Here is a 129,251-nt window from a genome sequence, read left to right as displayed (position 1 = left end):
ATGCAGCCCCCCCATCTAGATATAAGAATATAAATCTTGCCCCATGCACTTTACCCCCTCCACAAACACACAAGACTCTGCCCCAAGCCTCAACCTTACCTCTTAAACAGTGTAACGACTACACCAAATGAAGTTGCTTTCAACTTCATTTGCACTATTTTAAGGGGGTGCTACCAGAGCATTTTGTCAAGGGCCTTTTACATATAAAACAGCTTATCAGCTGCCAATATTTTTTTTGCTCTGTGTACGCCTCCCCAAGATACATGCATGCAAGTAGTCTAAATATTCTCATACACACATTTCATTGGGCAATATGTTTGATATACTGACCATGAAATCCTCTTTCTTTTTCTGCTAAAGACCTTTCCATACTCCAGCTTTTACATTACAGGGACATTCTCCTGAGAGCTAGCTGTTATTACTTTAGCTATCATTTGCTGCCCACTTGCTCTGTTTACAGACACCTGCTACCCCAATATTACAAAGAACAACTCCTGCATAAAATATCTAAAACACGAGAGCCTGGATGTAAGATTTCTGTAGTAAAAAGTTACTTTCAGGCATTTAAAAGCACTGCGAATCTTGGCGCAATATAAATGAATGATGATTTTAATAAACTCTTATTTTCATTATAACAGGGTGTTGCCTAGCCATCTGGCAGACAGTTAATAAACTCACTGCAACATTTCCTTAGTTATCGTGTACATCAGGAGTTTCACTTTCCATGCAACAGTTGGGTACAGTTTTTTCTGCACTACTTGGGATCTGCGTCCATACCAGCTAAAGTTGCATTTGTAATGAGGAGCAGCCTTCTTATAAGTAGTAGTTTCACCTTCGCTCCCTTTAAATATTAAATTGAAACACTAAACCTGGTCTGTGCGATCAAGTGCTTGTCACATATTACATCCTGGCTTGTGGTCGCTTTGACTACTAACCATTCTAGCAAATATTGCAGTAGTCTACAAGAACTGGTGTGTCTCTAATGTGATAACATGGCCTCAAAGCTTTAACAAATGTGCTACAACTTGATGCCCTTCTAAATGGCCCAGTTCAGATTTAAGCTCTGGTTAGTTCTAAGTGAAGTAACATGTAAATATCGGAACAGCAGTTGAGCTGTAATGGGGTATGGTTCAAAAGAAAGCCCGGAGTCCTAAGGTGTGTAGTCTGTAATAAGATCATGCCCTTGTTTGGAACACTCCCTGTTGAACTTAAAGGTAACTGGAAATATTAAATATGCTTTTTTTTCTTAGGCGAGCAGCAACAAAGAAGTCTGTTACCATGTGCAATGCCAAATATCAAATGGAGTTGTCAAATGTCCTCTGGATTGGTGAATCACATCACCATCTTGCAGTCTAGGATGCCAGTGAAAGCTATGTGCCCAAATGTATATTTGACTAAAGTTTTGGTCTAGGGCTCTCTATCTTAATTCGGGCTTTAGCTCCTGGTTACAGAGAAAGTAATTCCATGTTTCTTAGAGCCAAGGGTTTGATGGGATGGGCTTGCCGACACATGAGTAGGAAGAGCCTGACTGCACAGATACCTGACCCCAACCAAGCTGAGCCCTGTGGAATGAATCGAAACCCCCACTTTGAACCAGGCCCCCAACATCAGTGTCCAATCTCACTAATGATCTTGTGGCTGAACAGAAGCAACTCTCCGCAACAATGTTCCAACATCTAGTGGGGACCTTCCCAGAAGAGTAGCCGCATACGAAGGGGCAACTTCATATAAGAGAGTTTGGAGGGTGGTAGTTGATAGGAAACTTGAGGCAATATAGTGTAACAAAGGGTGTTAGATTGTTCTGCCAAGTGATGCCATGTCTGAGATGGAAGAACGACCACCCCCACGCGCACACAAATTCTTATTAGAATCAAATTTTTCAGAATGGAGTTATATTTTACCACAATTACATGAACAATTCTTTGGGGCGACAGCACAAAAATCAAGCTTTGAAAGGTGTATGTAGTTAGGTATGGGATTTTAGCAAGTCTGCACTAAGATCATTTGGGGCTTCATTATGCAAATTGTGTTAAAGGGCAAAAAATATCCAATTTTTGACACAAGCGTATTCAGTTGGGTTATGTAGATACGGTGCAAAAACACTGATCTTTCATAAATTTTTTTTTTTAAACAGACATACATGATTTAATTGATTGAAATAAAGCTTGACTTGTACAAACCATTTCTCCACCCTTTTCAGGCTTACAGTATCATATCCTACACCTTTATCTATTGTATTGATAGAGGCTGGAAGTCTCTCTACTTTTAGAGAATCTGAGATCCTCCCACTATGGAAAGCAGAGGTCTCAGAATCCATGACTTTACAACAGAACAAGGTGTAGGAGGCGTTGTATAACACCGTGAGTGGTGGAGCATATATCCATTGATAGATCTAAAAAATGTCATGTCAGAGTTTTTTTTCCACCTTTTCTACATATCCCAACTGATTGAGCAGATGTCAAACAGGCAGATCTATTTTTCCCTCAAGGGCAGTGCAAGAAGCCCATCTCCATTGAGTAGGGCCTCAAATGAGGGATACTCAAATACACATCTTTGCAATTTAGCTAATGAAAGCTGCCAGTTTTCAATTTGATTCTGAAGTAAATGTTGCCTGTCTGTAAATTAATCATTAACAGCAATTTTGTAAACGAGGACCTACCATAAGTTAGAGGTTGCTATTTTTGGGTGAAAGCATGACACCGTTTGAGGGTATAGCATATTGTGTGCCCAGAACATTCCTACTGTGTATATTTGTATTTATACATATGGACAGGAGGTGCCATATTGTTTCCATTAGACAGTACAGTATGAGGGTATAGCTTATCGTGTGCCCAGAACATTCCTTCTGTGTATATTTGTATTCATACATTTGAGAGGGAGGTTCCATATTGTTTCCACAGTATGAGTTTATGGCTTATTGTGTGCCCAGAACATCTGTATATTTGTACAACAATTGATGTGAATTTCATTTACACAATTCGTGAGGCATAGTCTGTATAAATGTGAGGGAGCCACCACAGTGTTCTCATTGAGTGAACTATATAAGATATAGCTGAGTGTGTGCATTTAAAATCTGCAGTGCACAGTGGGTATAGCCAATTGAGACAGACCAATGCTTCTGTTGGATTAGTACTTTGGGTGGGGAATATTTCCCAATAGTAAAGAGTTATGTTACTTGTTCTGCAAGGTAGATTATATTTCAGATTTTCTTCAGCTTTAAATGCTGTATGACATAACTGAGAGTAGCTTGTTTATTTATATCTCAAAAAACAAAGCCACCAGCATTGTTTCCTATTTATGACTTGTCCTATGGGGGTAAGCTGGTAGCAATCTAGTTGTTGTACTGCTGGAAATAAAAATTAACTGCTTTTGAGTTTGCTTTCATTAATTGCAAGTAGTAAGCAACTCTATCTTCCATTTCTCCTTCCAAGATCTAGAACTCCTCTTTGTATGGTCTAAATTGGCTCTCCCAGCTTGGAAGGTTTCTTGTTCATGGTATTCCTTATGGCTTCATCTTTGTGTTCTTGCAATGTGCCTCTACTCCAGTACGATCCACAGAAAAGTTAAATGAATCTCAAGTACAGAACCGAGTGACTACTGATCTGGCATGTGTATTGTTCTTTATAAAGGCCTTCATTGTTCGTTGAGTTGTAATAACTAGTTAGATATCCAAGAAGCACAGACTTTTGAGAGCACCTTGCAGCAAGGCTTACCATAAACCAAATGGACAGTCTTAGCTAAGACTGCGATGGATCGTTTCCACAAGAGGATCCTACATAGCTATTATTTGTAGACTGGTTGAGTTACTGATGGATCAAGTCATCAGAAGGCCCTGAGAAGTAAAAAGATGGCTTGATGGGAGCACACTGAAGATTGACTTGGATGTATGTGGACTTCTTTCTCTGTGTGTACATCATTTGGCATAAGAACTTTAGTGCTGTCCTGCTTACTGACCAAATCCAACATGCACTTTCTTTACCTCAGAAGATCTTCTTCTGCAGAGCCCTTGGGGTGGGGAGAGAGAATAGGGTGAAATCACATATTCTGAAAGCACTTACCTTTGAAGACCACACATTTTGTAAAATCTCCAGTTACCCCCTCTCTTAAGCCCCTTAACACAACCTGTAGTATTGTTTTCCTCCTTGTCTAGATGTGCGAGCACTTCTTTCTCTGCCATTTTACATACAGTTGTGTTCAGAATAATAGCAGTCCGACATCACTAACCTGATCATTCACTGTTTTTGGTAGAAATGATAATTTACTATTTGTAGTGGAGTAAAAGAAAACCAACAGACCGAACAGTCATGATGTGCAAGCTGCTGATTATGTGTAACTGAATCATTAATTAAGGCTTGTTTAAAATAGCAGTGTGGAGTTCAATCAGTGAGTTTATTCATTCTGTGAAAAAACAGGTGTCAATTGCTATTCAATGGATTGAAGAATAGCCAAATTGGCAAAGACTTGGCCAATGCTCAGCTCCAGGAAGATCAAAGAAGGTGGGAAGTTACCTGTGAGTACTGTGCAACTAGAATGTGCTTATGTGAAGCCAAGCTATCCACAATAAGCCCCTGCAAACATAGTTGGGGAGAAAAAGAAATGGCGCAACTTTTTGTGGACTGACTGAAGCAAGATTGTTCTTTTTGGGCCTAGGGGCCGCAGACAGTTTGTCAGACAACACCCAAACACTGAATTCAAGCCACAGTACAACGTGAAGCATCATGACACAAGCAACATGATATGGGGATGGTGTTGGGCCTATTTATGTCATACCAGGGTTCGTGGATCAGTTCCAATACATCAAAATACTTGAAGAGATCATGTTGACTTATGCTGAAGAGGAAATGCCCTTGACATAGGGATTCAACATGACATTGACCCCAAACACACCAGTAAACAAGCAACATATTGGTTCCAGACCAACAAGATTGCTGTTATGGAGTGGCCAGCCCAATCCCCAACCTTAATCCAATACAATTGTGGGGTGACATCAAAAATGCTGTGTCTGAAGCAAAACCAAGAATTGCGGAATGTAACAGGTGCCTGAGTTGGTGGACTCCATGCAACACAGATGTGTAATAGTTCTCTGAAACACTGCTTATACAACTAAATATTAGTTTAGTCCTTCAAAGGAAAGCAAAATTTTTAAACATTTTTCAGTTTATACAGTGAATGTTTGAGTGGCTTTCATTATGTTTGTCTTTTATGCATACGGTATAAACAGTCCCCTTAGCACTATACAGTTAGGCCCATAAATCTTTGGACAGAGACAACTTTTTTCTAATCTTGGTTCTGTACATTACCAAAATGGATTTTAAATAAAACATCTCAGATGCAGTTGAACTTTAGACTTTCAGCTTTAATTCAGTGGGTTGAATGAAAAGATTGCATAAAAATGTGAGGAACTAAAGCCTCAAAAGTAATTGGTCAATTGACTCAAAGACTATTTCATGGGCAGGGGTTGACAATTCCTTCGTTATGTAATAAATGAAGCAGATAAAAGCCCTGGAGTTGATTTGAGGGGGCAGCTTGTATGTGGATGATATTGCTGTGAACAGAACATGCGGTCAAGGAGCTCTCCATGCAGATGAAACAAGCCATGCTTAAAAAAATTAAAAAAAACAGAAAAGACTCATCTGAGAAATTGCTACAATATTAGGAGTGCTAAAATCTATAGTTTGGTACATCCTGAGAAAGAAAGAAAGCACTAGTTAACTCAGCAACGCAAAAAGACCTGGACGTCCACTGAAGACAACTTTGCGGGATGATCGCAAAATCATTTCCACGCTGAAGAGAAACCCCTTCACAACAGCCAAAACACTCTCCAGGAGGTAGGCGTATTGATATCCAAGTCTACCATAAAGAGAAGACTGCATGGAAGTAAATACAGAGGGTGCACTTCAAGGTGCAAGCCACTCTAAAGCATCAAGAATAGAAAGGCTAGATTGGACTTTGCTAAAAAAAAAATCTAAAAAAGCCAGCACAGTTCTGGAAAAACATTCTTTGGACAGATGAAACCAATACCAACCTCTACCAGAATGACGGCAAGAAAAAAGTATGGAGAAGGCGTGGAACAGCTTATGATCCGAAGCATACCACATCATCTGTAAAACATGGTGGAAAGAGTGTGATGGCTTGGGAGTGCATGGCTGCCAGTGGCACTGGGACACAGGACAGAAGCAGCCAAATGAATTCTGAGGTGTTCAGAGACATACTGTCTGCTCAAATCCAGCTAAATGCACTCAAAGTGATTGGGAGGCGTTTCATAATACAGATGGACAATGACCCAAAACATACATTCAAAGCAACCAAGGAGTTTATTAAAGCAAAGAAGTGTAATATTCTTGATTGGCCAAGTCAGTCACCTGATCTGAACCCAATTGAGCTGCATTTCACTTTTTGAAGATTAAACTTCGGACAGAAAGGCCCACAAACAAACTGCAACTGCAGCAAAGTTGCATTAAAAAGGAAGAAACCCAGAATCTGGTGATGTCCATGAGTTCAAGATTTCAGGATGTCATTGCCAGCAAAGAATTTTCAACCAAGTATTAGAAATGAACATTTTATTTTCAGTTTTTTTAATTTGTACAATTACTTTTGAGCCCCTGAAATGAAGTGATTGTGTTTAAAAAAAAAAAAGTGTTTTGTTCCTTACATTTTTATGCAATCTTTTTGTTCCACTGAATTAAAGCTGAAAGTCTGCAGTTCAACTGCGTCTGAGTTGTTTTCTTTAAAATTTGTTTTGGTAATGCACAGAACCAAAATTAGAAAAAGTTGTCTGTCCAAAGATTTATGGACCTAACGGTAAATTCACTAGGGCATTGTGTGAACAGTGTGATATTCTAGTGACAAACGAGGAGTAATCCCTTATTTTATTTTATTGCTTTTTAGAGAGGACATTATGGCAGATTGGTTTTTGTGCCTTTTCCATAAGTAGATCTTTTCTCATTCAGTGCAGTAGAATAGGGTCAGTGCCGCACATCTTCATTTTGCGGTTTTAACATGTCTGAGGATTCTCATTTATCCAGGTCATGATCTACAGTATCTATTAAAATTAAGTCAAAGGCAACTGGACATTTAGTTTTTCTTCAAACTGTTTCACCACTCATCAGAGTGGCTTCTTCAGTTCAAATGAAGTGGTTGGGAATTCCCCAGCATTTAAACCCTTAGTTCAGATATGTGGAGGACACCTGGGTCAAAATTAAAGCACCTGAGGTTCCAGCTTTCACTCAATATATAAACTCTGTGCAGAAAAACATCAAGTTAACTAGGGAAGATATGAAAGATGGCAAACTGGCATTTTTGGACTGTGCAACAGTTATCAAGGAGGTAGGAAACCTGGATATTGAAGCATACAGGAAAACCACTCACGCCAACCAGTATTTATTTGATTCCCTTCACCCTCTGAAACATGGGGGTTATAGGAACTTTACACCATCAGCTAAAACTGTGGCAGAAGCGAAAAAGCAAAACAAAATACCAACATCTGAAAGGATCTCTGAAAACTTATGGTTACCCAGACTGGGCCTGTATCAAAACCAAATCTAAGCCAAGCAAAAAGAAACCTCACATTCCTGTGTATGTCAAACCCAGCAACACCCTAAGACAGGTGCACCCTTAAGACTCAACTTCAAAACACATAAAGGGCAATGTGGTCTGTGCTGTCCAGTGTAGTGAGGATTGCTCTGATCTATACATAGGAAAGACAAAGCAACCTCTCTGTAAGAGAATTACCCAACATAGAAGGGCTAACTTCTCAGGACTAGACTCCGGCAGTTTACAAAGCCATTCCTTTGAGGACAACAATGTACACATTTTGGATAGAGAGGACAGATGGTTTGAACGTTGTGTGAAAGAGGCCATTTATGCCAAATTGTGACTGGATCACACAACTGTGAGTTTCAGCCAACATCTTACTAAAGTTCAACTAAAGTAAAGTAAAGGAACCATTGTGATTGGATATTGGTGACTTTACTACCCTCAAGGGGTTAAATTCCGGGGAATTCCTTACCACTTCATTTGAACTGAAGAAGCCACTCGGATGAGAGGTGAAATGTTTTCAAGAAAAAGTCAAGTTGCTTTTGACTTAATTCTACTAGATATACATTTAGACACAAGTGCTTTGGAGACCAGGCTGGAATTTGGTGCTTGAGCACATCTGATATGTGCATTAGAGTCCCCCACTCCATTCTAATGAAGTCATAGTAAGATGGTGGTGCCCTGAATTCTTCGGGTCCCACTGCGTATCGTCTCCATGCATTTTACAGTTTTCTCTGTAAAATTTCTGTATAATGTAGCCATAGGGCCATACCTGTGTAGAAGATCGCTTTGGCGAAAGACCTGTGGCCTTCAAGCCCTTTGTAAATAATGCCTTTGGCCGCAAAGGAGCCTCTTTAAGCACACAGAGCATTGACCCGCATATTCCTATTCACAGCAGTTTGTTCATTCACCCAACAGTCCCAACTAGTCTGCTTTTCTATGGGTTACCGAATTCCTGAATAATGTCACTGACGTGGTGGAACTGAAAAAGTGACCATGAGTCCATTATGAACAACTTATTTGCAAATATTTCTATGGGTTTCAAACTGCTTTATTAATGTTACAAATCTTGGCATATGATATGTGGAACTATAATATATTCTGTGTAGGTTCTGTGTCTGATAAGAGGTATTGCGGGTGCCACCTGTCTAAGCATTCACAGTACAAATAAACATCCTGCTCTTTTACTAGCAAAGCAAAACACCTGCTGGCAAAAGTACCCAGTTTGTTGCCAGTGTTTCAACATTGTTATAGATGGGCCTATTCCATGACTTTTCTCAGTTGGTCTTCATTATATATTGGCTTTCCTACTCTATTTCAACCTGTAACTTAAAATACCATCTGATAGTCAAGGTTAGTGATGCCAGCAACAACACAAAAAAAACTGTTGAGGGTTTCGTGTTATTCTTTGCTTCATGTAGGTCAGGCCCAGAAATTGAGTCCATTTTCTGTCAATGGTCCTCCTCCATAATGTGCAATTTACCAATTACCAACCCTGTGATACTTGGTTGCTAGGGTAATTAAATCATACCACCTCAGTTTCAAGCCTCAAATAATTTTAAAAGCCCCAGACAAAGTAACATAGGTAACCCACTGAACAATACACTCTAGAATGTACTTATGTTTTTTTAAAATATGTGCTGGTAAGGCCTGATGTAGAATGTGCTTTCCCCATAAGAAAGGCCTTAGCACTGGATTCTGCAGGTTCGGGTTATGAAGAAAGGCTGGCCAAGATGAGAGTGGTGCTTAAAGGCCTAGTAACACCGGTTGTCCTAAGCATTTACACATTATGTTCACTTGGTCTGCACTCCTATTTTATATTACCTGTACATTGTACTGGAGAATGTCTTTTTGTGGCCGTTTGACACCACTGATCCAAAAACCTTACACCTACCATAAAATGTATCCGTTACCTGCTTTCCCCCCATTTCTAACTGATCTATTTGTCTGTGCAGGTGGATTAGCTGCTCATCTCAAATGATCACACAGTTTTGAGTATAATTTGTAACTTTTTTTCCCATCATTCTTCTGTTGCAGCTGAAAAAGTGGAGGAAGTGGAAAAGAAAGAAGTTCCTACTCCTCCAGTCAAAGCTTCCATTCCTTCCCCTTATGCCAACATGGTGATGAAGCCCATCTCCTCTCTTCCAAGAATACCCAAGAAAGATGCCAAGTCCACAGTCCCCATCAAACCGCAGGCAAAACCTGCTGCTAGTTACAAAAATCCTATACAGAACAAAGGGATCCATCACCTCACTAAATCTACTGACTCTAAATCTCCTATTCCCAAAAAGCATCAGACCCCATCTGTGTCTTCTGCACCTATTCAGAAGAAAGTCAGCTCCTCAAAGTTCCTTTTGAGTAAGAAGTCACCTGCACCCTCCCCGTCCACTAAAGTTTCTATCGCAAACCCACCTCCAAAACCCACAGCCAACTCCTCTCATCCTGCTTCCAGCACCCCACAGTCTGCCCAGAGTTCCTCACAAGTAGCAACCAGCTCCTCACAGCCTGGACCTAACATGCAAATCCGTCAGAACATCCGTAGGTCTCTGAAGGAGATCTTATGGAAGAGGTGTGTTTCTGTGCCTGATTTTCAGTTTTTTTTTTTTTTTTTTTTTTTTTTTTTACAATCAGTTCAGTATTTGTTCATTGGACCACCAGTGTACGACCCTTTCAGAACTGTAGAGCTGTCTGTTATATGGAAGATCCATTGTGCCCACAGTAAACAGAATACAAAAGTGGTTTTTGTTTAAAGTTACACAAAGGCAATAATAACCCAACCTACATAATAGGATATGTATAAATGCAATGCCTAGCCTTCCTATAGCTGCATTGGGGGAAGGAGGTTCTCACTCAATAAATGACACAACACCTGTTAATGATACAATGAAATGATAATTGTTATTGGCAGTCCCTGCAAGTAAGTTGATTAATGTTTTCAGAGTTAATGACAGCGACGATCTGGTGATGGTGGAGAATGAGGTTGCGAGGATTGCCTCAAACATTGAAAGGGAAATGTTTAATCTGTATCGGGATACAGACAGCAAGTACAAGAGCAAGTACCGCAATATCATGTTAAACCTCAAGGATCCAAAAAATCAGGTTTGTGTGCCGAATGATTTCCTAATAATTAACAAAACTTGCATCACACAATGATGGCTTATGGTATTATTACCATCGCCTTGCCGATTTTCATTTTGTGGTGCTGTTTAACCATTGCAAGGTTCTATGGGTGCCTCTCATTCCCTCAATGTCAGGCGCATATGTTATTGCATAATTTAGTAAACTGTCACGTGTTTTTGTCCCTAGGGTCTGTACCACCGAGTACTCAGAGAACAGATATCCTTGGCAAAGCTTGTGCGGTTAAAACCTGAGGATCTTGCTTCTAAAAAGTTATCCACGTGGAAAGAGACTGGATCAAAATCAGTAAGTTGTTTCTCAGAGAGTGTATGCCCTTATCAAACCTTAATTAAAGGAACAGTAACACCAAAAAATGAAAGTGTTTTAAAGAAAAGACTATATAATATAATTTCTCCCTGCACTGGCAAAATTGGTTTGCTTCAAAAAAACACTTATAGTTTATATAAACAAGCTGCTGTGTAGCAATGGGAGCAGCCATTCAAGCACAGGACACAGAGTAAATAACAGATAAGTTCTGAATAATCCCATTGTATACTATATAGCTTATCTGCTGGTTATCCTGTGCCTTTTGTCCTTTTTCAGCTTTGAATGGCTGCACCCATGGCTACACAGCAACTTAATAATATGAACTATAGTTGTATTTCTGAAGCAAGCACACCAGTTGTACCAGTGCAGCACAACATTACATTATATTTCTATTGCTTTAGGACACTGGTGTTAATGTTCCTTTAAGGCTTGGCCTTTATATTATTCATGCAATGGACATATGTTCAACTAACCCATAGCATGAGCACATACATACAGTATCTATATGCATGAACAGCAGTTGTTGGTTATTTTACCCTTAAAGATTCCTCTGGTGCTTCTAGATTAAACCTTTAACAAATCAGTCATCAATGAGAAGTGATAAATCCATCACATTGTCCTAGTGCCATATTTATGTGTTTGCTGTAATAAGCCTTTCTTTGATATTCTTCTAAAAAAGGGCTTTAAAAGCAAGACTTGGACAGAAAATATAATTCCATCAATGAATCCCTCGGTTGTTGACATGGAGGAGTCACCGCCTATGTCTGATACGGACACAGTAAGTTATGGGTTATACATAAACTATAGAAGTCTTGTTTCTTTGGGATTCCACCATAGCTGATTTCATGTCTGAAGCCAAGATCCTTATATCACCTTGCGTATGTTTTCCAGGAGCAGCAGGAGCCGCAACAGGCACCACCGGTTAATAATTCAGTTCTTCCTGACATATTTAGCAGCATGTTAAGCGACACGACAAGCCAACATCGTGCCCATCTTTTCGACCTTAAGTGCAAAATTTGTACAGGTGAGCAGGCTAGTACAAACTTCTTAAGGAGATAGAATGTACATGGATCCATTTTGACCCATTCTGACACTCTTTTACAGGCCAGATTCCCGCTGATGATGAACTTCCTTATAAGCGACAGAAAAGCACCACAGCAGCTGCTAAGAAGCCTGACCAGAATTCCAAGCCCGAGTCCAGAGAGGAGAGCACTGAAATACCTCCTCCCCCAGAACCAGCAGAAGATGAGTCCAGGACACCAATGGAAATTAGCCATACAGAAAATATCCCAGAGGCAGCGCCAGAAACTGTGCCCTTACCATCTGTATCCCCTACTCACCCTGACCCAATATATTTCAGTCAGGCACCTGTGTACCCCTCTCCTGCTCCCATTACCACAGTTACTGTATCTGGCAGAGACCCTAGAACAGTCAAGCGACCCCTTCCAGTTTCTTCAAGCCCAGACATCAGTGTAAGGTCTGCACAGGAAAATGTACAAGCACCGACTGAACTATCCAAGCCACTTCTTCCTCAAGTCCTCACTATGCCGAAGTCCATTCTGTCCAAGCCAATTATCTCCGAAAGGCGATACTCTGCATCCTCTTCACCAAACATCAAGTGCGTAAGCTTAGCCTATGGGTATCTTATCAGATACACTGTAGTCATAAGGGCCAATAATACACGTACTGTAGGCTTACAATCAGATATGTACATCATCTTCAGACATCATCCTTTCACATATTCACAGGCTATGCAATAGAAAATATATTTCACAGCAGATTGTTGTTTATTCTAGAAATATACAAAGGAAAATGGGGGGGCGGGGGGTATCACTTCTGTAACCCAAACAGTCTTATTAAGGATTACAGCAACACATTTGGAATTTATGACGAGATCTTTAGGTCTCCTCATATCCTGAGTCAGACAGCAGCCATTTTGTGCAAGTTTAGAACAGCCCAGAGAACTCCCAGACCAACACAAACCCTAGCCAACTGCAAGATCAGATTATGATTTAAGAATTATTGTTCATGGGAGTAATGTCCTTTTTAAGCCTCGGCCTGTTCAATTTTCCAAATGGTCTCATTTGAACCATTATTTTGACAACTGTTGAGATATTTTGTAGATCCACAGAAATATTCCAAAATACTGCATTTAGAATATTTTGTTTTTAATTTTTGCAGTTTGACAGAAATGGGGGCACCCAAAGAAGAAGATACCTCACTTTTTCTCTCTCGAATGAACCCAATATGGAAAGGATTCATAAACATGCAGTCTGTGGCCAAGTTTGTCACTAAAGCTTACCCTGTATCTGGCTCTGTGGAATATCTGAATGAGGTTTGTTATCACTTCGACCAGGTTCCAATTATTGTTACCTACAGCCCCCCAAACCCCCCCACAAATATCAGGGCCATGATTCCTAGTGCAATTATAAACTCACTGAAATGCTATCTATATACAGTAGATACCCATCAGAAAGTGCCCTTATTTATTTTTCAAGTGAATTAAAGGAATTTTCATTTGTAGGATTTACCCGACACAATCCACATAGGTGGAAGGATTTCTCCGAAGACCGTTTGGGATTATGTTGGGAAGCTGAAGTCCTCTCAAACAAAGGTAAATATCAAGAACTATCTCAATCCTTCTTGTACTAAGCCGTTATTCATTTAATTTACTTGTTAGCTGGAGAAAGGTCAGTCAGGTGTGGCTACTGATGCCAGATACAAGTGTGAGATTTGTTTCTTTTTTTATTTTCTCTCTCAAGGAGTTATCATTGATCCGCTTCCATCCTGCCACAGAAGAAGAGGAGGTGGCTTATATTTCCCTATACTCCTATTTCAGCAGCCGTTGCAGATTTGGAGTTGTGGCAAACAATAACCGTCACGTCAAGGACCTGTATCTGATTCCATTAAGTGCCAAGAATCCTATTCCATCCAAACTTTTACCCTTTGATGGACCAGGTAAGTTGCTAAATTCAAAAGGGAGAACAAAATACGTGTTGCAACCAGAATTTTTCAATGCTGTTTGTTTGTCCTGGTGGAAAGTCAAGCTGTTGTGCTGTGAGTTGACAGCCATGCTTGCCTTTTCCTGCATCATGCAAAAAAATAAAGTGCTTACTGAAAAGTGGTCATTGTTTTCTTCAGATTAATTCTAGTCATTTAAATACATTCCTATGGGCATTTTGAGGTCATGTAGACTTATGGGGGAACTTTGCACAATCCGCATCAAAATGAAAGAATGTCCTGGAAGATAAAAGAAGATATGGAAGCACGCAACTTCTACATTTGTTATCCCATAATGAGGCTTGGCTTATCTGGTTCATAATAACAGGCCACATATAATCCACCTTCTAAACCCCATATTTACCAGCAGCTCAATAAATCAGGTTGGAGACTTGCTAAAGCAGCTGGGAAAAAAGGAACAGAGTTGTGGTGTGACTATGCTTTACCCCTTTCATAAATGATGTTGTTCTGCATGTTTTGCCAGTGTGCACAGCTTCATTTTTAACCTGGTCCAAAAAATCTGGCTGCACACATAAGGAAACAACCCCCTAAGATAACCAATGTTGTCGGCAGAAGTAAAACTTCCAACACACCTCCAATAACTGACTGGTTGTTGGGGATCTCAGTTGAAGGAAGGTCAGCTATACAAATAAACCAATTCAATCTAATGGTTTCCATGCAGAAGGCACTGATATTCATGGTAGTATGATATTTAAAAGACAGTGTTTTACATGAGAGAGTACAGTATAAACCAATAGAAAGCTGCACATGGCCTCTGGTCCCCAGCTGCCTTGACTCATAGTCATCATCATTGTTCAGCAGATTATTTATGCTGCTTTATGCCAGTGCATTTGTACAGTGCTCTGGAGTACTTCAGTGATGTAAGATGTTTCATTCCAGTATTTATGAATTATGAGTCGTGAGGGGATCAGCGTTGAAATTAGTTTAAAATCCCTGTAGGTCATAAACCAGCACTACTATCAATAGGAGTGCTTCAAGTATTGAAGTAAAAGCATATTTGGATGACCACTTTCTGTTCTATAATTATATCAAGAAGTACTCTATATTGGTAGTCCAGGATCCAGTCACACCTCATTTTGGGAGCGAAGAGTCAGTTAATTTATATAAGAATATCTGTTAACATATATGTGCATTCTCCCATGCCATCACTTACCTTGCAATAACAAAATATTATTTCTTTCTTCTAGGTCTTGAAGCAACACGTCCAAACCTCATTTTGGGCCTAGTTATTTGTCAGAGGAACAAACGTCCACTCAATAGTGAGCCAGAAAAGTTGGAAGAAAAACGTATGAAAATTGGAAGCCAAGTGGAAATGGAGACCTTGAATATTACAAAAGGGCCTTTGGCTGCTCAAGCAGAAAAGATGCCTCAGAAATATCAGCTCTATGCCAATGAATCTGTTAAAAGTACAACTCCTCCAGGTTCCCCACCTCCTCTTCCAGGAGCCTCTAGCAAGCCAGAAAGTGGCCTTCCTGCTACCAACACAGTTCTTCGCTCTTCACCTAAAGCTGAAAGTGCCCCAACCTCCTCTTATTCAAAAGTTGCCACTCCACTGGATCATATTCTTAAGACTCTCTTTGGTAAATCGCAAGAAAATGATAACACCAGCGCTCCCAAAGACAAAGGGCTTGTAGGCATTCCAATGATAGACCCCATAGTACAGCAGTTTGGTCAGTTTTCACAAGATAAACCCATAGAGGAGGAGGATGATAGGCCATATGACCCTGAAGAGGAGTATGATCCAGAAATTGCATTTGGCACATCCATGATGACCAATAACGACGAACCTTATGAGCCAGAACAACCTTGTGAAAGCTTAGAAGATGACGAGGCCTATGACCCCGAGGATGAAACCATACTGGAAGATGCAAAGGTTTCAGTAGAAGACCTGCCCAATAGAATGTCAGCTCTAAATAAAATAAAGCCTTCTGAAAATGCCACAGAATACCTGCCAGGCATCTCTGATACTTCACTTGTAGAACAACAGAAAATGCTAGAAGAGTTAAATAAACAAATTGAAGAGCAAAAGAGACAGCTTGAGGAACAGGAGGAAGCTCTGAGACTTCAAAGAGCAGCAGTTGGTGTATCCATGGCTCACTTTTCAGTGTCTGATGCTCTAATGTCACCCCCTCCCAAATCATCACTTCTAAAAAGTGAAATATTTCAGCAAGAGCCAGGGACATTAAAGATATTGTCTCCCTCAATACCTGAGCAAATGATTAATCCAAGCCGTGACCCAAGGCAGTCCAGAGATCCTCGGCAAGCATCTTCAAAAATTTTGCTTTCAGAAAATGAACCCCTGAACACAACCCTACATGAGCAAAAACACATGCAGACTTCTGAAATCAGTACTTCAACTGGTCAAGATAGTTCAGTCAATGAGGACATTGCAAGCTCTGCAGTTAATTTGAATCCAGCTGAGCAGAATCCTGAAAAGATTCTGAAAGATAACAAACCTGAAACGATGGCTTGGCAGGTTCAGCATGATAGTGCACAATCTGAATTTCCTCGAGAGTCCTCAGAACCAACAAGACCCTCTCGGAAAGTGTTACTGCCAACTCCAGAAATAACTGTACCCTTGCACACAAATTTTATTAACACAGGAAATGGTAATTTGACTCTTTCACATGAACGTGGTTGGGCTACGGAACCTCGGCCATGTGATCAAATGAACATTAGACCTCCTTTTCCAATTCCATCAGGTGTACCCCAAGACACTGCATCATATTACGGACCTCAGACAGAACAAACATTTGTAAAACATAACGATCCAATCAACAGCCACGTACCTCAGTTTACAGAGCAAATTGAACCAACTAGTTTACAGAGGGATGGGCCATTTTTACATCAAGACTCTAGGACTGGCCCACCATTTCCTGCATGTTCTACAGGACCTACCCATATGCCATTCGAAAATCAAGGACCAGGGTTTAATGATCAAAGACCATTACAAATGCCGAGCCATCTGGGACCTAGACATGCAGCTCCTTTCACTAATGAGATTCGTCCACTAATGATGGATCGGCCAGCAGGACCCCTATCTGACCGAATTGGGGAACAAAGGGGACCTATGCCTTTTTTGCCTGGACAGTATGTACCTACTCCTTCACAGCCCTTATTTGGTGACAGAATGCCTGGCCCAACACCCTTTGCTCAAAGAGGCCAGTCACCGCCAATGTTTGAAAAACAAATTGATCCACATTTAGAAATGCAGGAGCCCCATTTTGTTAGCATGGCTGATGTCCAACCAAGGTTTGATGGGCCAAGAGGTCCTGCGCCAGCAAACTACATGGGAATAAGACAGCAATTTAGTTTTGATGGTCCAAGGAGACCACCTCCACCTCAATTTAAATTTCTTAGAGGTGGTCCAAGACTATCCGGACCAACTCATTTTGGTGGCCCCCGGGGACCTTATCCAAATGAATTGGAAGGTACTAGAGGGACAGTACCAGGTCACTATGGTGGAACAAGAGGTCCTCCACCACACCCATATGAGGATCAAAGAGCAAGTCCACCACCCTTGTTCCATAATGTGCAAAGTCCAGGTCCACAACAGTTTGGTGGGCAAAGGGGACCTACCCCAATAAGGTTTTCTGAGCCATCCCAACCTCGGCCTCTCCTTGAAATTCCAATTATTGCTCCACCTCATAGGAGTGAGAGCTGGGACAAAGTATGTCCCCCTGGTTCATTTCAGAATTACTCTGATCAACGTCAAAATTCTGAGCAACCCTGGGAACCAAGTGAATTCAGGCAAAACAAGGACCACAGAAACCCTCCAATTGAAGGGAGGCCCAGGGAACGCTATGAAGGGCGCAATGAAAAATTAGACCATTTAGAACCACTTCCACCAGATAATATACCAAGTAGAGGGTTTGAAGACAGGAGAAGGGAAGGAGAACCTGATGGACCGCGGGATAGAGAAAGAGGCAGGAACTGGAACAGAGACCGAGAAAGAAACTGGGACAAAAATAGAGACTGGCAGAGATCAAATGAACCCAGTCGAGACTGGGACAAAAATCGAGACCGAGATGCAAATAAAGAAAAAGAATCCGAGAGGAACAGAGACCGTGATAGAGACAAGGAGAGGGATAGAGAGAGAGACAGGGAAAGGGATAGAGAAAGAGAGAGGGACCGGGAACGTGATAGGGAACGAGACCGAGTTAGGGATCGGGATCGAGACAGGGATAGAGAGCGAGCACGAGAGAGAGACGGGTATAGACGAAGAGACAGATCCAGAAGCAGGGATCGAGATAGAGACCGAGATCGTGATAGAAACCGAGACAAAGGAAAGGACAGAGAGAGAGGCAAAGACCGTGACTCCAAAAGCAAAGAGAGCAACAAAGACTCAAATTCTGATAAAACAAAAGACTGTTCTACAGTATCGGCACCCTCAACGTGACCTTTGTCATCAGGGTTTTTATAGGGGGATAAAACTACAATGTACTTTTTGTATATATGTATATAATAGTTTTATTTTATAATGGGAATCCCTTAAAATCACTAATACTTGGGATGTTTTTTACACGGTTCATGAACTGAACTGTGGAAGTTTAGTCTTTTCCCTCTGTACTTCCACTTGCTTTTTGTTGTCTACTCCTTTCTCCTCTGTAACATACCTGACTATGTCTCATCAGCAAAGATATTCAGAGAGACTACCGCCCGGGAAACTGCAAATGCACAATTCAAATATTGTAATTGACTGAAATTATAAATGTGTTGCATTTGTCATGTGACTAAGAAACCGGTTGTTTTGTGTGAGGGGAGGATTATATTTATCAGTCCCTTCTACTTCATTGTCAGCCATTGGAAAGTCTTTTAGACTAGTCAAGTAAATGCTCAATTGTCTGTTTAGATTTAATTTTCTCTGAGTGCATCGATACTCCAATCACATTTGTGGTTTTACAGATGTTAATACTGGCTGGGATTCCCCAAGAGCAACCCCATTGCAGTGATCTGTAATATTCTGGAACTGAGCAGAAACCTGTATGTCAGGACATGGACAAACAAGTGCGTCTTGGGGCAGCTTATATTTGTATAAATTGCATTTTTACTGCAAAACATCAGTATACATAAAATATGTAATGTTTTGTTTTCCTAAGTAGAATAAATCTCTTCGTCTACTCTGAGCTCTTGCTCATTTCTGTGCACATTTTGTATATATGTTATGTCCTTCCCCTGAGCGATCATGTCCAAGACCACCAGTTACCCATTCTTTAGTACATTCTGATTTGGTATGATATTTCCCTAAATGGTTCTTTCGGAACAATGACGTTTCAAAGGCCATTGCAGGTTTTTTGACACCTAACGATGCAATGACTCCTACTCATTCTTATATACAATTCTGAACCTGTAAGGGTTAGGGTTGTCTTCTGGCCACTACTGTGCCAGCCAAGCCAGTTCGAATGATATGTTCTATCAAGAAGACTGCTTTCCAAAATTTTCCTATGGTGCCTGCGAGGAGCATATATGTGGCGGCAGAGCCAGGCATGGAGACCTTTTATCATGTTCCATGAGGCAAACCTAGTGACTGTAGTGACTGAAGCCGCAGACAGATTGCAGTTTCACCCTTTGGAAGTCTTGTAGCTTCTGAAATGGTAGAGCCTGAATCCTAGCCTGCACAAAGTCCCACCCTGTAGAGTGAAGGTTCTCAAACTGTTGGGGTACTTTGGAAAAGGGGGATTTGGCAAAAAAAGATACAAAACTTGTGCTATAGAGGACAGTGTCACGGTTACACCACCTCAGATGCGAATCAGGGGTCACTAGCCCAATCTCTCAACTTGCACACAGGTTAGACTAGCGGAACAGAACCCCAAAGGCCAACCAACACCCACAAAATCCACAAGTTGTTTATATCAATCTCAGGACTGAGGTATCCCAACAAAAGACACACTTTCAGGTTAGGGTTCTTTCAGAGCATCAAGTACAAAGCATATTAAATGTTATATTTAAAGGAGTTGTTCATCTATAGTATGATGTAGAGAGCGATTCTGAGACAATTTCCAACTGGTTTTAATTTTATATTTTTAAATTTAGCTTTATATTTAGCCAGATTGCAATTTCTGGTTGTTTGGATCGCATGGCCGCATCAATGAACAGTTGAGAATGTAGTCTGTGATCTGACTGGGTTTTTACCCCTACCCGATCAACATCTGTCTGACTCTCTGCCATATATCAATCGGGGAAGCCTGTTGGAGGGCCCCATATACGGGCCAATAAGCTGCCGACTCGGTCTGTCGGCAGCTTTTATCGGCATACGTATGGCCACCTTAACTCGTTACAGGAACAGAGTAGAGAAATATATTTAATGTCTGGTTCCATAAACACAACCTCAATACTGTGTGACCTGCCCTTACCCAGATATCCCAAGTCCCAAACCTAGTCATGTTTGGACTTTGAAAGCTAATATTGTATTGAACCCAGGACCAAAGTTTTATACTTTTAGTAAAACAGGTATGAATTCTGTAATGATAAATGTGTTGTTTGTTATAGTGTAACTTCCACATTACTTATGAGGGGTCCTGATGTGAACTCTCAAGTCAACCCTTTTACTCGCCCAGAACTTAGAGCTGGGCATCACAGGCAGAGCTGTCAACACCCCCCCCCCCCCAAATTTAGCATACCCGGAAACCTGCACAGACTGTGACTCTTTACACATGGCTGATTCAAGACCTTAGTCAACCGATTCCAGTTGGGTACCTGCTTTTGGTACTGGCCGAAATGTTTATTGAATAGCTTCTCTAATTTACCCTTGCGAATCTAAATGAAAGTGTTTTGGCACAACAAATAATAATAAAAAAAAATGGCTACCGGTCATACAGCATCCATGTGGAGTCTGCAGTCCTGTTTATCCATTGACCCAAATTAGGTTGTGGAAGCAGCTCAATGAAGCCTGAAGAACTAGTTAACCAGTTATACATCTGATTATTGAATATGTTCTGTTGCAGGAAGAAGTTTGAATGTGTGAATTATTATGGAGGTCAAGCTCCCAGGAGTATGTAGGAAAGCTCACATACAATGCAAAGCAGTTTACAGAAGCTCCCGTCACAGCCTACCAGGGAAAGCTGCTATAACAATAAAAGTGAGTGATACACTGTTGCCCCCAGGGTAGTTGTATTTATCAGGGATGCCAACAGTGAGGGCAGTTCTCAGAAGCCTGGTGGATTTTAGTGTCTTAAAGGGTCCAGCCATGTTGCACTTACTTGGATTGGCCAGGCCCCCCTGTTGTAAGTGAACTGCAGACCTCGGGAGAAAGGGTGGGAGCTCAGGTGCCTGTATGTCCTTCTCCTACACAACATTCTGTATGATCATTTAACGTTCTATAATTGTCATTTAAGGGGACAAAAACATCAAAAAATTATTAAACTATAATGCCCTGCACTGGTGCAATTGGTGTGTTTGCTTCAGAAACTCTACCATAGTTTATATAAACAAGCTGGTGTGTAGCCATGGGGGCTTCCGTTTAAAGGTGAAAAAGGAGAAAAAAGTAGATAACAGATAAGATGCATAGTATACAATGGGATTCTACAGAGTTAATCTGTTATCTACTGTCTAGCTTTTGCTTGATTGGCTGCCCGTATGGCTACACAGCAGCTTGTTTATATAAACTATAGTAGCGTTTCTAAGGCTAGGGCCAGATTGGGCCAAAATCATCCTGCTGAAATCCACTGCTTTCACCCCCTCTCCACTAGCATTATCCTCTTCTTCTGTTCATGTCTATAAGCCTTGTGTCATATCCGCTACAAACACAACTCAGCCTTCAAACCCTAGAGACCTCTAGTCTGGTCAAGTTTGGCTGCCTGAGAAAATAGCTTCATCTTGGATAGGATCTCAGTCAGGACATTGACTGGAGAAGAGAGGTCTCCCACGCTTTGCAATCCCTCAATACGGTGCCCTCAACACCCCATGTTTCCCATTGCTTTTGTTGCATCTTACTTGCATAGTACCTTTAGCAGTCTGCTGATAATGTTATAATTGGACTGGCCCACCAGGTCACTGAAAGTGGTGCATTGGGTGAGTGGTGGTCAGTGGCGAGCGTTTGGGGCCCTGGAGGTCAGGTCTTCTAGTAGACCTTTGGGGCTCCAGTCTGACATTTAATCTTTCCATCACTTTCCTAACACTTGCTGTCTCTCTGCCCTTTTAGGACATTACCAGATGCATTACACAGGGCATAATGGCCCATCACAGCTGCCAATGCTCAGGTACAATGGGCATTATGGATATAGAATGAATGTGCCAACACTTAGGGGTACATTTACTAAGGGTTGAATATCGAGGGTTAATAAACCCCCGAATTCGACCTTTGAAGTAAAATCCTAAAAATCATTCCATCGAACGATGAAATCCTTCGAATCGGACGATTCGAAGTATTTTAATCCATCGATCGAAGGATCAAAAAAACCTTAGCAAAGTAATGGGGAAGGTCCCCATAGACTAACATTGTACCTCTGTAGGTTTAAACTACCGAAGTATGTAGTCTACGTTTTTTTTAAAGAGACAGTACTTTGACTATCGAATAGTCGAACAATTTTTAGTTCGAATCAAAGACGTAGTCGCCTATTCGATGGTCGAAGTACCCAAAAAAAACCTTTGAAATTCAAAGTTTTTTTTACATTGAATCCTTCACTCGAGCTTAGTAAATGTGCCCCTTAGTCAGACACCCTCTGCATTCAGGAAAGTTACACCATTCCCCCGTCAGTAAGTTTTGTTGTTACATGAAAACTCTCTTCCCACCTTCATACAAAATATTCAGGTGGAATAAGGATTTAGAGTAATGCTATGAGTATTAGTCATAATACTATGGTCCATAGTGCTAGCACAGAAGGATCAGCATACCAGTGCTGTGGAATGTGCTGCCTGGCAATGTCTATGGCCAGCATGTAAAGGGTTAAATAAGACATACAATCCAAATATAAAAATACAATTTAATTGTGTGGACTTTAACTGTATGTCATTTCTGTATACAAAAACACGCAACAGAATCCTGCATGGGTCCAGTGGGACAGACCCGTGCCCTGACCAGACCTCTAACCTGCAAGGTGCCCATCCCTGCTACCTGCAAGTTGTTACGTTTTTAACTGTACCCGGGACACATGAGACTGTGGTGTTACCATTGGTCAGAAGTGAACCGGAGGTAGATCATCTGCATCAGGAAGAAAATGCTCTTTTAAATGGGGAAAGCGTATGGGATAAAAGCCTGCGACCCATGATTATCCATGCGGTCTGGGACTTTCTGCTCAAAATCCCACCAATTTGTGGGCACCTGCCCCGAAGCAGGATTCTAATAGTACAGAATTGATTTATACCTTACTTTTAATATAATGTCAAGACGGGGTCAGCCAGATTTGAACAGGGGACAACTTGCTCTGCCGTCACATGCTGTACCGCGGAGCTATACCCCCTGACAAAGGAATTGTGCAGCAAATTCCACAGGTGAACTATAGGTAAAATATTATAAATATGGGTTTGTCTTGCCTCCTGGAGTGGCAGGTTCTTCATGTGGTCAATTTGCTGGCTCTACCCCCAACCTTAGCTGCCCTGTAGCCCATACCTGCCTCTCATTTGCAGTTTCTGCAACCAGTAGTCTAGTGCCTCTGTCCCAATTAGAGCAGAATGTCCCCATGAAGTGAACTCTGGGCCCAGCCAGCAGTTCTTATGGCTCCGGCAGTATTGGACATTGCAAATTATGCAAAGGTTTTTGCCTCAAGTGCAGTCATAAGTAAATACTGTAAGGATATGCGAACAACACCTTACAAGCAACATGTCACTACTTCCAGCGTTATGTCATACAGGCCCAGATTTGTGGCGAGGCAGCAAAAAATTAGGGTCAGCATGCCGACCAGCCACAATAAGGGGACCTGTGTGTCCCCATTCAGCTGGACCATTAGCCGGTACTTACACGCATGCACACGCAGCTGGGAGTAGTGCATGTGCTAGGGCCATGTGCCTGCCTAGGTGCATCCCCCTTTCAAAGGCACCATTCCCCAGTGCTTTCGCGCATTTGTTTGAGCCTGCAGGGTTGTGGGTGTGCGATTGGACCGCATGGCCTAGGGGCACCTGACCGAGGAATACTGGCCCTAAAGGCAAACACTTGGGGAGTGACGCCCACTTCCAGGGCCACCATCAGGGGGGTATAGCTGTACCGGGGCTAAAGGGGGGCCCAGCTGTGCTGGAAAGATCATGTGGTGCTAAAGACCCGAAGCCGTGCCAAAGACCCAAAGCAGCGCCAAAAAGACCCGAAATCATGAAAACACCCAAAGCCATGAAAATACCCAAAGATGAAGTCCTGAAGCCACGAAAAGACCCAAAGTTACGAAAGGAGCCAAAACAGCTGAAGAAAAACCTAAGGTAAATTCCACCGAACACCTATGTTTTTTATATTATTTTATTGAACTCCTGGCCACCAATCATTTTTAAAATATTCTATGGGACCCCTGACCACCAATGTTTTTGAAAACTTTTATGGGGGGGGGCTGGCACAATTTATTTTATTTTTTTATATATGGGGCCCTGTCATTTCTGATGGCCCCCTGCCCACTTCAATTGTGCCTGATGCAGTATGGGGAGTGCATCGCATCTGGCAAGCAGTATGGAAATGGCATTAGCCCATAATTCTTTTCCAAATGACTCAACATGCTGTGGGACCCCTGCAATTGCTACCATGTTCATCTGCCTTTCAACCACAGGCCCCCCATAGAGGAGGCAGACCCAGCCCCCCCCCCATAGCCATGGGATCTGTTTCCTATGTAATTATACCACTGTTTACTACATTTAATGGAAACTATCCAAACATTGGTCAAGCCTCCTTATATTTATTCTTTTAATGATTATATACTCCAATTTCATAAAATGTTGGTGAATTGCAGATATCTTATCCTGCATGTGGTTAAGCATGACACAAAGACAGAAGATAAATGGTGGATTGTAATATCCATCAGCTGGAACAGGTGAAATAGAGATTTCCATAGGGCAATGCCCCATAAAGATCTATATAGGATAAATGGCTATAATGATTGGCAGGTAAAGCGATTCCTGCTTCTACCTGGGTATCTGTGAGAGTTCTTCTCATCCACAAAGTTTATATTTAAAAAGAATTCTCTGATGAACAAAGGTTGGTCAATCTGTATTCTATATACTTTTCAAACTGCTGCTCAGACTCAACTGGCACATACCACTCAGCCACCAGCTCTAGGGTCCAACTGTCACAACTGTCATTTAGCCAGTTTGGAGAGATAGCAGGAGCTTGTGAGACATGGAGAGAGATTTTGGAGATAAATGCGGTAGAAGAGATTTTTTTTTGCAGGAAAGTGAATTTTCAGCGAAGAAGAAGATGAAGAAGAGGAAGAAGAAGGAGGAAGAAGATCCTTCTTGGAAAATGAAGAAGAAGAGGAGATGTGAGAGTCCAGTGGAAGACCCAGCTGGTAAGTTGAAGATACTTGAAATATATCACTATAAGAATATAATTATCAGCTGTAACTTATCTGTTGAATATGCAAAGATTAACTTTTACTTGGGGAGACGGTGTCCCCATCTCTCATTTTATATTAAGAACATGGGGTGTGTATGTGCTTTATTTTTCACTGTGTGTAAAGTACTTGGAGTGCAACAAATGTTGCCTGTTTATACTTAATATAGTTGAGTTATCACTAAATGACTATATGTAGGGAACTAGGAGAGCCAGATTATAATGTATACTGTATACAACATATTTTGGGTACCAGTATGCAATCCCTTCCTATGTGTATAATGATATTTAGTTCGTGTCCGTTGGCACCATAGAGTGCTTAAGCAAAACCCTTGGCTTTTCATGTTTAATATAGTTGAGGCACCACTATATGACTATATGTAGGATAACATGTGTGTCTGTATATAATGTATATTTTGGGTATGAGTATGTTCTCCCTTCCAAAGCTCTCATGGTGCCAGAATCTGTTGCCTGTCAGAGTATAATTTGCATGGAGTACCAGTGCCAACTGTCTTTAACTGTATACTTGGAGTGCCAACCATTGGCTCTTATAGTGTAATATAGTTGATACATCTATATTTATAGTTATATATACACGGTACTATATGTATCTATATATACGTTTACTGTATATAACATTTGGGTACCAGTGTGCACTCCCTTCCAATGGGTATAATGCCCTCATGGTGCCAGTGTCTGTTGCTTGGTATACCTGTGCTGGCTTTTTTTCACTGTGTATAATTTACTTGCAGTTCCAATAACTTGGCTGTTACTGTTTTATATGGATGAGGTACCACTATATGAATATATGTAGGATAATATTCCTTCAGTGTGTCTGTGCCCATTGCCTGTCAGAGTATGATGTGGTTGGGGTACCTGTGCCAACTGCCTTTGGCTGTATATAATGTACCAATGGGTCTCACTGTATGTAACATTCTTGGGGTGGCAGTAACTATTGCTTTTTACTGTATATTATTATTGTCCCATTGCCCACAGCCTCTTATTATATATAATGTTCTCTACTGCTTCTAATGGGGTGCCTGTATCCACTGCCCCTTATGTTATACAGATATTGGATCCATTATCTGGAAACTAATTATACAAAAAGCTCAGAATTACAGGAAGGCCATCTCCCATAGAGTCCATTTTAATTAAATAATTCACATTTTTAAAAATGTTTTTTTTCCTGTAATAATAAAACAGTACCTTGTACTTGATCCCAAATAAGATATAATTAATCCTTATTGGAGGCAAAACAATTCTATTGGGTTTAATCAATGTATTAGACTTAAGGTATGGAGATAAAGATTACAGAAAACCCCAGGGCCTGAGCATTCTGGATTACAGGTCATATACTTGTCCCACCACCTCCCCCTGGATTGTATTTTAAATTATGTACTTGGGTATAATGTGCTTGGGTGGCAGTACCCCTTAGACTCAAGCTGGTGCTTGTCATTTTGATGCAACCTGTCATATACAACTCAGGATTAAATTGTCACTGACCAATTTTCCAACCAGCTTTATCAGTAAGAAGCAACATTTTCACACTTGGAGATTTAAGGGATCATATATAAAAGCCCCGAGAGCAGAGACAAGAGAATAAACTTGTGCCCCTTAGTGTTTAGTTCCAGAGCAATTGTGCCCAGGGTGCAGAGTGTGGCACTGGCAGGTGCAAAGTTTAAACAACAATTGCGCTTTGTACTTGTATTTTGCACATTGCACCCATAAATGATAAATGAGTCCCTGAATACATTAGTGATTAGAGTCTCAAAGTGACAATTTGTTTGTTTGTTTTTAGTGGAAAGATATGGAGATGGAGGTAGAAAGCAGTATCCTCTGAGAAAAAAAAGATCTCGAAGTCCAGAGGAGAACCCAGCTGGTAAGGAGAACAAAACTTGAAAGATATTGATGTAGGACGTACAGGGGTGCTCAACCCCAAAAACAGCTCCCCACAGATCCAGTAATTCAAAGCAACTTTCCAATGTGCATTCATTATAAATTTCACTGGTTGAATGAATAATAGGGATGCACCGAATCCACTATTTTGGATTCGGCCAAACCCCCAAATAGTTTGCGAAAGATTTGGCCGAATACTGAACCCGAATCTGAACCCTAATTTGCATATGCAAATTAGGGGTGGGAAGGGGAAAACATTTTTTACTTCCTTGTTTTGTGACAAAAAGTTCAGCGATTTCCCTCCCCGCCCCTAATTTGCATGTGCAAATTAGGATTCGTTCGGCCGGGCAGAAGGATTCGGCCAAATCTGAATCCTGCTGAAAAAGGCCGAATCCCGAACCGAATCCTGGATTCAGTGCATCCCTAATGAATAATAAATAAAAAAACAAACATATACAAAAAGTATTGTAGAAGTGATACCTATATTGGCTAACAATAAAAAAAATACATTGCAAGCTTTCAGAGCACCAAGGCCACTTCGTCATGGAAAATACAAATGAAATCTAGATAGGCACAGCATATATTCTGTTAGATCAGTGAAAGGTATTCATGGGCAATAAATTAGGAAGTTACAGATAGATAGAAATCAAATGTAGAGATAATACAATGAATTAGGGTGGGTTGTAAATGGTCCAGGAGTCTGGATTCAGTCAGGTCACATGGTGTGACATGAAACCTGACCCTAAATTAAGGCCCTGTCTTAATGTGTTAAATAACTTCATACATTTGAATTCATAAATCGTATTTTCCCATCAGTTTTAAAGTTCCCTTTTAGAATTAAGACCTGCATGTCCCGAAGACTGTGATTTTGACTGCAGAAATGTTGCCCCACATGCCTTTCTGGCTTTCATTTGTATTTTGCCTGACAAAGGGACCTTGGTGCTCCGAAAGCTTGCAATGTATTTATATTGTTACCCAATATAGGTATCACTTGTACAATACTTTTTGTATTTGTTTGTTATATTTATTTATTATTTCTGCTACTGGCTAACATGGTAGCACAGTTTTTGATTTGTTCTTAACTGGTTGTATGGTAATTTATGGTAAATTAAACCCAGACTTGCCTGTGATATCACTGCAGAAATGGCCAATTACCACTCCATTAACTCCAGACATGCCACTAAGATCACTGCATCAATGGATAGATGGAGGAGAGCTCACATTTAGGTGCAACCTGTCATATGCAACTCAGGATTTAATTGTCACTGACCTGTTTTCCAACCAGCTTTACCAGTAAGAAGCAACATTTTCACACTTGGAGATTTAATGGATCGTATATAAAGGTCCCTGGGAGAAGAGGCAAGAGAATAAACTTGTGCCCCTTAGTGTTTAGTTCCAGAGCAATTGTGCCCAGGGTGCAGAGTGTGGCACTGGCAGGTGCAAAGTTTAACCAACAAATGCTCTTTATACTGTATTTTGCACATTGCACCCATAAATGATAAATTGGTGATTAGAGAGTTACAAAGTGACAATTTGTTTTTGTTTTTTTAGTGGAAAGATACAGAGATGAGGATAGAAAGCAGTATCCTCTGAGAAGGAAAAGATCTAGAAGTCCGGAGGAGGACCCAGTTGGTAAGGAGAACAAAACTTGAAAGATATTGATGTAGGACTTACAGGGGTGCTCAACCCCCCAAAACAGCTCCTCACAGATCCAATAATTCAAAGCAACTTTCCAATGTGCAAAATAAATAAATAAATTAAACCCAGACTTGCCTGTGATATCACTGCAGAAATGGATAATTAGCTCTCCATTAACTCCAGACATGCCACTAAGATCACTGCATCAATGGATAGATGGAGGAGAGCTCACAGGGGCTGTAATTTACAATCAAATGGTCAAATAATGTTTGATGGCCCTGGGGTCTACTTTAGAATGATTGTTTCTTCCAACTTGACCCCATGTTGTTACTGGTCACTGATTTGGGAATATACCACCAAAAGAGGGCCATTTGCAATGTATTAAACATGGGACATAAAGAAGATATCAGGACATTGTTAAACATTCTATGTGTATTTATTGAATGAATGTCACATTCTCTATTTTTCTAATCTTCTAGGAGGAAAAGAGAAGCAGGTTCGAGAGGACGCCAAAACATCTGCATACCTCGACATCAACAATTACAGCCTATATAAAGAGTTAGGCAAAGGCAGCTTTGGCAAGGTGAGTGATGAGCTTCTATGGGAAAATATATTGTTCTGATCTGGAAGGAAACCAAAAGGAGGCAGAAGAGAGGATTTAAGATAAATTGTAAACTCTCCTCTGAAAAGTAGAAGTACATGTGCTATATCTGCTATAAAAATACTTTCCCTTATTGAAAGGACACCCCCAACCTTAATTCTTATATGAGAAAGATGGTCAGTCTCATGCAGGAAACAGACATGACTTTTCAATGTACTTTTTAAAGGGGTAATTACCTTAAATTGACAGACTATAGAGAGGCTGAACAAAAAAGAAATAACAAAGAAGACCAATTGCAAATTGTCATTGAATATCACTGTCTTTATCATACTTAGTTAATTTTTCCTATCGCCTTTGACTGTTACATTAGTGCCAGTAAAAAAAATGTGTGGCTATGAGGATTAATGGGAATACAGAATATTTTATGGTTCATCCTTTGCGGAAATACTTCCATTTAACTTTAAATCATGGGAGCTAGAGTCACTCATTTCCATATAAGAGACCCAATAATACAGACTTCTTTCTCATTCTTCTTTTCTAGGTGGTGTTGGCATCATATACCATCAAGGACCAACTGACTGCTATTAAGATCATCGAGAAGCAGCGGGAGGATGACTTGAAATATGTCAGGAGAGAGGCATCGGTTCTCCAGATTGCTAGCAGGTGCCCATTCCTATGCCGGGCAATGGCGACTTTCCAAACTCAGGTACTGGAACCCATACTACTATTAATATAAGTGTAATATGCTCTTCCTAACCTGGAATGTTATTAGTTTGTTTTACATAGTAACATAGTAAGTTAGGTTAAAAAAGACACACGTCCATCAAGTTCAACCTTTTGACTTTTTTCTTAACCTGCTTAACTACCAGTTGATCCAGAGGAAGGCAAACAACCCCAACTGAAGCCTCTCCAATTTGTCTCAGAGGGGGAAAAAAATCCTTCCTGACTCCAAAATGGATCAACTTGTACTATGAGCTATCTCCCATAACCCTGTATTCCCTCACTTGCTAAAAAGCCATCCAACCCCTTCTTAAAGCTATCTAATGTATCAGCCTGTACAAATGATTCAGGGAGAGAATTCCACATCTTCACAGCTCTCACTGTAAAAAACCCCTTCCGAATATTTAGCCGTAACCTCTTTTCTTCTAATCGGAATGAGTGACCTTGTGTCAGCTGGAAAGACGTACTGGTAAATAAAGCATTAGAGAGATTTTTATATGATCCCCTTATATATTTATACGTAGTTATCGTATCATCCCTTAAATGCCTCTTCTCCAGCGTGAACATCCCCAATTTGGCCAGTCTTTCCTCATAGCTAAGATTTCCCATTTACCAGCTTAGTTGCCCTTCTCTGTACCCTCTCTAATACAATAATGTCCTGTTTGAGTGATGGAGACCAAAACTGTACGGCATATTCTAGATGGGGCCTTACCAGTGCTCTATACAGTGGAAGAATGACCCCTTCCTGCTGTGAATCAATGCCCCTTTTAATACAGCTCAAGACCTTATTTGCCCTTGATGCTGCTGACTGACATTGTATTCTTTTGCATAATTTTGTTTTAAATGATTAAAATAAGTGTGTTCTTCTGTCCTATCCATTTCTATGCCTCATCTTCTCCTTTCTGTTTTTCTAACCAGTCGCTGATCCTGCTAGCCCTGGAGTACGTCAGTGGCGGCACTCTGCAGAACATCATCAAGACCCGGGGCCATCTGAACAGTGAGCAAATCCTGTAAGTAGCATGCTGCTTGAGACAGAAGTACCTAAAATACAATGGAGAACTCTCAGTCTCTCTCCATAATACTGGAGACTGGAGTACCCTGGCAGGCATGGATATAAATTACTTGTATCCATATTTTGGTTTTGGCAGGAAGAGGTTGTGCACAACAAAATGTCACTAGTATAGAATCTATGTTTATACATTTTATTTCAGTCTAGGGGAAAGCTGCTTTGTTCCCAAGAGTTAAAAAATAAGTCATCCAAAAACAAACAATGAGGTGGACACAGGGCAGGAGAGGGGGTGAGGTGCAAAAATATATATTATAATATTATAGATATTTCTAGCTATACAGACATATAGAGTGAGGCAGAGGGTTATTAGAAATGGAGAGGTGAGTGTGGGGGTAACTCAGCAGAATGAAAATGGAAAGGGTAAAAGAGGACAGTGAATAGAGTGAGGACATGGATAGGTGGGGGATTCAATGGAGCAGCAGGACAAGGAACTGTAGGGGTTAATGTGCTTTGTGGCAAATGCATTGGGAGAATGGTTGTAGGCAAAACCCACAGCCAAACTGTACCTATAAGATTGAATAATGAATGTAGTTACACAGCTATACACGGGTTCATTATAGTCTCTATAACTCACACACACAGTTTGTCACAGTTGCCCTTATACACATTAACACTAACAGTTAATTTTACACACAGATACACACACGTAGACACTGCCATTGACACAGAGACACACACACATACACTGGCATTCACACTCTAAGCTTAACACAACAGATTCCCACTAATCTGGGAAAGAAGCTGCTTCATCGGGAGAAGATTCTCTACCCTGATTCTCTCATTCCTCACACAGTTGAAGAGCAGAAAGCATCTCACAGAGGGAAGGGGTGGAGCTAAATCCGGACTGCTGCTCAGAGCGGTAGAATAGGCATTGGGATGGTCCATTATTTGAAGGGGTGCTGACCATAAGATAACAAAACAATATATGGACTCATATCCTTTATTATAAAGTACAATTGCCCCTATCTATGGACGCCCATGACAGCAGGGACACACTGCTCAAGCACATATGAAATGGTATAGGGGACTGTTGCACAGTATTGTAAGTAACATGCGACTTGAGGCAGGACTACAGATTGATTTGTGTTTTCTTTTTATTAAGGTTCTATGCTTCAGAAATAGTGGTAGGCATAAAGTTCCTGCACAAGAATGGGATCGTTCATAGGTAAGAAACAGTTCTCTCCCAAATCCTTCTCTATTTATACACAGTTGTGTTTCTGGACATCATTCTATTATTAAATGTGTACTGGATGTATCTTACAGAGACCTCAAGCCGGAGAACATATTGGTGGATGACCAGGGCCACATAAAGATCTGTGATTTTGGCCTTGTCTGCACCCGTATGTATGGAGAGAAGACGCGGTGTGGCTATTATGGAACACCAGGCTACACAGCACCACAGGTGAGAATCTCAGCTCCTATACAGTTAGAAATCATGTGTCATTATTTTAAATGACGTTGATGTGTTTTTATGTCACTTGGCCCACCACTTGCCTTGAGCCGTCCTGGATAATGACATTTTTATATCTACTTTGTTAGCCTTCATTCAAGCATTGGTTGACCCATTCTCCATACCTATATGGTAATCAGGGTTCTTTGTATGAGAACTTTTCATAACTAATCTGTTATTTTTTGTCAAGGTTTTATCAGAGGAGAATTACGACGCTGGAGCTGACTGGTGGTCATTCGGCGTCATCTTGTATGAAATGGCCACCGGTAAATTACCGTTCTCGCCGAAGGGAACCCTGGAACAACAGGCAGAAACCATTATCAACGGAGAGCCTGAGTATCCAGATTCCCTTTCTTCCACCCTGCGGGACCTCATAGAGCAGGTTAGTAAAATCAGAATGAACATTAAGTAAAAGCTACTATAAAGATAAACTTACAGTACTTGATATAGCAGAATGGTTTTATGGTATTTAGTTTATTTATAATGGAGGGATGTTGGCAATCTGTGGCCGTTTGTAGGAGATATATTGTGCCATAAGTTAGTTGAACCTCACTGGTATAGCTTCTAGGCAAGAGATAAGATGCTTCTCTATCAAGTGTTGTAGGAATGAAGTGAATTAGAGCTTGGGGTGAAAAGTCTGCAGAAAAAGGTCACACTATGAAGGGTATTCATAAGTAAGGGATTAGTTTAAGAGCAAAGTTAAGTGATGTAGTAGGGCTAGAATGAGATGTTTTTAAAAAGCACCATTAAGGAGAGCTTATGACATTAGATCTCGGGTAGTTTTTAACATATTTCATCTGCCAGGTCTTTATTTGCAGAGCTTTTCTGGAACTTGATAATATTCTGAATACCAATCAAAGTCACAAGCCATAACCTGGGATGATATAAAGATATAATTGTATACATGTAAATGTTTTACTGAATGGAAGGTAGGAACATAGGGGTAAACTTATCAAAGAGTGAAGTTCCGCCACTAGAGTGAAATTCTGCTGCTCTCAATTCATTTCTATGGGATTTTGAAAGGCGTATTTATCAATGGGTGAAAGTGAAAGTTCACCCTTTGATAAATACGCCTATAAAAATCCCATAGAAATGAATGGAGAGTGGCGTAATTTCACTCTAGTGGCGGAACTTCACTATTAACTTCACTCTTTGATAAATATACCCCATAGATGCAATATTTTAAATAACTCTCCATCATTTACTTTAGCTCTTGAAGAAGGAGGCCGACCAACGCCTTGGGGTGAATGGCAACATCCGGCATCACCCTTTCTTTTCTACTCTCAAATGGAAGAGAGTGAAGAAGAGAAAACTGGAGTCTCCCATAATACCTGTAAGTAATAACTGTAATATGATCACATTTACCCAGAAGGGAAATAGTACCACCCATGCCCACACTCAGGGCGACTATCAGAGCAATCACACGTCTGTCTATTTTTGTACTGGCTCCAGAGTCCTTTTATGTTCTGCAACATTTGATTTTCTAATCCTGTTTGTATTTTACATTTTATGTGTTCACACAAAACACAAACCTTTTTTGAGGAGGCTCAGGGAATCAGTCTGAAACAGGAGTTCCTCCTCTCTTGCTTTTATACACTAATAGCAATTTAGAATGTGAAATATCACCATGGCCAAATGGAATAATTATTGTATGACCATGTATTTTTATTATTTCTCATAGAAACCAGCCAAGGGACTCATCAAAAAAGACATCTCATTCCCGAAAGAGAACCCGAGTGAGACCCGAATGCTCAAGAGGTTCAATTACGTGGACCCGAGCTGGCTGGAATAAGGCGTCTGTTCCATCGGCGAGGTAAAGCATGACATCAGTAGCACCTCCACTGCTTCATCCTGCAACATCGGGTAATGTATAATGGCAACAATCAAGGTGAGCAAATACTGTAATTACCATCTTACTGTCCAGCTCTACCTTATAATTCCAACATCCAAAGAGGATCTTCTCCCCGAAATACACCATCTTGCAGGTTATTAGCACTGTGGCCGACATCACCATAGAAAGCACTTACAGCTGCATTTATTATCCCAAGTGCTTTCAGTGCCATTACCAACGTATGCAGCTTTGTTTTTCATGTTCATAGTTTTATACTTTTTAAGTTAAAAAAAAAAAAAAACCCATCTTCCCTTGTTTTACTACCCCATCTTCCCATGGTAACCATTTCCATAAGCACAGTCTGTGACCTCCAGGCTTTATCATTATCTGTAATGTCATCAGAGGGGGGGATAGGGGTGGGCATAGCTAGTGGCTTGTGACTGGCTAATTTGTAATCTGTGGCCAGTCACAAGCCACCAGCGGTTCCCCTCTAATGACATCACAGACTACATGCTCAACAACCCATCCATTTCTATCCCTTACCAAGCATAGCCTGTTCCCCCCAGGTCTTGTAAAGCACAATCTGTTCCACCCAGGTCTTATAAAGCACAGCCTGTTCCCCCCAGGTCTTATAAAGCACAACCTGTTCCCCCCAGGTCTTATAAAGCACAGCCTGTTCCCCCAGGTCTTATAAAGCACAGCCTGTTCCCCCAGGTCTTATAAAGCACAGCCTGTTCCCCCAGGTCTTATAAAGCACAACCTGTTCCCCCCAGGTCTTATAAAGCACAACCTGTTCCCCCCAGGTCTTATAAAGCACAGACTGTTCCCCCCAGGTCTTGTAAAGCACAACCTGTTCCCCCCAGGTCTTATAAAGCACAGCCTGTTCCCCCCAGGTCTTATAAAGCACAGCCTGTTCCCCCCAGGTCTTGTAAAGCACAACCTGTTCCCCCCAGGTCTTATAAAGCACAGCCTGTTCCCCCCAGGTCTTATAAAGCACAACCTGTTCCCCCCAGGTCTTATAAAGCACAGCCTGTTCCCCCAGGTCTTATAAAGCACAACCTGTTCCCCCCAGGTCTTATAAAGCACAGCCTGTTCCCCCCAGGTCTTGTAAAGCACAACCTGTTCCCCCCAGGTCTTATAAAGCACAGCCTGTTCCCCCCAGGTCTTATAAAGCACAGCCTGTTCCCCCCAGGTCTTATAAAGCACAGCCTGTTCCCCCCAGGTCTTATAAAGCACAACCTGTTCCCCCCAGGTCTTATAAAGCACAGCCTGGTCCCCCAGGTTTTATTATCATTTGTGATGTCACTAGAGGGGGGGATAGGGGTGGGCATAGCTAGTGGCCTGTGACTGACTAAATTTCAGTCTGTGGCCAGTCACAAGCCACCAGCGGTTCCTCTCTATTGACATCACAAACTTCATCTAACAGCTTCTCTGGATGAGCAAATGGAATTTATAACATTAATAAAAACTGCTGACAATATTAAGCTTATTAACTTATACGTCCTGCCCAATAATGAATGCCATTAGAATATTGAGGGCAAGACATAGGGGTCATTTACAATGCAGGAAAAAGTGTCTTGTGTCTCCTGCATTGTGTTTGGCATTGGAGCCCTGTCCATAACGCCTGCCCCTGCATTACCATCACCAGCCTTTCCATTATATGCCATCAGAGACATTGCATTTCCCTAGGCAGGACGGTAAGTGAGAAAAGGGCACTAATGATTATACACTATTTTTGGAAATTTTTGATAAATGCATATACATTTCCTATCTTGAATTGTATCCAGCCTATGACTTTAAAAGATTGGATTTAAACGTATATGTCCTTATTAAGAGGCACAAGGAAAGGCAGTCCATGCCCCGTAGAGTTATTCTAGTTATCTGTGCCTGCTACCTGCTCTGGTCCATTTACTGGACTTTGTCTACTATATGATCTAGTACAGGGGGTACTTGTTATGATATGTAAAATATATGCATAAATAATGTCATGGGAGTGATGTGATCTGCCCTGTCTCAACCCTTCTGAGCCTCAGGTAAGAAGTGTCAGGTATTCATCGCCTACTAGGTAGAACTGTTTTGCAGCTAAACATGAATAGGAAAGGAAGAGGATGCCCAAAAGCATTTTGGAAGACCCCAAACAAGATGGCGGAGCACCTAGCAGAACAAATCAGTTGTTTCACTAATGGATAAGGCCTTGTAGGCTTTAACATGTGAGTACTCTAAGAATTATTATAGAATGATGAGTTTCCTTTAACATGTTGGCACTGATTCATTGTACTTGTGGGATGAGATTTATAGACCACGAATGTTAGTTACAGTGGCGGAACTACTGTGGGTGTAGGGGGTGTGACTGCAACGGGGCCCACCAGTGGTTAACCAACACGTGACTTTGCCCGTGAACAGGGTGGGGGGACCCCGGCTGCATGGCCTGCATCTGGATCCCATGCTGGGTATTTACATTACTGTAAAGTTAGTTGTAACCCTCAGGGGAGATCCTGGCCACCCCCACCACTTGCAGTTGCTGACGCCCCTTTTTTTGCTGCGCTCACTTTTTGCACAGGAGGGGTCTGAGGGGGGGGTCCATGTGGGCAGAGAAGACCAAGTACACTAGTGCAGTGAGCATAATTGCACTCTCTGCGCTAGAAGATCTGAATTTCTGGTTTGAGCACCAGAAATGCAGCTCTTAAAGTACCAGGACTGGCATTTTTGCCACCCCTGGTACCTACTGGGGGGCCGCCGCCTGAGTTTCTCAACTCTGATAATTGGTGCAGCGCCCCTGGTAACCCTGTAATAACTGTTGTATAAAACCTTTGAATGTTCCTTCCCCAGATAGTGGCTTGTCTGGATAAAACTGGTTCCTGGAAGAGACCTTCTGTATATTGACAAAAATGTACCCAAATACCAGCAGCACTTGGAATTCTCCCATATGAAGAGATGAAAGATGAAGTATAATAACAGACACTATGGAGACTACGTATTATTTGAAAATAATGACTTTTAATCTGAATGTTCTAAGACTGCAATATTTTTCATTAATAAAGATCACCTTTTTTCTGCTATCAATTTGTGCTCAATAGTATTCATTACAAACCCTATCCCTCAGACAGAATCTGTGATATCTGAGACAAAATGCTGTGTTATTCTTTCTTTTCAATTGTGTTTATTAGCATTTTCAAATAAGCAGCATGAGCAGAAAGAACAACAAAAATTTGACATATTAAAACCTGTCAGTTAACAGAATAGACAGGCCTGGATTTGTGGAAAGGCCACCAAGGCCCGGGTCTAGGGCGGCAGGACTTTGGGGGGCGTCATGCTACCCAACCACACCCACATTGGTTCAGAAACACAGGGGATGAGCAGGGGATACAAGTTCTTTAAAGCTCCTGTGCGCCAATCCCCATTGCTCTGGCCCCAATGATGAAAATTTGAGTGAATAAAAGGGAGGGGACAGGGATGCCGAATGACAGCGGGCCTAGGGGCACCCACTATGTAATTCCGGACCTGAGAATAGAGGAAAATAGATTAACATGTCAGACTAGTGAAAATAATCATCAAACGATTGTAATGGGAGCCACTATATTTCTCAGCATTGCTGCCTTTTGCAAAATATAGATCCCAAGAAATGTCTCTACTTTGCTTTTCCCATTTACATGAGCCAGATGTTTGCGTGATAAAAGAATAGTTATGTGTACGTCTAATTACCCAAAATATCCCACAGAAGAGGGTATCACTCTTTATACTTCATCTGTCTCTCCTGTTTCACAAACTCCAGACTCACACAGGTACTTGCCCATATATATATCTTACTACTGCATCTTTACTGCTATCCAACCCCTCAATGATCAGTGCTGAGCTAATGCTGATGAGCCACAGTAACATTGATATTCCCCCTGGCTCCCACCCCCAAGCTCTTGTATTCCCACTGGCTCCTGCGTTCATGTTTATATTCTGGTTCCCACCCCCTAGCGCTTATATTCCCACTGTCTTACACCCCCAAACTCTCATATTACCACTGGCTCCAACACCCTAGAGTAACTCTAGGGTGTTGGAGCCAGTGGTAATATGAGAGTTAGGGGGTGTAAGACAGTGGGAATATAAGCGCTAGGGGCAGAAGCCAGTGGGAATATAAACTCTAGTAGAGTTTATATTCCCACTGGCTTCTGCCCCTAGAGCTTATATACCCACTGTCTTGTATTCAGGTCTGGGCCAAGGTATTTTGACACCCTAGACAAGGGCTTCAATCAGTGCCCCCCACCCAGTCCTGCATTACCATTTCCCACATTACCATTCATATTGCCCCATGTACCTGTACCAACGGCAGTCAATTCCTCAGATTGCCCCCAACCTGTACCAGTGCCAGCATAAGCCAAAACATTCATCATATTGTTAGCCCCAATCTGTACCTGTGTACAGCAGCAGCCAAATATCCACCATATTGCCCCAAACATCTGTATACCTGTGCCAGCAGACACCATATTCCCAATATACCTGAGCCAGCAGCAGCCAATCCCTCATATTGCCCCCAATCTGTACCTGAGCCAGCAGCAGCCAAAAAATCCACAATATTGCCCCCAAATATGTATCTGTGCCTGCAGCAGCCAAAAATCTATCCTATTGCCCCTAATCACCAGTTTACCTGTGCCAGCTGCTGCCAAGAGGGAGGTGGGGAGTGCTTCTGCCTGCAGAACGAATCATGGGCAAGAGATGGTTGGAATGGGCAGTATATAAAATTGAAAAACTATTAAAGGCCAAGCAAACCAGGGTTTAAATAAAAAAAAAAGAAAAAAATTACCCTTAAAAGTGTGCCCACCCATGATTGCACCCTAGGCGGGCGCCTACTCTGCCTACCCCTAGTTCCGGCCCTGCTAGTATTTATATCAAAATACTGGGTCCTCCCCTTAGCACTTATATTTACTCATTAAGTCCTGCGCCATATCGCTTCATTCATATTAATGTATTGGGTCCCACCCCCTACTGCTTATATTTACACTGGCTCCTGCCCCCTAGCAATAACATTTAATTAAGTGGTCCTGCCCCCTAGTGCTTATAAATATTTATTAGGCCCCTTTCCCTAGTGCTAATATTCCTATTGGCTCCCACTCCCTAACATTTATATTCATATTCTGGGTCCCTTCCCCGTGTGCTTATATTTACACTGCCCCCCAACAGTTCTTATATTTCTGTTTGGTAGCTAAATTTGTTGGCTGTAACCAAAAGCAGTGCAGCCCACAGTCATGTGATTCAGAGGTCCATATCTTGTATCAGCCAGAAGTGGTAGCTAATTAGAACTGGGCTGTTCCATCATTAGGCAGAGGGCACCTCTCAGGAAAAGGAAGAGCAAAACTGTACAGGTAGTCGCCAGGTTCCTGATCTGATGCTCCTGCAGGATTATGAGGATCTTCTAGGCCTCTTTCCTTATTCTTGTGATCCATTCTGGGAACTGCTATTAGAGCTGCTGACTTGGTTCTAGTTCCTTTTTCCTTCTGCTTGGTGGTTGCTGCTCCCTTCCATCTTGCCCCAGTACTGAGCTATCAATACACATAGAACATCCACAAACAGCAGAGATCATTGCGGACACCAAAGAGACACTGTTTTTAATGCAATGCTATTGCCAGAAATACATAAGTGCATTTGATTATAGAAAAAGTATATTTTTAAAAAAATATATGCTGTGTAAGGCTACCCATTTATTATTATTGACACTTTGTATTGCTCATCTTTCTATTCAGACCCTCTTCTATTCATATCCCAGTCTCTTATTCAAATCAATGCATGGTTGCTTGGGTCGCTTGGACCCTAGCAACCAAACGGCTTAAAAAATACTGGTCTTCCTGTGTTTATATTTGTGTCCTTTTTATAACATTGGCCACATGCATACGTTTTTACTGGCTGGCGGGTAAAACCCCTATATCCATGGCTGTGGCAGGGACAGAGACTCTCAAATGGGGCCACATACACAGAATGAGATGCTTAATTGCATAGTAAAATATTTGGGATATGCTGTGTCGTTTGCTTAGGAGAAATTAACCAATGGCCTTTTTGAATGTATGTGACTGCTTACAAGTGCACAAGCAACCAATGAATTACAAGGGGAGGGCCGTATCACTGTCCAATAGGAAACAAGTAAGGGCAAAGCCTGGGAGTGATGATGTAATCATATAGGAAGTGCAAGTTTAAATTAGGCCACTCCCATCCTTCATAAAAAAACTGACCAATGAGACAGGAGATGGTAACATAACAGTGAAGGTAAACAACCTATTTAATATAATGGCAATGAGTGACAGCGACTACAGGCAGCTCCAGCAGATCTCCTGTTCCCACATGGAGGGGCCTGGTATCCAAGGGCCACTGGAGGTCAAGCTCAACCCAGCGTTCTTCCCCCAGTATCAGTCTGAGAATTTAACCAACCAGTACAGATATAAAGATGGCAGCCAATGTGGCCATCACGAGACCTGCCAGGAACTGAGTGTGGCCCAGTCAGACTCCCAGGAGCCTGAAATGATGGTACTAACCAACTGCAATAATGGGAATTCAGCTGAGAAAACTCCATGTAACACCAACAGGAGCTCTTCAAGAGCCAAAGCCATAGCAGGGCCTCGGGCAGCCAATAAAGAGAATGAAATCTTGATGCCGATGTCTGCGGGCAGGTCTAAGTCAGCAGTCTGTGTCCGACTAGAAGAGAGGTTCAGCAGTTTAACCAATGAAATGCCCTGGGGCCAAGGGCCACACAAACCTGACAGTCCCATGAGAAAGTATGTTCTTCTCTTACCTCTGGGGTCTGGGAATGGTTTCTATAACATAACGTGTGACTGTGAATGGCTAGTTTGATTAGCACTAGGGATGCACCGAATCCACTATTTTGGATTCGGCCAACCCCCCGAATCCTTTGCGAAAGATTCGTCCAAACCGAATCCGAATCCTAATTTGCATATGCAAATTAGGGGTGGGAAGGGGAAAACCTTTTTAACTTCCTTGTTTAGTGACAAAACGTCACACAATTCTCCTCCACGTCCCTAATTTGCATATGCAAATTAGGATTCGGATTCGGTTCGGCCGGGCAGAAGGATTCAGTCGAATCCGAATCCTACTGAAAAAGGCCGAATCCTGCCCGAATCCCGAACAGAATCCTGGATTCGGTGCATCCCTAATTAGCACTAATCATAGAGCTTTCAGACAGGCATACCGCTCAACTGTCCCGTTTTTAGAGGGACAGTCCCTCATTTGTACTGGAAAGTCCCGTTTTTCTCTGCGCTGAACTTAATTGGCTTTTGGCAGAGAGCCCAGAACAGCCACAGCAGGAAAGAAAATACTTTTGTAACAATTTTGAGATAAGCAAATAAGTAATTGTAACAATATAATAAGACAACAGGTCCCTTGGGAGAAGTTAGACTCACAGCTTAAAGGGCAATTCACCTTCATTAGCAAAAATGTAACAACTGAAAAAAAAACACAGAAATATGCTCAAACTTTCATAACCTGCAAAATGAACACGGTAATTAGGGTGTGGCCACCAAAACGGGCGTGGTCAAAAATTGCCACGCTGCAACTTTTTTGTCCTTCTTCTTATTTCCAACATTTTGGGAGGTATAGACAGGCAAGTGTGTGGCTACAGGAAGTGGCAAGTGCAAGATGATCTCCTGTAGCAATTTTAGTATACTGTATGTCTTGCCCATAGTTACTGTAGCTAATGCTATAAAATAGTAACTAGTGGGCAGCTCCTGTGTCTAGCCTTAGGCCACTGTTATATAAATATTGGGCAATGTCAGCAACCCCTAAAACCAGGGCCAAATCCCTTCATTGGCCTGTGCTAAAGCTTTCATTCCCTGCATATATAGTGGTTGCTTCATGAAGCTTTGACTATGGGACTGTAGGGTATCTGTGGCTTTTAGAGCAGGGCAGTTAAAGAAATACTGTCATGGGAAAAATAGTTTTTTTCAAAACACATCATTTAATAGTGCTGCTCCAGCAGAATTCTGCACTGAAATCCGTTCCTTAAAAGAGCAAACAGATGTTTTTTCGGATTCGGCCGAACCCCCGAATCCTTCGCAAAAGATTCGGCCGAATACCAATCCGAATTCTAATTAGCATATGCAAATTATGGATGGGGAGGGGAAAACTTTTTTTACTTCCTTGTTTTGTGACAAAAAGTCACACAATTTCCCTCCCTGCCCCTAATTTGCATATGCAAATTCGGGTTCGGCCCGGCAGAACGATTCGGCCGAATCCGAATCCTGCTGAAAAAGGCAGAATCCTAGCCGAATCCCGAACCGAATCCTGGATTCGTGCATCCCTGATGTTTAGTTTTGAAATCTGACATGGGACTAGACATATTGTCAATTTCCCAGCTGCCCCCAGTCATGTGACTTGTGCTCTGATAAACTTCAGTCTTTACTGCTGTAGTGCAAGTTGGAGTGGTATCCCCCCCCTCCCTCCCCCCCTCCAGCAGCACATCAGCAGAACAATGGGAAGGTAACCAAATAGCAGTTCCCTAACACAAGATAACAGCTGCCTGGTAGAACAGTACTCAATAGTAAAATCCAGGTCCCACTGAGACACATTCAGTTACATTAAGTAGGAGAAACAACAGCCTGCCAGAAAGCAATACTAATTACTAATACTTTAGAAATACTAAAGTGCTGGCTCTTTCTGAAAGCACATGACCAGGCAAAATGACCTGAGATGCACCAACACACCAATATTACAACTAAAAAAAATACATTGCTGCTTCAGGAATTACATTTTATATTGTAAAGTGAATTATTTGTAGTGTAAATAGTCTAATGTAGAAATAATAAAAATCATGACAGAATCCCTATAAGGTCTCTCCATAGGTCTGACGGACTTTGCCTTTAATTTACAGCTTGGTGACCCTAATCCGTCACGTGCAACAGCCACCAGGTGCCCAGGAGCAGGTACTGAAACCAACTGCCACCTCAGGCTGCCACCCAGAGTTTCCTGCGAGTGTCTGCTTGTCTGTAGGGGGTATCTGCACCCTGGAACAGGTAGAGTATTCTCCACATGTGCAGTCTGTGCTCTGTCCCCACATAATCCATTATAGCTTTCCCTTTATTTTTCAGGCAAAGACTTCTGGGAATTCCTGTCCACTACTGGAGGCTGCCAGACACCAGGAAATCTCCCTGCCCCGGGCATTTTCTTTCTGTTACCAGCAGGAGGCAGAATCAGCTGAACAGACACAAGGGGGTGGCAGTAGGAATTTTCCTGAGCAAGACTGCCCGAAATTGGGCGGTAGGTTATCTGAGAATTAGCAGGTTCCATTTTATGGGTCAACACTTTTTATGTTTTTGGGCCCCTTAGCTCAAATGGACCTTTCTACAGAGCAAACACAAATACAAAACAAGAGCAAAAGTATCTAGGTAAAATAGAATTCACCGCAAAATAGAATTCACCCCAAAATAGAATTCATCCTAAACCTTCCCGTCTACTTCTTTGTCCCTCTCCTTCTCAGCTGGGCCAGCCCCCTGCCAGCTCTAGGGTTGCCACCTGGCCGGTATTTTACCAACCTGGCCGGTAAAAATGACGTTTGATGCCAATGTTATTTATAGGGAAAAACAGCAAGAATATAGGAAGGCCGGTATTTTTTTTCCAGAAAAGGTGGCAACCCTAGCCCCTGCCCATCATTCCTGCCATCCCTGATTTACTACTAGCCAACCAGTTTGACTGGGCAGCATTTGAGCCCAAATCGATTGCAATCAAGGGCAGTGGCGTAACTAGATGTTGCTGGGCCCCACAGCAAATTAATTCTAGGGCCCCCAACATATCCAGTGTTTGTCCTGTTTTAACAATATATGTTGAAATTGCTCATCAATGAGAGCCTCATGGGGCCCCCTGTACCTCCTGGGCCCCCCTGCAGCCGCAGGGTCTGCTTCCTCTGTAGTTACGCCCCTGATCAAGGGTCAATACTGTCTCCTAATCAGCTAGGTGCTCCATGGGTATATAACCTGAATGTTCTTACTCAGCAGTCAGATTTGATAGAAGTGCAGTTATAGGGATAACAGTCTGAAGGTTAAAGGAGAACCAAACCCTTTATATTAAAATCCCCTACCCTACATAGACCCCCCCCTCCCTGTGTTACCCTCTGTAAATGCCCCTAACTCTTTACTTATTCTTTAATATGCCACTTAATTTGATATAAACTATCTGTTGCTCAAGTATTCATTTTGGGGGTACAGTTTTCCTTTAATGGAGAACCACACCCTTTATATTAAAATCTCCTACCCCCCTACCCTACATTAAGGTTGCCACCTTTTCTAAAAAAAAATTACCGGACGGTGGGGGGAGCTAACAAAAAGGGGCGGACCATGAGGGGCGGAGTAATGCACAGTGTTGTAAAAGGGGGCGGAGCAACATGCGCGATGGACAGAACCCTGAAAAAAAAAAGGTCCGTACTGAGCGAAAAGGAGTATTTCACCGGTGTCATCTTCTTCTCTTCGGTAATCTTCGGGAAGTAAGCGCTGTATCGGTGCATGCACAGTTGGAGCAGTCTGCAGGCTCTTTAACAACTGCGCATGCGCCGAAAGTCACGGAAATTCAGAAATGCCGGAAGAAGATTACCAAAAAAAAGAAGATGGCACCTGTGAACTCCAATGCGTTTAGTCTGCGACGAGGGGTAAGTAAAGATTTAGGGGCATTTACCGAGGGTAACAGCTAGGCTGGGGGGGAGCAGGGAGGGGGTCTATGTAGGGTAGGGGGGTAGGGAATTTTAATATAAAGGGTTTGGTTCTCCTTTAACCTTCAGACTGTTATCCCTATGCAAATCTGGGTAAGCGCATTCAGGTTATGTACCCATGGAGCACCTAGCTGATTAGAACACAGTATTGACCCTTGATTGCAATTGATTTGGGCTCAAATGCTGCCCATGCTTGAGTCCCCATTTTATAATATTCTCTGTGCTGCCTCAGAGATCACCTGACCAGAAATATGGCAACTCTAACGGGCATATTTATCAAGGGTCGAATTTCGAATTGAAAAAACTTTGAAATTCAAAAAGACCAACCGAAATTAAGTCAAAGTTTTTTTTTGGTCGAATAGGTACGTTTTTGATCAAACAGGTCCGTATTTGGCCGAATTCAAATTGTACGAATCGAAGGAAGAGCGCACTCGATCTAATTCGATTCAACGTTTTTCCCCAAAAAAACTTAGATTTTTCAAAGTCCACCAATTGACTCCAAATAGGTTCTAGGAGGTCCCCCATAGGCTAAAACAGCAATTTGGCAGGTTTTAGATGGCGAATGGTTGAAGTCTAATTTTTAAAGAGACAGTACATGATAAATTTAAATATTCGAATTTTCCCCCTTCTTTTTCATATTCGAATCGAATTTGGACTATTTCCTAGTCGAAGTACACAAAAATAGCTCGAAATTCAATTTTTTTCTTCACCTCAACCTTTGATAAATCTGTTAATTGGCTCATGTGACCTAGTTTGTTAGGTATGTTTGTGTGCACCGTGAATGATACAATCCCTGGGGGCGGCCCTTATTTTCTAAAATGGCTGTTTTCTATTTAGGATTACCCAATGGTACATACTACTAAAAAAATATATTGTTATGAAAATGGTTTTTCAGGGTTTTACATATGAGCTGTTTTATGCAATGTATTTTTATAAAGACCTACATTGTTTGGGGGGTATAGCACAGTAGTTTTTCTAACAAACTTTTTCTCCTTTTTTTCAAAGATGCGTCTTGCAGGCGCCGCACAGGCAAGAGAAGTCACGCTCACCAGTGGGAGCACAAGGCAGAACGAAAAGCTCTGAGAGAACTGCAGAATGCACAGGATCCATGTGACCCAGAGGAAACTGAAACAACTTCTTGGTCAGCCACACAAGCCAGGGCTAGTGAGCAGGAACTGGGCTACCAGCAGGGGGGGCTCTCCCAGCGCAGAGAAAAGCACAACCGCATGGAGAGAGACAGAAGGTGAGAGGACTGTGCTTACAGCTCCATTCCATAAGCTTCTACTGTTGTCAGTGGGTTCTACTCCCCTTCCTGTTTTGTTCAGAAATGGGCATTTGGGACTCTGGGTTTTTTGATTATGATATGACACAAAATGGAATGCACTGCCCTCTGGTGCCCAGAAAAAATAACTACAGCGTGGCTGCTTCAGTGACCCAGGTAATCAGTATGGCAGCTCCTATGTAATTAAAGGCGTTGTTCACCTTTAAATGAACTTTTAGTATGATGTAGAGAGAGATATTCTGAGTCAATTTGCAATAGGTTTTCATTTTTTATGATTTGTGGTTTTTGAGTTATTTAGCTTTTTATTCAGCAGCTCTCCAGTTTGCAATGCCAGCAATCTGGTCGCTAGGTTCCAAATCACCCTAGCAACCATGCATTGATTTGAATGAGAATATGGAATATTCATTAATAAAAATTAGCAGTAAGTTTGTAGCCTTACAGAGCATGTGTATTTAGATGGGGTCAGTGATCACCCGTTTGAAAGCTGGAAAGAGTCAGAAGAAAAAAGGCAAGTAATTCAAAAACTATAAAAAAAATAAACAATGAAGACCAATTGAAAAGTTGCTTAGAATTGGTCAAACTTAAAGGTGAACCAGCCCTTTAAATCCGAATGTGTAGAATGAGCTGAATGAAGTGAATGTGAGATGTAGTTGTGCAAAGGAATACGTCTCTATACTTCCAGTTAAGGCAGAATGACTGGATATTAGGGGTACAGAGGGGATTGTGTATGTGGCCCAGTGATGTGTGTGCGCCACTTTACTAACCTTGTTACACACTCGCTGCTTTGTGAGCACAATCTTCCCTTACTCTGTTGTTCATCCAGAATCTCTGTCTGTTCCGACTGCAGGCGCAGAATTAGGGTTTGCTGCGATGAGCTCAACCTCCTGGTTCCTTTCTGCAATGGAGACACTGACAAAGCCACGACGCTCCAATGGACCACAGCGTTCCTGAGATATCTCCAGGAAAAGCATGGCGATGCCCTCAAAGCAGTAAGTCATACAGAGAAGGGGGTGGGATGTTTGCTGCATCCCCTTATATAGAATTAAAGGTACCAACATGCAGGGCAGCCATCAGGGGGGAGAGTTGTTGGGGGCCCGAGGGTAAGGGGGGCCCGGCCACGCCGCACTTACTTGATTAGCCGGGTCCCCCTGCTTTCTGAGAGCTGCTGACTTCGGGAAGTCAGGGCAGGAGGCATCTTCTGTCCATTACTTTCCCTTATTGGTCACTGAGTTGAGCTGCTCAGGGATTGGATAGCTGAGGTTTGAACTTCTCCTCCAGCTCATCCAATCACCATGCAGCTTTACCAGGACTTGAAATTCTGTGACCAATAAGAGAAGAAAATGCTGTCACTGGAAGAAGATGCAGCCACCTGTGCTCCCCTCCTCCCTTCTGTAGTTGGCAGCTCACTGATAGCAGGTGGGCCACACTAATGAACTAAGTGCAACATGGCAGGGCCCCCCTAAATGTAACCCTTTGTGGTCCCTGTTGTGTGGTGGGGCCCTGGGCACCTATTTTTTTTTTAAACTTCTGGGGGGGGGCAAGTTTTTTTACATTGACGTTTAAGGGGGGCCCTGGCCCCCAATTTTCTTATAACGTGGGGGGGGCCTGGACACCAATTTTTTTCCCCATGTGGGGAAACGTTCGGATTCGGTTTGGTATTCGGCCGAATCTTTCACCAAGGATTCGGGGATTTGGCCGAATCTCAAATAGTGGATTCTGTGCATTCCTAACAAAAACCCAAAACATAATGTACAACATTTCTAGCTACTTCTTTACTTAAGCTTTAGTTCTCCTTTAAAGGAGAAGGAAAGGCTTGCAGCACTTGGGGGTGCCAAATGTTAGGCAACCCTAAGTGATTGTATTGACTTACCTGAAACACCAGGCTGGTGCTCCTATCAGCAGAAAACTGCACCGGCCCGGGGTTATACAAGTAAGCACCACGGATCGATCCTCTTCCGTCTTCTTCTGTCTTCCAATTTCCCGGGGCAGACGCATGCGCAGTTGAATGAAATAGCCTACTTTTTAGTTAAAGTTCGGCTCTTCATTCTACTGTGCATACGCAGCCGCGCAAAGAAAGTGGAAGACGGAAAAGGATCGCTCCGTGGTGCTCACTGGTATAACCCCGGGCCGGTATAGTTTTCTGCTGATAGGAGCACCGGCCCGGGGTTTCAGGTAAGTCAATACAATCACTTGGGGGTGCCTAACATTTGGCACCCCAAGTGCTGCAAGCCTTTCCTTCTCCTTTAAGGGGCACACTGGCACTCTGTACAGGTCTCTAGGGGCATGTTCAGCCGTTCCGCGCTTGCTCTGGTAAATGAGCCCCAAAGTCTGTTCATAAATAACAGCAAATGGTTTGTGACTTATTACAGGAGTTTGAAAGTGAATTTAGCAGCAGGACAGGAGGGCGAGTTGCAGTGCCGGACACATTGCAGAAAAATATAAGGCACAGCTCCCTGTTGGCAATCAAATGACCTCATGTCTCACCGAAGTTTCCATTCGCTGGAGGTGGAGATACAGCAGGAAGGCACGCGTGTGTTAGTTATGGCACCGGCGCAGAACTGACATGGGAACGAACTTTGCAAAATATTAAAAAGAGTTTATAAATGGATGAGCCCCTCTATTTACCGGGGACCACTATAGTTCTGTACAGCAGTTTTATATGATAAGGAGCACAGGGAGTCCCAGTATCAGTGGGAGGTGCTCAGCGAAGTCATTGGTTTGTATCTGGCAGAGAACAGAGTTAAAGGAACCGTAACACCAAAAAATTAAGTGTTTTAAAGTAATTAAGAAATCATGTAGTGCCCTGCACTGGTAAAACTGATGTGTTTGCTTCAGAAACACTACTATAGTTCATATAAACAAGCTGCTGTGTAGCCATGGTGGAAATTGATAAAAGTCAATATGGCACAGGTTAAATAGTGGATAACAGATAACACCATTATGTTCTACAGAGCTTATCTACTGTGTAACCTGAGTCTTATCTCCTTTGAATGGCTGCCCCTATTGCTACACAGCAGCTTATTTATATAAACTATAGTAGTGTTTCTGAAGCAAACACAGCAGTTGTACCAGTGCAGGGCAACTCTGCATTATATTTTATTACTTTAAAACAGTTACATTTTTTGAGCTTACTGTTCCTTTAAAGGTGTAGCGGGCAGAGTTAAGGGCAGGGTTTTTTTTCATTCACTTGGTTGTTCTATGCTTGACCTTAGCACTACATTAAAGAGGCCTATGATCAGTTGTGTAGTTTTTCAGAAGGCTGCAGAATGGTGCCAGTCTAGGTGCCGATCTAAGCACAGGCTGCTATGTGTGAGTATCATTTGTTTGGGGTTAAGGGAATGAGTGTGCAGTGGGAAGTCCCATGAGTGACTCTGAGCCATGTTATTTGCCTCAAGTGCTTGGCTGTAATTTGTCAGAGACCCAGGGAAGCTGATAGAGAACTAATGCCACTGGACTCTGCTGCATGATACATAGAAAGTGCCCAATAAGTATATATAAGAAATATAAAATGCTTAGCAAGGCCCTGCAGGAAGCGGGTGTAAAGGCCGGACACATGCAGGGGCCCCTGTGGCTCCATATATATGATTGTGTATATCAGTTCTCAGTTGTTAATAAATTTCAAATATCTGTTTTCTTTTGTGTGGACTGGAAGTGGCTTTATTCATTCATTCCAACAGGTGGCGCAACAGGCTTTATTGTACATACAAGTCACCAAAATAAATACTAAATGTAACTCCTGGATATTCACAAGAGGTGCAGCTGTTTATTTGTCCCCCCGAGGGGCTTGATGGCGTGTGCTGAGACAGGACAGGATGTTATTACACGCGCTACATGTTCCACGACATGATCACGGCTGCAAATCCCTCAGGGTGATAAAGATTCACGCTGCTTTTTATTTCCTTTTCTGTAACTGGAGGGGAGTACGGGGCACAGGTATAGTCCAGGGGCAGTTCTCTATACACTTACCTCTAGTGAGGGGCTCAGTATTCGTGTTGCCTTTGTGAGCAGAGTTTGGGGCAAGTCCAGCAGGGAAACACAAGCATCAGTACAGGGGTGAGTCTATAGGGAACGGGGGGGGGGTCTTTTCATAGAGGTAACACACAGGGGAGGTTGGGGTTAAACATACATTTACAAAGTAAAAAAAACTCAATTCTAGGATATTTCAGATCAGATGTTTCCATTGTTGTTGCAGCTGGTGGGAAGCTGAAAGTCTCCCATTGTAATGTCTTTGGTAAACCAATCATCTGTTTCCGGATAATTGTGAGGGTCTGGTCAGATGCGGGCACCCAGGCGCTGCAGTTAATATTCAGCTCCTATTGGTCCGGTTTTGGAACTGCTTAGGAATTCTTGGCGCTAGATTTCCCAGCGGCCGCAGCACCTTGGCAAGCTGATGTGTCGCATATTCCAGGGGTACCTTGTGCCCCTATTGATCCCGGTCTTCCAGATTCTCCTGGGAATCCTGCCTCACCGTGTGCCCCGTCTCGTCCATATCTGCTTGTGCCAGGTACTCCCTGTGGCCCTGAGAAGGCAAAGCAAAAATGGTTTCAGCCAATCACAAGCATTTCTCTAAAGGTCTGAGATATTTCATTGCTGCACACTGCTATAATGATAATAGGTGGGTATATAAATGCCCCCCTATAGTGGGACTCCCATGGCCCCTTTGTATTCAGAGAATCAGCTTTTTCCCTAAATCTTTTTTTTTTTTTTTTTAAAGCTTTTCTTTATTAACATTTTTAATCTTAACAAGAGAGTTAGCAGAAAGGAGGAAAAGGAAGAAAAAAAAAAACCTTATGGGTTAGGGAAAATAGGTTGTGATGGGCATTCCCGTCTCACGAGTATTAGCTATTGCTCTTGCCTGCTCAGACTATAGAGTTACCATCAAGTAAATCAGTCAGTATTAAAGTGCTGCATCGTCTGTCTGTTGATCCGCCAGCCAACAGTTCCAAAACTTTTTAAACTTGCCAGGGCATTCTGATGCCACATATGTCAGTTTCTGCCATGGAAGCATGTCATCAAATAGCTTAATCCAAAAGTTCAAAGAGGCTCCAGGGCTTTCCAGTTCAGCAGAATTGCTTTTTTTGGCATAATGCAATAATTGTAGTAGACACAGCCTATCTCCAGAGGGTAGGGTCAGGTCTCCCGTGTGCCCCAACAGGCAGAATTCCGGTGTCCGTATGTTTGGAAGTCTCAACGAAGTGTTCATAAAATGGAGTATTGTAGTCCAGAATTGCTGGATTTTGGGACAGTCCCAAAACACATGTAGATACGTGCCCTGTTCAAAGTTCTTTTCCCTAAATCTTGACCTGTCTGCTCTCATACCCATGTGACTAGTCCTATAACTTACCTTGTGCTCCTTGGTCTCCGAATGGTCCATCGATTCCTCGTCCACCCAATCCTTTGTCGCCTTTCTCACCTTGGTCCCCTAGATTAGAACGAAATAACCATGAGACATTCATTGTTGCTTTATTATTCCGGGGGCCCATCTTTCCATCATAATCTCCTCTCTACACCAATCAGAAATTAACATTCAGCTTTTCCCTCACCTCTTTGACCAGGGTCCCCAAGCTCTCCAGTTGGACCCCTATATCCAGGAGGGCCACGAGAACCAGGATGTCCTATCCGACCTGCGGCTCCTTGGGGTCCTGGTGGTCCAGCAGGACCTGGACGTCCAACCAACCCTGGAGCCAAGGGCCTTCTGAGGTTAGCAGCTAGCTGTGCAATTTGGTCTGGAAGAGAAACACAAGGGATTGTCCTACAACTTCTCAGTGAGATGCACACAAGGCTGGTCTGCTGCTTCAGTATCCGTAATCCCACTGAAATAAGCCTGCCTGAGCTTTGCTGCTGGTCCCAGAAATAGAAACCTTCAGACAGGTAACATGAGAGACCAGTTGCTCCACCTCTTGGAGAACAGGAACCATTGCAGCTTCAGAACACAATGGCAGTTGAATTTCCAAACCATTAAACCTATACTGTTGGTATATATAAATATATGTATGTGTATTTAGTGCTACTTGCATACACTGTATAGTCAAATATGAATAAAAGAGTATTGTCAGGTGACCAGTCCTACTCACCACTTATCATGCCTCCGCAGAGCTCCCTGATGTGCTGTTCACTTGCCAGTTTGCCCTGAAATGAAGCAGGTCACGTGTTTATTGGCACTGCTATTCGAATAATTTCCGCCCGGGAACAGAAGCCTTAAGGTCATTTACGTATCAGAAACCTGTGACAATAGCGCACTGCAGTACAACAGAGCAATACTCGTGAGCAATGCACTATTATCTAGTGTTGGTGTGAGTTTTAACTGTTTCTGCCCTGTATTATAGTATTGAGATACACCCCCTGGTGTAGATACTGTAAATGCACACGCAGAGCTGCACCCTGGTGTATGTATATATATACAGTATATCAGAGAAGTGCGTGTAGTCAGTGGACTGCAGGCATTGACAGGCTGTGAAAAAGTTGGGGTTGTTGGAACTGCAAAAGAGGTAGACAGAAGTGTGCATGTCTCTGCGGTATAAACACCATGTTCTGACGTAGGTGCGTGCTGTTTATAACAATATAATACATAAGAATATCCTGTAAAGAATATCCTGGCGGTGTCCCGCCGGCCCAGTCCGACCCTTATAAACGGCTTATAAACGGCTCTTAGTGATGCCATCAGTTATAATCGGAGCTTAGTGATGTCATTTCTGTCACATGACTAACTAAAACTTGTGTATTATAAAAAGTAAAGTACCCCTTGTTAGAAAATCTGAGGATACTAGAAGTAACCCTGGAGTTCCATGACCAGTTTCAAAGCACAAAGCCAAAGGCCTCACATGAGTAGCCCCATGTGGATAAAAAGAAAGAAGAGAAAGGAAATTTCTCCTCTTTTGGCAAAAAAGCTGAACCTGGTGTTGGGTGGGGGCACTAAGAGATTGCTCTCAGGCCAGTGGTAAAGGAGCTAGAAACACATTGCCCAGAGAGCGTTAAAGGCAACATTAAAGGGAAATGACTGCTCACTGTTTATTTTCCAAGCCAAACACAATTAGGGAGACCCAATACTCACAGGAACACCAGTTTTTCCAGTAATTCCAGGAACACCCTGTTCTCCTTGGAAGCCCATTGGTCCTGGCTGACCAGGAACGCCTGGGACACCTGCGGTACCATTAGGCCCAGCCACACCCTTAGGTCCGGGCTCACCGCGCACACCTGGCTAGAATAGAGAAATGCAGATATCAAAGCTAAGATCATGGAGAATATCCAAAATGGGCTGGAATAGATAGTTCCAGCTATCCAGCAACTGACATGCTGAGGCCTCTAATTAATGCTGGCTCTTATTATACTAACTGCACAGAATAGAATTTTAACTGTGCTCTGCATCAATATACCCTGCTGCCACTTAGCATGAGGGAAATAAAACAAATAATGTTCCACATGACAAAAGAAAGAGGCGCAAAGAGCCACAACTTACCTCTCCTTTCTGTCCGACTGGACCAAAATATCCCTGGGGGGGAAATGAAATATGTCACATCTCACATACAGGGGTCAATAACTCAGGTGTGCAGTGCAGGGGAATGTGAGGCAAGAGGTTAATGACAGAATCAGGATAGCAAACTCTTTATCCAAATGAAATGGCATTAGAAGAAGAGGAATATTGTCACTAAACATACATAATAAGGGGGATAGTGTACCCCCAACTGGAATTTATAAGGCTATTAAGGTACTATTATACTAGGTATGGGGAAAGTAATACATTTAATCCCAATAATCACAACCCCACAGCCCAAAGGTGGGACCAACAGCACTTCCTTTGCTCTGTGCTACAATATCTTAAGCCTTGTGGCCCCAGCAGGAGACCCCTGAGACTCACCATCTCTCCCTTATCCCCTGGGAGTCCATCAGATCCAGCAATGCCCTGGGAAGAAAACGGAAATCCTTCATTACACACTCAGGTCAGGGGAAGTAAGGGATTTTATTAATTCAATGCAGGAGTGTGGCCTCTTGTACAGTATGGAGGCTATATTTACCCAGAATCCTTTGGGCGGAATGTCAGTATCCTAAGCAGAATGATATGGGGTTGCATTCATACCCCAGAGGTTTTGGTCCCGGGCCCTCAGAAGGATGCACAGGATATGCTATTATGGATTTCTTATATTAAAGGAAAACTATACCCCCAAAATAAATACTTAAGAAACAGATAGTTTACATCATATTAAGTGGCATATTAAAAAAATCTTACCAAACTGGTATATATATTTAAGTAAATATTGCCGTTTTACATCTCTTGCCTTGAACCACCATTTAGTGATGTCTCTGTGCTGCCTCAGAGATCACCTGACCAGAAATACAATACTACAACTCTAACTGTAACAGGAAGAAGTATGGAAGCAAAAGAAAGAATCTGTCTGTTAATTGGCTCATGTGACCTAACATGTTTGGTTTGTTTGTGTGCACCGTGAATCCTAAAATCCCAGGGGGCGGCCCTTATTTTTTAAAATGGCAATTTTCTCTTTATGATTACCCAATGGCACATACTACTAAAAAAGTATATTATAATGAAAATGGTTTATTTACATGAAGCAGGGTTTTACATATGAGCTGTTTTATGCAATATGTTTTTATAGAGACCTACATTGTTTGGGGGGTATAGTTTCCTTTAAGTGTTTATTACAATTATAGGGTAGATTAGCTCTGCCCATCTACATTCCTCCTGCTACAAATATGAGCTACAACTCCCTTCTAGGAGTAATAACTTGGAATTTCAGTTGCAGATTTAAATAAGTGCAAGGGGGTCCCTGAAACCTCTCAGAACTCACCTGGTTGCCTTTGGGACCTGCAGCTCCAATGGGACCCTGGGAAAGAGTAAGATAAGAATGAGATGCTGACAAATATTTCATTCCCACACTGCACCCCTAATGTGCCAGACTCCAGCTTGACGCCAAGCACTGCTCCTCTAATTGGCGACTAATTGGTGATTTTGTTGCAGGATTAGAGGCCTTATGTGCATGTACATGGAAGATTTTTCAGCAGCCCACTGTGATACTGATCCAAGGCCCCTGACCCCTCTCTCTGTTCTAGTAGTTGCACAGTGGGATAACATTCCACTGGCTCAGCAAGGGACATCTGATCATGGCCCAGTTCAGGATATACCAGGGACATGAAGCTTTAATAAAAAAATATTTTTCCTGCTGATTAAACAGCGGTTCTGCCATTTCTGGGAGACCCACAGTCGCATATAATCCATTTACAACCCTGGACTTTGCAGCAGAAATCATATGGTTGTGCTATTCCATTGCAACCTTATGGCAAAGGATGCTATTAGTCAACAGTGCTGGGAAGTGGTATAGCAACTAATAATCTACTGGCTGCAATAGTGTTTAAATGAAACATTGCCAATTTATCTATACATATATATATAGCATATATAAATGGGGGATACTTGCCCTTTAACCTGGAGTTTTATTGTACTGGAGAGATATTATGTAAGATACCTAGCCATCACAGGTGCAAAGACACACAGCCAGATGTTGCTACAGATGCCACAGGCTGTCTCGGGCTGCTGGGAACTGTCTGAACATGGGAGTGGCCTCAGGTCCTGATATCTGGTATTGTCAGTATAACACGCTCCTGGTATATTTCCCATAATTAGAGTTGTGCAGGTGACTGTGCACTTACCCGTTCTCCAAAGCCACCTCGAATTCCAGTTGGGCCAGGTAAGCCAGGATCTCCAATGCTGCCTTTAATTCCCTGGAATAAAGAGGGAACAGGCAGGGGATATTAGTATCGCAAGTCACAGTCATGCCTTCTTGTTGTGTCTATGGACCCAGCACAGGGGCTTCCATATTGGCTCAGGGGCTACTACAATCCAGAAAAACTGACCTGAAATCCACGGACTCCTGGAGCTCCTATTGGTCCCTGTAACCCAACGCCACCCTGAGAAAAGAAAGATCAATATGGTGTCACTGAGATAGGCCTGTTCAATCGCAAGGCGCCTGTTATGTTTTGGTAGCTGAGGATGAGTAGAGTATAACAGTGCTTCATTAGCAGGCTCATGCAGCCATTACACAACAGTAAGCAACTCTAACACCACAAGCAGTATAGAAAGTATGCACAGTATAAGTCTTGAGCACAGTGACATCTACAGACCATTTGTATAAACACCATAGTACCTAACAGCCAATCAGGTAGGGTTCTCTTTGGCTCTCCCTACACCAGGCCCAGACTGGCAATCTGTGGGTTATGGCAAATGCAAGAGGGGCTGCTATAAGGTGCCATAGAAAGTCAGTATTTAGTGGGCTGCTGGGGGCTGTTTGGGCCTCTATGCACCTGAAATGGCAGGGCCTATTTTGATTCTCAGTCTGGACCTGCCCTACACTGATGTATCATGTAGAATAGACACCATATTCAGGATCTGTCTGCCCCCCAAACCAGATGGGCAATCTAGCTACAGATAACATAGTTCCAGATCACTCATATTAAGTTCAAGGTCTATCTGGTGAAGTTCCTGGTCTCTCTTTTGAAGGTATAGGTTTCTTTTTTTGTAAAGTTTTTGATTCTTACTGTGAAAAGCTAAACTCTTGTAACGTTTTCAGTATCAACTGATTGATTAAGGTCTTACCATTTTGAGGTGCTGTGTCTTTTCTGACATTCTCAATCACTGTATTGTAGTTCTAGGTCTCTCTCTTTTGAAGGACTAGATAGCTATTCTGAATACATTTTCTGTAGTTCTAGGTCTCTCTCATGCTGTTCTAGAGCAGTGCTTTGAGGCAATACGCCTGTCTTTAGTCTTGGGTCACAGTTATGAAATTCTCTCTCTCTTAAAAAGTTCTAGAATCATTCTGGTAAATTATCTCATGTAAAATGTTAGGCCTCACTTTTAAAGTTCTAGATCACCAATGTGAAGGTCTTAAAGTTCTAGGACACTTGTATTGTAAATTAACAACTTACCTCCTGTTCTAATATTCTCAATGTGCACGTAGAAGAATAACACTATACACAAAAAAAAACCTATCAGAAGTAACATAAAAACTTACAGCAGTTCCTCTAGGTCCTGCCTCCCCTCGCTCTCCTGGGGGTCCAGCTTCACCCTGTAACAGAAAATCCATGGCCTTGGTCAGCAAAACACATGCAGTCTGATCCATTCATCTTACAGGGCACAGGCCGGATCCACCTGTATTTCCCTCTCTCTGTAACTATGATTAGTTTGGGATCTGATCTAATAACCCTTTGAACTAGTCCTGGAATATAGATAAATGTGTGATGCCCAACAAAGAGTTAATATAATTATTTAAGGGCTAGGGCATGTTTTTATTGTGTTTCTAGTTCCCACAAAAAGTTTCTTTCTGGAGACAAATCAGAAAAGCAAATAACACTGGAACCACAAAACGAAATTGACCAATTGCATTGCTGCTTTGGTTATGCCTGACTGCAACTTCCAAAATGAAATACAAAGCTTTCCTAAGATATCTCTTCCCATTAGTTAAGACAAAGAGGTGGCTTTCAGCACCAGGTGCAAGTTTGTAGGGTGTTGGGGGATACATACGGGGATACCTGGCTCTCCAGAGGGTCCTGCTTCTCCCAGCTCTCCCGGGTTTCCCTGTAAAAGTAAATGCACTCAGGTTAGAACAACCAGACTCCCAGCCGGCCTTTAAACACTATTTCCCATTCACAGGAACCCAGTGCCCAGTATAGAGTTCTAGTGCAGCACTGTCTGTGCCTTATGGAACAAAGAGCCTTTATATCCTCAGCAGGGATGGAACAAGGATATGGCAGGTCTGTAAGAAGAGTGAATGCTGCAGCCTGTTAGGGTTTCCAGTCTGACCAACAATTCCCATAGCCTGGTACTCACCAACTGGCCCTTCTCTCCTTTGGCCCCGGCTTTGCCATTCAGGCCCTGCAAAGACACAGATAAGAAATTCAGAGTCCGACAGTATGATAACTGTATAAGCTCTCCAGCTGTACTCGGAGCGTTGGTTCTATATCTGCTAGAAGGCCACAGGCCATGTAATCCTGCTCAATATACACAAATATCATTCTTACATGCACTGGGTTCTTACAAAGAAATGCCTATTGAGTGTAGCAAATAGAACAGCTACTAGCTGCTGAATAAATATAAAGTAGTGCAGTACGTGTTGTGTTGTTTTAACGGCAATTGGGCTGGTTCTTACATGAGGGGATTCTGCTCATACAGTATAATATAACTAAAGCCAGGTCCGGACTGAGAATTAAAATAGGCCCTGGCATTTCAGGTACACAGAGGCCCAATCAGTCTACACAGAGGCCCACCCAGCCCCCACCAGCCCACTAAATACTGACTTTCTATGGCACCTTATAGCAGCCCCTCTGGCATTTGCCAGAAGCCACAGATTGCCAGTCCGGTCCTGACTAAAGCTATGGCTCCAGTAGAATTATCCCATATGTGTTCTAGAGGCGAGGGTGCCCCCTAGTATCCCAGAATTTCCCAGTGAATACTTCCTCTGGCTTCTACCCTCTGGCACATTCAATACTTACAGGGAGGCCATTGGGTCCTTTCTCTCCTGAAATTCCCACTCTGCCTCGATCACCCTGATGGGAAAAGAGAAGAGTCAATCTCTAACACACAGCAGACTAGCTGGAGATGCTGGGGATTATGGAACATTAAAGGAGCCATATACACTGACTTTGCTGCCAGTGTGCAGTCTGTAGCAATATCCCCTGTGTACTTACCATATATTTACCAGTCTCAATATAAGGCACAGCACTGGCAGTCAGCCTAAACCTGGGCCTGTTGCTTTTTTTGGGGTCCTGAATGAATTTATTTTCATCTGAGTATGCAGTCAACTGCTTTATATTGCCCACCCAGGCCCCATTCCCAGCAGTACAAACCTTCTCACCATCCAGTCCTGGGATCCCGTCTCGTCCATCCTGACCCGGCATGCCCTGCACCAATGGAAGGGAACACCATAAGCCATTACTAGGTACAGTGAGGAAGGTGCTTATTTCCTAATGCGCATCCCATCATGACCTGTTATGTGTGTTACTGACAGAAAGATAGTGTATCCCCTTCCTTGTGCTCCCACCATGCCCTGCTCTTATTGTTAGATTCATTCGTTTGCATTATTTCAGCGGCTGTTACTCAATAGGCGTAATATATTCATTATTTCTTCATTCCCTTCACTATGATAAAAAATTATCTTTTCTGGATTAACCCTATGCTGCCAGGGCTCTCTGATTGGGCTGTGATAGTGTTACATAGTTACATAGTTAAATTGGGTTGAAAAAAGACAAGGTCCATCAAGTTCAACCTCTCCAAAAAAAACCCCAGCATCCATACACACATTCCTCCATACCTTCACATAAATTATATACTGTATACCCATATACTAACTATAGAGTTTAGTATCACAGTAGCCTTTGATATTATGTCTGTCCAAGAAATCATCCAAGTCATTCTTAATTGCATTAACAGAATCAGCCATCACAACATCACCCGGCAGTGCATTCCCCAACATCCCTGTCCTCACTGTGAAGAACCCCCTACATTACTTCAAATGAAAATTCTTTTCTTCTAGTCTAAAGGGGTGCGGTGATCCTCTTATGGGTGAAAAGGCCCCCTGCTATTTGTCTATAATGTCCTGTAATGTACATGTAAAGTGTAATCATGGCCCCTAGCAAGCACCTTTTTTCCAGAGAAAACAACCCCAACCTTGACAATCTCCCTTACAATTTAACTCTTCCATCTGTTTGTTGTGAACAAACCCAGAAAGTTCAGCTGTCACTTACCGGTTCCCCAATGGGGCCAGGCCCACCGGGCATTCCTTTAGGGCCAGCTTTACCCTGAAATAAAAACAAGTGAAAGGGGTAAGTAAGAGGCTGCGGGTATATAGAACGGGTTGGATGAGCAGATGTCAGCAATGGCCGCCCATGTCCCAATCTAAAGCGGGGGTTGTAGAGCAGTCTGTGGGTGCCCACTATAAAGATTCAGCTCAGCAAGCACAAAACTATATAAATAAACTTTATAATATGCACATGCACCAATATATCTACAGTATGTATCACTCTTCCTTCTTGGGAAGTTGGAAAGTCCAGAGCAGTAGCCCCTTCTTAGCATTTCTAGCACTTACATTGTTTTTAGCCTTGGGTGCTGGGCAGTAGAATCCTGTTACTTACCGAGTCTCCTTTGGGTCCTCTGTATCCTGGGTGCCCTTTTTCTCCTTGATCCCCCTTAAAGAAACAGAAAGGTCACATGTTACTACAGAGCATTGTCCTCCCTTTCATTCCTGATAAACAAGAGCAGAGCTGTGTGCGTAGTAGGAGGGGCTATAACTGAGCAGTGCACACCAGCACCACTAGCCATCTTGCACTTACACACTTGCACACTTAGCTTTATTTTGTCCCCATTTCTGCACCCTCTGTTTGTAACCCCCAGAGAAAGATTATCCATGTGATACTTACAGCTTTACCAGGGGGCCCAGGAGGGCCCGGAGGGCCACGGACTCCAGTGGGGCCCTGTAACCAGAAAACAAACAGATAAATTTACTGGTGCAAACTTGCAGGGTCAAAAAAAGTAAACAAAGAAAAGTTAATTTCAACTTTGTAGGTGCTCAAGTATGAGTGTGCACATTAGTGTGTTTGTATTCAAGTTTGTGTGTGTGCATACCTTGTACCATAGAAAGGTAGGTTCAAAAAAGGCACACATCTATAAAATTCAACCTTTTCCCTTTATATAAACTAAAAAACCTGCGTAACTGCTAGATCCAGAGGAAGGCAAAAAAAAACTACAAAGCCTTTCCAATTTGCCTCAGAGGGGAGGCAAGATGGCAGCAGTACCTGGATCAATTTGTACTAAGATTTACAGTATCCTCCATAATTCTGTATTCCTTAATTTGCTTAAAACCACCCAACCCTTTCTTGAAGCTTTCTAATGTATTAGCCAGTACGATTGAGTTAGGGAAAGAATTCCACATTCCACACTGCTTTCACTGTAAAAAAAAAACCTTTCCTAATATTTAGATGGAACCCCTTTCTCCTCATTGGAATGGAATGGATGCCCTCAAGCTCCTCTTTTCCAGCATGAACAAGCTCAATTTGGCCAGTGTTTCTTCATAACTAAGACCTTCCATATACTTTACCAGTTTAGTTGCTCTTCTATTAAACCTTTTTGATTTAATAGTATCCAGTTTGAGCACTGGAAACCAAAACTGCAATGTCACAGTCTTCCTAAACCCAGAACAAGGGCCAAGGTTCCATTCACAGGCTTATGCTTCTGCCTATAATAACCACATTTCGCTTCTGGAGGAGCCCTCTGCTACTTGGATGCCACCAAGTCTTAAAGTAGGAGAACCAGGACACAGGTACTGGGCAGACAAGAGACCAGGATGTAAACAGGAGGAATAGGGAAAATCAGAACATAGTCAGGGGACAGGCCGAGGTCAAAACCATGAGAGTAGCGATGTAACAAATCAGGATCCAAGAGCAAAGTCAAAGTTCAAGCAATAGCGTCAGGACAGTCAGCGAACATAAAGGTCAGGATCAGACACATCAAACCCAGGAGCTATACAAGACAAAACCTAAGTTGGGCAACAAGAAAGGGACCGGACACCTTTCAATATTTAAATTTCACGCCAGAGTGATGACAACAAATATAAAGACATTTGCAAGTGGCATGTGCATCAGTATTGGCATGTGAAGGGGGAGGAAGCGGTCAACCCCACCACCCCCCACGTAGGGTTGCCACCTACCCGGTTTTGACCCAGACAACCCAGTTTTTTGAAGGGCTGCCAGGGTCAAAACTGCGTACCCAGTTTTCCAAATTAGGAAAACTGTGCAGGATTTCCTATAATTTACACAGTGAGGCGCCAATCGGCGGTCACTGTGTCATAGCCCCGCCACTAACATCACAGCCCTTCCCCCCTGCCTGGATTCCACAGGCCGAAAAGGTGGAAACCCTACCCCCACGTAATATTACATGGATGGCATATTCTAGGTGGGACCTTACCAGCGCTCTGAAAGGTGGAAGAATAACCCCTCCTCCCACAAATGTATGCCCCTTTTAATACAGCTCAAAACCTTGTTTGTTCTGGCATTGCTTGCTATAGCCGAGTTATTCTGCTTTATGGATTTGCCTAGTGAAGTCCCATTAAGGGTATACATGGCTACTTATACCCCAGATGCATTTACATTTATCTCATCTGCCACTTAGTTGCCCAGATTGCCAGTTTGTCGAGATCCTGCTGCAAAAATGCTGCCTCCTGGGCAGAATTAATTGGGCTGGATAGTTTTGTGTCATCTGCAAACACTGATACATTACTTACAATACCTTCCTCTAAATTATTCATGAACAAGTTAAATAAAATTGATTCCTAATTTCATTTGGCATAACAAATATCATAGAGTGAACATTGTACAGGTTACTATATCAAGGAGAGCTAAAGCTACCACCCCTATGCAATTACTTCAAAGCAGCACTGGCTCATCTGATCCAATGGCATGTAAATCCACTCCGGATGTTCTCCGTTGGGTTGACATTGAGAATGCCTCTATCACCTCGTTATCTACATCTGCATTTTTGTGGGTGACCCCCACAAAATTTCGACAATATAGAATCCAAAATCCTCCTCAAAATTGTTCCATCAATCACGGCACTACATGCAACCCATACTGGGTAATTCAGATTTCTCCCCAGGTCTAACCCATTTACAGTTCTCCTGGTAGCCTCAAAAGGGTCTTGCAATCATGTATAATTTGCTCACCTCATGAGGACTTAAAGGAGAACTAAAGCTTAACTAAAGAAGTAGGCTAGAAATGTTGCACATTATGTTTTGGGCTTATGTAGCAGCCCAAGGCAACCACAGCCCTTTTAGCAGTAAAGATCTGTGTCTCCAAAGATGCCACAGTAGCTCCCCATCTTCTTTTCTGCTTATTCACTGCACATGCCCTGTGCTGCTGTCACTTACTGAGCTTAGGGACTCACTCACAATATACAGTACACATAGAATAGAAATGTCACAATATAAGGCTGATTAGTAATTAATACAGATAATTACTATATGGCAGCACATAAACCAGTGCAAATAGCATCAGAATTTAATAATCAGCCCTGTAGCATCAGCTTATATTACAGACCAGCATTTTCTGCTTGGTTATTTGCAATGACCCCTAAGCTTAGCTTCTCAACAGCTGCTCAGAGCCCACTGAGCATGTGAGTGTCACAGACACTTTCCAAGATGGTGACCCCCTGTGACAAGTTTGAAGTCCTGGATCATTGCTGCTATTGACAAGCTGACACTTTAGGCTGGTGCAATAAGTGTAGTTTATAAAATATTGCATTGTTACCATATTCATTTTTAAGGTTTAGTTCTCCTTTAAGACACTTCAGTATCTACAAGAAACAGACTATAACCCCCCCCCCCCATCTGAGATATTCGGATTCCAACAGATTTTCACATTTCTGCCACTCCCAGGCAGAACATCAGGCAACACTTGAAAGGAGATGTTTACACCCAATATCTACTACCGATAACATGACTATAATTTATAACCAACACATGGATGTGTCCCATTGGAAAACTGACCTCCAGCTTCAGGATAGGGAAGACAAATGGTCAATGATTTGTATTTCTATCCAAAAACTATCTCATAATGTAAGCATCAAAGTGATGGCCTATAAAGTACTCTCCAGCTGGTACATCACTCCATCTGCTTTACCCCTGTGCTTTCGAGGATGTCAACAAACGCAAACACTACATGCATGCCTGGTGGTATTTTGCTACAGTGAACTCTTTTGGAAGCAGCACTATTATGCTTCCCCAGTGTAGGACTGGGCCGATGCTTGGTTCTTGTGTGGAAGCCTGAAGCTGCTTCCGACTTCCCGAGGCAGCTGCCCCGGTGGGCCCGGGGCCCCTAGTCCGACGCTATGCTTACCTTACACAAAACTTCTAGGTGTTCACAGGAAGCTATTTTCCCACTGGCTGTAGCACATTGGGTTGTGCCATTAATCTGGTTGGCCCCCAAATTATCTTTGCTACAGCTACACCAGAGGCTCAACCATATTCAAATTATGCATTACCTTGCAGCTAGATTGGAAGACTCTTTGGATACTCATTCTGAGGTGTGGTCTCATTGGGACACTTATAAAACCACAAATGTCATATCTATGGACTGATATTATGCCAAATGAAATGACTTTCTTTTCTTTAAATAGCTTTATGCCTCCTTTAATGATAATACTAAGACGACCTCTGTATTATGGCTGTATATCCATATAAGTGTTTCTGCGATCAACACTACTTTGAATATTTAATGTCCATGGTTTACTTATCTCTCCTTTTTTTATCTATTTCTTTTGCAAAAAAAAGTGTTATATTATGAAGAAAGAGATGTAAAAAATAAAAGTGGTCCAAATACAGAACCCTGTGGGATCCCACCAAGGACCCTACTCCAAGTAGAGAATGTGCCACTGACCCCCACCCTCTGTACCGATCATGTATCCAGTTTCCTATAAATGTACAAAAAACTTTATTAAGACCAATAGCCCTTAGTTTAGAATGAAGTCATTTGTAGGGCACTGCATCAAATGTTTTGGCAAAATTCAAATAAATCTGCTGCACACCCCCCCCCCCGTCCTGCTTCTCACTAATCTTATCATCAAAAACAATCAGATTTGCCTGATATGACCTATCCTTAATAAAGCCATGCTGAGTAGTACTCATAATGTCATTCTCCAGAACATAATTCAAAATGTGATTCTTTAACAAATATTCAAATAACTTTCCCACAACAAATATAAAACTTACTGGCCTATAATTGCCAGGCTGAGATTGTATTCCCTTTTTAAATATAGTAATTATATCATCTTTGCTCCAATCCATGGGTACCATACCAGATTAAAGGGAATCTGAGAAAATCAGAATAAAGGCCTAACTAATACTGGACTAAGCTTTCTGAGTACCTGAGGGTGTATTCCATCTGGCCCTGGATCCTTGTTCATGTTAATTTTAGTAAAGCTTATTTGCCATATCCTGCATCAGTTACTAACAAGACTGAGCTGAGACATCTGTACCCCTTTCAGATGAGTCTTAAAATTCGGACTCCTCTGTTGTATAGAAAATAAACCGACTTAGTACATCTGCCTTTTTTGTATCTGTTATAACCAGATTTTATTACCATTATTTAATGGAGTCACATTCTCAATCTGAATCTTTCTACTTATATTCTTAAATACATTTTAGGGGTTAGTCCTCTTCTCTGCCACAACTCGTGCACTGCCTTCCGAATTCCTGCTTTTCAACATTTGTCAATGAATGCTTTTTTCCCTATTAACTTCTTTACTTCTGAAATTCAGGGTTTTTGTTTCCCCAGTGTATATTTGTTTTTTACACCTGACTATAAATGAGATCACATTATGGTCAACATTACCCAGGGTTTCATCTACTAGCACATTTGCTAGGCATTCTGAGTTTTCAAAGATCACTAGATCCAGTATAGCATGATGATGGTTGGCTCCTCAACAACCTTTGATATAAAATGGTCATGCAACAAGTTTAGAAATGTGTTTCCATTAACTGGCAGTACTGTTGCTCCAGTCAATATTTGCAACAGGAGCTTAGCCTCTTCCTCTTTATTTACATTAGGGGGGTCTTTAGCAATCCCTACAGTTAAATTCTAAAAACTGTGAAAAGCTTCACATATAAGGCTATGGCTCCCTCATTTTGCATCATCACTTCTTCACTTATATTGGCTTTTAGATCCTGCTTAACAAACAGACATACCCCATCTCTTTCTATTCTCCTTCTATTGTCCCATCCCTCAAAATAAAAAATACATCCTCCCATGTTTACTGACAGTGTGTTAGTATATTTAGTTGTTTGTCTGTGGATAAGTGTGAGTGCATTAGAGTGTGTGTTTGAGTGTAAGTGTCAGTTACTGCTAAATTCCTCTACAGAGAAAAAAAAAGGTCACTCACCCTGTCTCCTGCAGGTCCCTGGGACCCAGTTAAGCCCCTCAGACCTCTTGGGCCCTGGGAAGATAAGAGGGAATTGGATCAGATAGAGAAAGGGCAAGAAAGACTTGAGGAGCCTTGGTGGGAATTTGATTGCAGCCAATAGCTGAGCATCCAATGGTTTTAGGAGCTGGAGGGATCACCTACTTCATATAATCAGCAGCCCTGGGCAACAGTGCAAAAAAACACTTTTGTTTGTGTATTGGATTGGCAATATTCTGTTCAGTGCTCTTTGTTTTGTGAATGGCATACCTCCTGTATGTTGACTGGCATGGTGGGTCACTGGGGTTCTAAGTTCAATACCAGCCTTTGCAATATCTGCAAGGGGTCTGTATGTTCTCCTTGTGTCTGTGTGGGTTTCCTCTGGATACTCCAGTTTCCTCCCACGTTCCAGGGAGGTTCATTGGCTACTGATGACATAGTGTGTAATAGGGGCCCTAGATTGTAAGCTCCACTGGATAGATAGATGGAACAATCTCTGTATATCATTGCTAAACAGGACAACAGTTACTGGCTCACAAATGAATGTCTGGCACTGTAATTAGTGTTTTGTGATTGGCCCAGAATTTGAAATATAATGTGCCCAGTTCTCTATTTTGTGATTGGCTGTAGATGCTTATCCTCTGAACCACTGGAAATGTAAAATTTACCTGTAAGCCCACGCTGCCAGGGACTCCAGAGGGTCCTGGGGGACCAGGGTCTCCCTAGAAATAAAAAAACCCACGTTCGATCAGGCAGCAAATCAGAAAGATGAGACCACAGTATATATACATAACTAAAATAACCAACATGTGCCCCTAATAACCAACATTGCAGTCCCCAATATTCAGTGATTGTATCACATCAAGTGAATTTAAGCCTTACCTTCTGTCCATTCTTTCCAATTTCCCCCCTTTCCCCTTTGTGCCCGGTGTGGCCCTGAAAAGACATAATAATGTTAATGCAAGAGGGTTTCTCTCATCATCCTTAGATGCACCAGGAGATCTCACATCCCGATACCACCCAGTTTTCAGCATAGAGAATGCACTGGCCTTTGATACGGACAGAATGGAACAATCACCTGCAGGCATTGTGTTCCCTGTGGCCCCACGTAACTCCCAAGTGAATGCAGGAGTCAGCCAACAGCCCTGGGCATTGTATCTGGGTATCCAACAGGTCACATCAAACTGTATCATGGGATCTGAGAGATCACAACAACTTACATAGAGAATACGGAGAACACAACAAAGGGCATCAGAAGGGGCAAGTGATCATGTAGCAGTGTGTATTATCCAACAGATCACAGCAAAGTACGCAGAAATACAGGTCCAACAGATAATTTATATAAAAAAACAAAGACTGAGAGGGGGTTAATATGGGGTAGGCTAATGCACAGAGGGTTCAGTGCATGTGGCCTATAAAGGAGAAACATCTGTAGAACATATGTGGTAACTGTGATGGCAACCAAAATACAGGAGGTGGGGATGCTATATGTGCATACATCAGACAAAGAGGGTCTGGTGGATGGTTACTGATAAGGTAGTCTTCATTTTAATCACATATATACTATATCTACTATAAGCAGGTAAATGTAATCAGATTTATTATGTCACAGCCCAGAGTAATTTGGTGGTGCACAGATCCCAGGCAATTGTATCCAGTCAGCAGCTGTCTTCACAGGGAATATGCAATGACATGTATAGAAGGGAAAGGTGCAGACAACAGGACAAGAAAGAGACAGTAGAATAAGATAGAAACATTAGGACACAATGGAGACGGTAGGGCAAAATTGAGAGATTAGCGCAAGATTGAGACTCTAGAACAAGACAAAGACAGTAGGGCAGAATAGAAACAGTAGGACAAGCTAGGAACCATAGGACAAGAAGGAGAGTGTTGGGCAAGATGGAGACAAAAGATGAAGATAAAGAAAGTACGGCAAGATGGAGAGAGCGGGATAAAAATTGTGAGAGAAAAGAAAGTGAGAAACAGTAAGACAAGATGGAACAGTAGGACAAAATGAAAACCATTGTACAAGATGGAAGAAGAATGGCAGGATGGAGACAATAGGGCAGGACAAATACAGTAGGACAAGATGGAAAGTGTATGCCAAGAGGGAGACAGTAGGGCAAGATGGTGATAATAGGGCAAAATTGAGAAAGTAGGGATAGATGGTGACTGTAGGGCAAGTAGCTGATAACAGGACAAGATGGTGAAAGCAGGACAAGATTAAAGCAGTAGGACAAGATGGCAACAGTAGAAGAAAATGGAGACAGCAGGACAAAATAGTGGGAATAGGAGAAGACCAAGACAGTAGGGTAAGATGGAATAAGTAGACCAAGATGGTGACAGTAGGACAAGATGGAATTGTAGAAAAGGATGAATAGAGTAAGGCAAAACGGAGACAGTAGGCCAATATAATAACAGTAGGACAAAATGGAGACTGTAGGATAAGACATTAGAGAACAAGTTAGAGCAAGTTGTTACAGGAACAGGACAATAAAAAGAGACAATAGGAGACAGCAGAGATAGATGGTGCTTTGTAACTGTGTTATAATTATAATACTAATCAGGGTTGCTTTAGCTGTTAGCTGATGAATTATTACCCCCTGCACTCACCAAGAGCAGATGGGCAAAACCTTGGACAATATTTATACACAACGTACATAATTTAGGCTGTACAATACTTGTGAACACTGGTTCCTTCACAATTAAAGACAATCTTTTGTGGATCAGCAGCCCATGATGAACAGCCTAGGAGTGTACAGAAGCCCAGATCCTGGCCCTCAGGTGACTGCACAGACATTACATACACTATAATCCCCAGATTCTCACCTTGAATCCTGGCATCCCAGGAGGTCCGGGTGGCCCAGGGGGACAAACAGCAGGGCACTGAGGAAGACAAGATTTTTGGTAAAGGTACAATAACTTCAGTCAGTAAGATAAGCACTTTATGCCAAAGGTACACACACAGCCATTCTCCCATGTCTCATGATAATCTAGAGGGCACTTCTTCATTGAACTCTATGGCTGATACATATATACATAAATGTACAGAAGCCCCTCCCATATATTATTTTGGTAATTTAAAAATGGAAATAAATAAGCTCTGGGGGTTAATTTACTATCACTAGGTACATTGACCCTAGTTCAGTGTCCTGACAGCCAAATTTAATTACTTTCCATTATTTCGACCACGGTAGATAGATGAATGCCAACTGGTGATTGGCTGGAGGGAAGTTCTGAGCATTGATGATGCCAGTGGTGTATCTTCTGCAGGGAGAATGCAGCTTAACTTCAGTGGGTGGGCAGGACGGACAATTTATTACTTGCAGTATGTACTTCTGTAATTGGCCACCAGTACTAGATAGACTGAACCACTCTAGCCAGTCAGCTTGTTAGTTCAGGGATCATGCCCGGGTAGTCATGTAGTGATACATAGAGTGTATATTCCCTTTCTGGCAGGTCTGCCCCAGGAACATAATTTGTAATACATGGGCTGCTGTAACTCATTGTTACAGCTTTTCATTGGGCACAGTCACATCACACAGAGCTGGACCCATTGTACTGTTTGTTTCAGTGGGGGGAAATTTACCTGCAGGTCTCCGTTGCCATCAGGAGCAACTCCCGGGAGGCCCTTTGAGAAGAAAATGATAAAATAAAACAAATGGCATCTGTTCTTGTTCATAATGATGTTTCTCAATGCCAGTGTGTGCTATAAGGCCAGTGTATAGTGTTAGTAAGTGAATAATATAAGGTTGGTGTGCAGGTCAATGAATAAGGGTTGGTGCGTCAGTGAGTGAATGATATAAGGTTGGGGTGTCAGTGAGAGAATGATAAAGGTTGGGGTGTCAGTGAGAGATTGATACAAGTTTGGGGTGTCAGTGAATGAATGATATAAGGATGTTGTGTCAGTGAGAGAATTATATAAGGTTGGGGTGTCAGTGAATGAATGACATACGGTTGAAGTGTAAGTGAGAGAATTACATAAGGTTGGGGTGTCAGTGAGTGAATGATATAAGGTTAGGGTGTAAGTGAGAGAATGATATAAGGTTGGGGTGTAAGTGAGAGAATGATATAAGGTTGGGGTGTCAGTGAGAGAATGATATAAGGTTGGGGTGTCAGTGAGTGAATGATATAAGGTTGGTGTGTCAGTGAGTGATATAAGGGTTGGTATGTGTGGGTGAGGGAATGCTGTACAGTTGGAGTGTCTGTGAAGGATATATTGTTGGTATATATCTGTATATGTAAAATATATATACATACATATGGGTTAATGAGTAAATAAGTGTGCATTACTCAAGAGTACAAAATTACTAAACTACTTGGTTGTTCAAGTAAAAACTCAAGTAAAATTACAGTGCCAGAGAATACTCACTGGGGGTCCTGGGGGTCCTGGAGGTCCAGGAAGTCCAGGTTGGCCGGAAGGTCCCTGTAAAACAGAATGTGCTATACTGTATGACCCACAATGCACTGGGTAGCAAATTCACGTGTCTATCCCCAGTGTCATTCACCCCCTCTTGCTGTTTGCCTGTTAAGTGCATCTAATGTAATAAATACTGGAAAAACCTGCTGTCCTGTCACTTTCCTGTTATGTTCATTCACATTGCTCCTCAGGGGCAAATCCACCCTGTCTTTTCTAAGCTTGGGTTTCCCTGATAGTGTTTCAGAATTAAGATATCATACCTAAATGGGGCAGAAGGGACACCTACCGCTGGTCCTTGTGGTCCGATCCCACCCGGTAATCCGCTTGATCCCGCAAGGCCCTAATCGGGGAAGAAATTTAATATCAAAGAAAATGTGTGAGGGATGCGCTGAGTGTTTATTTTAAACTCAGTGGGGGACAAAAATCTTAATACAAAATCTCTTTTCCCTAGGAGTTACACACAAAGTCACACACAGTGTCATAGAATTACACACAGGGTGACACACAGAGTCACAGAGCTACACACAAAGTCACACATAGAGTCACAGAGCTACACACACACAGTCACACACAGAATCACAGAGCTACACACAGAGTGACAGAGCTACACACAGAGTCACACACAGAGTCACAGAGCTACACACAGGGTCACACACACAGTCACAGAGTTACACACAGAGACACAGAGCTACACACAGAATCACAGAGCTACACACAGGGTCACACACAGAGTCACATAGCTACACACAGAGTCACACACAGAGTCACGGAGCTACACACAGTGTCACAAACAGAGTCACAGAGCTACACACAGAGCTACACACAGAGTGACACACAGAATCACAGAGCTACACACAGGGTCACACACAGAGTCACAGAGTTACACACAGAGTAACACACAGAGCTACACACAGGTTCACACACAGAGTCACAGAGCTACACACAGAGTAACACACAGAGCTACACACAGGGTCACACACAGAGTCACAGACACAGAGCGACAGAGCTACACACAGGGTCACACACAAAGTCACAGAGCTACACACAGAGTCATACACAGAGTCACAGAGCTACACACAAAATCACACACAGAGTCACAGAGCTACACACAGAGTTACACACAGAGTGACACACAGAATCACAGAGCTACACACAGGGTCACACACAGAGTCACAGAGCTACACACAGAGTCATACACAGAGTCACATAGCTACACACAGAGTCACACAGAGTCACACACAGAGTCACAGAGCTACACACAGTGTCACAAACAGAGTCACAGAGCTACACACAAAATCACACACAGAGTCACAGAGCTACACACAGAGTAACACACAGAGTCACAAAGTTAAACACAGGGTCCCAGAGCTACACACAGGGTCACAAACAGAGTCACAGAGCTACACACAGAGTAACACACAGAGTAACAAAGCTACACACAGTCACAAAGCTACACACAAGATCACACACAGAGTCACAGAGCTACACACAGAGTAACACACAGAGTCACAGTGCTACACACAGAGTCACACACAGAATCACAGAGCTAAACACAGAGTGACACAGAATCACAGAGCTACACACAGAGTCACAGAGTTACACACAGAGTAACACACAGAGTCACAGAGCTACATACAGGGTCACACACAGAGTCACAGAGCTACACACAGAGCTACACACAGAGTCACAGAGCTACACACAGGGTCACATACAGAGTGGCAGAGCTACACACAGAGTCATACACAGAGTCACAGAGCTAAACACAGAATCACAAACAGAATCACAGAGTTACACACACAGAGTAACACACAGAGTCACAGAACTACACACAGGGTCACAAACATAGTCACAGAGCTACACACAGAGTAACACACAGAGTCACAAAGCTACACACGGAGTCACAGAGCTACACACAAGGTCACAGAGCTACACACAGGGTCACACACAGAGTCACAGAGCTACACACAGAGTAACACACAGAGTAACAAAGCTACACACAGAGTCACAGAGCTACACACAAAGTCACAGAGCTACACACAGGGTCACACACAGAGTAACAGAGTCACACACAGAGTCACAGAGCTACACACAGAGTCACTCACAGAATCACAGAGCTACATACAGAGTAACACACATGGTCACAGAGCTACACACAGAGTAACACACAGAGTCACAGAGCTACACACAGGTTCACACACAGAATCACAGAGCTACACACAGAGTGACACACAGAATCACAGCGCTACACGCAGAGTCACACACAGAGTCACATAGCTACACACAGGGTCACACACAGAGTCACAGACACAGAGCGACAGAGCTGCACAGAGGCTCACACACAAAGTCACAGAGCTACACACAGGGTTACACACAGAGTCACAGAGTTACACACAGAGTAACACAGAGTCACAGAGCTACACACAGGTTCACACACAGAATCACAGAGCTACACACAGAGTGACACACAGAATCACAGCGCTACACGCAGAGTCACACACAGAGTCACAGAGCTACACACAGGGTCACACACAGAGTCACAGACACAGAGCGACAGAGCTACACACAGGGTCACACACAAAGTCACAGAGCTACACACAGGGTCACACACAAAGTCACAGAGCTACACACAGGGTCACACACAGAGTCACAGAGCTAAACACAGTGTCACAGAGCTACACACAAAGTCACAGAGTTACACACAGAGTCACAGAGCTACACACAGGTTCACACACAGAGTCACAGAGTTACACACAGAGTAACACACAGGTTCACAGAGCTACACACAGAGTCACACACAGAGTCACAGAGCTACACGCAGGTTCACACACAGAGTCACAGAGCTACACACAGGGTCACACACAGAGTCACAGACACAGAGCGACAGAGCTACACACAGGGTCACACACAAAGTCACAGAGTTACACACAGAGTAACACACAGGTTCACAGAGCTACACACAGAGTCACACACAGAGTCACAGAGCTACACGCAGGTTCACACACAGAGTCACAGAGTTACACACAGAGTCACACACAGAATCACAGCGCTACACGCAGAGTGACACACAGAATCACAGAGCTACACACAGAGTCACACACAGAGTCACAGAGTTACACACAGAGTAACACACAGAGCTACACACAGGGTCACACACAGAGTCACAGACACAGAGCGACAGAGCTACACACAGGGTCACACACAAAGTCACAGAGCTACACACAGGGTCACACACAGAGTCACAGAGCTACACACAGTGTCACAGAGCTACACACAGAGTCACAGAGTTACACACAGAGTCACAGAGCTACACACAGGTTCACACACAGAGTCACAGAGTTACACACAGAGTAACACAGGTTCACATAGCTACACACAGAGTCATACACAGAGTCACAGAGCTACACGCAGGTTCACACACAGAGTCAAAGAGTTACACACAGAGTCACAGAGCTACACACAGAATCACAGAGCTACATGCAGAGTGACACACAGAATCACAGAGCTACACACAGAGTCACAGAGTAACACATATAGTCACAGAGCTATACACAGGGTCACACACAGAGTCACAGAGCTACACACAGAGTCACAGAGCTACACACAGAGTCACAGAGTTACACACAGGTTCACACACAGAGTCACAGAGTTACACACAGAGTAACACACAGGTTCACAGAGCTACACACAGAGTCACACACAGAGTCACAGAGCTACACACAGGTTCACACACAGAGTCACAGAGTTACACACAGAGTAACAAACAGAGTCACAGGGCTACACACAGAATCACAGAGCTACACACAGAGTCACAGAGTAACACACATAGTCACAGAGCTACACACAGGGCCACACACAGAGTCAAAGAGCTGCACACAGGGACACATACAGAGTCGCAGAGCTACACACAGGGTCACAGACGCAGAGCGACAGAGCTACACACAGGGTCACAGAGCTACACACAGGGTCACACCACACGTAGAGTCACAGAGCTACACACAGAGTAACACACAGATTCACAGAGCTACACACAGAGTCACACACAAAGTCACAGAGCTACATACAGAGTCACAGAGCTACATACAGAGTCACAAACAGAGCTACACACAGAGTCACAGAGCTACATACAAGGTCACGCACAGAGTCACAGAGCTACACACAGGGTCACAGAGCTACACACAGGGTCACAAACAGAGTCACAGAGCTACACACAGAGAAACACACAGAGTAACAAAGCTACACACAGAGTTACTAAGCTACAGAAGGTCACACACAGAGTCACAGAGCTACACACAGGGTCACATGCAGAGTCACAGAGCAACACACAAAGTAACACACAGAGTCACAGAGCTACACACAAGGTCACAAACAGAGTCATAGAGCTACACACATGGTCACACACAGAGTCACAGAGCTACACGCATGGTCACACACACACAGAGTCACAGAGCTACACACAGGGTCAGGTCTGGACTGGGTTTTAAAATAGGCCCTGGCATTCCAGGTACACAGAGGCCCAATCAGCCCACACAGAGGCCCAAACTAGCCCACTAAATAGTGACTTTCTATGGCACCTTATAGCAGCTCCTCTGACATTTGCCAGAATCCACAGATTGCCAGTCCGGGCCTGCACAGGGTCACAAACAGAGTCACAGAGCTACCCACAGAGTCACACACAGAGTTACAGAGTCACACACATAGACACAGAGTTACACACAGAGTCACATACAGAGTCACAGAGCTACAAACAGGGTCACACACACAGAGTGACAGAGTTACACACAGGGTCACAGAGCTACACATAGGGTCACACGCAGAGTCACAGAGCTACACACAGAGTCACACACAGAGTCACACATCCGAACATAGAGCCACAAAGTCGCACATTAACAGGAAACACTATATTGGTTTCCACCTGAATGGGGAAGATATTTTCTGGGCTACGCATGGAATCTGTAGACACATGGGAAAGGTAACCAATGGCAACCAGTCCGGAGTGACCAGAGAAACAAACTGCTGGTTGCAATTGGTAACTTTATGAACGTTTTTATTGCAACGAGATCTTAGTAAGATGCTGTCAGTTTAGATAGAAAGTCCAGTGGAGACTTCAGCTGTATTTTGACTCCTGGCCTCACTGGTGAGATGGTTCAGACCTGGTCAACAGAGCAAACAGAAAAGAATTTCCCTGGTACTTACAGGGGGTCCCTGTGGTCCTCGTCCCTAGAGATTAAAGTAAACATAAATACAATAAGAAATAGAATCCAACAGTAGGTCACAAACAGAGATCTGAAGAAACATTTAGGTTTATTGCCTGGCAGCTGAGATTAATCTTGCCCAATTTGTCTCTGCCTGCAGGAGGTGCCATTTCAGCCACATCTCTGGCAGCAGCAGCAAGAGACTAATACCCCTAATATAACATACAGAGGTACACACTAGCGTGTACAAAGAATTGGTAGAAGCATTATACTTACTGGGGCTCCGTCTGGTCCTGCGGGTCCGACATCTCCCTGAAATAAAATAGTACAGAATCTTGCTTGTAAGAGATAAAGTTGAATATTCCTTATCTATTTACCAATTCATTTGGGTTGCCACTATGGTTGGGGAGAGTGGTGGGAATATGGAAAAGGGCTTGGGGGATAACTCCAATTAAGATGTATTTATAACATGGAATGAAATCACTGTATGTAACCAGCAGTCACAATTGCATGAACTAATCTAATAGCACAGCATGTATCACATGAATTTAGCTAACCCACCCGTTCTCCTGGTGGTCCATCTGGCCCAGCTTTACCATCTGGTCCGGTCAGTCCCTAAGGGAGAGAGAGAAGAAGGTAAGACTGAAACTGAGTCTAACCCCTGAGGAGCCAGGGGCCACCGAGGATCACATTGTGTTTTGGGAGATCCCATCTATTAAAAGGGTCCAGAACAATGTAGTATGGCAGTAGACCGTCAATATACTTAAACAATAACACCCAACATCCTTAAAGAACCTTCAGACATCTTCTGACCAATATGCTTCTTCTGAAGCCGAGAACCAAAGAAAAATGCAGTCTTTGCTTGTCTTTTGTCCAGACTTGTAGAGATCCAAAGCCCAACCAGCTCACTTACATCAATTCCTGGCAGTCCCGCCAAGCCTGCCTTTCCTGCTTCTCCAGGTTTTCCAGGGGTTCCTTTGGGACCCTGCAATGGGAAGAAATAAATACATGAACCAGTGTAGTGTCCGAAGTCCCAACATCACAAGAAGACTTATCAGAGTGTCCCTTTTCCTTTGGAACCATTCAACTTCCCCTCCACCTGTATAAGGCTGTCAACCTCTGCCCTTCTAACATCACCTCTTCCTCCCCCCTCAAATCTTGCAAAGCTCACTGAAATCCCAGTTTATTAGGTTGTCTGCCCCACCCTGCCATTCCATAATGTATATAAACAATTCTTTCCAATTTTATCACCTGTTTTCCTTACCTTTACCTCTTGTGAGCAGAACTCTTTAAATCACCTCATTTATATTTTATCTCATGAATGGTACAATCTAAGCCCCATTGCTTTCACTGCATAGCAAAGCTTAGACATAGCCCCTCTTTGAGTTGTTGGGTACATTCTTACCAGGGGGCCAGGTAATCCAGCTGGTCCTTGCTCACCCTGCAGGAGAAACAAAAAAAGTATCTGTGAGTCTCAGGTTGGTACCTAAAGTGAGGGAGGTGAAACTCACTTAGTTAAAGGAGATCTCACTTACTCTACATAGTCATACTCACTCACATGCAGACATTCGCAATCTGTCACTAAAAGGACATCTAACTCTCTACCCTGAAGGAAGTCTGTTTCAATAACCGGAAGGTATTTGTCTTATTCAGTTACTAAAAGGAGGTCTCACTCGCTAACTGGAAGGTTTCACTTACTAATTTGAAGGAGGCCTTACTCATTCCCTATGAGGAAGTCTTATTTAGTCCTAAAGTCACTCAGGTCACTGGAAAAAGGTCTTATTTACTCAAAGCAAGGAAATCTCCTTCATTGCCAAGAAGAAAGTTTTAATTTTTGGAATGCGGTCTCACTATACTACCTTATAGCAGGTCTTACTCATTACCTGTAAGAAAATCTCATTCCCAGAAGGAGATGTGGGTCTGAATGGAAGTTGGTCTTATTCTTCCCCTCAAAGTAGTTCACTCAATGGAAGAAGGTCTTGGTAATTCCCCAAAAGGAGGTCTTACTCACACTCTTGACATAGGTCTCCCTTACTCACTGAGTTGAAGTGTCAGTCATTCCCTGGAAGGAGGTCTAATTGCTAGACAGTTTTACTTATTGAGTGAAAAGAGCTCTAACTCAGTGGAAATGGGTCTTATTTACTTCCTGGAAGAAGGTCTCATTAGCTCCATTGAAACGAAGTTCTCACTCACACTAGATGGTGGTCTCATTCACTCACACATCTAGAAGGTGGTCTTATTCACTCACTGGAAGGAAGTCTCATTCGTTCACTGGTAGGAGGCCTCAAACACATAGTGAAAGTCTTACTCAGTCATACTGAGTGAAAGTCAGTCTCAGTGGCTCAATGAGAGGTAGTCACATTTGCTGACGGCAAACTCACTCGCTAAATGCCAGTGTCACACAACAGAGTTTGGTCAAACTAACACATTAAAAGACATTGTCACTCACTGGTGGGTAGTCACCCCATTAAAACAAAATGTCACTTTCTCTCCCAAGGGTCAGCACCATGCTCAGACTGAGATTCAGAAATCAGAATACATTCTGACATTGCAACTTCATTGAAGCACAAACGGCCCCCTGTTGGTCGAGTAAAAAGTGTTGGTCAAATAAAAAGTGTTGGTCTATAGCATCTTACAGCAGCCTCTATGGTATTTGCCACAATATCCTGATTGCCTTAGCTGTAAAGCGGCAATGCACATACTGAGAAATTTATGTAAAAGCAACGTTTGATTTTCAGTATGCGTATTGTGGCTTGCTGACCCCATCCAATACATTCATATGGATCATGCACTTATATTAATAGATTAAGATTCTCCGTATGAAAAAAACAGTAGAGAATTTCCCATTTTTCCCTCAATCAGATAATTGGTTAGTGTTCAGTGTCCTAAGCTATATCGAGATTTTTTTATACAGATTTTCCACTCTAAAATTTTTTTAAACAAATATAGGTAATTCTAAAACTTTTGCTAAACAATTTCAGGAGTCAAAACCAGAGATCAGATAGAAAAAACAAAGCATTGAGATGCATTTCTGTTTTAAAATGCCACTGAATTTAGGTATCTACTGTGTATACTGCATGCACTCTGTTTGCTGAATGTACTATAAAAACTGCATGTATTGAATCTACTGTGTGTACTGTATTTGCTATGGATACTGTATCCACTTTATATATACTGTATCTACTCCAGATACTGCATCTATAGTGTGTACTGTATCTACTGTATGGAGATGTACTGCATTTACTAAGTATGCCCTATATCTACTGTTTATAATGTAAATACTGTATCAATTGATTGAACTCTATGTACTGCATCTGCTTTGTGAACTGCATGCACTGCATTACTGTACATACTGTATCAATTGAGTATACCATGGGCACTGTATCTATTTTATGTACTGTATCTACTGTGTCAACTCCATGAACCATATCTACTATATGTAGTGTATATACAATGTTAACTACATGTCCTGTATCTACTGGGTATATTATATATGCACTGTATCGACTGAGTGAGCTGTATGTACTGTATTTACAAAGTGTATTTTATTTAGTATAGATACTATAACTACAACTACTGTATGTACCATATCTACTGTGTGAACTCAACCTATTCTATCTACTGTATGTACCTTATCTACTTGTGAACTGCTTGCCCTTTATCTACTGTATATGATGTATGTACTGTATCTACTGAATGAACTGTATGTACTGTATCCCTTGTGTGAACTCCTTGTACTGTATCTACTGAGCAAACTGCATGCACAGTATTACTGTACATATTGTACGCACTGTATCAACTGAATGCGCTGAAGTCTACCAAGTGCACCAAATGTACTGTAGATACTGTATCTAATATAATCACTGTTAAGTGAACAGCATGTAATGTATGAACTGCATCTGTATTACTGTATCTACTGTAAATAATGTAGCTCCTGTATCTAGAGAGTGTACTGAAGTTAATCTACTGTATATTCTGTATCTACTGCAGTTAAAGTACATCTGTATATTATACACTGTACTTATGGTAGATACACTGTACTTATGGTAGATACACTGTACTTATGGTAGCTACGGGGGCATACAGTAGATACAGTATCTACTGAGTGTACTATACCCAATGCAGGTGTTGTAGCTACTGGGTGTACTGTATCTACTTCAGTTACCATATATAGTGCAGGTACAGTATCTACCGTATGCTGTCAGTGCACATGTACATGCCTGAGTGCTGCTCTTGTCAAGTTTGTGCAATTTCCTATGTGCAAATGCTGTTTCTATATTTCTATATTTCTATTTATGTTTCTATATAATAGTGTTAAACGTTATGTGTATAAATATATATATATATATATATATATATATATATATATATATATATATATATATATATATATATATATATGAAGTGTGGAGTGTTGGTCGACCTTAAAGGACAAGGAAAGTTTAACTAGGTAGAAATGTTGTATATGATGTTTTGTGCTTCTGTACCAGCCCAAGGCAACCACAGCCTTTTAGCAGTAAAGATCTGTGTCTCCAAAGATGCCCCAGTAGCTCCCCATCTTCTTTTCTGCTGATTCACTGCACATGCTCTGTGCTGCTGTCACTTACTGAGCTTAGGGACCCACTCACAATATACAGTACACATAGAATAGAAATGTCACAATATAAGGCTGATTAGTAATTAATACAGATAATTACTACATGGCAGCACAGAAACCAGTGCAATTAGCATCAGAATTTAATAATCAGCCCTGTAGCATCAGCTTATATTACAGGGGAAGCTCATTTTTCTGCTGGATAATTAGTGACGAGCCCTAAGCTTAGCTTCTCAACAGCTGCTCAGAGCCCACTGAGCATGTGAGTGTCACAGACACTTTCCAAGATGGTGACCCCTTGTGACAAGTTTGAAGTCCTGGATCATTGCTGCTATTGACAAGCTGAAACTTTAAGCTGGTGCAATAAGTTTAGTATATAAAACATGGCATTTCTAGCCCTATTGATTTTTAGAGTATAGTTCTCCTTTAACCCAGCCCTGCAGCACCTGCACCCAACCCGGTGCACTATGCCCCACCCCACTGTGATCTCACGGATGACAGGGGGGGCATGCAGGTGTGAGTATATAAAAAGGCACACATGGAGGCAGAAGTGGGGAACATAATAATGTTAGGTGGGATTATTATGTGAGGGTTATTGCTTTACTCAGATGCAACTGGCCAGATTTCTGTCCAGTAGACATAGTATGTAAAAAATAAGAATGTGCCAGTGCATTAAATGCTTTTAGATATACCCCCATATTTATTAAAAATCACTAAGTTTGCCCAGGAGCAGTTACCCATAGCAACCAACATGATGTTTGCTTTTAAACAGATGGCCAGTAAATGATTCCTGTTGATTTGTTGCTATGGGGTACTGTTCCTGGGCAAACTTAGTGCCTTTAAAGGAACAGTAACACCAAAAAAATGAAAGTGGTTTAAAGTAATGAAAATATAATGTAGTGTTGCCCTGCACTGGTAAAACTAATCGGTTTGCTTCAGAGACACTACTATAGTTCATATAAACAAGCTGCTGTGTAGTCATGGGTGCAGCCATTCAAGCACAGGATAACAGAGAAGTACTGAAAAATCCCATTGTATACTACAGAGTATATTTGTTATATGCTGTGTAACCTGTGTCCTTTTAGCCTTATTCATCTTTGAATAGCTGCCCCCATGGCTACACGGCAGCTTCTTTAAATAAAATATTGTAGAGATTCTGAAGCCAACACACCCGTTTTACCAGTGCAAAGCAACAGTACATTATATTTTCATGACTTTAAAAGACTTTCAATTTTTGGTGTTACTGTTCCTTTAATTACATAACCCCCATAGACTTTTGAGTGCAGGGCTGTGATTGGCTGCCCCCCTTCTACTGTGCTTCCACCCATCATTTGAAACACAGACAGGGACCAGAGAACATATATAGGGAGCTCAAATAAAGGGGCCATTTTTGAAGACAATGTTGATTTACAGCCAAAAGCAAAAGCAGCACCATACAGTATACATTATTGCCTACAACATTCGGGGCTTTCATTTATCTTATACATCCTTTTTAATGTTTTATTAACAAGACCATTTAAAACACTGGCATGTCCAGTTTAACATGGACAGGTAGCTTCCCAAGCTCTGTCTATATTCTGCCTAATGAGTAAGCCTAATGCTTTAAAGGAACAGTAACACCATAAAATGAAAGCTATAAAAATACCATGTACTGTTTCCCTGCACTGGTAAAACTGATCTGTTGCTTCAGAACCACTACTACAGAAACACTATTGTAGTGGCAGTGACAATGGCAGAAATTGAAAAAAGGCAATATGGTTAAACAGTGGATAACACCATTATATTCTACAGAGCTCATCTGCTATCTGCTGTGTAACCTGAACCTTTTCTCCTTTGAATGGCTGCTCCCATTGCTGAACAGCAGCTTATTTATATAAACAATAATAGAGTTTCTGAAGCAACCACACCGGTTTTACCAGTGCAGGGCAACACTGAATTTTATTTTTATTACTTTAAAAACTTTAATTTTTTTTATGTTACTTTTATGCCAATTTAAAAGTTCTGTCTGATTTGCATTTACTTTCTGTAATTAAAAACTGCACTTGATGATTGCTAAGCTATGTTGATATAAAAAAAAATTATGGTGAGTATCATAATATTCAGATGTTTTTCATTTATTGGCCAAATTATTGTTCATGTGTCACAAAGCTAAAAATCCGCAGATAGTTGAGACCCAAAAAGCCTAAGAAAAACCTGAACTGTTCTGGTCAAAAACGAACAGGTAGCAACCCTATTCACGAGTTCACATGTTGCTCTCCGACCCCTTGGATGTGACTCCCAGTAGCCTCAAAGCAGATGTTTATTTTGGAATTCTTGACTCAGAGGCAATTTTTAGTTGCATAAAAACCTGGTCTAATGGCAAACAGAGCCTCCTGTAGGATACCAGTTCATATAAGGGCTACCAATAGCCAATCACAGCCCTTTTTGGTAGACCCCAGGAACTTTTTGTGCTGCTCCCAGACTCTTTTTCTTTTGACTGTGGCTTATGGGTAGATGTGTAAAAATGTTGGGGATCCCTAATATAAAGGGATATGTGCCCTGCATTAGCCACACAGTGTCCCTGTCCCACATTCATATAAAGGTGGGGGGGATCAGGCAGTGTGTATGTATGGGGGCAGGCTGTGTGTGTTTTCGGAAAGGGGACGGCTGACGGCTCTCTGTGCTTGTGTGTGTATGGAAAGGAGGGGTCTCTTAAACACAGGACCCTTTATACATTACAGGAAACACTCGGCTTTCTGTGGACTTCAGGAATCCTTTAACCCATTATTTGCTTCAGCCACAGGGGCCAATAATACACACAGCAATATGTCCAGTAGCCACTGGTCAAATCAGATACCAATCTGCCCCACTTGCCACTCCCCACACACAAAAAGGCCCCACAGGTCAGTCGCTCTCCAACATGGTTCCATAACTTACATCTATTCCATCCTTTCCAGGTGTTCCTGGGGGTCCTGGTGGACCTGGGGGTCCACGTGGGCCAGCTCTCTACAAAGGGACAAAAGACAAATATCAGAAAGGGGTAATATTACAGCTGGCACAGGGCAGGAGGATACAAGCAGCCATAGCTGGGGCAATAGTGCAGGGGGTGGAGCTTGAATAGGAAGAGGAAACTGACAGGCCCGGTGGGACAGACAGTGGGAGGGAAATATGTTTTGGAAGGCGGGTACAGACAGGGCTAGGACTACTGGGAGGGAGGAGTGGAAAGCAAGGAGTAGTAGGAGGGTACAGAGAAGAGAAGCAGGAGGGTACAAATCTGTGGCAGGGGTAGGAGGCATGGGATTGCATTAGCATACACATAGTGGCAGGGGTGGAGGCAAGGAGTAGGAGGAGAGTACAGCCAGGGGCGGATGACAGAGGGTAGCAGCAAGGCAGGGTGTAGTGGGAGGGTACAATTGGTGGCAGGGATGGGAACACAGGGCATAGCAGGAGGGTACAGTCCGTGGCAGGGGTGGTGGCAGCATGTAGCAGGTGGGTAACATTTTTGGCAGGGTGTGGCAGACGGGTACCAAGATTGCCAAGAGGCAAGAAATAGCAGGAGGGTACAGTTGGTGGCAGTTGCAGGGATAGGCGCAAGGGTATAGCGGGGGTTCAGTCAGTGGCAGGGATAGGGGCAGGGTATAGCAGGAGGGTGCAAATAGTGTCAGGGATGGGGGCATGGTGTAGCAGGAGGGTACAGTCAGTGGCAGGGATAGATACAGGGTATAGCAGGAGGATACAGTCATTGGCAGGGATAGGGGGCAGGGTATAGCAGGAGGGTACAGTTAGTGGCAGGGTATAGCAGGAGGGTACAAGTAGTGTCAAGCATGGGGGCACGGTGTAGCCAGGGCTGGATTTACATAGTGGGCACCCCTAGGCCCAATTTAGTTTGTCATCTCTGTCCCCTTTACTTCATTTGTGCACATGCACAACTTTTCATCATCAGGTCTGGAGCACTGGGGATTGGCACATGGGAAATTTTAAAAACAATTGTTTCTCATGAACAGCCCCAGAGCTTCCGAATCAATGTCGATGTGGTTGGGCTTCATGCCGCCCCCTAAAATACTGGCGCCCTAGGCCTGGGCCTTGGTGGCCTTTCCACAAATCCAGGCCTGGGTGTAACAGGAGGGTACAGTCAGTGGCAGGGATAGGGCAGGATATAGCAGGAGGGTACAAATAGTGTCAGGGATGGGGGAGGGTATAGCAAGAGGGTACAGTCAGTGGCAGGGATAGGCTCAGGTAGGGTTGCCCTTTGACCGGTATTTTACTGCCTGGCCGGTAAAAATGATGGCTGATCCAAATGTTATTAATAGGGAAGAAAAGATAAATATATAGGACGATCTGTATTTTTTTCCAGAAACGGTGGCAAACCTATGCACAGGGTATAGCAGGAGGGTACAATTAATGGCAGATGTAGGAACAGGGAATAGCAGGTGATACATACAGTACAGTACATTAAGCAAAACTCTCCACCTAAAATGATTACAAAGAACTAAAGGGCAGGTTTGTAGTTTAGGCTCCACTGTAACAAATCTCCTTGATGAGTTGGTGCTGTGCCACACTGCGGATTTCAGTGCCCTGACTGAGCATTATAAATGTAAATGCAGTCTCACGAGTACAGAATCTTCCCATTATCTTGGGGTCACTCTCCTATAATGCCTTGCAGCTTCTATTTTCAAACATGTAGTAAGCCAGTGGATGAGTAGACTACAAGCTTTGTGGAACATCATAACTGTTGTGTCAAAAGAAATAGAACCTATAATGCTCCTGGCAGGGAAGAATATGGGTGCAGGTTTAATCCGTGATGGTGACGGTTTAGCCCTCTGTGGGCAGGCCATGAGCCTCAGGCCAAGCTTTTGAGGGTTCATATAGGACAGTTGCATGCAGTTGAAAAAAAGAGAAACTTCATTTCTAGCCACAATTCTATCTGGCAGGGAACAATGAGAGTTATTAAATCTTGGGGCTGCCTTATAGACAGTAAATAACGGTGCCCCGTAAAGCATATTAAACACCCAGACAAACTAAGATTTGTTTATAAAACAGAAAGCCTTTCCCTTCAGCTTCTAACTTTGAACTTCCAGCCAGGCAACAGGAATCCAGCAACGCACAGGCGGTCACAGAGCCCCATAGGCACACATTGCACACATGTGGCAAAGCTGGAGTTGACTTTATTATACATTTAATGTAAATAAAGTACAAGGTTTTCCCACAGGAGCTTGGGCTACAAAGGCAGTGAGTGATCGGCCCAAAAGCGCAGGACAAGAGGCTCTTTGTGTGAGCCCAGACTGGCCTATCGATGACATTCCTCACTTAGGGGAGGGGGGCAAAGGTACGAGGGGGGGGGTGAGGTGCTAGAAAACACAGAGAATAGTGTCCCACCAATGAGTAGCCTTACAGTACAGCCTTACATAAATCATGTGTAAAGGGCTGAGGGATATTTGGGTTATGAAGTTGGGGCATTTAGAGAAGTGCCAGCGTGTTCTGCAGTGAAACACAGGAAACACTCTACTATGATTCCCTAATCTGGCCCAAAATTTGCTCAGGTTATTCACCCCAATTTCATCAGTGTAACAGTTAATACATCTAATAACCTAAAAGCTATAAATGTCTGGTGCTAACACTTATAGAGTAGCTTAAAGGGATTCTTGCGCCAGCTTGGACACATACAGTATTTGTACAGTCGTTTTGCTGCTTGTATGTTCTGATACCAGAACTGTATAACCCCATTCATATAAACAGATCCTGTGTCTAATTAAAAGGGATCAGTAAAGAAGCCAAAACTGTCTCTTTTTTTCTATGTCACATTGTAGTAATGCCCCCAGTGTCCCTCAAAATGCCCTTGTCGCTATGAAACAAAGCCCCCTATTTTCCACTTGCATACATTACTTGGAAATCGCAATTTTTCCCCTCATTTTGGGCAGTCCAATCAGTAGGAATGTGCTGCTGATTGAATAATGAGAGTATTATTGGGAATGCCCTGGGCTAATTACGTTGAAAATGCACCAGTCAGATCAGTTTGTGTAACTGTACTGCAATGAATGAAATATATGTATTAAAGTCTGGGCACATTATTGCCCAGATACCCCATTCCTCTGGCTCACTCCCTGTCCGGGATGTCCCGTTGTACTCACAGGCAACTGTTACACTGACACCTGGGTGGGACAAACAGTAGAAGTTAATATGGTTGTGCCGGGTTCTATGCAGGAATGCTGGGGGTGAATTTCTATATTGACTAACAGAATGACATACTGAGATGGAACCAGATTATTACTCAGTTGTGATTATGGGGGAGAGAACTGAGACATTGGGGAAAGTACACAAACTTATTGTCTAAATATTTAGTATAGGACCAGTCGAGTTCCCATATCGGAGTCAGGAAGCTCCTTCTTTTGGACCAATTAAACCTTAAATGTCTGGTGCAAGAATCTGAAGTCTTTTTCCAGTCCTAACCCCTATGCAGGAGCTTGTCCCCAGGGCTGGGGCAGTCAGGCTAAAGGAGCAGAGAGAGGGTTGGGGTGAGAGGCTTACCTGCCCTTGGGATGTCACCAAGTGTAATAGTAAAAGGAGGCCAAGAGTTGGAATTTGGGCCATGGTCCCCAGCACCGTGTCCTCCGGCCGGTTTACTGAGCTGACCCAATGTCCCTTCTGTGCAAATGTGGAGCCCGAGTGGAGGATGCCTGATGGAGATACAGCTCAATCTGCAGGTCCAGGGACTCCGAGAGCTCAGGAGCTTGAGAGCAGAGGAGGAGGAGAAAGGGGGGCACAGAGGGAGGGGTGGCTACAGCCCACCTATGAATGAGCTACTCATTTGAACTAATGATTGGCAGCTGGAGCCACTGGAATGCAGGGAGCACAAACAGCTGGGAGTAGGATACAGCAGTGACCCACATTCACAGGCACCAGTGGAGCCCAGGTCACTGGGGAGGTAACAATCCAGTCCAGGAACCCATCAACTTTATCCCACTTTATGCCTAATGGGACCCTGGCAACGCAGGACTGGATTTTTATCTAGGGTCTGATGGAGGGATGGAGTCTGGGTCTCATGCAAATGCAAGGTTATGCACTTTGGCAAAAATAATATAAATGCAAGTTATACACTAAATGGCAGTGTGTTGGGAGTTTCTAGGGGTTTTTGTAGATAACAAATTGTGTAATTCTGGGCAGTCATTCTGTGGCTACTAAAGCAAATAAAGTTCTGCATAAAAAAGGGCATTAACTCAAGGGATGAAAACATAATTATGCCTCTTTATAGGTCCCTTATTTATTTAATCACCTAGCATGCTCAGGATCCTCTGCTCAGGAGTAGGGACCCTGGAGAAAAATATAGATCAAAAGGATTTTTATTCAGTGACCATTTTTTAGATATTACCAGTAGAGACAAGAGGAACAGCCAAACCATGGACCTCCAGCATTCCCGCCCACAGCAAAATGCCCCCAGAAAAAGCAGATTTTGTAATGTAACACTATATAGTACCTGATATGTTCTGTATAATGCCCAGTCTGCTTGATGCATTGCCCTGTCCCCAACATCTTCAGTAACAGTGAAAAGTTATTCGCGGGGAACTGGGCTCAAAAATTTTTTGCTTAATGAAAAATCCTCATTTTCACTAGGGTCATTGTGTCTGTCTGTCCTTTGCCATTCACATCTCAGTCTGCCAGACTACAGAAACCCAACTCTCCTCTATACACACACACACTCCAGTTCCCCCAATAACATTTCTGATATTCTGCTTCTTCTTGGCCCAGTTCATCGCAGAACATGCAAGGCATTATGGGAACTGGAGAAGATACCATGACACCTTGTGGCATTGGTGTGAGTAGTCAGGGAAAGCAGAGGAGGGAACTGTAGTCTAGGAGACAGGCAGACACTGCTTTTAATAGGAATGAGGAAAGAATTTATCTTGGGAAGTTTCTTAAAATGATATTTCCGGGGAGAGGGCTGTGCAACAGATCAGTCTAGGGACATAAACTGTAAATCAAGCCCTGTATACACTGCTGGCAGAATATAACTCATGAACCAACACTGAGAACCTCCTGTGAAAAAGTACCACTTTCCTACTAGAGTGTAAGTTCTTTTGCCCAGCACTTACACTTGTAAACTTAGGGGACAGACCGTCTGCAGCAAAACAAAAAAAGCACAGGCCCCAGCTGAATACAAGTTCATTAGTGGTTTAAGGCAGGATCCCGAACTTTGTCCCTAGATTGTTAGCTCCCTGGGTAAGTATTTTGTTACACTGCTGGATTGTCAGCTTTCACCCAGTGACCACATTCAGTTTGTGTTGTACTTGCAGCCCATATGGCAGTGTTGACACATCGCACTCATACTTACAGGAGGAGAGACAAACACAAACACTCAGAAGAAAATCCCAGGAATTTTACGGCAAATACATCATGAGTTTAAGTTAAATTGTGTCTCTTTAACAGAAGCCGCTAATGAAGTGACTGTGCCCTCTTGAGAGTCACCTACAGGTAATGGCACCTGGGCTGCAAACAAATCGATGTGTTGACGGTAGGAATACACTGAATCCAGGATTCGGCCTTTTTCATCAGGATTCGGATCGGAATTTTTGAAGAGTGGGAGCAGGAAGAGGATCACTCCGTGGTGCTCGCTGGAAGAACCCTGGGCCGGTACAGTTTTCTGCTGATAGGAGCACTAGTGATGTGCGGGCCGACCCGATACCAACGGGTTTACCCACGGATTGGGCGGGTTCGGGTCGACCTCGCACTGCTACATGCGGGTGGGTTGAGCTCTTCTCCTGCTCTCCAGCTTAAATATATTGCAATATATGGACAAACAATCTGTTTTGTTTAAAGGGTAACCAATGTGTATAAGAAACGGATCCGCACACACGCTGATTAATGCAGTCAGGGAATATCCCCTTTTATTCAGCCACCAAACATCATGTTTGGTGGCTGAATAAAAAGGGATATTCCCCGACTGGGTGCTAAGGGACCCGGCCGGGTCAACGGAAGGCACGCAACACCAGTTGCAGGATTGGTGAACTACAGGTGTGCGGTAGGAGAATTACATTGTTTAAAGGGTAAGGCATTTTTCAGTAGCAGTATGCACAAAATGTCTCAAATATATTGATAATGGGTTGAGTGCAGAGGACTCTTGTATTTGTCTATATGTATTTTATGGCCACAGCCTCATTGCACCCCCCGCCTAATGGTTTTAAAAATTAGTGGTGAGCACAACTTTCCCTTGTTTATAATATATAATATATATATATATATATATTAGGGATGCTCCGAATCCAGGATTCGGTTCGGGATTCGGCCTTTTTCAGCAGGATTCGGCCGAATCCTTGTGTGTGGCCAAACCGAATTTGCATATGTAAACTAGGCGCGGGAAGGGAAATCACGTGGCTTTTCGTCAGTAAAACATTCTTTTCACACTTTTTTCTTTCCTGCATCTAATTTGCATATGCAAATTAGGATTCAGATTTGGTTCAGTATTCGGTCGAATTTTTCACAAAGGATTCGGGCGAATCGCAAATAGTGGATTCGGTGCATCCCTAATATATATATATATATATATATATATATATATATATATATATATATATATATATATATATATATATATATATATATATATATAATACCTTGTCAATTACTGCATACTCTCGTGAAGTTATACAAATATCCGCAATAGTGATGAGTGGGTCGACTTTTAGTCTGTAGTGAGAGCAATAGTGAAGCCCTGACTCCACTTGTGACATAATATGCTTTTATAACTTTTTCTTGTCAACCCCCAAAAAGACCTTTTCTGAACTGGGCCCTGTTTGAGGGCAGTTACATTATCTGCTACATGTTTCATCTGCCCATTAACTAAAAACTCTTGCGATTTGTGGAGATGGGCAGCAGCATAACTTAGGGCAGTGATCCCCAACCAGTGGTTCATGTTGCTCCCAGTGGCCTCAAAGCAGGGGCTTATTTTCCAGGCTTGGTTGCATAAAAACCAAGTGTACTGCCAAACAGTCTCCAGTAGGCTGCCAGTCCACATAGAGGCTACCAAATCACAGCACTTACAGTACTGTATTTTGCATCACCTGGGAACATTTTTCCTGCTTGTTTTGCTCCCCAACCCTTTTTTACATCTGAGCTCACATGTGAGCTTAGATGTCCATTGTATGTGGTTCATGGCTAAAACAGGTTGGGGACCCCTGACTAAGGGTATAATATTTAGTCTGTGAGCCTCAGGTAGAAGGTAACAATGACCGCATGTAGGCCAAATGACAGAATGGTGAAATCTGCATCAGCCTTGCATTGGTCTATATAGAATCTTATTGACCCACATGGCTTGGGGACCAGAACTGTGAGGCTACAACAGTCACTATTATTAAAGGGGTGGTTCACCTTTAAGTTTACTTTTAGTATGTTATAAAATGTCTAAGCTACTTTTCAATCAATCAATCATTTTTTTTTTTTTTTATAGTTTTTGAATTATTTGTGTTCTGACTTTCCCAGCTTTAAAATCTGACCCCACCTAAAAAAACAAATACACATGTATTGGTATCGTTACTTTTTATTACGCATCTTTCTATTCACTCCCTCTCCATTTCATATTCAAATCAATGCATGGTTGCTAGGGTCATTCGGACCCTAGCAACCAAATTGCTGAAACTACAGACTGGAGAGCTGTGGATTAAAAAAAAAACCTCAAAACCCTCAAATAGTAAAAAATGAAAACCAACTACAAATTGTCTCAGAATATCATTCTCTACATCATACGAAAAGTCAAGTAAAAGGTGAACAACCCGCTTAAAATTCCTCTATAGCCCCTTGCCTTTTAGAGATTAACATGATAGATTTGGTTACCTCTTAGGGAATCTGGTTGTGACCTGAATCACTAGCAGTAGACCTATAGCAGACTCATTTACAAACCAAAACTGCATTTGAAGTAGCGCAGCAATGGATGCATTTGTTGCTTTAATTGACACAATTTATTAAAGGTACTTGCACAAAAAAAGAAATGGATATGCGATTAATGCAAATCTACACCATGCATCCACGGAGAACCTGCACTGTGTACTGACATACTCATACAGGACATTTGGGGTGCCTTATCTGACCCTAATACACAGCACAGTCAGTTATTATCAGACCTGTTACAAAGATGGCTTTCTTAAAGTACAACAGTCATGGTAGACCGACACACAGCAGATAGAATTGTATTTATTATACAAATGCTCTGGAAAAAAATTCATAAGGATGCAAACTGCATTTCTTGTATAAATCAACGCCTCAATGGTAAAGTTGGAAAAAAAAATCAACTCAGAATATGGAACATTCTGAGAATTTCAAGCACCAGGGCAGAACTATGCACAGTGTAGCAAGTTCAAAAGCGCCAGGGCCCAGATATTTTAGTAGTCCCTCTGTGCCTAAGGACTGGACTAATGAATGCTGAGAGAGGGGGGCCCAAACCACATGATCCCCAATTCCTTGTTCCACCCCTTCTCAACACTCCAGCCTTGGTGGGAAAGATGATACAAACCTTCCCCCAGTGATCTTGGTGATTGATCTGACAGCAGATGGATCATAAACGATCATTCTGATTCCAAAGTGTCAATATTATCATCAGGAACTGAAACATTTTCATTGGTTTCTGTACCACTTGCCCCATCTTTATTCAAGTTTCCTCCTCCTGCTCCCTGAGATAATCCATTGCCTATTTGTTCCATACTACCTTCCGGCTGCCTGGCCTGCTCTTCTACAATAATCTCATTACTTGCCTGTATGCCATCCATGTTATTTACAGTACTCTCTTTTCTAGGCCTCTGTTCACTGATTGAGCAATTCTTTGAAACACCATCTGGGCTGATGCAGCAGTTGCTCATGTTCCTTTGCAGGCTATCATGCATATCATTCAGCTTTATTTTCTTTGAAACACTGTCCCCGCTTTTATAGGTATCTCTCTCTTCTGTGGACGGAAAGTCTTTTCTCTTCATTGGATCCTCGACCTTTGCTACAGTATCATCTCCACAGACACTTTTATCCACCTTTAAGTTGGCTTCCTCAACTACCTTAGTTAATGCCCCTCTATTACTGTTCTTACCTTCAGCTTCCACCTGGCCTTCTTCCCTGCCACCTAAATCACCAGCTTCTTCCAACATAGGCTTATCAACCCCTTCGTTCTCAAGTGTGTGTGGCAGCTCCTTCTGTGGGTTTTTGTCTAAACTGCTGTCACCTGTCCCCTCCTGTTCACTCTGCTCTTGTTTCACATTCTCTGAAGTTTCTTTAATTTTGTCCTTTTCTTTTTGCTCCATGTTATGTTCAGCCCCATCAACTGCTTGCTGGGGCTCTGATTTGTCTTTAGCTATACTTCCTGTCCCTGAGTTATATTCATTAGTCTCAGGATTATGTGGCAGCTCCTTCTGTGTGTTTTTGTCTGAAAAGCTTTCATCTGTACTCTTTTCCTTTTTCTCCTCAGTATGTCCAGGCTCAATAGATGATTGCTGGGCCTCTGGCTTTTTTTTACTTACATCTACTCCTGAGTTCCCTTCATCCATTCCTACACATATGTTTTTCTCATTATTGTCTAACTGCACTTTACCTCTTTTAATGCAACTGTCTGTGCTCAATTCTCTATTTTTTAGGTACCAAGAAGGCCCCCATATAAACTTCCCTTTATCTTTTAATTGTTCCCAGGCAAACAGCACCAGCTCCTTTCGCTGCTCTCTGTTCCGCAAAGTAAACATGAAATAGTCCAAGGCGCTGCGTCTGACATTGGGCAACTCCTTTTTCACCAGTGTTTCCTCCAGGAAGAACCGGACGAGGTGAAATTGAAAGCTCTCATAGCCAAGTTCCCCCAAACACTTTAGTATCCTCGTTATCCGCAGGTTATTGTGCCCGTGACTGCAAGGAAATGAGGCAAATATTTTACTGACAAAAACTGGGATTATTCCTAGCAATTCCCTCTCAGTGTCCCAGAAGCCCCCAACTTAGACACCATGGAAATTACCGATTGAGATTACTGAATCTTTCCTTGTAGTTCTGGGCTCGGGCAACTTCACCAGTCTTCTCATCCATTAATTTGATGCCATAAAAATCCAACATAAGTTTGTAGGCCTCACAAAACCTCCTTTTGACGTCTTCATCTGTTTTTAGAACCTGTTAGAGAAGCACAGACCATAAAGCGAGGGGCTGTTAGGAAACAAATATAGTAATGCCTGTATCCAGGATTTAACTCTGGAATCCAAACACTTTTTGCAGGATTTGGCAAACCCTTACAATTTGGAATCGGATCTGTACAACCTTAAAAGTCCAAAAACAGATTTAAACTTTTTTGTTTACAGAAAATGCATATGCAAATTAGGGTTTGGACTTGATTTTTGTATGTAAAACATTCAATATTGGACTGAATCCAGATATGATGGATCCTCATCGCTAGAAACAGATCCCTGCCTGCACGATCCAGAAAATATGGGTACCTCAATTTCCTGCTGGGTCAGAGGTTTTGCATACCAATTCATCCCCATTTCCCGCAGGGGGAACAGCCTGCAGCACAATGAGAGAGACTTAAATTATTATTATTCATATCACTTCATCATTCCCTCTAGCATGTTACAGAGTAAAGGGATACAAATACAAGATATAACATTATACTAAACCCGATTCACAGTTACAACTGCATATTGTTAGGAGACAGTAGGTTAAGAGTTTACTATCTATATATCAGTAACTTTAATTGGGAGATATCTGTACATAATTTTTACATTTTACTGTTATGATGACATTCCACCATCATGTATACAGCACTGATATTGAAGTATATTAACTGCTCCATTCAAAATAAACCAGCAAAAACAATACTAAAGCCAAAGTGTTTACTGGAAACTCTCTCATCCTCAAACACCAGGGACCACCCCTGAAACAAAATGGGATATAAAACGGCTTTACAGACAGCATGAGCAACAAGAAGAGATAATCGTTTTTTAGTCTCTTGTCTTTTTCAGCAAATTTATTCCTGTGTCTTTATTCTGAACACACAAACCCTGTCCCACATACTCACCACTGGATATAAGAATGATTTTCTTCCAGTTGGTCATATTCTTTCTTCCAGTGTTCAAGTATGTCTTCTATGCGCACTCCTGCATACAAGAGAAAAGCTGGATTAGAACAAGCAAACTTCAGCTCATTTCTGTGGTTGCACAGAAAAAGACTGAGATGGCTCGATCAGAATGTGTAAATCATTCCCATAGTCTACTCCTTATTCCTTATAGGAACTCAGCCATTCAGATAGCACACAGTTCCCAGATGGAAATTCTCTTGCATTACATATATTTCATACAGCTGTGCTTACAACAGAATAAATGCAACTTCCCAGGTACAAAGTGATGTTATTCCCTACCAATGAAAAAGCATATCCAACCCCTAACACTGACAATCTATTGTTTAAAATGGGACCTATCACCCACACATAAAAAGCTGTATAATTAAAGTCCTATGCAGATTAAACATGAAACACAAATAAATTTTTTATTAAAACATCCATAACGGTTATAATTGTATCAAAAATTGGAGCTGTCAATCATATATTGCCTGCCCTGACACTGTGCCTCATGCATAGAGGCAGGGCATCAAATGATTTCACTTTTTGATAGCACTACTCAAATTCTCCATCCATACTCACGGTCTATAATTATGTAGCCTGTGTATGGGTGGGTGCAATAGGTCCTGGCACATAAACAAAATTTGGGAAGACTGCAAAACTTGCTTTAGTAACAGTGTTAACAAAATAGTGCCTGCCTGCTGGCTGTAATTGTAAATTGTAAAGACTGAAGGGAAACAAATGTAAATAATGTATATAAGTCTAAGTGAAGTTTATTTTGCTTAACTAATGCTATAAAAAAAAAAACATTTTATTTCTAAGGGTGGCAGGTCCCCTTTAAATAACGAGTGTAGAGAATGTGCCAGTAGCAATAAATATTTGTACTGTACACCAGACTCCCATCCCAAATTCAATTAATTTGGGGAGACTTCCCGTCATTGAGTATAATGGAATAATCTAGTTCCCAGTTCTCTGGGACATACCATTTGGCTCAAAGCAGATCTCATTCTTGTAGAATTTTAAATTCATCTCATCATAGTCCTGTGGAACAGAAAGAAAAAGGACGTTACAAAGACCTACAGGGGCAGCTGGAAGGAGAACATGACTGGGCACACACATAGAAATCAAACCATCACGGTGGCCCCAATAATTGGTTCCCATTTCTGTGCGATGAGATACCTTACCCACATTTACACTTATGAAACTGCTCCCCAGCCTTTGATTTCAGCTGTAGAGGAACGCTGCAGGGTACACTGGAGGTGCCATCTGACCTGGCATAACATTACACTTACTGCCCACAAGAAGTGTGAAGTTTGCTGCTAAATGTAAGAATAACTTACCTGATCCTCTGTGTCTGGATAACCTCGCCGGTAGTTCTGCATGTCCCTGGCTGCCCTGGCACTCCGAGATGTCCCCTAAAAAGGAGAAGATGTAACTAATAAGTCAGAATGTAGTGGGATAAAACAAAGCCATGATTAAGGACAGAAGTCAGTTTACGATTTGTGATTCAGAGAGATGTGACCTGGTCCAGGGCCACACTGTGCCAACACTTTCACTTTCCATTCCGACAGACTATTCCTTAGGCGAATGGCACATGGGGCTCTGTGGTGCCTAAGGACTGGACTAAGGAGAGAGGGGGGCCCAAACCACACTACTGCACAATTGATCCCCATTGCCTTGTTCCACCCCTTCTCAATACTCCAGCCTTGGTGGGAAAAATAAGACAAACCTTCCACCAGTGATCTCTGTGATTGCTCTGACAACAGATGGCTAATATACGGTCATTCTGATTCCAAAGTGTCAATATTATCATCAGGAACTTGAACATTTCCATTGGTTTCTGTACCACCTGCCCCATCTTTGTTTGAAGTTCCTCCTCCTGCTCCCTGAGAAATTCCTTTACCCATTTGTTCCATACTACCTTCCTGCTGCCTGGCCTGCTCTTCTGCATTAAAGGAGGCATATAGGATAAATGAAAAAAACTCTAATTTTGTAAGCAATTATAAGTGTTGCTTTTATATGGTGCTAAAAAATATCTTTAAAAATAGCCCCTTTATTGGAGCTCCCTATAGATGTTTTCTGGTCCCTGTCTGTGTTTCAAATGAGGGGTGGGAGAGTCATAACAGTCCCTGCCAGAAGCACAGTAGGAGGGGGATAGCCAATCACAGCCCTGCAGTCACACAAGCAAAGACAGGCTTCAGTTCCCTATCAAGTCCTACTAGCTGCTGATTGGTTCCTGTCCTAGAGTGCAGTGAGCCGAGTGCCACCGGCTCCCCTGCACAGCCTGGAAATTCAGGGAGCAAGATGTGGAAGAGAAGGGAGGAATTAGTAGGGTTTTTGCAGAAATATTTAATCAATCAGCCTGAAACACTACTTTTTTAAGCACAATTCTTCTATATCTAAATGACTATAATGCACTGGTACGTTTTTATTTTTTTACACAATATGTCTCTTTTAAATAAAGGATGAAAAGCCACAGAGCAGGGTTGCCAGACTAACATTTCAAAACCAGCCAAAGACTATATAAAAAAAGTAGCCCAAATTGCCAAATTTCTACACAAACAAATTGGGCTGTAAATTGGGGAAAGTGAGCTGCTCGCGGCATGCCATGAAGGTGCAGGTGTTGGTTCATCCTGAATCCAGACCCACACATAGATCTTGATCTAGACATTGGGGGCTCCAGGAAGGTAGGTTGTAGGAAAGAATGAATTGTAGGGGGTGATGGAGATGAGACAGCAGAGAACGACTGGTAGAAATAGGAAGGAGACCTGAAAGCTGGGGTGACCTATAGCAGATGGTGCTTCAGCTGCCCTTTCTTCAGCCTTCCTAAGATTGAGGCAAAACAGGAAAGGCAAGAGCCCACCTCCAACACTCTCACTGCCCCCAACTGGCCTCAGTATAGAGGCTGGAGGGGAGGAGAGAAGCGAAGAGCAGGCAGACTCAGTGGAAACGGATGCCTGTTTCTACAGCGACTCTGCCAGGATCGGATGGGACAGATGAGCTTTTTTTTGCAAATATATTTTTAATTTTTCTACTAATAAAAATATCTTTTAACTGAATATCTCTGGTCCTGTGGATCCGTTTGAGTGCCGGACAGCTCTGCTTCCTTATCTTCTACTGTTAGGACATGCCCACCCTTCATTTGAAACACAGACAGGGACCAGAGAACATATACATACCTCCCAACTGTCCCGTTTTTAGAGGGACAGTCCCTCTTTTGACAGCTCAACCCGTAGTCCCTCATTTGTACTGGCCCCATTTTTCTCTGCACTGAACAGCCAGAAAAAGAAATAAAGTTTCTAACTTAATTGACTTTTGGCAGAGCCCAAAACAGCCACAGCAGCAGATAAAATACCTTTGTCACAATTTCTAGATCAGCAAATAAGTAATTGTAACAATATAAGAGAACAGGTCCCTTGGGAAACATTAGACTCACAGCTTTAAGGGCAATTTACCTTCATTTGCAAAAAAACACAGAAATGCGTTCAGACTTTCATAACCTGCCAAATTATGTAAAATGAACATGATAATTGGGGGTGTGGCCACATAAATGGGCGTGGTCAATAATTCACCACGCGGCAACTTTTTTGTTCCTCTTTTTATTTCCAAACTGTTGGGGGGATATAGGGAGCTCCAATAAAGGGGCTATTTTTAAAGATAATATTACTTTTTAGCACCGTGTAAAATCAACACCATATATTACTTATAATTGCCTACAAAATTAGGTTTTTTTTTTCATTTATCCTATATGTCTCCTTTAACACCATTACGGGGCACAGGGATCTCTCATATGTCTGCAGATAACATAGAGCATTAGCAACAAAGGATCAACCATCAAGATTTATTTCTGTCACATCAGAGTTGTAGCCTAGTGTCACAGGACCCAACAGCAGATGCATTTTAATAAAAGACCATGTTTATATAGTCAAATAATCTATTATTTTAGGCCCCTACATCCCTGGAGCTGCAGGATTTGCTGCCTCCACACTCACTTTATCCCTAATGGCCCCTAACAAGAGAAATTCCACCAATCAGCTGTCTGTAATACATAATGTAACACAACAGAGAGCAGCACAATACCCGCTTGGATGGTTTCCTTAGATCAGATTTAGGGTCATATTCATCCTCCCAGGTGGAGTCATACTCCCAGACCCAGTGCTCTTCCGACTCGTAGTACATGTTCCCGCTGTCACTGGGGAGCCAGAAGCGGGGGAAGGCCAGGCAGGGCAGCAGGGTGCCGGGGGCCACAGGGCGGATTTCCGCGGACTCTCCGCCTGTTTCAGGAACCGAAACTGAAAGCCAGCGGAAACAGGTGTGGCTTTAACGGGAAATTATGTCATCGCTGCTATGCTTTAATTCCACACGTATAGCCCCGCCTCTAGCAGCGGCTCCGCCCAGCCGTGCTCGGAGCTTTGTTTTTTTTTTCCTCACAGCACTAAGGCACTTGTTATATTGACCCTGTATGTATGTGTCACATGACAACGGAGTCAGGCAGAACGCTCATAGAAATCAAACCCCCCGATAGGCTAGAAAAGCACCATGTGATCAGATATGCTGCTGTGTTTGCTAGGCTCCCAGTGAGACGCCATGGGATTGGCTGCATGACTTTTGATTGAAGCATGATGGCTCAGTTCATGTTGAGGAGACAATTATCGTATGGCCCAACATTCATCTTTTTTTTTTTTAAATCACACATTAAAATTCTATATTAGTCATAATTCATAATAAAGTCTAATAGTCTACCTCTGGGAGCACCTGGATAACACCTGAACTGGCACTTATATAACAGTATAACAAACTGTAACCCCCAGCATTTTAATACCCCTCTGAATTGTGTCTGTATGTTACCCTCCCATTTAGACTGTAAACCCTACGGGGTAGGGTCCTCTAGCCTTTTGTTTCCTTGACACTGAGCACTTAATCTGTATTGTAATTATATTTTATATTTATGTGAATTGTATTCTAATAATGCACTTATTGTTACTTTTTATTCCAATGACCCCTTGTTTGTTACTACTAATTTATTGTTTTGTTGTACAGTGCTTTGCCCTCAAGGAGCGCTTTACAAATAAAAATATACATACATACACACATAATACAATAAAGACATGGATCCCTGTTCTTTCATTATTAGAGACTCACGTGACTCACATCAATGGGGCAAAGGCCATATTCAGGGCCGGACTCGGCCAGCGGGACTATGGGAAAAAACCTGGTGGTAGGGTTGCCAAGATTGCCGGTGGCTAAACCCGAACAAAAGGGGCAGATAGCATTGTGGGTGGAGCAGTGATGTTCAGGCGGGCATGATGATATCAGAGATGATGTCGTTGAGTTATGATGCCGGGTCAGGGTTATTACATCACTAATATGCAACTGGCCGGATTTTTGTCCAATTTTCGCAATGTTTTAAGTGGGACAGTTTTGAACGGACAGCCCTGTGTCCAGTTGACACCCACATGTCTAGAAACCCTACATCTATCTATTCTGCCCCATGAGTAAGAACAAGGTATGCAATCTATTATACAGAAATCCGTCATCCAGAAAGCTTTGAAATACAACGATGCTTGTTTCTAGAAAACAAGAAATGACAGGCTGAAAACCGAATAGAAAGTTGAGACCCGAACAGACCTTAGAAAAACAGAACAGTTCAGGTCAAAACCAAAAAGGTGGCAACCCTAGCCGTTGTGGGCAATGGTGACCCAGGCCTGGACTGTTGGCACTTGTTCTTCACCCCCACTCAGGACTGTTGCAAATAGAGGTATTCAGCACACTGGGAGGCCTAGTAGGGTTTTTCAGGCATGGCCAGTAAAAATGATGGTTCCCAGGTCAGGCCTAAAATCAGGGCATTGCTGGTAGGTTTGGGAGCAGGAAGGGGATTTATAGAGGACCAGCTGGTCTGGTTGGGCATGGGTCTGCCCAACTGAACCTGCGCAGGACTCTAGCCTTTGGTATGTTTGCATAAGAGCTTCTCTCCAGCCTAAATTTAGCTAGCCTGAAAGGAGAATTCCAAGCACCCCAGTCTTACTACTTTATATATTGTTAGAAAAGCTATTGTTAGGTTTGTGTGGAAACCAAAATATGGGTACAAGTAATTTATGTAGTATGTTTTCTTCCTTGCCCCCCCCCATGGACGCCCATGTCCCTAGTATATAATAGAGATAGCAGCAAGTAAAACTCTATTATTCATGGTGATTCAGCTTAATAGCCAGTGAGTAATAGGTTTTACTTGTGGGCATCTTAATGTTATACTATGGCAAGTCATTTTGGGAAATTTGTCTGTGAATCCTGTGCTTTTTCTCCTTTTTCGGCTCTGAATGACTGCCTCCATGGCTACACAGCAGCTTGTTTATATAAACTATAGTAGTCTGAAGCAAATACACCAGTTTTACCAGTGCAGGGAAACACTACATTATATTTAAATTATTTAAAACATTTTCATTTTTTGGTGATACTGTTCCTTTAAAAGTTATATAGGGAGCTCTGAAAAAAATGCCCTGAAGGAAGGGGGTGGGGTTTAAGGTCAGTGAAAATAGCCCAACTTTAAAATTGGACAGCAGCAGTCTTCTGATAAAAAAAACCCACTCTCTATTAGCTCAGCTAAAACAAGGCCAGGGTCTTCATATGGACAATGAACGTGATCCTTATACACAGTAAATCATCGCCACAGTCACAGGCAACCTCTATACAAACACAAGTTATTCTGATATTAACACGAATCGAGTTGTCTGTCTTATAGAGTGCAAAAAAAATGTAGAAAACAATACATGGGCCGAACTGCATGCTGGTTAAAAGACAGGCTACTTAGGGTAGGACTACATGGACGTTTTTAGCGCAATCCGACGCACTGCGACAAGTTGCATGCAACAGAAATAAGGTAAGAGATAGAAATGTTGGCTGAAGTCGCAGCGGTGATTCGACAGTCGTGTCGCGTACAGCATCTGCATCCGTCAGTCATGTTGCGTCAGATCAATGCTGCGACTTCATCCAACATTTCTATCTCTTACCTTATTTGTCGCATGCGTTTTGTCGCAGCTCGTCAAAAACGTCCATGTAGTCCTACCCTGAAACAAAGGAATGGTATCAAAATTTGTGATACTCCGTCTCCTACAGGATGGCATTTTATTCCATGTACAAAGAAAGGTACCTGTGATTTAAGTGTGATGGTTATTGAACATTGATCAAGGGAGGAAGCGCCTGAAACGCATAAGGCCATTGCCTTGTTTTTAGCTGAGCTAATAAAGAAGATTTTTTTGCGGGAGACTGTACTGCTGTCCAATTATCTATATAATTGCACCATAGGTGACAAAACCCGCCAGGCTTCTTTTCTATGTCCTCATAAATGTTTTCTACTTTTATAATTTACTTTAGAATAGTTTTTTTTTTCTTGCGGTTTCTATATTTCAGTATGAAGCTGCAGGCTTGCCTTTTAACTGAGGATAATGGTCTGTTCCTGCAGTTACCCCCCGATGTTCCCCATTGCTCCATCCCGGCCCAAATTTTAATTCTCCATTCACTGGACATTGTATCTTTATTATATGTACCTAAAACTGAGAAAGAGAACCTCCGGGTTATTATTAAAGTGACTCTTTGCTGCCCCCTATAGTGACCCCTGGGTTGGGCTAATTAGTGTAGGTGTATAAATCACGACAGGAGACAATGTCATAGTCCAACACTTTATGTATAAAATTCATTAAAATATTATAAAAAAACTGCCTTAAATACCCGGAGAGACAAGTCTGCTGCCCCCTGTAGGGTAAAATCCCAACATCCATCAGCCGGAATCAATCCATGGCCCATCTGTAGAAACGTCATTACAAATTTATTGGAGAGATGAAGCAACCAATTGGACACTCCCTGAATCAAGAGTACAGACTACTCCCTTAAACAGTCCATAGCCACCACCAGAGCCCCCACTAAAATTATTCACATCCTGAACATCTACAATCTACTTCCTGTTTCCACAGAGCCGGTCCAGTTCAGATCCTCAGAGGCCCCAGTGCATTGCTACCATCCCTGATATCAGCCCCCTCTATGTGCGCCTGCGCTTGTTGGAGTTTGGTCTGGAGGGGTTGCTATTTGTGTTCTGCACTTTCTCGGTGAGCCGACTCCATTTCCGCTTGTCCCCAGATTCCTTAGAGCTGGATTCTGAGAGGGTCCTCTCTTTCCCGGATGGTTTGTCCAGCCCTTTCCCAGAATTCCCAGATGAGTTGACAAAAGCTGCAGAGGAAGGAAATACTCATGAGGCAGGTAACACTGCTAATCTAATGGACCTGTTGCCCTTAAAGGAGTGGTTCACCTTCAAGTTAATGTTTAGTTCAAGTTAATTCTAAGCAGCTTTTCAATTGGTCTTCATTATTTGTTTTTTGATAGTTTTGAATTATTTGCCTTCTTCTTCGGATTCTTTCCAGCTTTCAATTGGGGTCACTGACCCCATCTAAAAAAACAAATGCTTTGTAAAGCTGCACATGTATTGCTTTTTATTACTCATCTTTCTATTCAGGCCTCTCCTATTCATATTCCAGTCTCTTATTCAAATCAGTGCATTGTTGCTAGGGTAACTTGGACCCTAGCTGAAACTGCAAACTGGAGAGCCGCTGAATAAAAAGCTAAATAACAAAAAAATGGAAACCAATTGCAAATTGTGTCAGAATATCACTCTCTACATCATACTAAAAGTCAATATAAAAGTGAACTACCCCTTGGTTTCCTTCTCATGTGTATATACCTGAGAGAGGGCACCATTTCCTGAAAAGAGTCAGCTCTGGGGAAGCGCAGGTTGTCTTTATATCAGACAGGGCAATTACTAACCTTTCTACACCCAGGCTGACTATAATTTACAGAGCAGAACTAAGTTGCCATATGGTTCACCCATTGCTAGATGCACGTATTCCACTATAGAAATCTCCTCCCCATGATATGATGGAGATATTGATGACTAAAATGTTACTATGACAGAAATATGTTGTCACAAATGACACTTTACTTACATGAAAAAGCAGTGGTGGTTCCGGCTTCTGAAACAAACCGTGGTAGTACCCTGAGCCACTGGATTTATCAGTTTCGCTTACAGAAAATGGCCTCTTGGTGTATTATGATTCCCCTAAAAATTCTGCCTTTAAAGGTGACAGCATCATGTGCTACACTGGGGTTCTAGACTCCTTAGAGGCCAAGGCTGGACAGCTGAATAACCAAGTGCATGCTCCTGAGCCCAATATTACCTACCTTCATCCGAGCCACCGTGTGTTTCCACTTCCTCCTTCAGTTCCTCCTCTGACATCACCTTCCCTGCAAAGAGGAAGAGGGGACACAGATCTTAAGGTCCAGGCTTTGGAGTGTGTGGAGGGCAAAAAGTCAGTGACTGAATATAGAAAACAAGGCCGTGCCAATATACATGAACTGGTTAGGCTAGTAGCCACTGGGCAACAGGACCCAACGGCTGACACTCACCCTCTTTCACCTCCTGAATCAGATACTCTGGGAGAATAAAGTTCTTCTCTGAGTTTGGAAAGGGGAGAATCTCAGATTCATGCTCCAAAGGGAAAGGTCATATGGGTACAGGGTGCAGAACAAACAGGAGGGGGTGCTAGTCCTTGGGGACCATTCCTATGGGTTATACCGTGCTATTTGCTGTAACAGAGAGGGGGTGCTAAATCCCATGGCTGCCCAGTCCTTGGGGAACATTCCTATGTGTTATATTGTACTATATATAGGAGGGGTTGCTGTCCATTCCCTGGAGGGCATTCCCATGAGTTATACTGCACTATTTTCTCTAACAGGAGGGGGTGCTATATAACATGGCTATCCAGTCCCTGAAGTCATTCCTCTGGGTTATACTGCACTACTTGCTCTAATAGGAGGGGGCACTATACCACACCACTGGCCAATCCCTGGAGGGCATTCCCATAAGTTAAGGGTTGCCAACTGGCTGGTATTTTACCTGCCTTGGTGGTAAAAATGATGGTTGATCCCAATGTTATTAATAGGGAAAAATGATAAATATATAGGAAGGCCAGTATTTTTTCCTGGAAAAGGTGGCAACCCTACTCACTACTTGCTCTAACAGGAGGTGTCCTATACTACACAACTGGCCAGTCCTTGGGGTCATTTCCCTGGGTTATACTGTGCTACTTGGGGGCAATATGTAACATGGCTGCTGCCCCCTAAAGGGCTATTCATATGATTTACATAGTAGACAGAAGATTGATACTTCTCCCACCCATTTTGGGGTCCCTGCTCCCAGTGGAGCCCCAGGTCCACCTACCAATGCCTGCATATCATACATGCTCCGCAGGTGCTCCCAGATGACCCTGGATGAGACCTGACACCCAATGTTCTGGCTGAACTTGTCCCGGATGCAAATCATGTGGAAGTGCCGGTTCACGCCTGCGGGGGGGCACAGAAGAACGGGTCAGTTGTACCGTGAGCTCAGGGAGTACCAGCAGGGTTGCCAGGTTGGCAGTTTTCCAGCCCAATTGGGCTACTAATTTAAAGCCTAGGCGGGTTTTGAAAGTACAAACAGATTTGGGTTACTTTTTGGGCCTTTGGTTGTTTTCTTCCCCTTATGTGCCAAGCCTGCATCTCCCAATGCATGTTGGGTAAAGTAGTTTTTGTTTAATAATTTGCCAACTGCCAGGTTTACATTAAGACTACAATACCCAGCATGGGACTGACTCATGTAGAATCAGGAGTTAACAGATTTTGGGCTCTGTACCCCAGTCTACCATCACTCTTAAAGGACTAGTAACATCAACATTTTTTTTAAAAAAAATCGTGAGTATACAGCAAAAAAAAAAAAACACTAAGACAAATTAAAGTTTAAAATTGCAAACCTTTATTAAGAAATAACTTACTGAGACTCCACTTCATGTCCTCTTTAGAAAAGGCAACAGGGCGACGAGCTATAGTTTCGCACTGGATTTCTCCTTCCTGGCTCTATCCCATATTCTGACAGTATGTGAAGGAGCCGTGGTCCTTGGTAAGGAGCAGGCAGCGCTGGGCCAGTGGAAGTGTGACTCCGGCGATCGGTCTTGTGCAGCAGTGCCCATACTTTTCTAATGCAAGGTCTACTTTTAGCTTTGTTAGCATTCTGTTCCATGGAAAATATTACTTAAATATTGAATGCTGGGAAATTGCATATCACTAACAAACCAGTATTTATATGTAATCTTAACATAATAAATATCTGAAGGAAAAGTATGAAACAGAAGGGTGATTTAGAGGAGCAGTTTGTTGACAGTGTCATCTACTGATCACCAGCTAAAGGTCTACTGGTAGATCTCGATCTACCTTTTGGGCACCAAGTGGGTCTAAGTCCGGGAAGCAGAGTCTTGCGAGTCTGCGAGGAACGAGGCCGCTCAATTGAAATCTCTCGCCCTTGTCAACGATTTCTGGAGGAAGTTGTGGTAGTGGAGGCGGCGGAGGGAGCAGTGGATCAATGTCGGCCACCTCCCCCTTTGCTAATAGTACTCTGTGTTCCCGGTAAACGGGGTCCCAAGAGGGAGCGGCGGTGGCAGTGGCCCTAATTACTTTGTGCTACAGGTGTCTGTGATCCTTGTTAGTTATGCCCGGGGCCCCTCTCTTGTGTCATTAGTACCGCAGCTGCTGGCTATCTTCCTCTCCGCACCTGTACCGTAGCAACAGCGAGAGGAGACCGGCCGGGGGCCAAGCAACAACTGAGAGAGGGGTCGGAGCACAAGTACATGGTGTCCCCCAAGCACCAGCTTATCAAGATAGGCAGCTGTGGCTACCTGCGGTACTGCAGGTGGAAGGAGTGCTCTGCCCCCAATTCTTCTTGTAATCCGGTCTGGGGAGTTCAATGTGAGGGGGAGTGTGCGTGGCTAGGAGACCAGCAGCCCGAGAGATCGCTCCCATACAGCCACGCACCTACAGGACCCAGAGCGGCCGATCATGGCCGTCTCCACTACCACGGCTTCCGCCAGAAATCGCTGATAAGGGAGATAGATTTCAATTGAGCGGCCTCGTTCCTTGCAGACTTGCAAGACTCTTCTTCCCGGACTTAGACCCACTAGACCGATCGCCGGAGTCACAGATCCACTGGCCCAGCGCTGCCTGCTTCTTACCAAGGACCACGGCTCCTTCACATACTGTCAGAATATGGGATAGAGCCAGGGAGGAGAAATCCAGCGCCGAACGATAGATCGTCACCCTGTCGCCTTTTCTGAAGAGGACAGGAACTGGAGTTTCATTAAGTTATTTCTTAATAAAGGATTTGCGATTTAAAACTTTAATTTGTGTTGGTGTTTTTTTTTTTTTGCTGTATACTATGAATTTTTAAAAAAATATTTGGATGTTACTGTTCCTTTAAGCATTCTCACAGTTTCTGGTGACTCAATTTGAGGGCAAAAATCATATGTATTAAGGCCTTATGGGGCCCCTATACCTCCTGGGCCCCCCTCTGTAATTATTCCCCAGCTGACGGGCAAATCTGTCCCATTTTGCTTCATGGAAAAATGAGAAAAAGGCGTATTATCATATTTATTTATTGATTTATTAGACTTTTTTTCACAGACTTTATTGTGCTATTTTTGGGCTACTTTTGAAGTGCCTCTTGGCTAGTTTTGGGCTGGTTTTGTAGTTGGCTTTGGCTGGTTGCCTGGCAACTGTGAGTAGCAGGTGGGTGGCTCTGTACAGTCACATGATTAGCCGCACAATGTATGGGGAATAGGGTTGCCACGTGGCCGGTAAAGATGACGGTTGATCCCAATGTTATTAATAGGGAAACAAGATAAATATATCAGATTGTTTCCAGAAAAGGTGGAAAGTGCCCCTAAATCTGCCCATATAGCCCTAGCCCCAGATAAAAACAGCTGGGCAGTAACCCATAGCAACAATCAATGAATGAATGAAAAGCCTTTGGTTGCTATGGGTTACTGGCCCTGACTTTCATTCTGTACAAAAGCCTCAGACTCCGCCCACACACAAGCTACAAAGGGACCGATTGCCTTTAATCCCGTCCACATCGCCGCCATGTGCCACTTCCACCAGATTACTCTAGTCCGGGGATTGGCTGCGGCCTCCACTCACCGACCGGTTTGTGGCCGAGCATCGCGTGGAACAGACACACCTCAACCTCCGGGCTCCATAGCACCGGCTCTTCCGCTGGGGGAGCGGGGGAGGCTCAGGTTTCTCCACAGCACTTTCCCCGGCCTCTAAATCCCCCATCACCGCAGCCAGTGTTGGGAAACTGCGGGGAACAGCGGCTCCTACCGGACACCGTTAGTGCTGCACCTAATGCAACTCCTCTAGCGGCACCAGCACTGCGCACAGCGACACTACTCCCACAGGCGTCTAGTCACTAGCGCCAAGTTCCGCTCATAGCGCCACAACTACTGCACCTAGTACAATAGCGCCATCTAGTGCTCACCAGCAGTACTGCGCTCGGCCTCACAACTGCGCCATTTTGGAAGAACGACTGATAATGATAGTGTGTTCATGTGCAGCGCCACCTAGAGCTCACTAACCGTACTGCGAGCAGCTGCTGTATGACAGGATTATGGCCTCCTCCTCCTCCTGCTCTTCTTTCTAGTCTTCCCCTTCTTCTTGTCTCTTTCTTTATGTTCCTCCCTGACTGTGCTGCTCTAACCATAGTTCCTCAGCCACATTCTACTTCACTCTCTTTTCTTCTGTCTTCCTCTCCTTCCTCCTCACCCTCGCTTTGTCTTCTGCCTCCCCATCTCATTTCTATACCTCTCTTCTATCCTTTCCTATTCCACCTCTTCTCTGATTTAAGTGCCCCCAGCCGTCTCCTTTTATCATTTTATCTAGCCCATATTTAGCCTGCCTCTCAACACTGTGTTAACCTGTGCACCCCAGGGGTACACACCTCTCACCCTCAAACCTATTCCTTATGGAGGTGAGGCAAGGGATATGATTGGAGAGCAGGGCCGCCATCAGGCGGTACAAGTGTTTTTTTTCAAAAATATTCTCTGGGGCCCCAATTGTATATAACTTGTAAGGGGGACCCTGGTGCCAATGCTTTCTCAAAAAATATTCTTTGTTGAACATTTTTTTTTTACTTGTAAGGGGGGCCCTGGTACCAATGGTTTTTTTTTTAACTTGTAGGGGGGCCCTGACCACCAATTTTTTAAAAACACTTTTATAGGGGCCCTGGCACCACAGTTTTGTTTTACTTATAAGGGAGCCCTGACCATCAATAGCTTTTTATAACTTGTGTGGGGGGTTACCTTTATTAGCACTGATGTCAGTGTGGTCTTTTAACTGTAGTGTGGAGTGGGTGGGATCTGGGGTGGGGCTGAGGTGGGCGGGGCCAGGGGGCCCCCAAAATTTTATTTTATGGGGCCCTGTGATTTCTAATGGTGGCCCTGTTGAAGAGTATGGGGGTGTATCACTTTATAGTAATAAGGGTGGAACGTCAAACTGGCCCTTATCTGTTACTAAACTTTAATTCCCAGAATCCTTTGGCACCTCAAGTTAAATATGCAATTCATAGAGCCTTCTTCACTGAGGCGGTTAAACACAGAGTCCAAGCCTGGTCAGGTCTTTTAGTAGGCGTTTGGGGCTCCAGTCCGACATTCAGTCTTTCTGTCACTTTGCTAACACTTGCTGTCTTACTGCCTTTTTAGGACATTACCAGTTTCTAACCTGACTCGGGACATTGGCCAGAAGTGAACCGGAGGTAGATCAACTGGGTCAGAGAGAAAATAATATTTTAAATGGGGACAAGGGTGATTCTGGGGTTGCTGCCTCCTGAGGTCATCCCCACCACTCAGTGCTTAAAATCAGCGTAGGAGCGGGTCAAAGGGGGGGCAGCATTGCTAGTACAATGAGTGCAATGGCTCTTTGCACTAGCAGAGCTGAATTCTGGGTTAAAATTCCCATTTGCCGGTGTAAATTTTCTGCAACCAGTGGTCTAATACCTCTGCCCCATCTAGAGCAGAATGTCCCCACCAAGAGAACACTGGGCCCAGCCAGCATTTCTTATGGCTCCAGCAGTATTGGGCATTGCAAATTATGCAAATGTTTCTGCCTCATGTGCAGTCATAAGTAAATACTGTAAGGATATGGAACAACACCTTAAAGGCAACATGTTCAGGTCACTACCCAAAGCACACCTGCGTGGATAGCACCATGGCTAAGGGCCAAGGGGGTATAGCTCAGTGGTAGAGCGTTTGACTGCAGGTCAAGAGGTCCCTGGTTCAAATCCGGGTACCCCCTTCCCATGCTTAAAGTAAAGGAAAACATAGCCTATTTTACATAGTTTGGAGCTTTTGGGTGGAATGCACGGCCAACTTGGAATTTGTCTTTAGATGCATGAAGCAGAGAGCTCGCCAGGTGGAACCAAAGAAGAGCCAAGCAATATTCCAATTCCAAACTGGGACAGCAGGATGGGTGCCAAAAATCTAGACTGTGAAAAGTGGTAGGTATGGGTTTTATTGTCCTGACATTTTCTCTCTCATTCCCTCAGAGCTGATATTCAACCTGGGCTGCCATGAAGACTGGAGCATAATGTCATTGCATTGCTTTCCCCCAGAATTTAAGCATCCAATTTAAGGGTCCATTAGAAAGAGCATTTTTTGGAGTCCGATGGCCATGATTTTTATTCAAAATTCAGAATTTATTCTTAAACAAGAATTCCAGCGTAATGGCGGACACTTGGGGAGTGACACCCACTTCAGTCGTACCTGATGCATCCAAACACAGTGTGGGGAGTGCATCACATCTGACAAGCAGTATGAAAATGGCATTAGCCCATGATTCTTTTCCAACTGATTCAACACTATCATGTTCATCAGCTGGAACAGGTGAAATAGAGATTTTCGTAGGGCAATGCCCTATAAAGATCTATATAGGATAAATGGCTATAATGATTGGCAGGTAAAGCGATTCCTGCTTCTACCTGGGTATTGGTGAGAGTTCTACTCATCCACAAAGTTTACATTTAGAAAGGATTCTCTGATGAACAAAGGTTGATCAATCTGTATTCTATGTACTTTTCAAACTGCTGCTCAGACATGCCACTCAGCCACCAGCTCTCAGGGTCCAACTGTCACAACTGTCATTTAGCCAGTTTGGAGAGATAGCAGGAGCTTGTGAGACATGGAGAGAGATTTTGGAGATAAATGCGGTAGAAGAGATTTTTTTTTGCAGGAAAGTGAATTTTCAGCGAAGAAGAAGAAGAAGATGAAGAAGAAGAAGAAGGAGGAAGAAGATCCTTCTTGGAAAATGAAGAAGAAGAGGAGATGTGAGAGTCCAGTGGAAGACCCAGCTGGTAAGTAGAAGATACTTGAAATATATCACTATAATAATATAATTTTATCAACTGTAACTTATCTGTTGAATATGCAAAGATTAGCCTTTTACTTGGGGAGACGGTGTCCCCATCTCTCATTTTATATTAAGAACATGGGGTGTGTATGTGCTTTATTTTTCACTGTGTGTAAAGTACTTGGAGTGCAACAAATGTTGCCTGTTTATACTTAATATAGTTGAGTTATCACTAAATGACTATATGTAGGGTACTAGGAGAGCCAGATTATAATGTATACTGTATACAACATATTTTGGGTACCAGTATGCAATCCCTTCCTATGTGTATAATGATATTTAGTTCCAGTGTCCGTTGGCACCATAGAGTGCTTGAGCAAAACCCTTGGCTTTTCATGTTTAATATAGTTGAGGCACCACTATATGACTATGTGTAGGATAATATGTGTGCCTGTATATAATGTATACTGTATACAACATATTTTGAGTATGAGTATGTTCTCCCTTCCAATGCTCTCATGGTGCCAGCATCTGTTGGCTGTCAGAGTATAATTTGCATGGAGTACCAGTGCCAACTGTCTTTAACTGTATACTTGGGAGTGCCAAACATTGGCTCTTATAGTGTAATATACAGTATTTGATGCATGTGTATATATATAGTCATATATAAAGGGTACTATGTGTGCTTATATATATATAATTACTTTATATAACATTTGGGTACCAGTGCACTCCCTTCCAATGGGTATAATGCCCTCATGGTGCCAGTGTCTGTTGCTTGGTATACCTGTGCCAGCTTTTTTTCACTGTGTATAATTTACTTGCAGTTCCAATAACTGTTGGCTGTTACTGTTTTATATGGATGAGGTACCACTATATGAATATATGTAGGATAATATTCCTTCAGTGTGTCTGTGCCCATTGCCTGTCAGAGTATGATGTGGTTGGGGTACCTGTGCCAACTGCCTTTGGCTGTATATAATGTACCACTGGGCCTCACTGTATGTAACGTTCTTGGGGTGGCATTATCTGTTGCTTTTCTACTGTATATAATGTATTAATGAACTATAGCCCACAGCCTCTCATCATATAAAATGTTGTCTACTGCTTCTGATTGTATAAAATGGGGTGGCTGTGTCCACTGCCCCTTATGTTATACAGGTAGGGGATCCATTATCTGGAAACTGGTTATTTCAATAAGCTCCGAATTACAGGAAAGCCATCTGCCATAGAGTCCATTTTAATTAAATAATTCACGTTTTTAAAAATGATTTTCCTTTTTCTCTGTAATAATAAAACAGTACCTTGTACTTGATCCCAACTAAGATATAATTAACCCTTATTGGGTTTAATCAATGTTTAACTGATTTCTTTTATAGTAGACTAATGGTATGGAGATCAAAATTATAGAAAAATCCCTTATATGTAAATTCCAGGGCCTGAGCATTCTGGTTTACAGTTCCCCTGTCTGTATAATGTCTTTGGGGTGCTTATAATCCCTAGCTTTTACTGCATAAGGTGGAATAAGTAGCACCCCTCCCCCTAGATTTTATTGTAAATTTTTTACTTGGGTATAATGTGCTTGGGGTGGCAGTACCCCTTAGACTCAAGCTGGTGCTTGTCATTTAGGTGCAACCTGTCATATACAACTCAGGATTAAATTGTCACTGACTAATTTTAAAACCAGCTTTACCAGTAAGAAGCAACATTTTTACATTTGGAGATTTAAGGTTCATCTATAAAGTCCCCCAGGAAAAGAGGCAAGAGAATACACTTGTGCCCCTTAGTGTTCAGTTCTGGAGCAATTGTGCCCAGGGTGCAGAGTGTGGCACTGGCAGGTGCAAAGTTTAAATAACAAGTGTGATTTGTACTTGTATTTTGCACATTGTACCCATAAATGATAAATGAGTCCCTGACTAAATTAGTGATTAGAGAGTCACAAAGTGACAATTTGGTTTTTTTTTTAGTGGGAAGATTCGGAGATGGAGGTAGAAAGCAGTATCCTCTGAGAAGGAAAAGATCTAGAAGTCCAGAGGAGAACCCAGCTGGTAAGGAGAACAAAACTTGAACGATATTGATGTAGGACTTAAAGGGATGCTCAACCCCAAAAACAGCTCCCCACAGATCCAATAATTCAAAGTAACTTTCCAATGTGCAATCTTTACAAATTTCACTGGTTGTATGGTAATTTATGGTAAATTAAACCCAGACTTGCCTGTGATATCACTGCAGAAATGGCCAATTACCACTCCATTAACTTCAGACATGTCACTAAGATCACTGCATCAATGGATAGATGGAGGAGAGCTCACATTTAGGTGCAACCTGTCATATGCAACTCAGGATTAAATTGTCACTGACCTATTTTCCAACCAGCTTTACCAGTAAGAAGCAACATTTTCACACTTGGAGATTTAATGGATCATATATAAAGTCCCTGGGAGCAGAGGCAAGAGAATAAACTTGTGCCCCTTAGTGTTTAGTTCCAGAGCAATTGTGCGCTTTGTACTTATATTTTGCACATTGCACCCATAAATGATAAATGAGTCCCTGACTACATTAGTGATTAGAGAGTCTCAAAGTGACAATTTGTTTGTTTTTTTTAGTGGTAAGATACGGAGACGGACATCGAAAGCAGTATCCTCTAAGAAAGAAAAAATCTAGAAGTCCGGAGGAGAACCCAGCTGGTAAGGAGAACAAAACTTGAAAGATATTGATATAGGACTTAAAGGGGTGCTCAACCCCCAAATCAGTACGTCACAGATCCAATAATTCAAAGCAACTTTCCAATGTGCATTCGTTACAACTTTCACTGGTTGTATGGTACTTTATGGTAAATTAAACCCAGACTTGCCTGTGATATCACTGCAGAAATATAGTTGAGGCACCACTATATGACTAGATGTAGGGTAATATGTGTGTCTGTATATAATGTATATTTTGGGTATGAGTATGTACTCCCTTCCAATGCTCTCATGGTGCCAGCATCCATTGGCTGTCAGAGTATAATTCTTGGGGTGGCATTAACTGTTGCTTTTTACTGTATATAATGTAATGATTGTGCCAGTGCCCACAGCCTCTTATTATATATTCTGTTGTCTACTGTTTCTGATTGTGTAAAATGGGGTGTCTGTGTCCACTGCCCCTTATGTTATACAGGTATGGGATCCGTTATCTGTAAACTGGTTATTCAATAATCTCTGAATTACGGGAAGGCCATCTCCCCCTAGAGTCCATTTTAATTTAATAATTCACATTTTTAAAAATGATTTTCCTTTTCTCTGTAATAATAAAACAGTACCTTGTACTTGATCCCAACTAAGATATAATGAGTCCTCATTGGAGGCATAACAATCCTATTGGGTTTAATCAATGTTTAAGTTTTTTTTATAGTAGACTTAAGGTATGGAGATCAAAATTATGGAAACATCCCTTATATGGAAAACCCCAGGGCCTAAGCATTCTGGATAACAGGTTGCATGCCTGTCCTACTCCCTCCCCCTGGATTTTATTATAAATGATGTACTTGGGGTGGCAGTACCCCTTAGACTTAACCTGTCATATGCAACTCAGGATTATACTGAGTTTGTCACTGACCAGTTTTCCAACCAGCTTTACCAGTAAGAAACAATATTTTAACACTTGAAGACTTAAGGGATCATTTTTAAAACCCCTGGGAGCAGAGGCAAGAGAATAAACTTGTGCCCCTTAGTGTTCAGTTCCAGAGCAATTGTGCCCAGGGAGCAGAGTGTGGCACTGGCAGGTGCAAAGTTTAAACAACAAGTGCGCTTTGTACTTGTATTTTGCACATTGCACCCATAAATGATAAATTAGTCCCTGACTAAATTAGTGATTAGAGAGTCACAAAGTGACAATTTGTTTGTTTGTTTTTAGTGGAAAGATACAGAGATGAGGATAGAAAGCAGTATCCTCTGAGAAGGAAAAGATCTAGAAGTCCGGAGGAGAACCCAGCTGGTAAGGAGAACAAAACTTGAAAGATATTGATGTAGGACTTAAAGGGGTGCTCAAACCCCAAAACAGCTCCCCACAGATCCAATAATTCAAAGCAACTTTCCAATGTGCATTCATTACAAATTTCACTGGTTGTATGGTAATTTATGGTAAATTAAACCCAGACTTGCTTGTGATATCACTGCAGAAATGGCCACTTACTACTCCGTTAACTCCAGACATGCCACTAAGATCATTGCATCAATGGATAGATGGAGGAGAGCTCACAGGGGCTATAATTTACAATCAAATAGTCAAATGATGTTTTGTAGCCCTGGGGCCTACCTTAGAATTTGGGAATATACCGCCAAAAGAGGGACACTTGAAATGTATGATACATGGGACATTAAGAAAACTGCACCTTAAATATCAGGACATTATTAGACATTCTATCTGTATTTATTGAATGAATGTCACATTGTCTTTTTTTCTAATCTTCTAGGAGGAAAAGAGAAGCAGGTTCGAGAGGACGCCAAAACATCTGCATACCTCGACATCAACAATTACAGCCTATATAAAGAGTTAGGCAAAGGCAGTTTTGGCAAGGTAAATTGATGAGCTTCTATGGGAAAATATATTGTACTGATCTGGAAGGAAATCAAAAGGAGGCAGAAATCATGAGAGAATTAAATACAAAATGTAAACTCTCCTCTTAAAAGTAAAAGTATATGGGCTATATCTGCTGTAGAGAATACTTTCCTTTATCTAAAGGATACCCCCAACCTTAATTGCTATTGAAGAAAGATGGTCAGTCCCAGGCAGGAAACACACGTGACTTTCAATGTATTTTTTAAAGGGGTAGTTACTTTTAAATTGGAGAGAGAGGCTGAGCAAAAATAATGTAATTTAAAAAATCAGAAAAATAAAAAAGATCTACTACAAATTGTCTTTGAATATCACTGTCTATATCATGCTATTTATCCTAACACCTTTGACTGTTACAGTATTGCAAGTAAAGACAAATGTGAGGCTATGGTCATAAAAAGGAATACAGAATATTTTATGGTTCATCCTTTGTTGAAATACTTCTATTTAACTTTAAATCATAGGAGCTAGAGTCACTCATTTCCATATAAGAGACCCAATAATACAGACTTCTTTCTCATTCTTCTTTTCTAGGTGGTGTTGGCATCATATACCATCAAGGACCAACTGACTGCTATTAAGATCATTGAGAAGCAGCGGGAGGATGACTTGAAATATGTCAGGAGAGAGGCATCGGTTCTCCAGATTGCTAGCAGGTGCCCATTCCTATGCCGGGCAATGGCGACTTTCCAAACTCAGGTACTGGAACCAATACTGCTGTTAATACAAGTATATCATGCTCTTTCTAACCTGGAATGTTATTAGATTGTTTTAGTATTATATTGTTTTGCATAATTTTGTTTTAAATGATTAAAATAAGTGTGTTCTTCTCTTCTGTCCTATCCATTTCTATGCCTCACCTTCTCCTTTCTGTTTTTCTAACCAGTCACTGATCCTGCTAGCCCTGGAGTACGTCAGTGGCGGCACTCTGCAGAACATCATCAAGACCCGGGGCCATCTGAACAGTGAGCAAATCCTGTAAGTAGCATGCTGCTTGAGACAGAAGTACCTAAAATACAGTGTATAACTCCCAGTCACATAATATTATAAGTAACATGCTACTGGAGACTGGAGTACCCCGGCAGGGACCCACTACTCAAGCACATATTAAATGGTATAGGGCAGGGCTGTCCAACTGGCGGCCCGTGGGCCCCCCTTGTGTGGCCCCCCACCTACCTGCTGTGTTTGCTGCCCATGTGTAAAATTTAATGGTATCACTACAGAGATTAACTGGCCCCTGCATTGTTTAAACCTCAAATTCAGACTAATCCCCTGTATTGTTCACACCTGTGATCCCCCTGCATTGTTCACACTTGTGACACCTCTATTGTTCACAGCTGAGACCCAGACTGAAACTGCCCACATTGTTCACCTGTTCACACTTTATACAAAATGCTAATGGGGCACCAGCACTGTGTCACTGTATGTTGTACATATTAGAGTGATCCTGTACATATTAGGTTTCCATGTCTCTTGCTCTGTTCTGCCTTCCATATGCTCCCTGCGCGTGCCCTGCTCTGCCTGTGTGTGTGTGCCCTGCTTTACCTGTGCGTGCCCTGCTCTACCTGTGTGTGCCCTGCTCTGCCTGTGTGTGCCCTGCTCTACCTGTGTGTGCCCTGCTCTGCCTGTGTGTGCCCTGCTCTACCTGTGTGTGCCCTGTTCTGCCTGTGGAACATAAGCCTGGTATTTGTTCTGGGGGTTTGTTAGCATTTGAAAATAAATTATTTTTAGGGGCCCCTAAGGTGTTTAATCATGTGCTGGGGGTGCTGTGTTATCCAAGGGGACGAGGAGACATATTGATTTAAGGGTATGACTTAATATGACAACTTTTTTCACATAAATATAAGTGATATCTCTGCAGTGAGCACCAACCATTTTGTTTTTTGGTCTGCTACCACAATTAATGTGTACATGGTATTTGTGGTAACATGGGTGTTGTTTAAAGTGGGTGTGGTTTAAAAGCAGGGAGTGGTCAACACTGGTTTCCATTATCGGCCCTCCACTATTTAGGCCGGAAAAATTTCCACCCTGGGTACCACATTAAACAACACCCATGTTACCACAAATACCATGTACACATTAATTGTGGTAGCAGACCAAAAAACAAAATGGTTGGTGCTCACTGCAGAGATATCACTTATATTTATGTGAAAAAAGTTGTCATATTAAGTCATACCCTTAAATCAATATGTCTCCTCGTCCCCTTGGATAACACAGCACCCCCAGCACATGATTAAACACCTTAGGGGCCCCTAAAAATAATTTATTTTCAAATGCTAACAAACCCCCAGAACAGCACTGGTATAGGGGAATGTTGCACAGTATTGTAAGTAACATGTGACTTGAGGCAGGACTACAGAGTGATTTGTGTTTTCTTTTCATTAAGGTTCTATGCTTCAGAAATAGTGGTAGGCATAAAGTTCCTGCACAAGAATGGGATCGTTCATAGGTAAGAAACAGTTCTCTCCCAAATCCTTTTCTATTTATACACAGTTGTGTTTCTGGACATCATTCTATTATTAAATGTGTACTGGATGTATCTTACAGAGACCTCAAGCCGGAGAACATATTGGTGGATGACCAGGGCCACATAAAGATCTGTGATTTTGGCCTTGTCTGCACCCGTATGTATGGAGAGAAGACGCGGTGTGGCTATTATGGAACACCAGGCTACACAGCACCACAGGTGAGAATCTCAGCTCCTATACAGTTAGAAATCATTTCTCATTATTTTAAGTGACATTGATGTGTTTTTATGTCACTTGGCCCACTAAAACCCTGAGTTTACGGGACTGCCTGAGTCACTTAATACTTGAGCCATCCTGGATAATGACATTTTTATATCTACTTTGTTAGCCTTCATTCAAGCATTGGTTGACCCATTCTCCATACCTATATGGTAATCAGGGTTCTTTGTATGAGAACTTTTCATAACTAATCTGTTATTTTTTGTCAAGGTTTTATCAGAGGAGGATTATGACGCTGGAGCTGACTGGTGGTCATTCGGCGTCATCTTGTATGAAATGGCCACCGGTAAATTACCGTTCTCGCCGAAGGGAACCCTGGAACAACAGGCAGAAACCATTATCAACGGAGAGCCTGAGTATCCAGATTCCCTTTCTTCCACCCTGCGGGACCTCATAGAGCAGGTTAGTAAAATCAGAATGAACATTTCGTAAACGCTACTATAAAGATAAACTTACAATACTTGATATAGCAGAATGGTTTTATGGTATTTAGTTTATTTATAATGGAGGGATGTTGGATCTGTGGCCGTTTGTAGGAGATATATTGTGCCATAAGTTAGTTGACTCTCACTGGTATAGCTTCTAGGCAAGAGATAAGATGCTTCTCTATAAAGTGTGGCAGGAAAGAAGTGAACTAGAGCCTGGGTTGAAAAGTCTGCAGAAAAAAGTCATGCTAGGAAGGGGATTCGTGTGATAGTGTAAGAGAAAAGTCTAGTAGTAGGTGATGTAGTAGGGCTGGAATGAGAGGTTTTAAAGAGCACCATTAAGGAGAGCTTGTGACATAAGGGGGGGGGGGTTATTTATTAGAGTCTGAATGCCAAAAACTCAAACAATTTGAGTTTTCTTACTATAAAATCAGAATTTTTTGTAGAAAAAAGACCTAGATTTTGTTTGTGATTTATTATACCAAGAGGATGGAAAAAGTCAGAATCTGAAAATCCGGCATCTCAGATCTGCCGAGAGTGTATATAAGTCAATGGGAGAGGTCCCTATCCTATTTGGAAGTTTCTGTGGTCTGCAGTGGAATTAGCCAGAAAATCTGACAATTTCTGACTTTTCAGGCAAAAATCGAAAAAATTGAGCGATGTGGGATAAAGCTCAGCAAAAGTTGTACAATTCGGGTTTCCACTCTATTTTATTGAGTTTGTCCCTGATCCAATGAAATTGTGTTTTTTAATAATAAATACGTTTACATAGTGAATTCTAGTTTGGTCTGACTTTTTTATTTTAAAATACTGGTTTTTACCATATTTTATCTGCCAGGTCCTTATCTGCAGAGCTTTTATGGTACTTTATGATATTCTGGATACCAACCAACATCACAAGGCATAACCTGGGAACAATGATATAATTGTATACATGGTATAGAAATTGTATACAGGTAGAAAAGTAGATGCAATATGTTAAATAACTCTCCATCATTTACTTTAGCTCTTGAAGAAGGAGGCCGACCAACGCCTTGGGGTGAATGGCAACATCCGGCATCACCCTTTCTTTTCCACTCTCAAATGGAAGAGAGTGAAGAAGAGAAAACTGGAATCTCCCATAATACCTGTAAGTAATAACTGTGATATGATCACATTTACCCAGAACGGAAATAGTACCACCCAATGCCCACACTCAGGGCGACTATCAGAGCAGTCACACATCTGTACATTTTTGTACTGGCTCCAGAGTCCTTTTATGTTCTGCACCATTTGATTTTCTAATGCTATTTGTATTTAACATTGTATGTGTTCAGACAAAACACAAACATTTTTTGAGGGAGCTCAGGGAATCAGTCTGTTAAAATGAAACAGGAGCTCCTCTCTTGCTTTTATACACTAATAGCAATTTAGAATGTCAAATATCACCATGGCCAAAGGGAATAATTATTGTATGACCATGTATTTTTATTATTTCTCATAGAAACCAGCCAAGGGACTCATCAAAAAAGACATCTCGTTCCCGAAAGAGAACCCGAGTGAGACCCGCATGCTCAAGAGGTTCAATTACGTGGACCCGAGCTGGCTGGAATAATGCGTCTGTTCCATCGGCGAGGTAAAGCTTCAAGCTAAAATGAGATTTCTAGGGCCCAATAGGTTGGATTAGACTATGGTTCTGAAATCTCTATTTCGGAATGTCCCTAATGTGCACCCACAGTACTTTTCAGAAAATGCATTTTTTTCAGATTCATCCCATCAAAAGAGCTGTGCAACATACCACCGTGACACCAGTAGCACCTCCACCGCTTCATCCTGCAACATCGGGTAATGTATAATATATAATGGCAACAATCAAGGTGAGCAAATACTGTAATTACCATCTTACTGTCCAGCTCTACCTTATAATTCCAACACCCAAAGAGGATCTTCTCCCCGAAATACACCATCTTGCAGGTTATTAGCACTGTGGCCGACATCACAGTAGAAAGCACTTACAGCTGCATTTATTATCCATAAGTGCTTTCTGTGCCATTACCAACTTATGCATCTTTGTTTTTTATGTTCAAAGTTTTGTACTTTTTAAGTTAAAAAAAAACAAAAAAAAAAACAAAAAAAAAATCCCCCCATCTTCCCTTATACTATCCCATCTTCCCATGTTAGCCCTTCCCTTAAGGTTTAATAAAGCACAGCCTGTGACCTCCAGGCTTTATCATTATCTGTAATTTCATCAGAGGGGGGGATAGGGGTGGGCATAGCTAGTGGCTTGTGACTGGCTAATTTGTAATCTGTGGCCAGTCACAAGCCACCAGCGGTTCCCCTCTAATGACATCACAGACTCAGACATGCTCAACTACCCATCCATTTCTATCCCGTACCAAGCATAGCCTGTTCCCCCCCAGGTCTTATAAAGCACAAACTGTTCCCCCCAGGTCTTATAAAGCACAGCCTGTTCCCCCCAGGTCTTATAAAGCACAGCCTGTTCCCCCCAGGTCTTATAAAGCACAACCTGTTCCCCCCAGGTCTTATAAAGCACAGCCTGTTCCCCCCAGGTCTTATAAAGCACAACCTGTTCCCCCCAGGTCTTTAATAGCACAGCCTGTTCCCCCCAGGTTTTTTAAAGCACAGCCTGTTCCCCCCAGGTCTTAGAAAACCCAACCTGTTCCCCCCAGGTCTTATAAAGCACAACCTGTTCCCCCCAGGTCTAATAAAGCATAGCCTGTTCCCCCCAGGTTTTTTAAAGCACAGCATGTTCCCCCCAGGTCTTAGAAAGCCCAACCTGTTCCCCCCAGGTCTTAGAAAGCCCAACCTGTTCCCCCCAGGTCTAATAAAGCACAGCCTGTTCCCCCCAGGTCTTATAAAGCACAACCTGTTCCCCCCAGGTCTTATAAAGCACAACCTGTTCCCCCCAGGTCTTATAAAGTACAACCTGTTCCCCCCAGGTCTTATAAAGCACAGCCTGTTCCCCCCAGGTCTTATAAAGCACAACCTGTTCCCCCCAGGTCTTATAAAGCACAACCTGTTCCCCCCAGGTCTTATAAAGCACAGCCTGTTCCCCCCAGGTCTTATAAAGCACAGCCTGTTCCCCCCAGGTCTTATAAAGCACAGCCTGTTCCCCCCAGGTCTTGTAAAGCACAACCTGTTCCCCCCAGGTCTTATAAAGCACAGCCTGTTCCCCCCAGGTCTTATAAAATACAGCCTGTTCCCCCAGGTCTTATAAAGCACAACCTGTTCCCCCCAGGTGTTATAAAGCACAACCTGTTCCCCCAGGTCTTATAGAGCACAGCCTGTTCCCCCCAAGCCTTATTATCATTTGTGATGTCACCAGAGGGGGGAAAGGGGTGGGCATAGCTAGTGGCCTGTGACTGGCTAAATTTCAATCTGTGGCCAGTCACAAGCCACCAGCGGTTCCCCTCTAATGACATCACAAACAGCCTCTCAGAATGAGCAAATCGCATTTATAACATTAATAAAAGCTTCTGACAATATTAAGTATATTAACTTATACATCCTGTCCAATAATGAATGCCATTTGAATAGTCAGATTAAGACATAGGGGTCATTTACAATGCAAAATAAAAGTGTCTTGTGTGTCCTGCATTGTGTTTGGCATTGGAGCCCTGTCCGTAACGCCTGCCCCTGCATTACCATCACCAGCCTTTCCATTATATGCCATCAGAGACATTGCATTTCCCTAGGCAGGACGGTAAGTGAGAAAAGGGCACTAATGATTATACACTATTTTTGGAAATTTTTGATAAATGCATATACATTTCCTATCTTGAATTGTCTCCAGCCTATGACTTAAAAGATTTGCTTTAAAAGTATATGTCCTTATTAAGAGGCACAAGGAAAGGCAGTCCATACCCTGTAGAGGTATTCTAGTTATCTGTGCCTGCTACCTGCTCTGGTCCATTTACTGGACTTTGTCTACTATATGATCTAGTACAGGGGGTACTTGTTATGATATGTAAAATATATGCATAAATAATGTCATGGGAGTGGTGTGATCTGCCCTGTCTCAACCCTTCTGAGCCTCAGGTAAGAAGTGTCAGGTATTCATCGCCTACTAGGTAGAACTGTTTTGCAGCTAAACATGAATAGGAAATGAAGAGGATGCCCAAAAAGATCCTGGAAGACCCCAAAGAAGATGGTGGAGCACCTAGCAGAACAATTCAGTTGTTTCACTAATGGATAAGGCCTTCTAGGCTTTAACATGTGAGTACTCTAAGAATTATTATAGAATGATGAGTTTCCTTTAACATGTTGGCACTGATTCACTGTACTTGTGGGATGAGATTGATGGACCATGTATATTAAAGTTACAGTGGCGGAACTAAGTGGGTGTGGGGGGTGTGATTGCACCAGGGCCCACACACTCTCGGGGCCCACCGGCGGTTCACCCACATGCAAATCCACCACAAACAGGGTGTGGGGGCCCTACTGCATGGCCTGTATCCAGGCCTCATGCTGGGTAGTTACATTAATGTAAAGTTAGGTGAAACCCTGTAATAACTGTGATAACTTTGAATATTCCTTCCCCAGATAGTGGCTTGTCTGGATAAAACTTGCTCCTGGAAGAGACCGTCTGTATATTGACAAAAATGTACCCAAATATCAGCAGAACTTGGAATTCTCCCATATGAAGAGATGAAAGATGAAGTATAATAACAGACACTATGGAGACTATGTATTATTTGAAAATAATGACTTTTAATCTGAATGTTCTAAGACTGCAATATTTTTCATTAATAAAGATCACCTTTTTTCTGCTATCAATTTGTGCTCAGTAGCATTCATTACAAACCCTAACCCTCAGACAGAATCTGGGATATCTGAGACAAAATGCTGTTGTATTCTAATGGGAGCCACTATAGTTCTCAGCATTGCTGCCTTTTGGGAAAAATAGATCCCATGAAATGTTTCTACTTTGCTTTCTCCATTTACATGAGCCTTAGTTAAAAGCAGACGTTTGCGTAATAAAAGAATAGTTTTGTTAGACTAATCACCCACAATTTCCCACAGAAGGGGGTATGACTCTTGCTATTTTATCTCTCTCTCCTGTTCAAATCCCTCCTATTGCTTCAGACCCACACAGGTACCAGCCCATATATCTCTTACCACTAGTGATGGGCAAATTTCCGCAACAATTCGCCAGCGAAAAAAATTGACGAGTGTCAAAATTTCCGCGCACATAAAAATTGGTGCGCATCAAAATGATTCGGACGCCCATTGTATTTAATTCATTCGGACCAAATAGTCGCGCTTATAAAAATTGACGCCCATTGACTTGATTTGTTTCCCGCACTTTTCGCGGTTCACGAAAACAACACAGATTCACCCATCGCTAGTTATCACTGCATCTGCACTTTACTGCTGTCCAACCCCTCAATGATCAGTGCTGAACTAATGCTGATGAGCCACAGTAACACTGATATTCCCACTGGCTCCTGCCCCTTAACGTCTATATTTATATTCTGGATCCCACCCCCAACTGCTTATAATCCCATTGGCTCCCACACCCTAGTGCTTCTATTCCCACTGGCTCCTTCCCCCTAGCAATAATATTTATTTATTTACTGGGTCCTGCCCCATATTGCTTATAAATATTTATTAGGCCCCTTTCCCTAGTGCTTATAATCCCATTTGCTCCCACACCCTAACATTTATATTCATATTCTGGGTCCGTTCCCCGTGTGCTTATATTTACACTATCCCCCAACAGTTCTTATATTTCTGTTTGGTAGCTAAATTTGTTGGCTGTAACCAAAAGCAGTGCACCCCACAGTCACGTGATTCAGATGTCCATATCTCGTATCAGCCAGAAGTGGTAGCTAATTAGAACTGGGCTGTTCCATCATTAGGCAGAGGGCACCTCTCAGGAAAAGGAAAAGCAAAACTGTACAGGTTATCGCCAGGTTCCAGGCAGGATATTCTGTTCCTGATCTGATGCTTCTGCCGAGTATGAAATTCTTCTAGGCCTCTTTCCTTATTCTTGTGATCCAGTCTGGGAACTGCTATTAGAGCTGTTGGCTTGGTTCTGGTTCCTTTCTCCATCTGCTTGGTGGTTGCTGCTCCCTTCCATCTTGCCCCAGTACTGAGTTATCAACACACATAGAACATCCACAAGCAGCAGAGATCATTGCGGACACCATAGAGACACTGGGGGTCATTTATCAACAATGGGCAAATTTGCCCAGTGTTGATAAATGACCCCCACTGTTTTTAATGCAATGCTATTGCCAGAAATACATGAGTGCATATTATTATTTATTATTAGAAATACTCTTTAAAGGAGAAGGAAAGTCGTTTAGTACTCCAAATGTTAGGCACCCCCAAGTGAATGTATTTACTTACATGAATCCCCAGGCCGGTGCTCCTATCAGCAGAAAACTGCACCGGCCCGGGGTTATTCCAGTGAGCACCACAGAGCAATCCTCTTCCTGCTTCTTCTTGCGGCTGCGCAGGCGCATTAGAGTGAAAAGCCAAACTTTAACAAAAAGTTGTCTTTTTCATTCTACTCTACATTTTGAAGAAAATAGAGGCCACAAGAGGAGCTCTCTGTGGTGCTCGCTGTGATAACCCCGGGCCTGATAGGAGCACAGGCCTGGGGTTTTAGGTAAGTAAATACATTCACTTGGTTGTTTGGCATCCCCAAGTGCTAAACAACTTTCCTTCTCCTTTAATAAAAAGGTTTTTACACTATTGTAGTGCTTCTGTTCTATTACTAAAGGAGAAATAAATCCTGGTCACGTATCTATTACCCTGGGATACTAAAGTGATTACGACACACCTGACAATATTCATGAGTACGTCACCCCAGAACCTGACAGCAATCGGTGGCCATAGGGTTGCCACCGGTATTTAACTGGCCTGGCCGGTAAAAAGGATGGTTGATTTCAATATTATTAATAGGGAAAAAAGATAAATATATAGGAAGGCCGGTATTTTTTTCCAGAAAAGGTGGCAACCCTAGGTGGCCAGCAGTACATGATAGAGACAGAAAGGTTAGATGGAACACCAGATCAGCATGGCAACTGTAGAGTGACATGGAGACAACCAGGAAAAAAGAATATATTACACTTCATAAAATGTATTTCTGCCCCAACAGAATTACATGTTGCTTTTAACACTTTTGAGAACATCAGATAGTTTGTCTATTCCTTTCTGAGCCAGTAAGTGATGTCCTACCTCTCCCAAGTTTTGCTTAATGGGAATCTACATCCCTGCACATACAGGTCTCATGTATGCGGGCTGAAGTCCCTTTGTCTGGCCTTAATTACATTACAGTACATGGCAGTCGACTAGTTAATTAGCATGTCAATATTATGTCAGTGTTTCTTTCTATCCACAATTCAAAGAAACCAATTGTCCCAGCTTCCTTTTCCAAATAGTCTGTCTTCAAATAGTCCTATAAGGTGTGACACATTTTCACAGCACCCTGCTTAAATATCTAATCAATTGTTTCTATGTGAGCCTGAGAACAAATGTAACTCTTTACGATGCCAAGCGCAAAAAGCTTCCCAAATGCAGTACATTTTAACTATTATTCCTACTTGCTGCTATAAGCAACCCTGTAAGATGGATGACATAAGAAACAATAATTAGAATATTTTAATGTTGTAATCAGGGAAATGATTTGGGCTTTAGAAATATCATTTTAGATCTCTTATTTGTTATATCTGTTTAGCTTATTTTATATAATGTGACACCTGTGTGGGAATATGGAATTGCTGTAACTGCAATAAATTCTACTTAAACAAATGTTAAAAGAAATGAAACCTTCACAAAGTTCATGGTGTGTAGTAAGAGCTGATTCCAGCACATCTTTATACGTCATTAATTAAGCAACCCAGAGTCAAGCTGCCATTTAGTGCTTGTGCAGAGAGCACTTCTGAATGGGGTCTGGTGTGAGGTGCAGTGCAATGCATCTGCCAGGTGCTAAGTACACTGCCCTGTTGTGGGCCAATCCATAACTTTTGCATTAGTTGCCTATGTGCCCTAGGGTTGCCACCTTTTCTGGAAAAAAATACCAGCCTTCCTATATATTTAACTTTTTTCCATATTAATAACATTGGGATCAGCCATCATTTTTGAGGTGGCAATTTGAACTAAGCAAAGGGCAGGGGGCATATTGCCTGCCCCCCCCCCTATAATCTTGCTTTCAGTGACTGTCCCCTGTTATTATGACTTTCCTCAAACTTCCAGCCCTTTATATTTGTGAAATAACCTTTTTATTTAAATTAGGGGGTATCAGGAACATACTCCTGTGATAAAATAGCCTGTTTTCAGTGTGGGAAATGTATTCCACTTGGTTGAAGGCCTACCATTGCTTTCCACCACAACTTTTTTCTTTATGCACGCACACTAAGTGCTATTAGAAAACACTTAACTGCACATATTGGGCAGAAGGATGGGGTGAATCTTTGTTTTAATGCAATGTGTGCCCTAAGCATTAGGATCATGCAGTGGCAGAAAATAAAAAAACATGCCCTGTGATCCTCCCCAAGCCAGCTCTAGATGCAAAAGTGTAATGTAGTGTAATGTAATGTCTAGAACAGAGATCAGAGGACATGAGGGGTCTGCAGGTGGTCCTGAATGGGCATCACAGCCTTGGGGGATTCAAGGCAGGGTCACACCACCATAATGGCCCCATTATCAAGCTTGATAAAGGGCCAAAAGTGGCCTGAAACTTTGCTGTAATATCCTAAAAATTGTGCAATAAATGCATTTTTATTCTTCATAAGATAAGTGGTGCTGTTCCATTCTGGTTGTGGTATATATGCGCCAATGGAAGATGTACATTGGAGGAACCTGCACTACGCGAAGATCTAAAGTGTTGTGTCGACTACTTTCTACCAGTGTTTTAGAAGCAACCAAACCCAGCATTAGAGCCAGTCAATAGTATTAATGGAAACTGAATGTCACCAGTGGAAACAGATTTTGGGCAAAAATTACACAACTTGATAAAAGAGCTCCTATAAAGTATGTGGTAAAATGGTGATAAAAGATGATTATATCTGGTAAATTATATGGCAATATTAGGACAAGTGTTAGGGGAGGCGATTTTCTGACCAAACTGCGAAAAGGAGAAGTATATTGGATTTTTATTATTTTATTTTATTAATATTTTATAATTAGTTGTACTTTGATATTTATATTTTAAACTTATTTATACTCCGCAAAATGGAATGTAAAAAAGAGTGTTTCTTAATTATCGAATTGATAGCTCTTGATCTGATTGACAATATATAGAACATATGTGGGAACTTGTGATTGGTTTTAATTTTGGGTGGGTCTATAGGAGCTAGTATTTAAGTATGGTTAACATTGGAGGACATCAGAGATTGCCTATGACTAAGTGCTAGGAAAGCATGAAACGTGTTAGGCTCCATGAGGGGTTTGTTGATATTTTATAATATGCAATAAACTTTGTATTTTTTAACTTTACAGCATGCTTTGGGAGGTTTTTTTGTGTTGATTGTTGTTATACCTCTATTTGGTCATTAGAGGACTCCAGCATGCGAGCTAGTATTCACTAATGTCTATATCCAAGTGAATTAGGGTTTAATTCAGAGAGAAAGCTGATGTAAAGGTCCCTGTTGTAGGAGATTTGAATGTAGAACTGATCTCAAAGACATTAGTCACCGGTTTAGCTGGGATTGTAACTGGGGTAAAGGGAACAGTCTGTGGGCAGGAGGATGCAGACATGTTACTGGATAAAAACACAGCTGGGGATGCTTCAGATATAGTAAAGAAAGAAATGGTTCCCATATTAGTTACACCCCAGTCGAATGACACTGGGGCAGAATGCTCAGGCCTTTGTGCCTATTCGACTAAAAAGAGAAAATACCTCAACTTGTCAACAACAAAAAAGAACAATCTATCAGTCACAAATCTCTGCAATCTTCTGATAGTCTCCCCAAAATGTCACAATTGACAGGTAACCCAAGGACTTCCGTATCTGATTCTGCCATGTGCCATGATTTCTATACAGTGATACGTGACAGCAAAGGATTTCATTTATCTGATGTCCTTTCCTGCAGAAGAATCGGAATCTCACTGGACTATGATGCTGGAAGTTTGTCCTTTTATGAACTGAGTGAACCAGTCAGACACTTACACACCTTCAAAGCCACCTTCACTGGGCCCCTTCATGCTGCATTCTGTGTCTGGATTGCCATTTGGGTGAAAATCATTAATTAAGCTATTTACCCTGCCCAGGAGATAACCCATTCTGAGAGTTGCCTTTAGCCCTGCATTGCAGATATTTGGACATGTACAGGTCTTCCATTTTTTTTCGCACAGCTTGACTAGGCAACAGGAGTTGTCTGGGAATAAGGGTATGTGACCTATGTGCAACAGGATGTTCAATCTGGGGAGGTTGAGGCCTCTTTGTGATTCCAGAAAAAAGATGGGATC

General features: G+C 42.4%; 6 protein-coding genes, 2 long non-coding RNA genes and 1 other non-coding gene across 12 annotated transcripts; 6 read left to right on the top strand and 3 right to left on the bottom strand.

Annotated features, from left to right (window-relative positions):
• Positions 1-22,557: 22,557 nt before the first annotated feature.
• On the top strand, positions 22,558-35,331 carry LOC108705690 (protein kinase C delta type). The gene is made up of 11 exons (XM_041577918.1): positions 22,558-25,418; positions 27,261-27,341; positions 28,910-28,990; positions 29,476-29,579; positions 30,139-30,303; positions 31,236-31,327; positions 32,489-32,551; positions 32,650-32,788; positions 33,027-33,218; positions 34,047-34,169; positions 34,518-35,331. Exons 1-11 carry the CDS (start codon positions 25,250-25,252, stop codon positions 34,626-34,628), a joined length of 1,320 nt encoding a protein of 439 aa, XP_041433852.1. The 5' UTR covers positions 22,558-25,249; the 3' UTR covers positions 34,629-35,331.
• Positions 35,332-35,839: 508 nt separating this feature from the next.
• On the top strand, positions 35,840-37,726 carry LOC121399107. Its single transcript, XR_005964757.1, has 2 exons — positions 35,840-36,877; positions 37,497-37,726. It is a non-coding gene; the product is annotated as an uncharacterized LOC121399107 (long non-coding RNA).
• A 3,118-nt stretch (positions 37,727-40,844) lies between these two features.
• On the top strand, positions 40,845-49,240 carry LOC121399147 (transcription factor-like 5 protein; the record flags this gene model as incomplete). The annotated part of the gene is made up of 6 exons (XM_041579085.1): positions 40,845-41,419; positions 43,528-43,669; positions 43,745-43,913; positions 46,360-46,597; positions 47,484-47,625; positions 49,006-49,240. Coding segments are annotated over 6 exons (1,368 nt in total), but the record flags the coding sequence as incomplete, so codon positions are not given.
• A 1,030-nt stretch (positions 49,241-50,270) lies between these two features.
• Positions 50,271-87,492, bottom strand: col9a3.S (collagen, type IX, alpha 3 S homeolog). Its single transcript, XM_018238257.2, has 32 exons — positions 87,292-87,492; positions 83,704-83,772; positions 77,599-77,634; positions 77,107-77,178; positions 76,755-76,808; positions 76,470-76,505; positions 76,195-76,218; positions 71,288-71,341; positions 70,954-71,007; positions 70,171-70,212; positions 69,411-69,467; positions 67,464-67,517; positions 67,250-67,303; positions 66,564-66,617; positions 61,055-61,108; positions 60,770-60,823; positions 60,383-60,436; positions 59,486-59,539; positions 59,132-59,185; positions 58,470-58,514; positions 58,164-58,217; positions 57,655-57,708; positions 56,501-56,554; positions 56,297-56,368; positions 55,438-55,473; positions 54,492-54,536; positions 54,093-54,125; positions 53,688-53,834; positions 52,711-52,765; positions 52,180-52,362; positions 51,981-52,058; positions 50,271-51,155 (listed from the first exon to the last, which is right to left on the bottom strand). Exons 1-32 carry the CDS (start codon positions 87,352-87,354, stop codon positions 50,974-50,976), a joined length of 2,031 nt encoding a protein of 676 aa, XP_018093746.1. The 5' UTR covers positions 87,355-87,492; the 3' UTR covers positions 50,271-50,973.
• A 4,432-nt stretch (positions 87,493-91,924) lies between these two features.
• Positions 91,925-99,243, bottom strand: ogfr.S (opioid growth factor receptor S homeolog). Its single transcript, XM_018237702.2, has 7 exons — positions 98,900-99,243; positions 96,160-96,234; positions 95,803-95,860; positions 94,781-94,859; positions 94,200-94,266; positions 93,731-93,879; positions 91,925-93,624 (listed from the first exon to the last, which is right to left on the bottom strand). The coding sequence occupies exons 1-7, from the start codon at positions 98,996-98,998 to the stop codon at positions 92,316-92,318; spliced, it is 1,836 nt and encodes a 611-aa protein (XP_018093191.2). The 5' UTR covers positions 98,999-99,243; the 3' UTR covers positions 91,925-92,315.
• Positions 99,244-102,848: 3,605 nt separating this feature from the next.
• Positions 102,849-108,730, bottom strand: LOC108702652 (MRG/MORF4L-binding protein-like). Its single transcript, XM_041579084.1, has 6 exons — positions 108,670-108,730; positions 107,864-107,956; positions 105,081-105,202; positions 104,267-104,348; positions 104,042-104,104; positions 102,849-103,036 (listed from the first exon to the last, which is right to left on the bottom strand). Exons 1-6 carry the CDS (start codon positions 108,728-108,730, stop codon positions 102,849-102,851), a joined length of 609 nt encoding a protein of 202 aa, XP_041435018.1.
• Positions 108,731-109,113: 383 nt separating this feature from the next.
• LOC108702195 (protein kinase C delta type-like) lies at positions 109,114-120,432 on the top strand. 4 transcript variants are annotated; one of them, XM_041578103.1, is made up of 13 exons: positions 109,114-110,216; positions 110,948-111,068; positions 113,032-113,112; positions 113,671-113,751; positions 114,959-115,039; positions 115,518-115,621; positions 116,195-116,359; positions 116,547-116,638; positions 118,047-118,109; positions 118,208-118,346; positions 118,618-118,809; positions 119,839-119,961; positions 120,316-120,432. In XM_041578103.1, exons 2-13 carry the CDS (start codon positions 110,981-110,983, stop codon positions 120,424-120,426), a joined length of 1,320 nt encoding a protein of 439 aa, XP_041434037.1. In that variant the 5' UTR covers positions 109,114-110,216; positions 110,948-110,980; the 3' UTR covers positions 120,427-120,432. The 4 variants fall into 4 exon arrangements, with proteins under 4 accessions (XP_041434037.1, XP_041434035.1, XP_041434036.1 ...); XM_041578101.1 differs by lacking the exon at positions 109,114-110,216 and having other exon boundaries at positions 110,804-111,068; XM_041578102.1 differs by lacking the exons at positions 109,114-110,216; positions 113,671-113,751 and having other exon boundaries at positions 110,807-111,068.
• On the top strand, positions 109,943-110,014 carry trnac-gca. Its single transcript has one exon. It is a non-coding gene; the product is annotated as a tRNA-Cys (tRNA).
• Positions 120,433-122,009: 1,577 nt separating the features above from the next.
• LOC108702651 lies at positions 122,010-123,604 on the top strand. The gene is made up of 2 exons (XR_001933332.2): positions 122,010-123,047; positions 123,375-123,604. It is a non-coding gene; the product is annotated as an uncharacterized LOC108702651 (long non-coding RNA).
• Positions 123,605-129,251: the final 5,647 nt, after the last annotated feature.

This window comes from Xenopus laevis, chromosome 9_10S (genome assembly GCF_017654675.1).
Source record: "Xenopus laevis strain J_2021 chromosome 9_10S, Xenopus_laevis_v10.1, whole genome shotgun sequence".
In the NCBI taxonomy this organism is placed as follows: Eukaryota; Metazoa; Chordata; class Amphibia; order Anura; family Pipidae; genus Xenopus; species Xenopus laevis.
This window is presented reverse-complemented; position numbering and strand designations above follow the sequence as displayed.

Bases quoted from the DNA above. Each gene is read 5' to 3' on its own strand.
- LOC108702652 (XM_041579084.1), bottom strand. From the start codon at position 108,730: ATGGCGGCCCTGCTCTCCAATCATATCCCTTGCCTCACCTCCATAAGG. The intron at 107,957-108,669 runs GTGAGAGGTGTG...GAGAAACCTGAG, and splicing joins CATAAGGAATAGGTTTGAGG to CCTCCCCCGCTCCCCCAGCG. The intron at 103,037-104,041 runs GTAGGTAATATT...CTTCCTCTGCAG, and splicing joins ACACGGTGGCTCGGATGAAG to CTTTTGTCAACTCATCTGGG.
- col9a3.S (XM_018238257.2), bottom strand. From the start codon at position 87,354: ATGGCCCAAATTCCAACTCTTGGCCTCCTTTTACTATTACACTTGGTG. The intron at 83,773-87,291 runs GTAAGCCTCTCA...GTCCCTTTGTAG, and splicing joins TGGTGACATCCCAAGGGCAG to AGAGCTGGCCCACGTGGACC. The intron at 77,635-83,703 runs GTAAGTTATGGA...TTTCTCCTGCAG, and splicing joins CTGGAAAGGATGGAATAGAT to GGTGAGCAAGGACCAGCTGG.
- LOC108702195 (XM_041578101.1), top strand. From the start codon at position 110,897: ATGGAGAGAGATTTTGGAGATAAATGCGGTAGAAGAGATTTTTTTTTG. The intron at 115,622-116,194 runs GTAAATTGATGA...CTTCTTTTCTAG, and splicing joins GCAAAGGCAGTTTTGGCAAG to GTGGTGTTGGCATCATATAC. The intron at 116,639-118,046 runs GTAAGTAGCATG...CTTTTCATTAAG, and splicing joins CTGAACAGTGAGCAAATCCT to GTTCTATGCTTCAGAAATAG.
- LOC108705690 (XM_041577918.1), top strand. From the start codon at position 25,250: ATGGAGAGAGATTTTGGAGATAAATGCGGTAGAAGAGATTTTTTTTTG. The intron at 27,342-28,909 runs GTAAGGAGAACA...TTGTTTTTTTAG, and splicing joins TCCAGAGGAGAACCCAGCTG to TGGAAAGATACAGAGATGAG. The intron at 28,991-29,475 runs GTAAGGAGAACA...CTAATCTTCTAG, and splicing joins TCCGGAGGAGGACCCAGTTG to GAGGAAAAGAGAAGCAGGTT.
- ogfr.S (XM_018237702.2), bottom strand. From the start codon at position 98,998: ATGTACTACGAGTCGGAAGAGCACTGGGTCTGGGAGTATGACTCCACC. The intron at 94,860-95,802 runs GTATGTCCCAGA...TCTTGTATGCAG, and splicing joins GATCTGCTTTGAGCCAAATG to GAGTGCGCATAGAAGACATA. The intron at 93,625-93,730 runs GTAATTTCCATG...ATTTCCTTGCAG, and splicing joins AGATTCAGTAATCTCAATCG to TCACGGGCACAATAACCTGC.